Genomic DNA, 144,179 nt, shown 5'->3' with positions numbered 1-144,179 from the left:
AAAGATGACCATCTATTTCTTAATGCTGAGTCTTAGGATTAAAGATGTGTACCACCATCTCCTAGCTTCTGGCTACTGGGATTAAAGGTGTGTGCCTGGTTTCAATGACTGCTAAGAAATGAAAAATACCTTTTTCAGAAGTATCTACCTGTTTGTCACATAAAGTAATAGACAGAAAATATATTGTATGTTTTAATAAGATGATCTATAACTATAGCCAGTTTACAGTATTTCAAATTGCATAGCTATTTCTTTTTCTATTTAGTTTTTATTTTATTGTCAGTACATTGTAATTCTTTAAAAATTTACATGGGGAGTTTTTCATACTTAAAAATGCAAGGGTTTATAACAAAATACTAAAATAAAAACAATCCCAAGAATAAAAAGACTACCAGGTTAGAAAAATGTTTCCCATTATTCCTTTTGAATATTATACTCATGACTTTTCTGCTTCTACAAGAAAACAAAGCAGAAACTGTATTCACCAAGAACCAGGGCTGGAAACATCTTTTAATCCTAGACAAAGTAGTTTGAGTTTAATGTCTGTTGATTCTGTGCAAGATTCAAGAGAAATGGGCAAGTTTAACTTTTTTTTTTTTTTTTTTTTTGGTTTTTTCGAGACAAGGTTTCCCTGTGTAGCTTTGGAGCCTATCCTGGCACTCGCTCTGGAGACCAGGCTGACCTCGAACTCACAGAGATCCACCTGCCTCTGCCTCCCGAGTGCCGGGATTAAAGGCGTGCGCCACCAACATCCGGCTAAGAAACAACCTTTCTAAAGAAAAATGTGTTTGCCTTAGAATCTAACAAAATTTAGTATATGATGATATTCAAATGTCTTGCTTGACATGAAAATTTTCAACCAACTTTGGAATAATCTTCTCACCTTATTCTGAATAGTTCAAGACTTTCTAAACCAAATTAACCTTACAAACTTCAATGTTCAATATACGTTACTGAATAGAATAATCAAGTGAGCTCATTTAATAACCACAGGTCAGAGCTTAAAGCACAGCCATTTATCTGCTTCCAGATACTTGCTGATAATGTAGCTTTTACTCCAATCCTAAAAAACAACTTCTTTTCTCTTTTTCAAGTCTTGTAGGAGTATCTATAGACTATACATAAGAAGCTAATACTTGTGTGTTTAAAAGTACATTTCTCAGAATTTAAAAAAAAAGTATTCTGTTAAAGCACATAGGTCCCCCTAAAGCAAGAAATTGTAAAAGTTATTGTGGAATATTTTTAATTGCAAGTGAGTTTCACACATTAAAGAGTTTAAAATAACAAATTCAAAAGATACTTTTCAGACTCAGTGTTAAGTATCTGCGTACATCTAGGGTCCTAAATAAGATCTGTGGTGTTGAAAAAAAAGTCATTATCAGTAAAGTAAACAAATAGCATGAAGATCCAATATACTTCATTATCACAACACAGTGACTTTTCATGTGTATACATATTTTCATTTGTGTATGGGCATGTGTGTAGGTATGTATGTACTATGCATGTATGCGTGCATGCATGGGTATGTGAAGGCCTGAGGTTGATGTTGAAAATTATCCCCCATTCCTCTTCCACACCATTCATTGAGTCGGGTACACAATCAATCAAAGCCTGAGCTCTCCCATATGACTAGTCTTGCTTGCCATCTTGGTCTGGCCATCCCCTGTCTAAGCCCACCCAGGCTGGAACTACTGAACACTGTCATACCCACATGGCATTTTACATGCGCTTCTAAGGATCTGAACTCTGGACCTCACATTTTGACAGCAAGGGCTTTTACTGCTTTGTCATCTCCACAGCCCCCATATCAAAACCCATACACAGTGGATGTTTCTTGATTTTTTATGATAACTCTGGAATAAGAATAATAATCTCTGGAATACTTTATTTAAAGTATTTAGTAAGAGGCTTGAGAGATGACTTGGCAGTTGAGACAACTTGCTGCTCTTACAAAGAACTAAAGTTCAGTTCCCAGCACCTATATTAGGTGGTTCACAACTACCTGTCATCCAGCTCCCAGAGGATTCAATCCTCCTTCTGGCTCTTGTAAATACTGCAAGCATGTGGCAGACATCCACACAGACACAGACACAGACACAGACACAGACACAGACACAGACACAGACACAGACACAGACACATGAAATTTTTTAAGTATTTAGTAAATTCTTGCAAAGTTTCATTGAGTGGTCCTTAAAATATTTCTCATTGTTTTTTAGAGACAGTTTAATGCTAGAAGTCTAGAGTTGCAGCCAAAATTCTAGAAATGTTTCAGGAAATATTAACGTGATGCCATCTAACTTATTGTACTCAACTATTTCTAGATGATTTAATAAAGGTTTATTTTCTGGGGCTGGAGAGATGGCTCCATCAGTATGGTTTTTGCTGGGCAAGCATGGAGACCTTGGAGCCACCTAAAAGCTAGGTGAGATAGAAAACATCAGAGCCCCAGCCACTGGGAGGAGGGGAAGTATACAGCTTATCTTGCTGTATACAGATTCAGAGAGAGACCATCTCAAAGTAGAAGGTGGGAAAGACTGAGGAAGACACTAGACTGTTAGAAATGCCTTTTTCCCCCAGTTTCTCTAGACAGGGTTTCTCGAGTAACCACCATGGCTGTCCTGGAACTCACTTCATAGACCAGACTGGCCTCAAACTCACAGAGATCTACCTGCCTCTGCCTCCTGAGAGCTGGGGTTAAAGGTGCACCCATCAACTGGTGACTGTTAGAAATATTAAATAAAATTTAATAATATACCAGGATGCACAACAACTTACCACTGTATCATCTGGCAGGGCAGTAAGAAAGCACCTGAGAGCTACACAAAAACAGAAAAGACACTTTTTTAAAATAGCTACGTGGTTAATTGGTATGTTTAGAATAAAAGCATGGGGGAAATGCAAAGCTTTTAAGAAAAAAAAAGCTATCACAAATAATACATAAAATAATTTAAACTCTAGGCTGCCAAAACATTTTGGTTCCTAGTGACTGTTTTTGTCCCTACTAATTTTGCCATCATGTCTCTAGGCTAAAATAAATACTGAGAGTGTTATTAGGCCCAAACAAATCAATAACCAACTCTGCCCCAACCAATAATAGCCATTGAGAAAGATGGTTCACATCAATGCTTAAAAATATTCTTTACCACATGTACTTATTAGTGGGACTTGTGTGCCTCTTGGTGAACAGTACAACCCCTCTAGCCTCAGAATTAGGATAGATACTGTCCCTCATTTCCTATGCCACACTGATGTTTATGGTCTTTGTTCTGTTCCATAACAACGACCAAAACCCGGCTTACCAAAAACGAGGCCTCCCTGAAAGGAAGACAGCAAATTCTTTTATTGAAATTGTGAACTACATAGAGCTAGTAATATACACAGGTGTTGAATATCATTATCTCGTCCCTTGAATACTTATAACACCTGCAGCACCCTTGCGAGGTCCCCTCAGAGCCACAGAGACAGAGAATGAGGTACCTTTCCCTGACACCTTCCTACTTCTTCATTAGCCCTTGTTTGTGCTCATAAAATTCTATCATATTGGAACAGTGGGAACTTGCCACCAAGTCCAACAACCTGATTTTGAGCCCCAAGACCCACATGATAAATGGATGCAACAAAACTATCTCCCTCCAGCTGCTGAAGCCATGAATCCCTCACCATGATGGACCGTACCCTAAAATTTCAAACCAAAATAAACCTGGCCTTCCTTAAGTTGGTTTTGCAGAGTATCTTATGTCGGGAACATGCTATTAATAGAATTATACTTAAGATGGAAAAAAGGGGTTCCCACACTTATTACCTTTACACAGATTTGTCAGGCTGACAGGGTCATCTAAGTTTCACATCTACTCAAGTTAAAACTTTAACAGAAGTATCTTAAATTGTATAAATACGAGTTTAAAAATAGCACAGAAAATGAAACTTATTTCTCAATAATTCCTAATTCCTCACAATGTAGGCAGGTATTCTTTTAGGTTTTTCAAGAACATTTATTCCTGTCCAATTCATGGAAAATGGGTATTTTATTTGTAGGTGATAGAGGAATGGGCAGGGCTGTCCCTCCACCTTGTGGCCCACTGGGGTACTGCTGATTCAACACCAAAGACTATTTCTTTTTCTTTTTTTTAATTTAGCTTCACATCATGCACCCCAATTCAGCTCACCTCCTGGTCACCCCATATCCTTCCCTCATCCCTATTGTGTACCCCCACAAAAGAAAACAAAACAAAGCAAACAAACAAAAGCAAAAAAAAAGAAACAGAAAAAATGTCTTTGCTTTTGTTTCTTCTTTCCTGCCTCTCCAACACCTCTTCATTCATCCTGATGGCATTGGGGACCTGTGTTTGTCATATAGTATACCCTTTTGTCCTATAAGCTTTACTAGCAAATATACATCGCAATGAGTCACTGGTATGGTTCAAGGCCTACGATTTCTGGTACACCATCCTCACTGGATCCTCACCAGAACTCTTCTGTGATATCCTATGGCTGTGGGCCTGGTGGTAGCTGAGCTTGTTAGTCCAGGTCACTGGGGTCACCCACCTCAGGCAAGTGGGTGGAGTCAGCTCCCCTACATGCATGCCCTCAGGGTCAGTTCACCCTCACCTGTGGGGGGGGGGGCATCTCTCCTGAGTGCAGGGGCCAGCTCTGGTGCTGTAGTGTCCAGCGAGAGGCAAGGCCAGCTTTCCCAGGGCCAGCAAAGGGTGGGGGCTGCTCCGCATGGCCCTCTGATTTCATCTGGCATGGTTCCTAAGGCCTCCTGAGGTGGCACTGGCCACAGACATCAACACAGACCCAGCTGCAGCTGAACCATAGACCTAGACATGGCTCTCTGCTGCAACTTGGGCCCAAAAGTCAACCCGGCTCTGGATGAAAGGAATGACCACTCAGGTGGGACTTGTGGCTGCTGGACACCACCAAGGCCTTAGGTTGATGCCCCACTCCTGGGCCTCTATGTGACCTTTGGTGGCAATGCAGGACTTGGACTTCAGCACAGACCCCAGCTGTGGTAGGCAAAGTTTATTTCAAGGTTGCGTAGTTGGTTTTCCACCCTCTCCAGGTGGTCTGCCTCTAATTCCACATGTCCAAACACAGTTAAAATGCAGACAGCTTTCTCTAATTGCAAATAAAACCACAAATGAAAATCTCTACTCTAAATCCATGCCCCTTCTTATTTTATAGTTCAGATGATCTCTGCTACTAGGCTAAGTAAGTATTTTGAGGAAGTGTGAATAAACACTTTCAGAGGGTTGCTAATGCCAGAATGGAAACATCTGCTTTTGCCAGCAGTTTAATCGTTCAAGTCAGTTGTCAAACTGTAGCTTGAAACTAGGTGCATTCATACAATGGAAACGGGAATAATTTCCCAGTTAGCTGTGTCTGTACACACCCGTAACCCCAGGAAAGTTCCAGAACAGCCTGGGCTACACAAAAAGAGATCTCTCTCCATCTTCCTCACCCCATATATGTATACTGGATATAACGAATCCAGACATTACCCCTTTGGCTGCATGCATGCATGTGCGCGTGTGGGCGCACGCGCGCGCGCGCGCGCGCACACACAGACACACACACACACACTGAAATTCCTGCTTGCTCATCTCTCTCCCTATCTCTATCTCTCTATATCTCCTTGCATTTCATACTAACATACTCCTTCCTTTCTCTTTTTACCACTTTATTTCATGCAAAATAAATAATGTATGCCATAGAAGGTCTGCAGTGAATAATAGATAACTCGGCTTCATGCTCAGTGAATAAGTATTTTATATTTCTCCAAGGGAAGAAAATAAAGTCGAGTTTTACCATTCCACTCATTGATCCCATGCCCCAGGAGCAGAAGGAAATGGGTTTTTTATATTGACCTTTGGGGAAAGACAAAATTAAGTTTCCAAGCATAAAGTTGAAAAGTAAATTGCCATGAATTCCAGACACTCCGAACAATGGGAAGCAAAGAAATATCCCTGGTTGCACAGGCCATCTTTCCAAAGGCAGAGTTCCTGGCTGTCCCTGGCCTAAGAGGGGTTTCTCTCTTCCCCTTCTACCGAGGGTCTTGTGCACACTCTCCTCCATGGGCTTCCCTCCCTGAGTGCCCCTCCCCTGTCTTCACCCACATCACTCATCACTACCATTTGTGTTTCTTTAGCTTCAAAGTAGCATCAGAGAGCTACCTATGTGGAAAGATCAGCCAGCAGCTTCATTTGGCTGCTGAAAAACAAGACTGAATGCCGAAACATTAGTTGCAAAAACAGGCTTGGAATATGATTTACTCCAGATGGTTTAGAACAAAATTTGAATTGTTCAAATGTAAATGTATTCATCTAGCATAAATTTTCCTTACTTATCCATTATTAATCAGGACAGAGATGTTTTTCATGCAGGAAAAAAAAAAAAAAACAAGTAGTCGCTTTTCTCAAAGATGACCATTTTCCCAGGAATTTACAAATAATGGCCATAATCATCTTTGGTTTTAAAACACACAAGTGGGACTGGGATTGTGGCTCAGTGATAATGCACTTGCCCAACAAGCACAAGGTTCGATCCCCAGCACTGCACTGCAGCAATAGGAATTAAAAATAAACAACCATAGGCTGAAACAGATGACTGCCTTCTTTCTAGACACTGCTCAAACACAAAGCAGTTTTGTATAATGGAATTACTTCAGCATTGATCGACAGCCTTATCCAAGAATATATGGATGGTGCTGTATGTCCCAGGAAGGTGTCTTGGATGACACCATCCAAGAAGAAGAAATAAGATGAGTGACTGATGAATTAAAAGTCCAACCAACATATATGCACCTGTACTCTATATGATGAAGTAATGTATAGAATGTGATTTGCCTCAGGCTTTCTTCCAAAGAACAGTGTCAAACATGATGATTTTTTTCCACTGCCAGCTGTCACCACCAAGTTGGCTCATTCTGTACTTGGCTTTTTGTTTTTTACTGTTTGAACGCCAACATTGAGCAGCAGATGGCTAGACTGAATGCCAGAGCAGTGGTAAAACTGGCTGTACCACCTGAACAGGTACTGCCAGATAACACTAAGGCAAAAGCCTACGCTACAAAAGCCTACAAATGCAGGGGTCCAAAAAAGCACAATCTGAACTTCTTGTTTAACTCACCAACTCAAAACTGAAAGCTTTGTTTTCGGGAAGAAAATATAGCCCTAATTTGCTTAGTGATTTTTTTTAAGCTTACATATTTTATCTTCAGTTGGAGTAGTTTCCCGTGACATCAACCATGTAATTTCTAAGCTCTGTATAAAAGCAATTGTAGCTCTAAGTTGAGTTTGTGGGTTAATTCCAAAACATGAAATGGAACCTTTCAGAAGCGAAACTTTACTAAACTTAAAAACAAATAAACGAACGAACAAACGAAACCAATGCCTATAAGTTGAAATGTGTGGCTCCTCAAAAAGTTAGAGTTCCCAATGGAGGAGATTAAGACGAGAATTGGGTGGGGTGAGGGGGGGCTCATTTAGAGACAGATCATTCACAAGACAAGAGTACAATTATAACATACAGCTGAGGAGTGAAAGTTTAGACTGGTTGGCACTGAAAGTCTGCTCCCACTATTGCAAAGAAAGTTCAGAAAAAATAAATAAATAAATCGTAACTCTGAAAAAGAAAAGAAAGTCCAATGTCCCACAATACTAACTGCCTCTGACCTTCCATTCTGAGCCCCAGGGCTGAGTGACACCAGCATAAACCAGCTCTCTGCCTCCAATTTCTTTTAAAAACAACAACAAACGCCAAGCAGATAAAGAAAACAGGGCTGGAAACCATTTTGACAGCTACTAATAAATTGCTGTCTCTTCTCAGCATTTTGAAACTCCCCTGAGAGACATAGCCATATATGCAATAGGTTTATACTCTTTAGCCTTCTAAGGTTGCTCACCCTTAGCAAATTAGAGGAAAACCAGTTAAATGCCACAGTGCAAACTCCTCTGCAGCTTAATGGATGGTTGGCAGCTGTGAAGCACTAAGCCTGGAATAGTCAGCAGTGAGACCAAGGCTACCTTCATGGCAGACTAATTAACCCCATTATATTTTCAAAGCCCAAGGACATTTCTTAAATTATATAATGCTATTCACTAAGTAAATCAGTGTACTTTCAAGTAAGATTTTTTTTTTAATGTGTATACTTTTTCGTTTCCTAAGTTCTAATCCTTTGCCTTTTCCAAAATGACCAGAGGAAAGGCAGCCTCTGAACTGGGTGAAGAGAGGGGAGCTTCCTAGGAACTTTCTGGCCAGCCAATCTAGCCAAAATGGTTAGTTCCAGGCTCAAAAAATAAGAGGGCATGTCGCGTCCACCCTTGACCAGCAAGAACGACGCAACACCGAGGAATCTTCTTCACACAGTTTTATTCGGGAACCTTGCTTTACAGTGAATGACGGCCCCAGGTAGAGGAAGACGGGGCCTGATATAGTCTACATCTACCAATCACCTAACCCTACGTGGTGCGCCAGGATAGGCTGTCTCCAAGCAGAATTAAGAGGATACATGGCCTTTACCAAATTAGGAGTTGTTTACCACAGAGAGCACTCGCCGTCGGGCTGGCAGAAGGCGGAAACCGGCACCATCTTTTGGGTGCTGTACTTTGCAGCTCCCAACAAGGGCAAACAACAGAGGACCACACCTGATGTTGGCCTCTGCCTTCTACTTGAACCTGGCCAACATGCGCACACTCACACACACACGTGCTCACATCCATACATCACATAGACAATAAATTAATAAGTAAACAAAAATAAGTAAATCATAGCAAAAAAACCAGTATGACAGAAGGAGTTGGGGATGTAGCTTATCTAGGAAATGCTTGCCTAACGTCACAAAGAAAGCCTTGGGTACACAGGGAAATATAAGTATCTTACATGTAATTTTAGTTAAACATAAAACAATGTACTTTCCTATGGCTTTTTCAAACATCCTCGGTATTATTTATCCCTCATCCCTCTCCCGCCATCAGAAGTTCCTTCTCTCTGCCATCCTCAGTTAAAGTCATCTCCCCATTTTTCCCATTTTCCCCCTTCATAGCACCCATGTCCTGCTATTCCCCTCTCTACAGTTCTTTCTTCCCTCTTCACCCATCCTGGTCCCTTTTTGCTTTCCTTGTTTCTGTGGTTAATCCAGGTTACATACTCAACATCTGAAGATTCAGAGCTAGTAGGATCCATGACTTAGAGAAATCATACAATATTTATCCTTCTGGGCTTGAGTTACCTCACTAAGTTTAATGTTTTCTAGTTCCATCCATTTGCCTGCAAAGTTCATGATTTCATTTTTCTTTACTGCTGAATAGTACTCCATAGTCTATATGTCCCATGTTTCCATTACTCATTAGTTAATTTAAGCTGTTTCCATTTGCTGGCTTTTGTGAATAGAGCAGCAATAAACACGGCTGAACAATTATCTGTGGAGTAGGGTGTGGAGACCTTTGGGCACACTCTAAGGAATGGTATAGCCAGATCATATGGTAGATTTATTTCTAGGTTTTTGATAATTTTCCCCACTGGTTTCCAGAGTAGCTGTACCAGTTTACAACCCTACCAACAGAGGACAAAAATCCCCCTTTCCCTACATCCTCTCCAACATTTGTTAACAGTTGTTTTCTTGTTCTTAGGCATTCTGACTGAGGTAAGATGAGCTCTCAAAGTAATTTTAATTTGCATTCCCCTACTAGTAAGAATGTTGAACATTTTCTAAGATATTTGTTAACCATTTTTTATTTCTTATTTTGAGACCTCTCTGTTCAAATCCATAGTCCATTTTTAATCAGGTCACTCATTTTCATGACCTTGGATTTCTTGAGATATTTGTATATTCAAGATATTAAGCCTTTATCAGATATATAACTGGCAAAGATTCTCACTACATGGGCTTTCTCTTCACTCATTTGATTGTTTCCCTTGCTGTACAGAAACTTTATTGTTTTATGAGGTCCCGCTTATCAAGTATTGGCCTCAATTTCTGGGCAAATGGAGTCTATTCAGAAAGTCCTTTCTTACACCTATATTTTACAGAATACTGCCTATGTTAATGCTCCCCCACAAGAGCCATAGACCAACACAACTCCCAGTCCCTGGCATGAAAAACCTTCTTTTGAGTTTATTTTAGTTACTTTTCTAATGCTGTGGCCAAGGCAACTTATAAAAGAAAGCATGTGATATGAGGCCGATGGTTCCAGAGGGTTAGATTCCATGACCATCATGATGGGGAGAATGGAAGCAGGCAGGTAGGCATGGCACTGGAGCAGAAACTGAGATATCACATCTTCATCCACAAGCACAGGGCAGAGAGAAAATTCACTGGGAATCATGTGGGCTTTAGAAACTTCAAAGCCTACCCCCAGTAATACATTTATAGGGGTTCATATCATTCAAACCACCACAGAGTTATTGGTGGGGGAGTCCAGGCAACTCACAAAACAATAAGCTATTGCCATTGCCCTTGGTTGCCTCACAGAATTAGAAGGTGAGGAACTGTTGCTGATGACACCACACACTTTGAACACAGAACTCATAGGAATCAGGCTAACTCTAAACTGGAAGCCTCATCCCTAAGGAGTAGCTTTCATAGTACCAGAAGTTGTTATGTGCGTTGCTAAGGGGAAAAGCAATCAGTAGTCCTACCCAGCTGTGATGCTCATGCTCATGAATCACAGCAATGCTGCCAGCGTGGCAAGAAACCCCCCAGGGTACAATAGTAGCACTTACATCTTGAAGGTAGCCAACAGTCATCTAATTGGACTTAGAGCTCACTCAACAGTAGGGGATCTATGCCTGGTACTGTAAATCTAACTAACTCCATATATAGTGAGGCCATGGAACCTAAAGGAGAGCCTCCTTAGTGCTGCTTCCCCAAATCAGTATAATCTCTAACTGCATTCTTAATACTAACTTTTATATCCACAGCAAAATGGAGCTCTCACCCCTCATCAAAGAAGCTTCCATTTGCAGCAGACAGTGACCATTACGGAAAGCTTCAAGTGGGTCAAAATGCAGAGACCTGGTTATGGAGTGTCCATACTCTATAGATAAGTCTACAGTACAACTCTCTACTTAAAGCTTAGGGAACATGGCAGAAGTGAAACTGGAAAAGTTGTAGGAACCAGAAGACCAGGCCATCTACTGCAATCTTTTATAAATGACAGGAAATCGGAACCCATGAAATAGGGTGCTCAACAATATAGATGTGTAAACAAAAACTGAATAATCCCAGCATCAGTTGACATGTCAACATGGATGGGGGAAATTTCATAAGGTCCCACCCGTGGATAAAGAGCTGCAGGCATTTAATTAATTAATGGCTGCTTCAAGAAGGAGACTCGGTTTTCCTCAGGGATGAGCTCCCAGTTGGTTATCTGATATCAAGTGGTCAGCCCTAAAAACGTACATACTAGCAACACTCAACAACTGAACAGATTGTACTTAAACATTTATTAATTTATATATTTAGGTGTGTGTATAACAATAATAATTAAAGAAAAAGAGGCCATAAATTTGAGACAGAGTCGGGAGACCATGTAGAAAGACGGAAGGGAGGAAATGATGTATAGTACATCTATATGGATTTTTTTTAAAAAAAGACATAAGATTCCTGGTTCAGAGAAGAAGTACTTTATTACTTGTAACTACAATACCCAAAGGATCAGCATGTTCCTGGCTGCCCAAGTCCCAGATCTCCCAGGGGACAGAGAAACAGATGATGTTTGCTCAAGCTATGGTTATGTAATAGGGAAAGTAGGCCACATTCAGGAAACCCAAGCCTCAGAGGGAGACAGCATATTCAGTGTGGTGAACAACAAACAAACCTATGCTTTGCTCTAGAGGGAGACAACAGCCCTGTCTTCCAAGACTCCATACTACATAGTTTGGAACACAGGGATTCAGTGCCTCTGCCTGTATAATATGCAAAAATGAATTTTCTCACTAGATAAAGGAACAAGGGAAAACCATTATGTAAGTAATATTATAAAAATAGCTACTGCCTAAATGTTAGCAACTGCATATGTTGTGCCAAGTGTTAAAAATTTATTTTAAATCAACTAGTATAAAACAATTTGTAATATGAAAAACAGCTAGAGGAGCCCTGAGTATGGTACCCAGCAACCCATAAGCCAGGTATAGTGTCACATGCATATAATCCAACACTCAACAGGTAGAGTGGAGCAGAAGTTCAAGATCAACCATGGCTATCTATATAGTGACTTCAAGGTCAGAATGGGATACATGAGACACTGTCTAAAAACAGGATGCTCACCATGAATAGAAGCTGTAATGATGGGGTTTGAGAGAACTACAGCCAGACACTTGGAAAGGCCTTTGGAATAAGAATGTGGAGAGATGGCCGGGCATTGGTGGCATACGCCTTTAATCCCAGCACTCGGGAGGCAGAGACAGGAAGATCTCTGTGAGTTCGAGGCCAGCCTGGTCTCCAGAGCAAGTGCCAGAATAGGCTCCAAAGCTACACAGAGAAACCTTATCTCGAGGAAAAAGAAAAAAGAATGTGAAGAGAAATAGTCTCCATTAGCCTCCTAAATTGATAAATACATCAGTGAGTAAAGATCCATCTATTCATAGTGGTGAAGCCGACTTAAATATGCTAACACACTGAGATAGTGAAAGGGGCTGTTTCCTCTAAACAATTCCTAAAAGAACAGAAGTCTTGAGACATGCTTCATTCAAGTTAGTCTTATCTACCAGGACTGCCCAGAAAGCAACTCCGTTTGTGAGCATGGAATGTATGATCTCAAACTGAAAGTGATCAGGAATTGTGTACCTTTGAATGTGATAAGGTTTTCTAGCATGAATATGCATGCATGTTTTCCTAATAAGATCCCCATGCCTCTTATCCATGAGAAGACACTGCTTTGGGAATTATTTTGCTGCCAGTAGTAAACCTCCCCATTCACAAATGCCAGGAGAGAAGCTGGGACGCTACCACAGTGGAAAACATGCTAAGGTTCTTTCTGGACAAGAATCCTGAATGATAAGGATTCCCCTCTCCGAATCTGTTGAAATAATCTCATAAGCACTTGTAGATATGGGCTTACTTGTGTAATGGATTTTTCTATAGCTAGGACTAAATTAACACAAAAGGACAAAACTTGAATTAACACCATCTTTGCTTTCAAGTCTACATGGAAAAGTGGCTGGTTGTACACTTTACACTAAACCAGAGGATCCCAGTAAAAATTGAGAAAAACTTTTGAGATACTATGAAAATACTTACTGCCTAAAACATGGAGTGAAAATGAAAATATGTAAGCATAATTCCAAGCCATGTTGTTCAAGGTCTAGTTGTAAAAAGATCAAGTCCATTTTCAGAACCTTGATGTTTGTATTCACCTAATAGTAAATGTACTCATGCTTATCATGGGTGAAATTAATTGATGATGTTTCAGGTTAAATAAATTGATAATTCCCTCCTTTCACCTATATACCATAGCATATCATTATGACATACTCCAGAGTATTCAATCCCAAATATTGCAGCTAATGTACTCTGTAATTAATCTTTATGCTTTTGTTATATGATGAAAATATTTAGTAGCTATCTAACCACCGGGCACAAAAACAGCATCATGATTTTGTAAGATGCAATTCTCAGGTTATTTCAATCACTTGGTGTATTTTTCTTTATGGCCCACACACCATACATTTTAACATAAAATTTTAGTTGTTAAAAGACATGTTTTTCTGTCTAATTTACATTACTCTTTTTTATCTTCTTTTGTTGCTATTGTTTTTGTTCACTTTATAATTGTGTGCTTTTTTAGAGACTTCATTTATTTATTATGTATACAGTTATCTGCATGCATGCTTGCACACCAGATCTCATTACAGATGGTTGTGAGCCACCATTTGGTTGCTGGGAATTGAACTCGGGTCCTCTGGAAGAGCAGTCAGCGCTCTTAACCTCTGAGCCATCTCTCCAGACCTATAATTGCCTATAATTGTGTTTTTACATTGTAGCCCAGGTTAGCCTCAAACTTGTGCCAATCCCTCTGTTTAAAAAAACATCTGGGTCCTATTAACAAGAATCCTTATCATTACATTTGAGCCATCTTCTAAGAAGATAAAAAAAAAAAAGAAAAAAAAACTCAGAGATAAGCCAGAGGGTTTCTCTGGATGGGCAGTGCTTGTGGTGCTGAACCAGACAGTAAATGGACTGCTCATGTCAGCTGTCATGAAGCATGGCAGCAGCATTACACGCCTCTTCATCGTGTCCTGCTCCTTGGTGGTCAATGCTGTGCTTTCAGCATTGCTGCTACAGCTACAGCTTACAGCCGTCTTCTTCCTGGCCACACTGCTCATTGGCCTGGCTGTGTGCTTGTATTATGGAAGTCCCTAAGGCCTTGGCCACACCCACTCTCACTTGTGGCTGTGTAGATTAGATGCAACCACCAGAGCCACCTCCCATCTCACCACCACACCCCACCCCAGCAGCCCTGTAACAAGTGCCTTGTAAGAAAAGCTAAGGTGGTCATGTTAGCCTTTGGATGTTCAGGTGGGTGAGCGTTACCGCTAGGAGGCATAAAGAGTGGGCTTGGTTAAGGAAACACCTAACTGCATCCCTATATTCCTTTATACTAAAGAACTGGGAACCCCAAACCCAGGCTTAGGCAGCTTGTCCTTGAGGAACCCTGCCTTGTCCTGCATGAACATGGCTACTTCATGTGAAGTTTTGTTCCTGCCTGCAGTGGTCACTCCTGAAGACCCCTTGCCCTGAAGCTTCATGTTGTCTGCCCCGCACAGCATGACTTCCACAGAAGGGATAATTAGTTTGCCCACTCCATGGTGCTGTTTCTCTTACCCAGCCATTCTAGAAAGGTCAGAGGGGGCTGGAGTTTGACTCATCTCAGGGAACACTGCCCCTGGACCCTGGCTTAAGCCTACACTCCTGACCCCTGTGCTAACTCAGGGGCCCTGTTGTAGCCCACTTCACCTCTAAGGCACTTAGGAAGTACTGTTTTTCCCACTCTTGCCCCCTCCCAGTGGTGTCCCAGCTCCCAGCAGCCAGGGAAGGCTCTGCAGAGTAACCAGGGACCAGATACAGAAAACATTTATAGCTAATCAGTGTCTAACTACTTAAGCAATAAGGTCTTAATAAAGTGTTCATGGTGTAGGATGCTTCCTACAACCATTCACAAAAAAAAAAAACTCAGAGACAAATCTGTGACCTGCTGAGAGAACAGCTAGCTACAAGCCCTGTTTCCATAGGAAAAGGCATATGCAGCATTTCTCTTAGTGGCTACAGTTGCTCTCCTATAAATTACTTCTGAGCCCAGTACCAAATATGGCCAGTGATTGTGCTGTGAGCCTGAATACTTAGCTTATTAGATGATAGATAGAAGATAGATAGATAGATAGATAGACAGATAAAACCCATGATGGCTATTCCAATGACTGTGCTATGGCTACAGTATAAAACCCAATTATAAAATCCTAGGTTCTCATTTCCACCTTAAACAATTAAAGTCATTTAAAAAAATTATACTGCAAGTCTTTAACTAGCATAAAAGTAAAGTTATCAAAAATTTATCACCTCACATTTGCTACATGACAGACATCATTTCCAGTTAGGCCAAGTGAAACAGAAAGTGTTAAAAAAAATATGGCTGCTTAAAAAATCAATTTGCAGAAAAAAATGAGTCATAAAAATATACTAACAATCAAGATATAGCATTTATAAACTTGCAATTTATTATTTAATATAAAATTATGAACAAACTTATTTTCTTATTTTCAAACTTGTTTGATGGATATTGTTGCTATCTAATTATGTTTTATACACAGTATTATTTTTAAATGCCCTTTTGCATTTTAATACCTCTATATGTGCCTTTTTTTCTTACGGTAAAATACAGCTGACCTGAATGGCATTCAGGATTTTTTTTGTTTGGGGGACTGTAGGAACACTAAACGCTAGTCTTTTCTATCAAAAAAAAAAAAAAAAAAAAAAAAAAGAAAAGAAAAAAAAACTATACTGCTCTTTATACCCCCAGTTCTTACTAACATTGATATATTTTGAAGACAGGAATCTAATTAGATACTTAAAATTAAAACTTAATTTTAAAATTAAAATTAGAACTAGGTAAGAAGTAATGAAAATGAAAAATACTCAAGATAGAACCAAGAATTGGTCACAATTAACTCCTTATTATGCAGGCCTAGGTGATAGGGAATGTCCATGGGGAATGTCCTTCTGTGTATGTTTATCTTATTGATTGTTGAATAAAGCACTGTTTGGCCAATGAGGCAGCAAGTTAGGCAGGACAAGGAGTCAAAGAGGATTCTGGGAAATGTAGTAAAAAGAAGTCTTGTGATACAGGCAGGAAGTGACATAGCAGGCAGACTCATATATAAGCAGGGACAAACAGGAAGTCATTCTCTTTCTCTTGCTCTTCCTCCTGCTCTCTTCTCTACGGAGCCGTCATGTGGTCCTGGGAGGAGGACGCCAGCAGAAGGCATCCTCAATAAGTCTTATAAAATATATAAATTTATGATAATTAACTGAGCAAGCAGATAAGAAACCCTAGTCAATTGGCCAGCAGCATTGTAAACTAATATAAGTCTCTGTGTGTTATTTGGGGCCCTAGAACAGCGGGTGGAACTTGGGCAGAACTCAGGCGGCTGACGGAACCTGTAAGAAAGACAGAAAGTAGAAGCATCCAACATTCATAACATCAGGGCTGGAGATGTCATTCTAAGCCTTTGTATCTGAACCATGTTTGTGGAGGAGGGTCATTAACTTGTCCTGGCTACATATTGAAGACTAACCTGGGCAACAAATCGAGATCCTGTCTCAAAATAAGGATAACTTATGAGTCCAGGGAAGTTGAAAAAGGAGACAAAACCCAAAGAATCCTGCATGATTCCCATGTTTTAGAGAGTAGGGCTAGGAGCCTGATAAAAGAACACTTTAAATGCAAACTACAGGAGGTAAGAGGCTGGGGAGATCAGTTAGTGGATAAAGCACTTGCTACACAAGAGTGAGGACAAGTGTTCAAAGCCCCCAAACCAAAGTAAAAGCCCAGCAGGTGTGGCGGCTGCCTGCAATCCCAACTCCCCCTAGGCAGAGAAAGGGTGGATGTACAAATTAAGGTACATGGGATTAGAATAAATATAGGTTAATTTTATTCAGAGAGAAGTCACATAAGAAGCTGATGACCCACAAGATCCAGCTCCAAGGATCCACACCCAGCTGCTCTCTGTGACCCGACTAGAACCAAGAGAGAGCAAGCCTGTCCCGGACCCCAGACCAAATACCACATGCTCATGTATGCACCTGTGACTCGCCAAAACAGGCGTGGTCAGCACCATGGATGCCGCTGGTTGGAACTCTCACTACAAAAGGGTACTCCCCCACCTCCACCACACAAACTGGCTAGCTATATTAGCCTAGAATCCAGGAGCTCTAGGTTCAGCAAAGAACCCTGACTCAACAAATAAAGTGATCAAGGAAAAAGCCATTGTCAACTTTGATTTTTCCATATACAGCCCTCACACACTGTATATGCACACACACACACACACACACACACACACACACACACACACACACGTATGGTCACAAACATGCAAGCATTTATACATACATGTATGACCACAAACATGCACACATACACATACATATACATGTGTGTATACATGTACATGTACACATGTGTATATGTAATGCTGCTTTGTATTAAGTTTTACACTAGACCACAACAAAGCAGACTAAAAATAAGATAGAGTCACTTGTCACCAAGCAGAAACTAAGCTGTTTATCTGACCTTTCAGAGAACTAAAGGATTGCAGAGATAACAAATTTCCCAGAATAAGAAAATTCCTCTGTCTTAATCTCTGGTGCTAACTAATCAGTTATTTACCTATTCATCCATATTACTGCCCATACCTTACAAGGATAAAGTAATTCTGAAAGGACCAGTCTTCTTTTGCTCATTGCTTTTATTTTTCCATCCCTTCTCTTCCTATAAAATTAATGTTATGCTTAGAAAATCAAAATGCTTATTCTATTATATATATATAATATATCCAGATATATTATATATATAATATATTCACACACACATTTGCAATTTTTTTCTCTAAGACACCAAGATGAAGAACCATTTTGTAAAGCTCCTCCATATATATTGAAGGGTAATAATTCCAAAAACTGGAGTAATTCAGTTATCCTAGTAGATAATTCAGGAAGAGCCTACCTGCAAGCACATATTATGGACTACTCATCAACTATTCCCTTCTTCCTCTGAAACCTGTAAGAAGAAAACCCCATTCTTCCACTTAGATCCTGTTGTCTGTCTGTCTATGGCATTAATGTCTCTTCTAATTAATCTTCTATAAGAAGGAAAATGCAACTCAGTGTTCCCCTTGAGCCTCCAACTTTTCAGTCATCAAGACTGAGAATTGAGAAAGCAGTGGAAATAGAAATATATATATATATATATTATAAGTATATATAATATACTATATAAGTATAATATTATATGTATATAATATATGTATTATATGTATATAATATGGAGGGGGTTGGCAACGTTAAAATATTCTACCAGATTTAGAAACTAGGGGGTTATCTCTACTCAAAACTGGATTTTCCCCCCTGACTGGGCGAGAAGAAAGTAAGCTTACAAGGAGAGGACCCTAACACAAATTCTGTCACCAGTCATCCAACTTCTCTAGCGGTTCTACATCAGTAGATATTCTGGTGTCTATTTTCTTCCTCAGCTTAGAAGGAGCATCTCCAAACATCTACTAAACCCTCAAAAAGTTGACCATGCTTCGCAAGGTTCCCCAGAAAAACTAAAACATTTCACGTTCTCTGCCCTGTTTGAATCTGTCTCAAAACAGTGGGATCCAGACCAAAGCACCCTTCAATGCCTAGGGAGCAATCGCATCTCACCTGTTGCTTGTGAGGAACGAAAACTACAACTCCCATGAGAAAGTGGGGCCGCGGAATCCACAACTCCCAGCATCCTCTCAGAGGCCCTAGCCGATCAGGCTAGTAGGCAGAGCGGGACTGTAAATGTCTGCGGAAGCTGTCGAGAAGCGTTCCTTTGGGATAGCCGCAGCTGAGGAGCAGTCCGCGGCTCTGATAGAGCAAGATGTAGCCTGCGGCCTGGAGAACATTCCCGTGAGAGTATGGCCTCTGGGGGCGGGGCCCAGACCTCAGCCTTTCCAGGTAGAGGCGGGACTAGGGAGGCGGGGCCAGTGCATTTTTCTTGTGGGGGTGGAGCTAGAGCGGCTCCTATTTCCCTCCCAGAGGCGGGGCCAGTGCGTTTTTTTTTTTTCTTGTGGGGTGGAGCTAGAGCGGCTCCTATTCCCCTGGAGGCGGGGCCAGTGCTTTTTTTTTTTTTTCTTGTGGGGTGGAGCTAGAGCGGCTCCTATTCCCCTGGAGGCGGGGCCAGTGCTTTTTTTCTGTGGGGGTGGAGCTAGAACAGCTTTTATTTCCTCCCTCCCCCGAGGCGGGGTCCGCGCTCTTCATCCAGGGGCTGGGCTCGAGAGTCCATGGCCCTGCAGGGGTTGACTAGAGGGCTGCTTTTAGTTACCCCAGTCGGGGCCTGAGCCCTTCCAGGTAGGGGCGGAGACAGAGGCCTACCCCCCACCTCCAGGGGAGGAACTAGAGAGCTGCTCTGAGCGACAGTAGGCGAGGCCCTCGCTCTCTGTGTAAGGGCGGGGCTAAAGGGCGGCTCACAACCTCGGGGGCGGCGCTGAGTTCTTCCATGTGGGGCTGGCTTTCAGGGCTGCACACAACCCAAGGGGGCGCTAGGGCACCTTTCCTAAGAGCCGAGAAAGGTAGACGCATAGCTCCCCCACGTGGTAATAGTTGTCAAACTGGCCGTAGCCACAGGCGTCTTTTTCTTTTCTCTAATATTTTTGTTTTTTAAATATTAACAGCATACAGGGTATTTGGTTTTATTACGGCGTTTAAAAATGTGCATTAGCAAAGGTTAATTATGCATAATAGTGAGTTTCATGATGCCATTTTCACACCAGCACATAGTGTGTTTTGATCATATACACGACCACCACTCCTTTCCTCTTTTGTCCCTTTCCCACTCCTAGTAATCCTTCATCTTCCTGGCTAGTGCCCCCTTCAACTTTGTGTGTGTGTGTGTGTGTGTGTGTGTGTGTGTGTGTGTGAGAGAGAGAGAGAGAGAGAGAGAGAGAGAGAGAGAGAGAGAGAGAGAGAAGACTCCTCACAGATCCTTGCCCACCTCCCCCCATGTCTACCCATTTTCATGTTCTTTCTCTTGGGAAAAAAAAAAAAAGCCATTGGCCTGAAGGGAAGGTTCTTAAATGAACAGAATTTAATATTTTTCTATGAACTTGTAAGACCTGAACAAGGATTTTACCTTATTCTTCTTGTGAAATGGCAGCTCCCTATAGTGTGTGTGGTAGAGGGGTGACTTTTCAGAAAGAACACTTTCTCTGGTCTTGTACTCAGAACTTATTGAGGTATCAGAGCAAATCAGTGTCTGGTCTCAACTGTCTCTCATGTAAGAATGGTCTGGTTATGAATCTCAGCTCTTACAGTCAAACTTAGCTGAGGTCTCCTTCATGCTGAGAGGTCTTGGGCAAATGTAAGTTAACTTCTGAAAAGCCTTGGAAGGCTTCTGTGTTGAGTTTAAGTAATAGTACCTCACTATACAGCTGCTTTGGGGGTTACTGTTTCTAGTTCTCTGTGAGAACTCAATAAATGTCCACCACTGTTACTGCCTCAAAGCCCTTGCTCTAACCTTCAACCCCTCCAACTGTGGTCTAAAAGTTGCCTGAGAAATTGGGAATACCCGAAGATTCTGGTGAAAGAACTTTGCCTTGGATGTTGGACTTAGATGATGGTTTAGTCATCCAAGCTACTCCACAAAGCCTGAGGTTTTGTTTTCAAAGTGAAAATAATTTAAAATAGTATACCTTTTTCCCCATCTATTATCAATACAAATTGGACCTGTCTCTTCCTTCCTTCTAGGGTTTCTGTGAGCGGCAAATGGGGCAATAACTTCCATAGCAGATTTCAAAAGGCAAAACAAGATTTTAATTTGAGAAATAGTAACTGTTCTAACAAATTATAATTTGTGGCCAATAATAAATGTCTGCATTTGCATTGACGGTTTATTGTTAATAACACAAGTAACAACAAGATAACACTATATGTGCCAATGAGCCCTTAATGTTTGTTCAGGATCAAACATTACAGAATGTCTGGTAAGAGCACCTATATGTTTTTCTTTATTCATCAAACCATTGAGTGCCTGTAATATGCCAGGCTCTGTAATATCTCAGGTCTAAAAGATGACTTCATTTGGTTGAAGAAGACAACATTTGGTTGCTTTTTATTTTAACTTAGAAGTATCTAACATGAAAGAAAAATGCTCCATTGCTCTATTCTTTTTTTGTTTGTTTTTTTCTTGGGTTTTTTGTTGTTGTTGTTTTGGGGTTTTTTTGTTGTTGTTTTTTGTTTTTTGATTTTTTTTGGTTTTTTTGTTTTGTTTTGTTTTTTTGTTTTTTGTTTGTTTTTTTGGTTTTTCGAGACAGGGTTTCCCTGTGGCTTTGGAGGCTGTCCTGGAACTAGCTCTTGTAGACCAGGCTGGTCTCGAACTCACAGAGATCCGCCTACCTCTTTCTCCTGAGTGCTGGGATTAAAGGCATGCACCACCAATGCCCGGCAAATGCTCCATTCTTAAGTAACTTCAATAAATATTCATTAAGAACTAAACGTATACCAAGTGGTGAGTTGGTATGCAGAGAGTAGAAGAACATACTCCTTACCTTCGAAGCACTAACAGTAGAATGATCCTGCAATTGATTTTAACAGTGTGTGCCACTGAATGAAGTGTGTGTGTGTGTGTGTGTGTGTGTGTGTGTGTGTGTGTGTGTGTGTGTGTCCTTGTGTGTCTGTGTGTATTGTGAGCTCTGCAAGTAAGTTTCCAGTCTTGAATTATATTTCTCTTTGCCTTCTTCTCTAATAACAATCTGTAAAACAGTTGGAATAATGTAATTCTTTATTAGCCTACTTTATTTTATATTCAAACGTAACTAAGAATAACTTAATTAGCAAGGGCAGCTGCCTGTAATCTCACTACTCTAGAGGGAAAAGCAAGAGAACCATGTAGTGATATTTATGATTTATTGAAGCTTGACTGAGGATTCAGAAAAGCAAAGTCAGCCTCAAGCTATGGAGATCAGGCAGTGGTGATACACACCTTTAATCCCAGCAGCCAGAAGCTAGGAGTTGATGGTACACACCTTTAATCCTAGGACTCAGGATTAAGAGGTAGACAACTGTGTAAATCCAAGGCCACCCAGATCTACACAAGAGTGAGTCAGTCTCTAAGAGAATTGTAGCTCACACCTTGAATCCCAGCACTAGAGTGGTATAAAAGACAGGAGCAAGTAGTCAGTAGGAGGCATTCATTCTCCAGCCACACAGAGGAGAGATTACAGTCTGAGGCTTAGTGAGAATTCATGGAGACAGGATCAGCCCATTCAGCCTGAGGCAGAGGTAAGAAGCTAGTGGCTGGCTGCTTTGCTTTTCTGATATTCAGCTTAAAGTTTGAATCCAAATATCAGTCTCTGGGTCTTTTATTTATTCCTGTTACAGAACCATACATGTAAGGGCCTTCCTAGGCTATATAGCAAGACCCTGTCTCCAAAAAATGTTGCTAGGAATGTAGCTCAGTGGCAGAGTGCTTTGTGCTCAAGTTCCTGGGTTTGATTCTCTGAAACATCAAAAGTTAAAAAGGTTTTATATAAGTATCTTCCTTAGAACCCTCACAGTCATTACTGTCCATAAACTCAAGGGATTTTGATGTACTAATCATAGTTTTCAAATTCAAATAAGTACCTGTCTATTTTTAAAAGGAAGAGGGAGGAGAGCAGAAGTCATCTGATTGATCCTTAGACCAACCACTGAAGGCATACATGAAAGTCAAGAGAAAGAAACCATTGTAAAAAGACATTCCTGGTGTTGCAAAATGAGATACTGAACAAAGTAGAACTCAGCCAGGTAATCAGGCAATTTTACTGTTGCAGAAGGATGCACAATGTCCCACATCAGCTGTGCAAGCACATGGTGGGGGGGGGGGTCACTTAACCTATGTCTCACGCCATTGGTGACAGCCCAACCTCACAATCTGACATGATTGGCTACATAATAATGGGTGGGCAGGGGAAGTTTGCAATAGAGAGTTGAGTTTCAAGAAAGTCTACCATCCAGAGTACAGTAAATAGGCAAATTCACAAGAGTTTCACAAGATGGAGGAGTTTATAGAATATAGGTCTATTGGGAGGCATAAAACAAGCCTCACGGTTGCTCAGGCTGTCAGTGGTACTAGTGGTGTAGGATGTTCGTGTTATGGATCCTAGGGACACAGGGTAGAATTCTTCCTGTGCTATGGAAATTCTCTTCCACTGACCTCCACTCCATCTCACCTTCAGCTGTTTTCTTCCATGTATTCCATATACATAAAAGGAATCTTACAAAAAATCAAAACAGCTTACTTGCTGCAAGCCCTGGCTTCACAGGCCCACACAACCATTAAGGCATGAAAACTCAAGGTAAAAATAACTTTATATCTGCTTTGCTTTGGGGTGCTGTGGAAAGAGAAAAGGGAACATTGAAATGTTCACATTAGAAGCCAGCATATCATAACGACCTCGGGGTTGAAAGCCAAGGAGAAAATAAACTAATTGGTTTTCTCAAGCTAAGTCAGGTTTAATCATTTGTCAGGTCCCTCAGATCAACTTCAAACGTTATTTTTAAGATCTCAATTGCGCCTTGACCAGAATTATCTGGCTCACAGTCTCCTAATAGCTGTTAGAAGCAAAAACAAACTGATGGCGCTGGAGGCCAAGTCCAAGGATTCTTGTAACTGGGTTTCAACACAACCAAAAAAGGAAGGAAGGTTTTCACAGTGCTTCCTTGGGATTCAGGATACTTCCTTAAGGGTCATGCTGTTGTTTAAAATCCTACTACTATACAAACTTGGACTTGAGTTTCTGGGGCTTTGATACAAAATGTTAATCAGAACAGTCCCAATTTGCAATTGAAGCTGTCAGAACAAATGGTGTCTGCTGTATGTCTAGAACTACAGATAAGAGGGACACTTCAGGACACACCCCAGAACTCATGCCTTGCCTTTGGACACATGGGGTTGAAAGATGACACCTACCCATTTAACACAGTTCAACATTCAGGTCAGTTCATGCTAACCTAGTTCAGAGAAGGAAGAAATCATCATGAACAAGAGGAGTCAAGATAGTTTATTTATTTTTTTAACATGCTATATGCTGCTTCTGTTTTGGCTTCCTGGATAATTACTATTTATATTTTTTTCTCAAGTATTTTTGTGGAAAAAAATCTGGAATCTCTATCCAGGATGTACTTTATAGGGAATCATTTCACACTGATCATTTTGCATTTATTTCTAGCTCTTGCATATGAGAGTGCAAGAAGAGTAAAAGTTCCCTTCTTGTCCTTTATGTTTTTCTGCTGATTACAAATCCCAATATATACATAAGACAGTAAGGCAGTGTTTGTTACTAAGTGAAGGCCGGGTCAGCTCTTACTCTCCTCACTCAAAATGAGTAAGTCACCAAGGAGAGGAAAGTATTTCATAGACCAGATTTTTGTTTGGATATGTTTGCAGCCAGGAAAGTTTTTTTTTTCACCACCTACTACAATGCCTGATTAATTTTGCTTAAATTTTTTCTTAAATTTGCATGCCAGTCCCAATTGTAATCATTTACAGATTCTTTCTTAAATTTTTCTTTATAAGTGAAATAGAAAGAATAGATAGTAAAGGGAAAGTAATATTTTTAAAGCAAGTTCCAGGCCCTTAGTAGCATTACCTCCCTAGGAGTTTGTGATAACCACCCCCAATATGAGTATTTTCCCTGTCGTTATTGTTGATCTACAGCTTAGCAAATCATTTGCCAAGAGTCACCATGGTAATGTGATCCTGACTCTGTATGTGTCTCCAAACAGTCCACATTCTGCACTGAGAAGCGCTGGTGGTTTGGCCCTGTGTTCCTGGCCACAATTGTGAGTTTTTCTGCCTGAACTACTGCATAGTTTGTTCCAATATCTTAAACCCAGTTGGAAGCCTCTTTGTTCATTTACATCGCTGACTACATTTTTCTAGTCATTTCCTGTCACCATTCCCAGCTTTTACCCTACTGTGCTAGCCAGAGCTCTCTTGATTGCATGAAACATAAACATCCCTCAAACTGGCTCAAGCCACGGAGGGAAAGAATTGCCTCACATACAAGAAATGTCCAAACGTGGCTACCATAGACCTGTCTGTATCAAGACTCAAATGATGTCTACTAATGTCTCACCACTACACTTCCTGTTTGTAGAGTAAAAGGTTCAAGCCCACTTCTGGGTTTGAAAGCCCACCAAAACCTACCAGTTCCTGAGCTTGAAATCCCACCAATCCCTGAGCTCAAAATCCCATCAATCCCCATACTGAAAAACTCTCCCTCTAAGAAGCACTATGTAAAACTTTGTTCCTGCTCAGTTCCTTGTTGCTTCTTGCCCACACAGAGGCAATCACCCTCTTGTGTCTCTCCCAACAAATCTCTTGTATGAGGTTTGTTGTGCATTGTGACTTTGCTAGGCTCCTGACTGCCATGATACTTTTCCTTTCAGAGCTATAAAGCTTGTAGAGTGGAAACCTCTCCCTTCAAAGCTGTGTCATGCACATTGGGGAAACCATTCCCGTCAGAGCTGGAACACACTGTTCACACTTCTGCTTCCCTTTCCAGTACTTGGCTAGACAGGAGGTTTTGTCTCATTGGTAAACTTGATATTGAGTATTATGTGGAGGGGTCCTACTTCCTTCTTTATATCGGTAACCAAGGTATGTTCTGGCTTAGGTGATATGCTTGGCTACAAACTAAATACTTCCCGATACTCTTTAGTTGTTGTTGTTCTTGGTTGTGTTTCTCTTTTTGAGGTGGGGGTCTCATAGCCTAGGATGATCAGGAACTGTCTGAGGCCAAATTCAAGGATCTTGAACTTCTGTCCCCCTTGCTTCCATCTGTGGCATGCTGGGCGCAACAAGCCTGTGTGCCTCCACTGTGGATTATGTGGTACTGAGGATGTAACCCAGGGCATCCTGCATGCTGAACTAGTACTCCACCAACTGAGCTGTACCCCCAATCCCAAACCAAACACTTGAAAAGAATAGTGATGTTTTGTTTAGCCAGGTCAGCTTCTGGAATGATCTGGAACCCTTATCCAAACCTCTGCATCAAAGGTAGAGAGACTTCTGGGAGGAGCTAGGGGAATAGCATAGCTGCTGTTCTGCCCTTGGTGTCCTGTAGGTACAAGAAGCCTTCAGGTATAAGTAACCTTGTGGATTAATTTGGTCCAAAGGTTTGTAATAGGAAATAGGGTGCAGACAGACTGAAAAGTGTTAACAAACTGGATCCATTTCAGTTAAGATCAAGTGGTTCCTCCCAGTTTGCAACACACATCCCAGCATCAAAGTTTAACAGTTTGCTGAACATACACATTGGAATAGAATGCCTAATGATTGATGACCTCAAATTATCTCTGAAAAGACTGATAATCACATCATAATATATTAAACATGGTTTTTAAAAGGTTTGGAGGTGTTGCTCTTTGTTGGGGGTTTTGCTTTTGGTTTGGTAATATGGAGCCTCCAATCTAGTGCCTTTTACATGATATGTAAATGCTACCATTGAACTATTATCTCCCTACCTCAAAAGATTATTCTTCACTATAGTTATGTTTTAAATCAGTTAAATACTTTTCTTCTATAGTATTTTTCTAACCATTTATGGAGGAGAAACATGAAGAAAGATGAAGTTAAAATGATTTATAATCATCACTGGTATCAGGGTCAATGATTCCATACATATTTTTTTTATTCTGGCCTGGTAAAATGGCTCAATGGGTAGAGACACTTCCTGCCAAACTGGAAATTTGCCTTGAAGTCTGTATTGTCTGTACAAAGATATCTGAAGCTCATTTGGAATTTGCTGCCATTGTAACCCAAGTGTGAAGGAGCTCAAATTGCCAGACTGTATAACTATGGAATTTTTATGTGTTTATATGTAAAAATATATTCATCTATCTATCTATCTATCTATCTATCTATCTATCTATCTATCTATCTATCTCTATGTCTGTCTCTGTATCTCTGTCTCTGGAAGAACAGCAGTGCTCTTAACCTCTTAGCCATCTCTCCATCCCCCTGTATCTCTTTCTCAATGTTTTGGATCAAATCCAGAACATCCCTTGCACATGATAGGAAAATATATAAAAGAATATTTCATAGTAAATTATGAACTGGGCCAGTACCTCAGCAGTAGAGCACTTACCTATCATGTGTGAGGCCCTATGTGAAATCTTCAGCACAGCAAAAATAAGTAAAATAGAATAAAGTAGTCTCAATTTTTTTATTTTTAAGTAGAAAATATCAAATGGAACTAATTTTTAGAATGGGAAATACTTTCCTGGTTAGAAAACTGCAGTAAGTCAGACTTATTTTAAAAGGAGTCATCTGTGCTGGAAAAAGAATCATTTTATAGTTCAGTGACTTAGTACTGTACTTTAAAAGGATATGCTCCTTGAGGAACAAATCAGTTTTAAAAATACTCTTCATGAAAAGTTTCACAAGGAGATCACAAAATCTTCATTTTACAGCTACTTCTTGAAACGCCTCAATAACCATTTACATTTCAACGTTGAATCATTAAAAAGCCAAAAGTGGCTTCTGGATAAGACAGCACTCACTGCATTTGATGGACAGGGGCATCTTTTTTTGAGAGTTCCTTCATCCCTGGAGGACATCCCTACACAGCTAAAGTGGTAAGACACAATGCAAGCAGAAGCTTTTTAACTCCCCACCCCCAAATCACTGTCGAAGCAGAAGGCTGGCCTGTCCCCCACCCCAGACTCCCACTCTTCACCTTCTTAATCTTTCAACAGGAATGCCAATCCTCCTCCAGTTCTGTGCTTTTTAAAGTATAGGCTTCTGCACTTAACCACACAGCTCCAACGAGCCTCCCCAGGGAGTGTCACTACATGCTGTTCAATGTCTTTCTAAAGATGGGCCCAAGAGACACCCTGTTAACAGCGGACCAAGATGGGCAATTCCAGCATCCCTCCAGTTTCTGAATAATCCTTACCCCCACATGAAAAGCCATGCATTTGGTGCCACCTTACAGAACCACTCTTACCAAACTCCGTTGACACAGTGACATGCCACTTTACTAAGGGTCAGAATAAAAACAGCTCCCAGGAACTGCCTCCTACAAAAGAATGGTGTGGAAGAACACGCTGATGAAATTTCTTTCTTGTATTTGTACTGGAAAAGTCAATATTGCTTCTGATATAGTGAGATTGTTCCTTACAGACAGTGCAAGACTTGTGCCTAATCATACACCCTCTTTGAACTGACTGATTCTGGGTGAAGCCAATTGTTCAGTCTGTTTCTGCTTCACTCCTTATATGTCTAAGCTCACTGGACAGGTTTCTTTCACCCTGGGTTAGTCGGCTTTCTGCTATTGTCACAAAACACTTGAGATAATCATCTTAAAAAGTTGTTGGGCATGGTAATCAAAGCACTTTAGAGGCTGAGACAGAAGGATTACCAGAAGTTTCAAGACAGCCAGACACTATCTTACCCCCACTCTCACCCCATACACTCTACATACAAGGGAATGGTTTCTTGGGGATCAAACTTTGTAGGTTCCAGTCTAGCATTGACTGTCCCTGTCTCTTGTCCTTTTGGAAGTATGTAGTACAGGAAATTGTTCATGGTAGCTGAGAAGCAGAATAAACACAGGAAAATACTGGATCCCAATATTCTCTATGAGGGCTGTGCCCAATAAACAGCCTCTCTCCTACTAGGCTCCACCTCTTAAATGTCACACCATCTCCCAGTAGAACCTCAGACTAAGGAATGAGCCTTGAACACGTAGGCCTTTGGGTATTTACCCAAGCCACTGCACACCCCACGCTTGCCTTTTATTCGTTACCACACCTTTAAAAAACAATCTTATTAAGTCCTTTTGGGAAAGAGGGGGCTATAAATACAGTTCCATGTAAGCAACATTTTTTTGTACATAAAATTTGTTAGGTTCTTAAGAGGATGTGTGGTGTGTGTGTGTGTGTGTGTGTGTGTGTGTGTGTGTGTGTGTGTACACGTGTGTGTATGTGTATGCACCTGTGTGCGTGCCATATGTATAGTGCCTATAGAACCCAGAGGTTGACACTGTAAGTCATCCTCACTTGCTCTCCACTGTTTCTTTGAGGCAGGGTCTCTTACTGAACCTGGAGCTCACTGATCAGCTAGACAGGCTGGCCAGTGAGTCCTGGGTATCTTGCAGTCTCCACATCTGCAGGGCTAGCCTGGCGGGTGCATGCTGCCATATCAGACTCTTCTGTGTCTCCTGGGGGATTAGAGTCAGATAGTTGTGCTTGTATGGCAAGCAGTCTACGAACTGAGCCATGTCCCCAGTCCTAAGAGATACTTAAGCTTCAGGGTTTAAAATTGTGCTTCTTAACACCTGTAAGGAAATAATTAAGACAGCAGACTATCCACAAAGATTTTTAGATTTGAAGCTTTCTTTTTCATATTTTATAAACGTAATGTTTTGAAAATGTGGGTACATTTAAAACACCAAGAAATATTTCAGATTATCCCTTTGTCATTTAATAAGAACAGAATTTCTCTACATGTGTCAGATACATCTATAAGTTATATATTGATACCTACTTAACAAATTCCATTTTAGAATTATTTCTGTGATTGATTTGACATTTATGATTTCAACCCCAGAACAAACCCTGGAATAACTCATAATGAATATATGTATGTATATACATTATCCGGTAAAGCTAAAGGGGGAAAAAAAGCTCAGGATAAAATATTGAACTCAATGCAGACATCAAATTTAGTAGCTTTTGGTCCAAGTGCTTGAGAATAAACAACTGAGTTCTTGGCCCTAAACAGAACATCTTTATCAGTCCTCCCACTCCTGCCAAAGCTCAGGGAACATCACAGAAGAGGAGGCAGGGAAGATGTAAGAGCTGGAGGGTGGGGAGGAGTGGAGCTGGAGGGTGGGGAGGAGTGGAGCTGGAGGGTGGGGAGGAGTGGAGCTGGAGGGTGGGGAGGAGTAGAGCTGGAGGGTGGGGAGGAGTAGAGCTGGAGGATGGGGAGGAGTGGAGCTGGAGGGTGGGGAGGAGTGGAGCTGGAGGGTGGGGAGGAGTGGAGCTGGAGGGTGGGGAGGAGTGCTGTGAAATGCCATGTTCTGGACCTGATGTGGCTGGTGCCCTCACAAATTCACAGAAGCTGTAATTAGCTATGAAAACTTACACAAGATCAGGCCAGCCAAAATTTCAGTCTCGATGAGGAAGTAACTCCTGAGAAACCTCCCCTAACTTAGGAGCTGTTGGCAGGTGACAGCGGCTGACAGGAGGAGAACCATTCTGTGGGGTGAGACTACTGACAGGTTACCCACATTCCAGGAGATGGCCCTACATCCATGCACACATGAACAGCACTGAATGGGCTATTAAAAAAGAAGACATGAAGCTGAGAGGCAGCTATGGAGGGGTGCGTTATGATCACAGTTGATCATACGCATACACATACATAATTCTCAAAGAATAAACAATAGTGTTTCAGTTCCTGAGATCCAAAACTATTTAAGGAAACAAAACGAGTTTCAAAGATTTCAATTCCTGATTATAGAAAAAAATTATATTGTTATTTTTATTCTTGGAAGACCACAAAACTTTAAAGTGTTGGAAGTTAGATTTTTGAACTGGAGATGAAAGACCCCAGACCCTGAAGGGCCACAGGATCCTGAGAAGCCCCCAAGACTCAGAAACCAAACCAAGAGCTGCAAAAGGAAGAGAGAGTTTATTGAATGAATGCTCATCCGGGGGTCAGCAATACCGGGAAAGCTGCACACCCTAGCAAGGGTTATAGGCTCCTTTTATAGGGAAAAACCACAAATCAGCATACATGCATGGGGTACAAAGTGATTGATTACAAAGTGATTGATTACAAAGTATGATTTCATATTAATGAGGTCACCCAGGTGTGACCTGGTTTTCTACAAAGGAAAAAACCACAGAATGTACTCTGGAGAGTCCTTGATTGTCTGTTGGCCAGTAAGGTGTGACCCAAAGAGGGTTGTCTTGGCGATTGCCCCTGTCTAAACCATAGAATGTTCCCGGGGTTGGGGCCAACTTCCTTGTAATGGGCCAAGGCCTATGGGAAACTTTTCTCTTTGTGAACTAAAATCTTTCAGAGAGAGCTCTCTGTGGGTCAGGGAAGTTGCTGTTTTTGCAAAGCATCTGAGTTTGGTTCCTAGCACACCTGTTGGGCAGCTCATAACCTCCTGTAATGTCAGCTCCAGGGGATCCTATGTCCTCTACTGACATATAACACACACAGACACACATTCACGTAAGTAAAAATCAAAGTAAATCTTTAAAAATTAATTTCATTAAGTAGGAGAAGGATATTCTTGGGTCATGTTTCAATGTGTTGTGTTTTGTGAGTTTGTTTTGTCATATTTTTATATATGCTGGGATTAGGAAATGTCCACACTGAAAGCTGTCCATCTATTACTTTATATGAAATGCATGGATGCCACTCTAACCAGCATTTTTCGTTTTTTGCAGTATACTCCTGACCATGTAGCTGGGCCTGGAGCAGACATAGACCCCACACAAATAACCTTTCCTGGGTGTGCTTGCGTCAAAACTCCATGTCTCCCAGGCACTTGCTCCTGTCTCCGCCATGAGAATAACTATGATGACAATCTGTGCCTCAGGGACATAGGATTGGAAGCAAAGTATGCCAAACCAGTTTTTGAATGCAATGTCCTCTGCCCGTGTGGTGAGCACTGTAGAAACAGGGTGGTTCAGAATGGTCTGCAGTTCCATCTCCAGGTATTCCAAACGGATAAGAAGGGCTGGGGACTACAGACCTTGGAATCTATACCCAAGGGGAGATTCGTCTGTGAGTATGCTGGCGAGATTTTAGGATTCTCTGAAGTACAGAGAAGAATTCACCTACAAACAACACATGACCCAAATTATATCATCGCCGTCAGGGAGCACATTTATAATGGACAGGTCATGGAAACTTTTGTCGACCCTACCTACATAGGAAATATTGGGAGATTCCTGAATCATTCCTGCGAACCAAACCTGTTGATGATTCCCGTCCGAATTGACTCAATGGTGCCTAAACTGGCACTTTTTGCAGCCAAAGATATTTTGCAGGGAGAAGAACTCTCTTATGACTATTCAGGAAGATTCCTTAATCAAATAAGCAGTAACGACAAAGAAAGGATAGACCATGGACGACTAAGAAAGCCTTGTTACTGTGGAGCCCCATCATGCTCCACCTCCCTGCCCTATGACAGTTCACTCTACTGCCCCTTAGAAAAACCACACACCAGTTAAGAACTAGTTGAGACTCCTGTCTGCCAGCCTCTCTGAAGACTGAAACCAGAGAGAATCAAGCATTAAGTCACTCATCTGCATCCTAGTTGCTCTCCCGAAAACGACCTACTCTCAAGGGAAGTGTACCTTGCAGTCAGCAGCTTGCTTATTCCTGTAAGAAAGACTAGGGGTTGCCCAGCCTTCCCTCTGCCAGGCTGCCTAAATTTGACTCAAGAATGAGGCCCAGACTGTAAACATCCAGCTGTACCCTTTCTCCAGAATACTTGCTTTAATAGTTAGATGCAGGTAAATGACTGTGTTCAAACTAGCAGGATACACACAGAAATGATGAATCCTTGGGTATCATCCTTGGGTTTCTTCTTGGAAGCCAGAACCGATACTTGATGGCTGGAGTTAGGAAAGGGTCGTGCAGAGAAAATCAGTAAGATTTCTGGTACTGTAGAAGACACTGCTAGTCCTGACCTGTTGCCCCTGTACTTGTAGGGGAGAAGCCTATAACATTAAGCCACTGTTGCCTTGCATTTGAGAAAACCTTATGATTCAAGAAGACCTCAGCCTTCACAGCTAGTTTTATAATAAAGCTGTTTGGGTTTTTTTTTTTTTTTCTGTCTGTTTGACTCCTGATTTTATTTCTTGTTTGTTTCTAATCATGAATTAAGGAGAAAGGATGTTATCACCTGCTAAAACCTAATAATCACCAACAATAATGAAGTACAACCGTGAGAATAATTGCCATTTATAATCAGGTCAGAAAAGGAAGCCTGTTGTAAAGTTTTGACTACACTCTTGGCTGTGTCCCAGAGCTTATGAAGTTAGGCTTCAAAACCTCAAACAACCTCACTCCTTCATTTATTAATAACATAAAAATAACCATGTCAACATCACAGAAGCAGATGGGAGTTGTATAACTTCATTAAACTTCTAGAGGAACACAGGCCTCTGACTGCCTTTCTTAAAACATGATATTATAAAAACATAGTTAACTACAGTCTAGGGACTAGAACTCATGGATGGAGCTCGTATCTAGCCCTCCCTATGTACAACATAAATAAGTAAGAAGACAGCTGTTTTGAAACTCAGATTAATTCTACATATAGTCTGTGAAAATTAAATATCTTAAAAGGTAATTATTCAATCATGTATATTATTAGTAAAAAGAAATTGATTTCTAGAGTACATATAAACCATACTACAAGGAGGCTTTGTGCTTTTAAAAGATTTATATTCTTTACAACATCCCATTGTAGTGAAAAAAATCTAAGTATTTAGTTGTCCATCAGAAACAAGGGAACTGTATGTGAATTATCTCAGTAAACATGACTATATCGGAGTTCTTGTTCTCATAACATCAGAAATTACTCCCTGGGTACAAGACAGTAGTTTATACATAAAATGTCCCAAGTTACAAAGGTATGATGTCAAAATTTTCCTCCCATGAATTATTTCTCCCTACCAACTTTTCTGTTACTTTGATTTCTCTGAAATCTCTGACTTAATTTGTGAAAATCAGCTTGTATCATTCACTCCAAAATGGCTGTTTTCCTTATACTGTTGCTAAAGAACCCAAGCTACATGAGAAGCAAGAAGGAAATCCCTGGGAGAAAATGTCTGGCTCACTGGTTGAGATGCTCTTTGGTGTTTTTCATCCACCCTCTATTGAACATCTCCATCTTGATTCAGGAATAGTCACAGAGGACAGTCTGCTTGGAGATACCTTAGCCCCCACCACCTTGGTACTTCAGCCATAGAGAAAACGGAATACAAAGAGACACTGGAGGGTGTGTGTGTGTGTGTCTTTGTCGTAGTTACTTTTCTGTTGCTGTGATAAAACACTGTGACTGAGGCAACAAATAAAAGAAAGTGTTTAATTGGGCTTATGGTTCCAATTAGAGTCCATGATGGCAAAGGCATGCCAGCCAGAAGAGCTGAGAGCTCTCATCTTGATCCATAAGTACAGACAGAACTAACTGGGAATGGTGCAAGTCTTTGAAACCTCAAAGCCCACCCCCAATGACACACTTCCTCCAACAAGGACACACCTCCTAATCTTTCCCTAACAGTTCCACCAACAGTGAGCCAAGTATTCAAATGTATGAACCCATGAGAGTCATTCTCACTTAAACCAACCATCACATCCTTGTGCACTTTCTTATTCTTAAATAAAACAAAGTCCTGAAAAATCATATTCTTAAGATTAAATTTGAAGTCTTTCTTAATCACCAAGTTAACTGTGTTTCCTTTGTTTTCTTAACATTACCATGGGGGCTGCAAAGATATCTCGGTGATTAAAGCACTGGCTGCTCTTGGAGAGGACCTAGGTCTACTTCCCAGTTCACACATAGCCGCTCACAACTGTCTGGTACTCCAGTTGCAGGGGATTTGATGCCTCTTCTGGCCTCCCTGGGCACATGATAACCTCAGGTATGTGTGTGGTCACATACATACATTGTAAGCAAAACATGTGATACACAAAAAGTAAATTATTTTTCAAAAAAAAATGCTGATGCTTCTACCTTTCAGAGAACACATTTTGAAGCATACTTCTGGTTGACTACTATGCTAAAAAATAATGTATTTCTCACTATGCCTCACATGCTATAATCAAGATGGCTCTTCCCTTCTGTGATCTTCCTAAGTCCCGTCACCCCACTCTAGCCATGAGAAAGAAAGTAATATAAATGCAATAAAAGCAGCAGTCTATAAAAGTTTTGACATAACTCCTCAAAAAACGTCAAGGTCATCAAAGACAAAGAATGTCAGAATGGGAGAAATGGCTCGGTAATTAAAAGCACTGGCTGCTCTTCCAAAGGACCTGGGTTCAAGCCCAGCATCCACATGGTATCTCACCATCGCCTGAACTCCAGTTCCAGAGTATCCAGTGCCCTTTTCTGGCCTCCATGGACAACATACAAATGTGGTACACTTACATACCTGCAGAAAAAATACCCAAAATTACAAAAAAATAATATGTAAGTCAGAAACAGCCACAGCCAAGAGAAGCCAAAAGAGGTGACATGTGGTGTCATGGAGTAGATGCTGACAGGTAAAACTGCAGCACCAACTACAGACTTCACTTAGGAATGACATGTGGCCTGGCAGTGGAGGCACATGCCTTTAATCCCAGCACTCAGGAGGCAGGCAGATCGCTATGAGTTCAAGGCCAGCCTGGTCTACAAAGCTACACAGAGAAACCCTGTCTTGAGAAATCAATTTAAAAAAAAAAAAAGAATGACCTGTCAATGTTGGTTCACCAACTGAAACAAATGTAGCATGCAGAAATGAGCTGTAACTCTGCTATGCTGATAGTAGATGGCACTGGGTGTCAGAACTCAGCTCAGTTTATCCATGAACCTGAAATGATTCCATAAAAGCCTACTGCAAAAGTAAATCAAACGATTTGAAAGACTATTTCTCTGATGGATGTGAACACACAACAAGTAAGTAAATGAAAGCATTCTGAACATTGTTAGTAATTAGAGATGTATAAATCAAAAGCCACAGTACCACTTCAGATTCCCTATGACAGGTATAACCAGAGTGACTGTGGGAAAGATTGACAAGGATGTGGAAGTACTGGAACATTATATATGATTAGCAGGATTACAAAAGTATACAGCTACTTTGCAAGGCAATTTAGCAGTTCCTCACTGCATGCAGGTAAAACTCCAAGAAACTTCAAATGTCCACAAGGAACTTGAGTACAAAGCTCATACCATTATTCACAATAGCAAAAGTAGGGCACAAGCCAAATGGCTGGAAAGGATGAACAAATATATGAAAAGTGGTGTCCATTCAGGGAGTATTATTTGGCCCATATGAATGAAGTACTGAAACACACCATGACCTAGTTGACCCTTGAGGAAAGACATTGTGCTAAATAAGAGATGCCAGGAACATCTAGTCAATATAGTCTAGTTCTGTTTATATGAACTATACAGAATTGCCAATCCCATAGAGCCATAAAATAGACTAGTGGTCCCTAAGGGCTGGACACAAGAGGCAGTATTGGGAGGTTGTGAAGGATATTCTTGGTTGTCAATTTGGCTACATCTATGTTTAACTAAAACTCTAATGGCTGGGTATAGCTGTGAGGGCTTTAAAAAAAAAATCATTCGAAGTGGGAAGAGCCACTTATATAGATCTTTGCCGTAGGAAGATCCACCTTTAATCTGGGCCACACCTTCTGATAGACATGGATGAAGGAAGCTTGCTATCATTTTGCTGGCTTGCTTTTTTGCTGATGCTATCAAGTCCATTTCTTCACTAGTATTGGAGCCTATTTCTGCAGGTTTCCAGCATATACTGAAGACCACCTAGACATCCAGCCTTATGAACTAAACAACTGCTGGGATTTTGGATCTTCCACTGGTAATCAGCAATTGTTAGACTAGCTGGACCACAGCCTGTAAGTCAGTCTAATAAATCCCCTTTATATGGATAGATGGTAGGTGATAGATAAGTCATTCTACAAGTTCTGTTCTCTAGAGCAGTGGTTCTCTTTGGGGTCAAATGGCCATTTCAAGTGGTCTCCTAAGACCATCAGAAAACACAGATATTTACATTACAATTCATAACAGTAGCAAAATTACAGTTATAAAGTAGCAATGAAAATAATTGTTATGGTTGGGGGTCACCACAACATGAAGAACTGTATTAAAAAGCCACAGTTTTAAGAAGGTTGAGAATCACTGCTCTAGAGCAGCCTGACTAATACAGGGCTGCTGATTGCTACTAGGTACATTAGCACGTTTGAGGAGGATAATAAAATATTCTAGAGTTAGTGGGGACATGCCGTGTAATTTGTTATGTCTTTTTGTTTGGTTGGTTGGTTTCCTGGTTTTTGAAGACAGAGTTTCTCTGTGTAGTCCTGGATGTCCTGAAACTCACTTTGTAGCCCAGGCTGGCCTCAAACTCAGAGATCTGCCTGCCTCTGCTTCCCAAATGCAAGGATTAAATGTGTGCATCACCACCACCCAACTTGTTATGCTTTTAAAAGGGGAGAATTTTATGAATAATAGCTCTACTAACTTTCTGTCTGAAAAAGAAGAATAAGAGGGAAGGAAAGAGGAGGAAGATGACAGTCCAACTTAGGAACCTGAAACCCTGAACATTCAGGTTGGGGATAATATCCTAAGCCTTGGGGAAAATGCTTCTCTACTTGCTTGGGTTTTGTTTTGCTTTTATTTGTATAAATTTATTTACTTTGTGCGTATGAGTGTTTGCACGTACACACACACACACACACACACACACACACACACACATACCTAGTACCCACGGAGGTAAGAAGAGGGCACTGCATCTCCTGGAACTGGAGTTACAAATGTTTGTGTGCCACAATGTGGGTGCTGAAACGCGTACCTGGGTCTTCTGTAAGAATAACAAGTGCTTATAGTCCACTGAGCTCCCTCTCCAGCTACCCCCCAACTAACCCACTGAGCTCTCCCCAGACACCCCCCACACACAACTAACCCACTGAGTTCCCTCTCCAGTCATCTCCCCACTTGCTTTTTGTTGGCAGAACAAAACATGACTTTGCTTAATGTTGTGTGATGCCTGTGGCCAGGGCCACTATCACCACTACAGATGGACACTGATCTGGGATGTAGGAGTGTGAATGGCAAAAGTGTTGGGTGATAATAAGAAAAGAATCAAGTTCATTAACTTACTAGATCCCTCCTTTCAGCATGCGTGCAGCTGAGGCTACAGGAGTGGAGTATTGTTTCCCTAGAGAGGATATGGTACCAATTTTCTTATGTCTCTTCCTGTTCCCATTTAGAGACCAAGAGACATTTCCAAACTACACAGTATTTATTATGGATGCCCCAGAAACAAATTTTTCACACCGCTATATAGCTCATATTATTTTATATTTATGTGTGATTCTAGAAGTTTTATATTGATTCTTGTCAGTATTGTATTTAAGAGATGGTGAAAATGCCCCCTAAAACTAATAGTTTATAGGATTAAAATGTTTGTTTTCTGCAGCAATAGTATATGACCCCATTATTTTTTAGCATGATATATAAATTTCATGGTTTGTTTACAAATCTGATTCAGCAGAATAAAGCTCTGATTTTTTTTTTTTTTTTTTTTTTGGTTTTTCAAGACAGTGTCTCTCTGTGTAACAGCCTTGGCTGTCCTGAAACTAGTAGCTCTGTAGACCAGGTTGGCCTGGAACTCACAGAGATCCTCCTGCCTCTGCCTCCCAAGTGCTGGGATTAAAAGCATACACCACCACCACCCAGCTAAGCTCTGATTTTTAAATACTATCACAGAACTACAATGATTCAAAAGTTTTTTTATTTGATGTCAATAGAATGACTACATGAAAATCTTACTTGTAATAACACAATTTATGGTTTTACTGAATGATGAGAAAAGCAAATCTTATAGAAACTACATAATAATTTATAAACTCAAATAGGTCATTGTTTTATTACCCGTCCAAATATCACCAGCTCAGTGAATGCCAAAGCATGAGAAAAGATAATAGAATTTAGAAATATTCAGTGGTTTTTTTTTTTGCCAACTTTCACTTTACAATTCAGCTTTATGTATGGTTTCACTCACCTGGTTTTGAGCATACTTTTTATGCATAGTTCTCCCACAGGCTATCCTGGCCTTGATGCTTAGAAAGGAAACAAGGGATTAACTTCCCTGGCAAGGATATTACGGTACTCAAAGTAGTTTATAGAGACGTTACCCTCCTTACCACCTTACCCCATGCTTCTTTCTGGCCTCAGCCCTTTGGCCTCCAGCTTTGCATTCCTCCCATCCCTTCCCACAAGAACCCTTCTGCCTTCAAAGGGCAATATCTGTGTCTGTGTGTGTGTGTGTGTGTGTGTGTGTGTGTGTGTATGTGTGTGTGTGTGCGCGCGCATGCGTGCATGTGGCTTTTACTTTAAATCATACTCACCCCTGCCTTTGTTGCAGAGTCCTCATTATTTTCTTCATTCTGGTGATCTTTTTAGATACTGCCGTAATTTCTTGCTCTCTGTCCCTTATACTTACTTTTTACATGACTACTAGACAACTGAAAGTAACAAGACAGCAATATATTCTATGACACTGTTTCTCTCCCCCTTCCCTCTCTCCTTCCTTCCATTTCTTCCTCTATCTCGTCTCTGTTTGCTGCCTTCCAGTTGTACATCATTTTCATCAGCCTGCTGCTACCTTGTCAACATTTTTATCAGAAGCATATCCAGTCCCATGACACATCACCATAGTTGAATGAAGGAAATACAAATGACCAGATCCACCCTGTAATCTCCTCTGGTATGTCCTACTTAGCTAATTTGATAATCCTCTGGTACAGGTATGTTCAATATGCAAAACTGACAAAGACAACCAATTACTAAGCATTGGCATCAGTCATTCCATCTCCATACCCAATGACTTCCCACTGTGCCCTCCTCTGAAACCCAACCCCAAACCTCCCTCCATCATTCCACTCCTCCCTCCATCATTCCACTGGGTCTGTCTCTTCCTAAGCTGCCATTACTTCAAATCATTTAAACAGAGTAAAAGAACATGGGGATGGGGAGCAAGATACCAATTTGTAAAGATACAAATAGAACCAGGAGATGGACAAGCTGTCAGGGATGAGGGGCCATGCACCCTGAGGAATGGTGCTGCAAATATTCACTAACACATCAAGATGCATTTAAATGTCTTTTCCGAACACCGGAAGAAAACCTGCTGGTAGAACACAAGACCCTCAGATACAGAGTTATTACATTTTTGATTTTTGATTCACACAATTCAAGTGATAAATGCAAAAACAAAAACAAACAAACAAAACACCTTAATTGTGATGCTGGAAAGAGTGCTCCATGGGGAAAAGTACATGCCATGCAAGCAGGAAGCCCTGAGTTCAGATTCCCAGAACCTACTGAGAAGCCAGTCACGGTACCACAAATCCTAGTGCCAGAGAGGCAGAAACAAAAGCATCCCTGGTAGTCATTGGCTAGTCAGGCTAGACAATCAGTGAGCTCCAGGTCCAGTGAGAGACTCTCAAAGAACAAGATAGACAGCAATGGAAGAAGCCACCCAGATTTAACCTCTAGCCTGCTGATGTGCCTACACACTGCCCCCCCACACACAATAACTCTTCACTTGTCTGACTTTTCTTCGTCTCACGTTAATTTTTCACCCCAGCACTGTACTCCTATGCACTGTGGCTTTCATATCCAGAGAATGTCTCTAGATATTTGACCTTCAAAGACTGATTTAACATTTCATAAGAGTACATTTTGTTCTGAACTGGCTGTACCCAAAAAGAAAAAAGTGACAAAGAATATCACATAAGCTGGCATTGTTGCCAGAAAGCATGTCTTGCCAAATTTGTTCTCCTCAAACACAAGTCCTGGCCATTTTAACAATATTAAAAAGAAGAAACACAGGAGAGGAGACCTTAAGAAAGACAGTATCTAATGGGGACTCTCAGTGAGCACACCTCCTCACAGGAAGCAGAGGTGCCTGGAATAATGATTCCCCATGAGATTAAAGGAGTTCTGGTATTTTAAAGGGGGCTTAGAACCCTAGATTTTATTTATAAGATTTGGGTATCTTTTTTTTTTCATTTCTGCTATAAATTTGTATATAAATACTTTTGTATATATGCATACTGCTTTCCTTTAAAAGAAAAAAGTTTTCCAAACAGACAAAAATGTGTTCTTTTTGCAACGTAATAGTACCATATCAGAGTAAAAATATTTTTCAGTTTTTCAGTCTAGGAGCTAGGGAGGCAGCTCATCTGGGGAGACACCTTATAAGCATAAGGAGCATAGTTCAATCCACAGAACCCACATAAAACAGCCAGGTGCAATGGGACACACCTATAATCTCAGAGTTGGGGAGGTAGAGATAGGTGGATCTCAGGTGTGAATCTTGGGTTTGCCAGAATACATTCTACTTTGACTTTTTTCTTTTTCTTTTTTTAATCTGAGAAGAAAGTCATTTTCAATATTCCAATCCCATTTTCAGGTCATGAGGAATGCTGCTCTGGGACCACACAGAGCAGTAAGAATTTACCTCTGCTCACAGTGCCAGCCTGAGTAGAGTTGTAAGACTCTTGCAGAGGTCAAGAGACACAAAAGTTCAAGGGCACCATCCAGAAACTGCTCAGAGGCCCACTTTATGTTGTCAATCACAACAAATGTCAAAAGCTCGGAGTAAGCAGCCACTATGTAAGAGCCACAATAGAAGAATTTCGATCTATACTAGAGCTTTTTGTAGTTACTGGTACTTGAAGTATTATAGAAAGCCTTGGTTTCAGACAACATACCCTGATCAGTTCCTAGCACCCACAGGGGTAGTTTACAACTACTTGTAACTGTCGGGGGCCATGGCAAAAGTAACCTTGGACCTGTAAGAGACTTGGGCAGAAGCTGCCAGCATAACCCATGATGATTAAAAGAATAGCTGCCTTTAATCCTTCCCTCCCTGATACATAACACCTGGGCTCATAAAGTAGCTTATAGAAGGAAAGATACATTTCATGGTCAGGTTACCTAGCAACCCTTCCCCACTTCTAACCCACTATCTAACACCTGTACCCTGCGACCTTGGTAACCTCCTGCACTCTCAAGGACTCACACACAGAGACATTCCTCAGCCTGGTTATCAGGCAAGCAGCCTCAAATGACCTCTCCCTTTCTGCCAAGCTCCCCACTTGGCACCCCTATATAAGGTCCCTGCAAATAAAAATTTGCAGCTTGATCAGAAACCCATCTCGCTGTGGTTCCTTGTTCTCCCTGACCCTATCATTCTAGGTTCTTTGGTGACTGCAGCACATCGGGGTGTGAGCTGGTGTGGTACCCTGCAGGTGGGGGCATGTACCTTCAGCTCCAGGGAATACCATGTCCTGTTCTGGCCTCCACATGTACCTGCAGTCAAGTGTTAATACTAGTATGCACACAAGCACGCTCACACATGCACGTGCACACACACACTCATAAAATCTTTTTTTAAAAAGGACCTGCTTTTATCAGCTTTCTATGATTGGCAATTGCCTTTGCAATGACTTCCAGGGTAGTCTACAACATACCTGTGTGCCAAGGGTGATGACACTTCCCAACTGGTTTTGTGTTTTGCTTTGTTTTATTTTGATAATCAAAAGGGAGACAAAACTAAAGCAGTCCCCAATAACAAGATCACCAAGACGACCCAGGAATGACTCACTTAATTGAATGTCTCTAGACAGAATTTTCCTGACAGCCCTCCCTTCCATTTCTCCGAAGGAGAGAAAGTCTGATACCGTTCAAATCCACTTATCCCATATGCTTCAACCTAATCTCCCAAGAGGCAAGAAGCCCGCAGCTCTAAAGGTAAGAACAGAGGTTTAAGGTTTATAATCCCAGGCCTTGGTTTGATCCAACAATCTAAGTCCTCTAGAGAGAACACTCCGGAAAATGTATTTTGAGCAGTCTCCTGACAAATACTTCTAGTGAAAGACCCGCTCGAAATGCCCCTGAGCCCCCTGCTCCGAAGCTGCCGGGGCCTCCCAAGCCTTCACCCCGGCAGGGCTCGCGCCCCCGGCCCGCCCCGCCTGGCACCGAGCCTCGGGGCTGGGGCCGAGCAACGAGCACCAGATGGGCAGGCCCGAGAACGAGCACCAGGTAGGCTGGGGCCGAGCAACGAGCACCAGGTGGGCCGGCACGAGAACGAACACCAAGGGAGCCGGCCTGGAGCCCGCCCCCACGCCCCCCCCCCCGTTGAGAAACACTCCGTCCCAAGGTCTCCGCCCCCAAGGTCAGCCACCTGGGCGCGGAGGGAGGAATCAAGTCTGTTGTACCAGACACCAGACCTTGAGAATATGCTGATCTGGAATGGCTCTGTGCCTCATTTGAACCATCAAATAGAATCCCTGCTCCTAGCTTGCGCCTTTTTCCCTATATAAGGACCCCTTTCCCTTGGCTCGGCGCGCTTAGCCACACAAAGGCTAAGTCGCCCCGGGTACCCGCGTCTCCAATAAAGCCTCTTGTTTTTTGCATCCAGTTCGTGGCCTCGCTGATTCCTGGGTGTGTGGGTCTCCCTCTACGAAAGTGCCTCTTCGGGGGTCTTTCATTTGGGGGCTCGTCCGGGATAGAGACCCCCGCCCAGGGACCACCGACCCACGTTTGGGAGGTAAGCGTTGTGCGGATCCGCTGTCTTGTCTTGTCTCGTCTCGTCTGTCTGTCTGAGTCCGTCTTGTGAACTGCGCTTGCGTTTGTAGTATACAGCTGTGTACATTTGTATTTGGCGGATCCGAGAGGAGCTGACGAGCTCGGACTCCGGACCGCGGCTCCAGGAGACGTCCTGGTAGCGTTTGAAGCCCTCGGGGTGAGGGATTTGTATTTTGAACTTGGGAAGCCCTCGGGGTGAGGGATTTGTACTTTGAACTTAGATCTATGACTGGACATTTTCCCAGTCTCTTTGGAGAAGGCCCTCGGCTTGAGGGATTTGCAATCTTTACTGGGGACGAAGAAGGAGGGCCCCCTTCTTCGACCGACCCCCTCTCAATTCTTCCTTTCGACTCTCTGTCGAAACCGCGCTGCGAAAACCTGTTCTGTGTTCTGTGTTGTTTGGCCTTTGTTTTGTAATTGATGTGCATAAACGCAAATGAATTACTCTTTGTTCCTCAGCTCGAGCGTATAAACTTATCTGGCCTGATCCGGACATCTAAACGGCCTTAAAGTTATTAAGAACTGTAAAAAGGACTTTGATAAAATTTTGATGTTAACTGAGAAATGAGAAAAAAAATTGTAGGAGACTTAAATAATAAAGAGGGAAAGGAAAAAGGAAACTTGTCTAAGAATGTCTAAGAGAGTCAGAGAAATGAACTAAAAGGTAGGATAAAGAGTTAAAGCAAGCGGTAAAAGTTACAGAGGGTTAAAGCAAGTTGTTGGAGGTCACAGAAAGTTACAGAGGGCTAAAGCAAGTTATAGAAGGTCAGAGGAAAGTTGTCAAAGGTCAGAGAAAAGGTTGTTACAAGTCACAGAAAAACCCTGCCTAAGAAAGAAGTTAAGCTACTGTTTAAGGAATCCTGGCACTTAGATGTGCCTGCCCTGGCCTTGCATCACCTGTACCTCTCTAGAGCAGGTGCTAATTATTTACAGAAATAAGACCTTACCTAGCCACCTGTAGATACTTAATGTATGCTTAAGGCAAGTAATTAAAACAGACAAACAGACCTCTAATGCTTCAGAGATCTTCAGAATATGGCATTTAAATTGTTATAATGTCAGACAGACTGCCAGATCCTGACAATGACCCAAAATCTCCAAAGAAGATTACAGGCACCTCAGTTCCTGCACCTGGACCAGTGAGTGAGATGCTCAGATATAAAACCTGCCGCCTGCCAGAACCTGGCCGAAACCGTGGACAAAGCTGCTGGACGCTGGAAAATTGATTGTACCCCTTTGCCTAGACAAAACAAGGTCAGTCTTTTCCATGTCCCTCTTCCACAGAGAGAAAATAAAACCTCTCACAATATAGGCCTGGCGAAGATTGCTGTTCTTTGAGACAGCTGCCTCCAACGGTAATGGAGAAACTTGGGTTTGGCTAACTGTATATGGACCTGCTTCTAACTGGCTTCTGTCACTTTTTAGTAGATTCGGATAAAATATACCCTTCTCAGATCTCTGAAATATTACTGGTTGTCAGCTTGACAGCATCAGACAGTCAGATCCACTATAGACTAGTCAGTATGTTAGCTGATAAAATAATGACTATCTACTGTTCAGGCACAAGCTCAAGGTTTTTAAGTTTATTTTGGTTGTCATCTAAGTACAAACTTAAAGGGCTTTTCATCAGGCCAAAGGCACCCCTGTCCAATCCATACCTAGCTCTCTGGACAGAAGAAAAATGTACATGCTTATAGCCCAAATCTGTAGTTTTTGCTAGGACTCAAAGTTATAAATGTGTTCTTGCTGTTTGAACAGATATCCAGATATCTGCTTTTTCTGCACTGTGGGCTTCTATAAATAAGTTTTAACCTCTGTTCCTAGTTTAAATATGTCTTAAACAGGTTTCTGCTTCTGACAGACATCTGAATATCAGTTGCGGACTACTAGCTGTTCCAAGTAGACGGCGAGCCCTGGACTTGCTATGGATGTGAACCAGTCTGCTGATGTGGACACCCCCTATCTCTGCAATAGTGTCTGCTAACCAGAAGCCCCTGATGGATTCCCCATTGCCTAAATTCCTTTTTGCTTTTGACTAGCATTTCAACCTTCTGGGGTCCCTAACTTCGTCCCAAAGTCAGCAGGAAGCAGTTTGGAAAGAAATTTCGCCGTCCATTTTCCCTGGTTAGAATGCTAAGTCAAAAGGAACTCCCTTGCATGGGGATGCGAAACGACAGGGGATGCTCACTGGAAGCCTTCATCCTCATGGGACAAAATTCGGGTAACCAGAGGATGGCAAAAGGGCTCCACCGGTACCACCTCTATGCCTCTCCTTATTTCCTTTACAGCGTATTAGGGAAATCAACCCGATATAAGAGGGAGCCAATATCCTTTACCGTGGCCCTATTATTAGGAGGGATAACAGTGGGGGGCATAGCAGCCGGCATAGGGACCGGAACCATTGCCTTACAGGGAATTAATCATTTTAAGCTTCTACAGCAAGCCATGTACACAGATATCCAGGTCCTAAAAGAGTCAGTCAGTGCACTCGAGAAATCCTTAACATCACTCTCTGAGGTAGTCCTATACAGACCATACAGGAATAGTTAGAGGCAGCATGGCCAAGCTTAGAGAAAGACCTAACCAGAGACCTCTGAATGGAAGATTCCATTCAGTTACAAGAGAAATGGGGGAATGAAAGACCCGCTCGAAATGCCCCTGAGCCCCCTGCCCCGAAGCTGCCGGGGCCTCCCAAGCCTTCACCCCGGCAGGGCTCGCGCCCCCGGCCCGCCCCGCCTGGCACCGAGCCTCGGGGCTGGGGCCGAGCAACGAGCACCAGATGGGCAGGCCCGAGAACGAGCACCAGGTAGGCTGGGGCCGAGCAACGAGCACCAGGTGGGCCGGCACGAGGGCGAGCACCAGGTGGGCCGGCACGAGAACGAACACCAAGGGAGCCGGCCTGGAGCCTGCCCCCACGCCCCCCCCCCTGTTGAGAAACACTCCGTCCCAAGGTCTCCGCCCCCAAGGTCAGCCACCTGGGCGCGGAGGGAGGAATCAAGTCTGTTGTACCAGACACCAGACCTTGAGAATATGCTGATCTGGAATGGCTCTGTGCCTCATTTGAACCATCAAATAGAATCCCTGCTCCTAGCTTGCGCCTTTTTCCCTATATAAGGACCCCTTTCCCTTGGCTCGGCGCGCTTAGCCACACAAAGGCTAAGTCGCCCCGGGTACCCGCGTCTCCAATAAAGCCTCTTGTTTTTTGCATCCAGTTCGTGGCCTCGCTGATTCCTGGGTGTGTGGGTCTCCCTCTACGAAAGTGCCTCTTCGGGGGTCTTTCACTAGTACAAGAAGTTGGGCCTGATTCAATGATCAACTCTGGGGAACATAAAATGGAATCAGGGGATGGGGTGTTGGGATATGATGAGACCAGGTAGCATGCCAGACCTCTCTGGCTCTTAGACCATGGTTGTTAACTCTCAGAGGCACATGGGGTCAGAGCCAGCCTGAATTAGCCATATGTAGGAAAGGTCAGAATTATTAACTCAGCAAGGGATTCAGCTCACCAAACCACAGGGAGAGAAACAGCAGGGAAACTGCAGGCAGTTGGAGGTCACTGTCAATTGTGGGCAGAGAGAAGAGTGGAAAGAATCTGTTCCTGAGGATGGAATTGATTAACTGTGAATCACTTTTGCAGACTGGAATCATTTGCAACCAAGAGTGAACCAAGCTGCATACCCCAGGGTAGTGTTTCAGCCACAGAAAGTAAGGAAGGCTACAGCGCTGGACCACATGAAGAACTGGGCTTGATTCACTCACCACAACTACCCACCACCATGACAGCTATTCCTGAACCCTGCAGAAGAATTTCCCCTATGCCAAGCTCTGCTGGATCTTTTCAAAATCAATGTGGGATAAACAACTCTTGAAGTATTGCAGATTCTCTGTGTTGGACTGTATAATATGGGTATACTCTTTACTGAGCTGTAAACTACTACAGAGGACTAGCAATGTCCATCACTGTTGAAATAATTTTGTGTTTTGATATAACATTTAGACTCCAGGAACTATCCTACCAAAAGTATCACCATAAATTGGCAAAGATAAGTAAGTAAAAACTGGTTTGCTGGAACATTTTTTCATCTTCATCAGTGAAGATGAAAAATAACCCAGATACTTGGGGTTAATGTTCAAATTAAATCAATTCTTTTAAAATGAGCAATACCTGGGCTGTGGAGATCACTCAGAGGTTAAGAGTACATACTGCTATTGCAGAGGACACAAGTTCACTTCCTAGCACCCAGGTCAGGTCAATCAAACCACTTGTAAATCCAGCTCCAGGGGATCTAACACCATATTCTAGCCTCTGGTAGTACCTGCACACACACACACACACACACACACACACACACACACACACACACACACACACACACACACAGAGAGAGAGAGAGAGAGAGAGAGAGAGAGAGAGAGAGACAGACAGACAGACAGACAGACAGACAGACAGACAGACAGACAGACAGACAGAGACAGAGACAGACAGAGAGAGGGGGAGTTGGAGAGGAAGCTTGACAGTTTAAGATGTATAGAGGACTCAAAATCAGTTACCAGCAACCACATAGCAACTAAGAACCCCTGAAACTCTAGTTCTTAGGGATGCCACACCCTTTCTTGGCCTCTGGGTCACATGCACTCACATATACATAATTAAAAAATAAAATATTTTGCGTTGGGAATACTAGCACATGCTTTTAATCGAAGCACTCAGGAGACAGAGGCAGATGGATCTCTGTGAGTTCGAGTAAGTTCCAGGACAGCCAGGGCAGTTACACAGAGAAAATCTGTGTCCAAAAATATTTTAAAGGATGCAGTATAAAAATTGAAAAAATGAGCTACAACCACGGTAATACACAGCACCTTCACAAGGTGTATAAGATACAGTATTTATAGCTATATTTTTTTTCCTTTTGGTGCTGGGTATCAAATCTAGCAGGGTCACAAATGCTAAGCAGGTGTTCTATCAATGAGTTCATCTTGTTTTATAAAAACAATGTTTTTGCATGCTATATAATGTATGAGTACATAGATACAGTTATCAGCTTATTCTGTAATGTTAATATATATATAGCATTACTTATAATACACAGGAGAAATCTGAAAAGATGGACTGTTGACAGTGATAACCTAACTGGCAAGGTTTTGAAAGATCAGAAAGAAGTCACAGAATGAACACAGAGACACACACACACACACAGAGAGAACTTTAAGTTGTTTTGTTTTGTTTTTGAAACAGTCTCTTCATACAGCCAAGGATATCTTTGAACTTATGTAGCCAAGGCTGGCCTCAAACCAACCATCTTCCTACGTCAGTCTTTACTGACTTGTCTGAGTTGCTAGTTTTATCCTATGTATTTATTGTGTACAATACATTTTTAAAATACAGATTTATCTGAAGAAACTTGATAAGCAGCTATTAATAATTCTTTATTTCTTTTTGAGATTATAATATAATCGCTTCATTTCTTCCTTTCCTTTTCTCTCTCTGAAGCCTCCTATATATTACTCCTTGCTCTCTTTCAAATTCATGGCCTAGTTTTTCATTAATTGTTTGTTACATGCATGGATGTATATGTCCGTAAAGATAGCCTGCTAAGTCTGTATAATGTTACTTGTATGCATGCTTTCAGGGTTGACCATTTGGTATTGGATAACCAGTTGGTATGTTCTTCTTTGGGGAAGGCTATTTCTCCCAGTCTCAGCATTCCTTCTCCTGTAGTTCTTTGTACAGAGTTGAGGACTTTGAGCTTTTCCTCATCCACTTGGTTATGGCTACTGCTGTCCTCATTCAGCTCATAATAGGCAGTCACGATGTTGAGACTTTATGGGTATAGCTTCTGACATTACTGGGAGACATAGTCTCCCAGAAACCCGCCTGATCCTCCGGCTCCTATGATCCTTCTCGTCCCTCTTCAGAAATTCTCTCTGAGCCATAGGCACGGGGTTGCCTTGTAGACTTAACCATTGGAACTGGGTGCCACAACTCTGCATTTTGATTGTTTATGGTTTTCTGTAATGGTATCCATCCATTGCAGAGACAATTTTCCTTAATGAGGAGTGAAATATGATAATTCTTAATGAAAGTAATAGAGGCTTCCAAAAGTAATCCAATTGAAAAGATGATGGATCATCCCAAACCTTTCTTCTTGTCTATTCTCTACAAAGTTAGCAATTAGGGCTGGTGAGATAGCTCAGCAGATAAGAATTCTCACGGGCTGCTCTTGAGGTGGATCAAGGTCTGGTTCCTAGCACCCACATAATGGTTCACAACTGTCTTGTAACTCCATTTCTAAGGGATCTGAAACCCTCTTCGGACCTCAGTGGTTACCAGACACACCTGTGATGCACAGACATACATGCAGGCAAAACACTCATACGTATAAACTAAAAATACATAAATCTAAAAAAAAAAAAAACCAAACACCTGAATATTGATCCAAGAGAAGTTGTACCCAATCTGGTTTAGCTCCTTCCTCTTAGCTCCCCTAAATCCACAGCAGCCCCAAAGGTTCTCCAACTTTTTTCAAAAACAGTAAGCAAACAATAAAATAAATAACTACAAACAATCTGGCCACTAGAGGGGGAACATTCCACATAAAAGCTCTTTCAGCAGCCAACATAGAGACAAACATTGCCACAATAGGAGGTACAATTGTTGGCATCCACCAACAGTAGCCACTGTGTTCCAGTCTTTGGCTTCCCTAATATGTCCTGAAACAAAAGCAAAGGCCTTGCTAGTAAGATTATACAGGTGACTGTGATTGCCAGGATAGTGGGTTTCTACCACTACCTCCAAACCTCTTTACAAATGTTCTGGAAACAGAAACAAAGGGGGAACCGGTAGTGACTCCCAAACTGTTTCTTAAGGAACAATGCTCCATTTTGAGCCCAGCAGTGAAGATAAGAGAGTCAGAAACACTCGCCTTATTTCACAAAGACTGGGGACTTAATCTTATCAGAGCTGCCCTCACTATGTTTTTTCAAACTTTCACTGGGTGATCTCAAGCCCCTCAATCAACTTCATTCTTTTCAGGCACTTGATTCTGGCACAAATGAGCTGGTAATGGGCCCTGTGGTCGCCATTATTTCCGGCAAGATGACCGTTTCCCATATATTCACCCTTCCTCTATTTCACCTCTCAAACAAATTCATGTTTTTCTTGAGAGTTACCTAAGCATTTTGGAAAAATAAGTGGTACATTCTGCAGAGAGGCGGGAAGTGATCAAAACGTGTCTTTCTAAATAAATAAATAAATAAATAAATAAATAAAACAAAAAAATAAACGCCATTGTCTTAATCTTGATTGCCTCATTAACTTATGGAAAGTACTGAGCTATGACAAAGCAGGCATTTTGAGTTGGTACTGGATTCAAAGCAAGTCAAAGATCTACATATAAATCACTCTATATGACTTTAATAGTCCTGTTTCAATTCTATGGCTTCCAGACATACTTCCACTTAATCTTGAAAATTTAAATGGGTTGGTTAACTCCATCAAAGTCACAGATCTAACAAGTGTTGGGACCAGAATTGAAACCTTAGATGCCTGGCTCCAAAGCCCATATTCTCAATCACAAATCCGTTCTGTCACCTCCCACTTGGCTGTTTCTCCCTAATGGGCTTTGCTTCATCTAGTAATCTCAGACTTCATCCATGCTTCCTCACACCAAACGGACAATAGTCACAGATTCAATTGGTAACAAAAACAAATAAACAAAATCAGTGAGTGTCCTGATTCTATCTCATTTCATGGTTGCCCGGAGGGCACACTGCAAACTCAGAGTCTTGGTTTCCTACACACCCACTGGGAATAATGAGCCAAAACAACTAGTTCCTCTCAGCGCTATGCTCCAGATTAAATTAGTTCATGGACATCAAGCACTCAGCACAGTGCTGAGCACATAGGAGGTACCTGGAATTGCTGGCTGGGAAGCAAACTGGAAGACATGGAGTAACCACAATTAATAGCACTAAGATGTCAAACGGGGCCACCAGGGAAGAGTGAAGTGGGTGCTTCTGACAACAACACCCTGACCTTTCTCAGTGGCTTTATAATACAGCCCTCTCCTAAAGGGAAGACATAAGGACCCACAGTGTCCCAGACCTTTGTCACCTTGAGTGAAGGCTTCCATGTTGAGGAATCTTGCTTGACATGTCCCTAATAAATGTGGAACTCTTGTGTAAGTCTGGCATTACACTGATTACAGCTACAAGATTCATCCACACACCAAATTGTGTTTCAAAGGATATGTAGAAAATGTGACATCCCATGGCAGTTTCTTTGAAGGTCATTGAAGCTGTTCTTGTAATTTAAGCTCAGTTCTTGTAGGCTGTCCTCAGGAGTTGGAGAAGGACAGGTCACATTCTTCAAAGACAAAAGTTACTATGGGACCTTGCTTTTCTCATGGGGGAATTCTCTCTCAACATTCTGTTTCCTAGAAATGACAGACAGTTCAAAAAAACTCTATGGCCATTGGGCTACACACCATGAAGTCTCTGGGAAATTCTACAATGCAGTCATGAGACACTAGGAATTTTTTTAACAACCAAATAATATGTTAATAATGCTGTAAAAAGTGTGGACTCATTGACCCCCAGTGATGCTGAAGTTCTTCAGAGCCCCAAACCATACTGTGTGAAATGCTGAGCTAGGGAAACACTACTGTACCAGCGAGTCCTCTCTGCCAAACCCTAAACTGTTCCCTTGAACATCATCCTAATCTTTAAATGTGGAGTTGAAGAAGGTAGAACTGAGATCCTGGACCTGTAATCACAGAGAAAAGTATGAATTTAAATCACAAGGCTGAACTAAACCAAAATCAAATCAGCTCAGAAAACACCATAGAGAACATTTCTCCAGCTGATCAAAGTCTCTTAAGCCAACATACTGCCCTCCCTTTTCTGCTCTTTCCTTCTTAATTGTTACAATCATGAGTGACTTCTTTTTTAATGGAGGTGCTGGGATCAAACCAAGGGCCTTGGCGAGCACTCTGCCACTGAACTCCAAGCCCAGCCCAGGCGGCACTTTCTTTGTTTGTGAGGTAGGTTAAGGAGGACAAGCTTCAGAATGACACACAGCAGCAGTGCCCAGATCCTACTTTCCTTCTGCTTATTCACTTTGTGAAACAGACAGATCATGTAGCATAGAAGTGACATTAGCAAATTCAGGGATCTGGGATACAAGTTTGCTTTTAAATGGGAGTCTAGTTCATATTTTCACATGGTCTCATTCCATTTTTCTCTGTTTATAGCTACAACCATTGCTGGTCAGCCCCACCTGGTACCTTCCTCCTCCTCTGCTTTGTTCTCTCTCCTCTATCTCTCTCTCTCTCTCTCTCTCTCTCTCTCTCTCTCTCTCTCTCTCTCTCTCTCTCTCTCTGTGTGTGTGTGTGTGTGTGTGTGTGTGTGTGTGTGTGTGTACATGCATGAGCACCCACAGGCCATGGCACACAGTAGAAGTCAGAAAACAGTTTGCAAAAGTCGTTTCCCCTCTTCCATAAAGTGGACCACAGGTATTGAACTTGGGTCATCAAGCTTGTCAACAAGTGACCTTACTTTACAGAGCCCTCCTCTACTTTAAATAACAGATTCACAAACAGGAATGGTTACCTCAGAAGCAATGATCAAAGTACACTATGCTAAACACTTGAGTTTTTCATTCTCTCCCACAGGTGGGTATCATCACCAAATACATTTACCACAAGGAATGGTACCTGCGTAAAGGTGGCCCAGGGAAGTAGCTAAACATGATCCCAAATGACCTCGTTCCACTGAAGTGATTCAAGACACATTTTCCTGTGTCTACAATTTGATTTGGCAAGTGTGTGAAGGAGACAAGCTTGTGGACTTTGAGAAATCAAACAACAGGCATAACAGAAATGCAGGTGAACCTTTATCACCTTACCTCTTTTCCTCTGGCAGCCCGTTAGCTGGTTTCACTTTTCTTCTAAGCTGATTCTGAGCATCCAATGGCACTTTGCTGAGGTGCCAAGCTGACATGTTAAGGGTCACACTGATAAGCTTCCATTCCCCCCCAGCAGATAAAGCAGGCACTTTGTCAAACAGGGCCTAGACTGGGGCAAGGGAGCAATTCTATCCGACCTCAGTTATTGTGAAATTCCAAAGGCCCAAGAAGCAGCCTTCTCATGAGGACAGCTTTGGGGTCAATGACCATTTGGGAACAGGTTAGCATAAGAAGCTGGCCATTTCCACCCCTTAGCATTAATCTCTTGAACTTTCTAAACTCAAATGGGGCAAGTTTTAAAAGTCAGCATTTCTTAGTCTACAGCCTAAATATCATCTGGAGTGATTTCCCTTAATCAAAAAAATTAATTAAACTCTGCCTCTAATGCTCTAAACACAACAATGGAAGAAAGGAGCCCTGGCTAGCTGCCAAGGTTTCATCCCAGGCTCTTGGAGTTAATAAATCCCATGGTGTTTTAAGCATTAGAAACAACAACGGCTGGATTCTAACAAACCTGTGGAACTAAGGTCTGCTCTGGGGACTTTGTATTACAAGAAGCAAGGTTCCAACCAACAAAAATGAAGCCAGCAGTCAAGAACCTGACATTAGCGACACTTTCTGGTATTGACCTGAAAACTCAGTGACGAAGGATGGTGGTGAGGAAAATGTGCTGTCAATGCTCTGTGCAGTACACAATTCTGTTAAATGATTCTAGGTGGGCTGGGGTGGGGATGGAGTCATGAAACTTTACAAAGGATTTCTGGGTAAAATGGGGTCCTTAGGCAAGTTGCTGCCCTTTCTCTCATACACTGTGTCTACTGGCAGGAGCAGTCTTTCTTCACATCTATGTTGTACTCCACAGTGAATTTTTCACTGTGTGTGCATTTTATTCATTTTTCAGATTTTGCAGTGTGTATTATAGTATTTCACCTACTTGTGTTTCTGCACCTGCCTAGTGCCCACCTGTAGGTACCAGAAGATGTCAGATTTCCTGGAACTGGAGTCACAGGTGGCTGTGAGCCACCACGTAGGAGCTAGGAACAAAACTCAGATCCTCTGCAAGAGCATGACACAAGCCTATAACCCCATGGCTCATGCCTATAGCTTCAGGTCTGGAGGATGTGGAGTTGCAGGCCAGCTTGGGCCACACAACAGGAGGAGGCAAGGGGAAGGGCTCAGCAGGTGCAGGTGCAGGTGCTTGCTGCCAGCCCCACCTACCTGAGTTTGATCACCAGGACACACGTGGCAGAAGGAGAAGATTCTCACAGATGACGTTCATGTATGTTGTAGCAAAGCCACACACACACACACACACACACACACACACACACACACACACACACACACACACACAAAGTAATAAGAAAAGTTTTCAAAGAAAATGCAAATATCTAGATAGATCTACCCTGGTACTAAACAATTTAGCAGGTGCACGCTGATCTCACAGCCTCTTCAGAGTGAGCCTCACTCACACAGAGCCTGTTTCACCCATGATGGCTTGTTTTGTTTTGTTTGTTTGTTTGTTTCTGCCAGGCTCTGTACTTCCTTGTTCTGATAACCAGTCTACAGGTTAATCCTCTTATATGAAATACCAATACTGGAAGAGAGGAAGGAAAGATGCATGTATAGCATCATTTCAAAATGAAAATTAAAAACAATAAAAGAAAACCCCTCTGTAGTTCCTCCTGTAAAGTTCCCAAACTTTCAGAATAGAAAGCAAGTGATGTTTATTTCCAAAAGATTCTCTGTTCTCCATCAGCTATAGATTTAACTACATGGAAAAAAAAGCTCTAAGTGCAACTGGAAAACTGAAGATAACTATGATTTCTTTACTAAGAGTGATAACAAGAGGGTGAGAACTCTGGGATTCCCATGGTTAAAGGCCATTATTTTATTTTATGTCAACAATTCAGTTATCAGGGAAGAAATGGAAACAGAAACGACCCACTCCGACACTATTTTGGAACAACCATTTCACCACACGTTTGCCCGAATCAACAGCTACTGAAACAAATGGCACCTTTCATTTCATTTCTCCCCCTGAAGGGCAAATGGAAAACTGAAATGTTTTGTTCCAAAAGGGTTCTGAGCAGGGAGGGGGGGAAAAATCTGCATTGCTACAGTGCAGTGTTCCAATTTAAACTATAGGCTGAGCCATTCGAAGTTTGAGAACTATTTGCAATTCAGTGTTCTACAAGAAGGAAGTGTCACTCTTGATTGCCACCACCATCTCCTGCCACCTCCTCTCCCTTCTAATCATGCTTTCAAGGCCTTGGGAAAGAAAACATGCCTGCTTCCCACTCAACTAATATGTATAACACACTCCTGAAAAGATTATCTGGAATTCAAGGCCAAAACATATTTTAAAAACCACATCCCCAATTCCTCCTATGCATCAGTGGAGACAAGAAACAAAAACTTTTAGAAAGTAACCCAAAATAAGGGCTACTGAAGGAGACAATAAGCAAACAAGCCTGTTTTCCATACTGGAACTTGCCCACCACATAACTGATCTGTCCACTACAAGCATTTATTTAATGCAAAAATGACTGTATGATTAATAAGCAGGAAGTATAGGATGGAGAAACTGAGTTGAAACACAATTTTAAATAAGCAAGCACAAACTTCTTTTCAATGCAAGAAAAAAACCTTATCAGTCAATTTATGAAGATCTTCCAAAAATAAAGATAAAAATACTAGATAGAAGTCATTTGGAGGTGCCTTTCCTTAGTGCAAAGCATATTTAATTAGTAGCTTAGGGAACTGTTACATTCCCTATTGTGTTAAGCTCAACTAAGAACAGAAAATGCAGGTAAGACACTATAAAGACACTGCTTCATACAAAACAACTGAGGGGGCTGGAGAGATGGCTCAGCAGTTTCGAGTACTGGCTGTTCTACCAAAGGACCTGGTTCACTTCCCAACACTCACATGGCAGCTCACAACTGTCTGTAACTCTATGTCCAGGGGATGCAACACCTTCATGCAGACAAAACACCAACGCACATAAAATAAAAATAAAGAAATCATTTTTTAAAAAGGTGCTGGAGAGATGGCTCAGAGGTTAAGAGCACTGGTTGCTCTTCTAGAGGTCCTAAGTTCAATTCCCAGCAACAACATGGTAGCTCACAACCATCTACAATGAGAACTGGTGCTCTCTTCTGGAGTGTAGGCATGTGTGTAGGTAGAACACTGTATGTGTAATAAATAAATTAAAAACAAACAAACAATTGAAGATGATCCCCTTGATCCAAGTTTGACTTTTTTTGTTGTTTCATTTGTTTGGTTGTTTGTTTGTTTGGTTTTTTGAGACAGGGCCTTACACTATGTAGCTCTGGCTGTCCTAGACCTATGTAGACCAGGCTCCCAGGTAAGTTTTAGTTTTGATGAAAATGGGGTCCATTAGAAGCACATACCTTTAAGGGATTACGTCCTAAAGAAGGGAGAGATAGTGTCAGGGGTTAGAGGAACAAAAGACTGACGAGCTGTAGCTCTAGTTACAAATGGTAGCAGGGACTTCATTAGGGACCTGGTATAATTATGACAACTACTTCACAAATGCTGCTGTGAGTTTTCTATTTACACATTTTTTTCCTATGTGCCGTGTTTGTGTGTGTCCTATGTACCTGTATGTGCGTGTCTCTGTGTGTGTGCCTTTATGTATGTCTATGTGCCTGTATGTGTATGTCTGTGTGTGTTCCTGTGTGTAAATGCCTGAGTATATGTGCCAGTGTGTGTGTGTGCCTGAGTGTATATATGTGCCTGCGTGTCTGTGTGTGTGCCTGTGTATGTATGCCTGAGTGTGTATATGTGTCTTTGTGTATGCCTGTGTGTATGTTTGTGTGTCTATGTGCATGTCTGTGTGCCTGCACGTATGTCTGTGTATATGTGTCCCTCTGTGTGTGTTTGTGTGTGTGTGTGTGGGCGCGCATGTATACATATACTGTAAAAGATAAAAACTTTCAGTGTTAATAATTTGACTACGCAGTATCCCACCCAAACTCATGTGTTGAACACTTAGCCAACAACTGGTGGGTCTATTTTCAGAGATTCCAGAAATTAGAAGAGGTAGGACCTAGCTGAAGGAAGTAGGTCAGTAGAGGTATTTCTGCAAAAGTTATACCTGAGGTTCCTTACCTTTCCCAACTTCCTGTCCTCCATGAAGTAAAGAGCCTCCTCTTCTACACGCTTTGGTTGCCATGGTGATCTGCCTCCACCACAAGTCCAGAATCAGCAGGTCCAAAGGTAAGATAAGTAACTAACACATTCAGAATCACATTTATGGGACTGTTCATATGTCAATATATACTATTGTTATGAGGTATACATGCAGTCACCTAGATATGTGGTTCGGAAATCCTAGAACATTGTAGGATTTTGTTTTAAATGCTCTTTAATTTCATGCTACTACTAAAAATGCAGCTCTAAGGGCTGCCCAAAACCACTTAAGAATGTTTGTGATGCATAACATTAATTAGCAGGGAAAGAGGCCAACATATATACACTATAAAGAGGTAAAACACATACAGGTGTGTGCATGCACACACGAGCATACACATAAACAAGACGTAGGAGGTAATAAGTAAAAACAAAAACAGTACAGGAGTAGTGGGGACTTAAAAATAAAAAACCTTATTTGCAACATAAGCTACTTCCTACAAATGTTTGTTATTTTTTCCCTTTGAGTAGGATTAATCACCACTTAGAAATTTTTACAGAAAGATTTTATGTCCAGGGAGTGATCATAAATGTATCTATACACACATGACTCCGTTGTTAAGAAGCTGCACAAATACACAACCATGGTCACGCATGTTGGTATATGCCAATAATCCCAGTGCTTGGGTGGCTGAGGCAGAAGGACAGAGAGTTCAATGTCAACCTAGTGAGTTTCAGACCAGGCTAGGCTATGGAGTAAGACCCCATCTCAAAAACAAAAGGTGGGTTGGTAAGACTAAAGTCACTTGTCACCAAACCTGAGAACTTGCATTTAATTCCTAGGGCCCAACAGCAGGCTACCACCAGTTGTCTTCTGACCTTTGTCAGAAGTATGTATGCATGTGCTTATACACTAATGTCATTTTTTTAAAGTAAAAAGGTAATAACAACAGTGTTTAATTATCACCTTTAAGTATTACGTGACTGACATTTTGAGCAACTAACATAGACGAGCCTTTCTTCAACTGCTGTGCTAAAAACAGCTCAGGGACTCAGAAGCCTGGGCAGACTCTAACAACAGGGATGTTGGGTTGAAAGCCATCACTCTAATAGAAGTGCTTTCCTGGTATGTGACGCACCTGCTCACCAAAGCAATGCCCTTGACTTTGCATCGTCTATTGTGACAAGAAGTAGCAAGGTTATAACTGGCTTCCTGAAGGAATGTCCTTGCTTTAAAGAATAAAAATGCCTCAAACTACCCACGTATCAAGTTATCAACTAGCTTCTGGATGTAAAAAACATTTTCTATGAAACAAAATATACAAGCATCACAAAATGATTTTTCAAAAAGGGAAACACCAAGGAGGGAATGAGAAAGAGCGTCCCAGTAAGGAATGAAGAGTGAAGCCTGACTGGGGGTACCAGTTTATTAGACAGTGCATGATTCAAAGCATTGGGTATCTCAAAGTCAACAAGGCTTACCATCTCTCTAGTACAATACACTGAATACCCTGAATGCAAGGCCTTGGTTCTTTTTCCCTTGTACCTAGAATTCCACAGTTTCCCAAATTAGTACACATTTCACATTCTCTGAAGGCTTAGGGGGGTCGAAGGGGAAACAGGGCTTCAAACTGTCCCTATGAGCCAAAGGCACTTAATGTTAAAAGATAAAGGACAGCAGAGTCACTCCACAGGCATTGCTGTGTGTTCAGAACTCCGAACTCGAGTGTCCCATCACTGGCCCAAGTGGGATTTGTCACAACAATGTAAAAAGACACTGATTTCCTCAAAAGAACAAAGTGCAGTATGAATATAAAAGACTTACACCCTACCCTTTCCTGAAAATAATACAGAAGAGGACTCTCACCTTGTAGGATTACATGGCAAAAAAAAATAGCTAAAAAATAATCTGTCATAAATTCTCACTATGCAATCACAATACACTCTGCTATTACGCATAGAATCTCCGAGTTGGAGAGAGCCTCAGATATCATGTTGTCCATCCCCTCACTTGATGATGGGACTGAGGCCCAGGCAGCGGAAGTACTGGACCCCAGGGTCTCACCCTGTGGCAGAGTCTGGATAGGACGTCAAGGTTCTCGGCTCTCTCCTTCCTCTTCAAAAGGCTCTCAAAGCAAAACATGGCGATGATCCCAAAGATGCACCACACGATAAAGCACAAGCACTGACGCACGAACGTCAGCAGTTTGGTCACGCGAGACGGTTCCTTTGGCCACTGGGCAAATGTGTAACTCTCTTCAGGTGGGAAGTCTTCATACAAGATCAGTTCGGAGTTATTGGGGGAAGCCAGTTGCAAGTCAGAAACAATTGCTTGGATCTGGAAAGGCTCCCGTTGGCTATCAGTCAGCAGTGGGCAAGTGGTCAGCTGCACAACGGAATCCCAGGTTGGATGCAGAGCTATCCGGTGTGTTCTGGCTTCGAGCTGCACAGCGGTACCTATAGCAATAGGACTATAAGAGATAACATGCCATAAGAGATCCTGAAACCTTGGCTTAAGGCTTAGAGCGCAAAAGTACCTGGTACAGAGGAGGCAGGGCTACCTGAAGTCAGAGCTTCCCCTGAATGGCCCTCCTAGACACTCAGGATACGCTTGGCAAAGAGCAGCACATTCAACAGTCAACCAACCAGTATTTTTTACCTTAAAAATACTACCTACATACAGGAGAAAGACCTCCACCACTTACAATACCCCCCAAAGCAGACAGTAACCACCCATGGTTATCCATGTGACTGTTCAGTCAGCAGCCATTGAGAATCATGCTTTTACATAAATGTGAAAATACAGAATTCCTGTAATAAAGTGTTGAATTAAAAGTCAGAATATACAGTGTGGTCTAACCTATATAATCATATATTAAGGAAAAAAAGACACCAAATGACCCACAAGGTTATAACATGTATACACTCACAATCATTATCCTTGAAAGCAAAGTTTCTAATTTTTAGCTTATTGTATCAATTTTTAACATTTTATCAGTAGAAATAAATGACAATAAAAAGATTAATAAGAGCATCAAATATCATGTAATATATTAAATGGGCTGGCAAAAAATTAAAGAGTCAACATAGTAACATAAAACTATAAGAAAGGCTATGGGAAAACTGCTTTCTTCCTAATATCCTAGGAGTTTAAGTCAGTAATAATAAAGCTATACATTTTGGGGTGCAGTTTATTTCCGTCTGACTACTTGTGTAAGAGCAGAGTGTAAGTGCTCACACAAACATGGACATTGATTTCCTAGGACATATTAGGCATGGTAGCAGGCACTTTTGTATTTCTTTGATTGTAAGAGCCTAAGCAAGTAAGTTACAAAAGGCGGCACAGTTGTTAAAGGAAGCATGATTGTAGTGCGGGCCCTTTCTTAGCAAGAGTCTATACTCTGGGTGGGAAGAGGGCCATCCTTCTCATGTCTTCTTTCCTATTACCACCACGATACACATCCTACTTACAGAACACTCACACAAACACACAGGACATGTGTGTGTAGCCACAGACTATTGACACAGCATTTTGAAAGCTGCCAGAGTCCAAAGGAACCATGCATGGACCTCCTGTGAGGTTAGTTCCCTGATTCAAAGTAACAGAGAATGAGAACAAGCTAGTCATCCCGGGTGCCATGAGCATAAACCCAAGAGCTGGCCCGGTGAAGCCAAGTACCTGCCAGCTGCTTAAAGAAACTTCAAAAGGAATTGTGCAGAAAATGTTGGGAACTCACACAGAAGAGGGAATTTGTGGGAAGGGAAAAAAAATGGGTCAGCACGCAAGACATTTTCTTATTCCTATTATTTCTTTTCTCTCACAAAGAGTCAGATGCTTCTAATCTCTATAAAAAAAATTATCTCGAAGGTTGACATGGAAATTCTCTGGTGCATTTCCCCCATAAAAAAAAAAAAAAAAAAGAATGCACTTGTCTTCTACAGATAATAAAACAACAGCAACCAACTTTCCTTGTGGACAGCGAGGAACAGAATGTATTGCCAATTCTCATTGGTAGATGGACAGAAGATGAATTTCAAATGTGCTTGAAATAATAAGACAGCGATGATATCTGCTCCTATGTGACCAACGTGAACGGAAGCTCTCAAACATCTGGTAAGGAGTGGGCGAGAAGACACAGCAGAAGCCTCAGTGTAGACACTAGGCTGCCGTGAAATGGCAGAGCTCTGACGTTTCTAGAATCATAGTCAGATAACTCAGCGCTCTCTGAAACTACGCACATCAGTGAATTCCATGCTGTAGCAAAGGTCAAGCTTAGGGGAGGCACACAGATGACTCTGACAGTCTTATCCCACGATGGGAGTATACAAAATGAAAACAACAAGCACTTCATTTCCTGACTACCCACTGTATACATCGGAAGAAATTTCATTTCCTGAATGCCTACTGTATACATTGGGAGAACATACCCAGGTCTAGGCATGATCTTGTCCTGGTTGGCTAGAGGCCACAGGCAGGTGAGAAAACAATGACTGCATATCAAACAGTTATAAAACAGCCTTGGACTAAGCTAAAGACTAGTGCTCGTCATTTGTAGCCCTTGAAAAATATAAATGTCTCTAGGAAGTACTGGCCTAAGTGACACATGTATGTTTGTGTCAGTGGTTCTCAGGATGCAATTGTGGTGATTAATGCTATAAATTAGACAGGACTAAAACCACCAAAGAGGTAAACCATTGGCTATGCATGAGAGGGATTATCTTGATAAGGTTACCTGAGGTGGGAAGACCCACCTGAAACCTGGGTGGCATCATTCCCTAGGCCGCTGTGCTAGAATGCATAAAAAGGAGAAAGCTAGCGGATCACCAGCATTTCTCCCACTCTGTCTCCTGACTACCGATGCAATGTGACCAGCTACCTCAAACTATTGCCACTATGACTTTCACATCACAAAAAACCACCCTGGAAACTGTAAGCCAAAACAAGCCTCTTCTTCCATAAGTTACTGTTAAATTATTTAGTCTGTCTGTTTCCTGTACACTTCAGTGATCCCACAGTCATCAGTCTTGTCAAGTACTTCCTTCCACCCAGTGAGTCATCTCACTGGCCCTTAAGTTGCTTTGGTAAGGGTATTTAATCACTGTAATAAGATTCCCCCCCCCAACCCCTCTCCACAGCCTACAGCACTTATTCAAATACACATACCTAGGTTGTACACCCAGAAATGCTACTTTCATGGGGCTCGTGTAACACTCAAGGTACATTTCTAACAAGCTTCCTGGGGCTGCTTCAGCCCATGGGGTACACTTGGAGAAACAGTAATTTATAAAGGAGGATGGCATGCAGATTAAGTGGCTAAACAGTGGCATCAGAAACATGAAAACAGCAAAAATTGGACAAGAGAACAGTCAAACCATAGCCCGATCACTTCACAGCAAGGTTATACATTAAATGTATGAGAGCCTGTAATACGACAGATGCAATTTTCGGCATGAGGAAAATAATCAGAGCAGACAAACAAGGAACCTGCTATCAGAGAGCTGGCATCCAAAGCAAGCAGTCAGACTATAAACAGACTGAAAAATTCAAGACTGCTTCTGGCAGTGGTCATCTCTGAAGAAAGCAAAAATGGGGAGAGAGAACTAAAAACAAAGGCAGATACATTTTATAGGGTGGTTTGGAAAGGCCTCTCTGAGAAAGAACTGAAATGCCCCCAAAATTGAAAAACTGGAATTCCAAACAAAATTAGCCAGAGACAGTTAATGTAAAAAACAAGAAATGTGACAGGATAAGTAGATGAAGTCACACTACCATCCCCACAGTCAAAGGAATTTGGACTAGATATAAACACAAATTGTGATAAACATTTTGCTAATTTTTGACCAGCATGGGCAAAATTCCAAGTTCAGTGGCTATTTAACCTTAGGCAAAGCCTTCTAGAATCTGGGTCCTTGCTGCTAAAATGAAGCTGTCCACAGAAGTACAGACAAACACTTTGTCTTGGCTGAGAGACTGAGCTCAGTGTTAGAACACATACTTACTGTGAACAAGGCCTGTGTTCAATCCCTTGCACCCCCAAAATTGAAACACACCAAAACAAACCCCTCCAAAACAAAGGAAAACAGCAGCCTATAGAGAGCACTGCAGATGATTTGTTTAGTGGACACCCACTCTTGGTCACAGAAACTTGGCTTGGCTGACGGCTTCCTCACAGAAACAAGAGCAGCACTGTCCAACTTTGAAGCAGGCCTGTGTTGACTGTGGGGAGAAGACAACACCTCCTCCAGCTTCTAACTGTAGATACACTTTTGCCATAAGGATGGAAGGGAAAGGTTTACCACCGTATAAACAAGTGGGCTGAAGGACAACTCTGGTGGATTATTCTATATGCTACCAAAGCCAGACTACAACAGCCCTGATGATTTTTTTTGGGGGGGGGTTCAAGACAGGGTTTCTCTGTGTAGCTTTGGAGCCTATCCTGGCACTCGCTCTGGAGACCAGACTGGCCTCGAACTCACAGAGATCCGCCTGCCTCTGCCTCCCGAGTGCTGGGATTAAAGGCATGCACCACCAACGCCCAGCTTCCCTGATGAATTTTTAGTGCCTGCTCAGAACAGTGTTGAGAAGGATTCTGCATCAATGACACAAGAGACTAGAAAAAAGATTTGTGATGTACATGATTGCTATTATGATCGTCATTGAAAACCTTAAGTATATATAGAGTAATTTAATTCTATTTTTGAAAAACTATAGATATTAAAGTACATAAAAACTCAAGGCAGAATACCATCTAATAGTTTTCTCTAGGACATAAGACATCTGATTTTATTTTTTATTTTACTTTCATGGGGCTCGTGTAACACTCAAGGTACATTTCTAACAAGCTTCCTGGGGCTGCTTCAGCCCATGGGGTACACTTGATAAAATATCTTTATCATTTCTTTTCCAAATTTTACGCAATGAATTTGCTGTTTGTATAACAAAAAGCCTTAGAAATTAACAACCACATGGATGACAGCAGTTACTGAGCCTTCCATTAACCAAAACAACTAGGAAGAACTGAATCCAAAAGCTGCAAGTCTCACCACAAAAGGGACATCTTCCCAGTGTGTGCAAAGCCTGGGTTTGATCCTTAGCAACACATACAGACAGACAGACAGACAGACAGACAGACAGACAGACAGACACACACACACACACACACACACACACACACACACACACTCACTCACATACACTGGTGAGTGCTGAAGATCAGGCTCATCATTTACAAAGAATCAACTCACACCATCATTCTACTTAAACGCACCCATTCACTCAGAAAACACTAATAAGTGCTTCTCTTAAATTTCAATTGTGGGTCACTAACAGAACCACAAATAAAGAGCAAACGTCCTGGTTATGGATGTTCTGGTTATTCTTTATATTTTTCTACCTCTATTTTTAGCAGCAAAAGTGGTTCTTAAAGAAAGTGAGGTCTTTGGGTGGCTGAAAATGGGTCATTCTATTAATTAAGAACAGGAATAGTAGGAGGGACTTGTTTCAACCCGATTTCATCAAGATGGCTAATTACTTCATAAAAGTGATCTCAGTATCTATGCTAAGGATCTGATCCTGGATCAGGAAGCAATCCATTTAAGATAATGACCTGGAGGCCATGAACTCAAATGAGACAGAAATATGTTTTCCATGAGAGGAAAATGTTTCTCAGATAGGATATTTTTTAAATTTTAATTAGATAGAAAATTATTTTACATGTCAATCCCAGGGTCCTCTCCCACCCCTCCTCCCCTGCCCCCCCCAACTTACACCCTACCTATCCCATACCCTTTCTGCTCCCCAGGGAGAGTGAGGCCTTCCACAGGGGGTCTTCAAAGTCTGTCTTATTCTTTAGGATAGGGTCTAGGCCAACCCCCTTGTGTCTAGGCTCAGGGAGTATCCCTCCATGTGAGATGGGCTCCCAAAGTCCATTCCTATGCTAGGGATAAGTACTGTTCCACCACAAGAGGCACCATAGATTTCCAAGGTCTCCTCACTGGCACCCACATTCAGGGGTTCTGGATCAGTCCCATGCTGGTTTCCCAGCTATCAGTCTGAGGACCAAGAGCTCTCCCTTGTTCAGGTCAGCTGTTTCTGTGGGTTTCACCAGCCTGGTATGGATACCTTTGCTCATCAGTCCTTCTTCTCTGCAACTGGATTTCAGTTCAGTTCAAGGTTTAGCTGTGGGTGTCTGCTTCTGCTTGCATCAGCTGTTGGGTGAAGGCTATACTATGGCATATGAATTAGTCATCAATCTCATTATCAGAAGAGGGCATTTAAGGTGTTCTCTTCTGTTCTTCCCCCAACTCAACCTTCCTGCCCCAAGGATATTTTGAAGGCAACTGTATCTCCTATTGAATAAAATCATTCTAGGGAAGCAAGTACCAGAACCCAGGTCTCTTTCAAATAACACAGAACTAATTCCTTTGTCATTCTGGTAGTCTGATCCCCCTGGTGCTGTGGATTGGCATGAAAAGCCCACATTGGAATGTTAGGCATCAATCTAACATCAATTACCAAAATTTGTATTTGAACACTTATTAAGTGCACTGCTCCATGAATTTACCATATGTTGATTCTGTGAATTCTTCCAATAATCCTATAAGAAAGGCATAGATCATACTCACATTTCACAGGAGGAAAACCTGAGACCAAGAGATATTAACAGTATGCCTGAGGCCACACTGCGTGTAATCAACAGATAGAGGACAATAGCCTATGCTCTTAACTGTATGCTGTGCTACCTCATTGCTTCTCTTTCTGGGTCCTCATCTCATTCCTGAAGCTTAGACAGACTGTTAAAAACTAGGAATGATGGGCCTGGAGAGACGGCTCAGCAGTGAAGAGCACTCATTGCCTTTCCAGAAGACCTGGGTTTGATTTCCAGAATTCACATGGTGGCTAACAATTATCAGAAACTCCGGTCCTAGGGGATCCAATGTCCTCTTCTGGTCTCCATGTGCACCCAGAGTGCAAGTGGTATGCAGACATACATGCAGGCACAGCACACACACACACACACACACACACACACACACACACACACACACACACACACACACACACACACACACACGAGAGAGAGAGAGAGAGAGAGAGAGAGAGAGAGAGAGAGAGAGAGAGAGGGAGGGAGAGAGAGAGAAGGGAGGGAGGGAGAGAGAGAGGGAGGGAGGGATGGGTTGAAATAGTGAAATAACTTTTTTTAAAAAGGACATGATTATAGGATTTTACTTGAGCCATGGAAAGTGGCTTTAGTTTATGACCAAAAGTATACTACCTTCTAGTCAGAATAATTTTTTTTTCAAGACAGGATTTCTCTGTGTAACAGCTCTGGCTGTCGTGGAACTAGCTCTGTAGACCAGGCTGGCCTCAAACTCACAGAGATCTGTCTGCCTCTGCCTCCCAAGTGCTGGGATTAAAGGCATGAGCAACCATTGCCCAGATCAAAATAATTTTTTAAATTAATTATAGAGCTGGAGAGATGACTCAGTGATTAAGGGTACTGGTTGCTTTTCCAGAATACCTGGGTTCAATTCCCAGAACCCACATGGCGACTTGTCTATCTAGAACTCTGAGGGCACGCAACACACAAGTTGTGCACAGACATATGCAGGCAAAATATTCACACAAACTAAAAGTAAAACTTTTGAAAAATTAATTATAACATTCTTTCTATGCATTTATTGCTGTAACTGTTATTTTTCTCTGGAAAAATTCTGATTCCATCAGTTTTGTCATTCAATTATTCTCTTTTGTAGTAGTTTCTCCATCACTCTGAGCTTAAAAAACTCAAGGTCTATTCTACAGATTGATTAGGAAAAGGTAATTATTAACTTGATTCTAAATCAACCACTCATTTTAAAACAGAGTTATAGGTAATAAGCCAAAGGAGAGAAAATTAAGTGATTTAAATAATCCAAGAAGGACAAAGATTTAAAAGGAACAAAGAACAGATAAGGAAAAGGAAAAAAACAAACCAAAATCTCAAAAAACCAAATTCAAACCCAATAATATCAATAGTTGCATTAAATATAATTGGTTTAAATAACCAATAAAAATGCAGAGATTGAAACAACAAATTCAAAAATTCATATGAAAGACTTGCTTACCCAAGTAGAAACAGATTATCTATAAAGCCCACCATCTATTAAATGAGTAAATTTACAATTATAATTTGTTATAGTTTAGATATGGTTTGAATGTATCCCCTAAGGCTATCAAGGGGATGGAAACATACCTTTATATTGCTTAGAGGTGAGACCTTTTGGGAGGATTAGGTAAAGACATTTAAGTAGAGTCACTATGCTTGAATCTTACTGACTTTATAGGAATAGGGAGAGTGATCATAATGAATGTGAGCAGGTGTGTGTGTGTGTGTGTGTGTGTGTGTGTGTGTGTGTCTGTGTCTGTGTGTCTGTGTCTGTGTGTCTGTGTGTCTGTGTGTGTGTGCATGCGCGCCCGAAAACACCCCTTGTCACTTGCCATGTGATGCCTTGGACCAACTCTGGATACTGTCAGTGAGAATATAATCACCATATAATGCTCCTCAGCCTTGGATCTCTAAAAATACAAGCCAAATAAGCATCTTTTCCTTAAAAATGTAGTCTGCCTAGGATTTTCATTACAGTAATGGGGAGGGGAAAGGCTAAATGCACAAGCCTAGGTCCAAATGTCTTTAATAAGGAACTCTACCAAGAATTTCAGAAAGAAGAAACATTAGTCTTACAAGAATTCTTCTTAAAAATTGAGTATAAAAAACTTAATATGTGAGAATATTTTCCAATTAAATTTATGAACATGGCAATACACCAAAACCACACAAAGATTACCAGGAACAACAAAAAAAGGATCTACTCCTCATTAATTATATGCAAAAGTTCTCAATGTTTTTAAAAAACTGAATCCAAAATACAGAAAAAGGATAACACATCATGACTAAGTGGAATATACACCAGGAATGCAATGATGGTTTAATAAATGAAAACCAAGCTAGATTTGGTTGGTTGCTAATGTGAGATTCTGAGTCCCATAGTGAAGAGAGTTTAATGTCAATCTTGGCTACATAGTGAGACACTGACTCAAAAAACAAGAAAACGAAAATCAATCATTGTACTTTGTCATATTATACTGTACTAACTGAAAAGGAAAAGAAAATCATCTCAACAGATGTATAAAAATCTATCAAAATCTATATTAATTGTTGATTAAAAACTACAAATAAACTACATGGTGGTGGTATACACCTTTAATACCAGCACTTAGGAGGTAGGGGTAGGCAGATCTCTGAGTTCAAAGCAGCCTAGTTTACATAGTAAGTTCCAGGCAAACCAGAGCTACAGAGAGAGACCCTGTCTCAAAAAACAAAACAAAAACAAAAACAAACAGAATGAGACATGAGCCAAGCAAGGTAGAACATCCCCACAGTCCCATTTATTGGGGGAGTGAAGCAGAAAAATGCTTTACTTCAGGAGTTGGAGACTACATGGCCAGCATACCAAGATCCTGATTCAAAAATTTAACTAATTAATTAACTAATTATGATTCCATAAAGTTAAATTCACTCACATCTTATTACTGTAGATTTGTTGTCCTTTTTTGGCTTCAGCTTTTTAGGACAGGATCTCACTGTGTAGCCCTGGCTGACCTTGAACTCACAAAGATCCATGTGCCTCTGCCTCCTGAGTGATGGAATTAAAGGTGTTTGCCACTATGCTCAGTTTAATGTAGGTTTGAAACAAGAATTGAGCAGAACTGGATGAACTTCACACCTAAATCACATGGTCAAAGATTCTAAACTAAGAGACAAGCAGGAAACACATACCAACAAACTCACTCATATACATCATCTAGTTTCTTGAGGTCATTACCAAACGTTGCTGTATGTTTTTAATACCTGCAGAACTTTTTTTTTTTTTTTTTTTTTTTTTGGTTTTTCAAGACAGGGTTTCTCTGTTTAGCTTTGGAGCCTATCCTGGCACTCACTCTGTAGACCAGGCTGGCCTTGAACTCACAGAGATCCTCCTGCTTCTGCCTCTCGTGTGCTGGAATTAAAGGTGTGTGCCACCAACGCCCGGTTACCTGCAGAACTTTAAAGAGCCTGATGTTTTTGGACAAAGTTTGATAATGTCTCCATCACAAAATTAGTAACTTAGTTTGGAGGCACTAAAGGTGGCTTTAAGTCTCCAGGACTAAGTCAATTACCATGCAAAGATTCTTGGCTATATAAACAGCAAAATGCTGCTTTGTACACAGCTGGAAAGTAGAATCTGAGTGATCCTGACACTAAAAATACATGAGTCAAAGAGGAAAGGGATGGGGTCAGATTCTATTTCCAAATTCCTTATGAAAGATGCTCTCAGGCACCCATCACTCAGAATAACCAAGAACTGCCAGTTTGGACACTGAAATCATAGCTCATGGAGGAAAAATGCGCGTTTACACCCAACACTCTGGGTGCATCCATTTTGGTAGACCACAAACCATCCTCCATTTATAACTTTAGCTTGAATCTCAACAGAGAGTTGGGGGATTTACACACATCTGAACTTATGGGTGTGGCCCTAGACCTAAACAGGGGAGGAGGTTAGATGGCCCACCCGATTTCACTGGCTAACAGAAGCCTCTCACCAGGCAAGAGTCAGCAGATTATCTGGTTGACAGCACTAGATTCACAAGTTGTTTCTCCGGTTACCGCCCCCCCCCCCACCATGCCTGTTAGTACATTGAAAACTTTCCTGTCTTTTTCTCATTTGGATGGGAAGAGGTTTATATTAGCAAAAATGAATGGAACGTTTGGGGGCAGTATGTTATAATGAATTTGTGACTCACAAGAACATCTCAACAGTCTAGTAGCATGACTGACCTTATGGCACATGTAGGATCCACCTTTCTTCACTCGGTCTTTCCCAGAAGTGGGGCCTTTCTATGGATGAAAAGAAAAATCATGTTAGTCTCAACAACATGAATGCTACCCACATAGTGGAAAAGAGTCCATTTTGTTAAAAGCCGTCATCCCGTGGCCACCTAAACTTTCCACATATGTTTCTATCCTGGACACTGCACCTGCACACACACCCATCTGAATACCCATGACCCCAAATGCCCAACTACTTTTCTTCAACAATCCACCTCAGATTCTTGCTACTGGATGAACACTTGGTAATGACAGAAAGCAATCCCACCTTGAATCTCACGAAATCCATTTTTTTGCCTAGGTGCCTAATAAACTACTTGGCAGCATCTCCCGCCTCATTATCCTGATATTCAGATTTATCTTGTATTATCACTATAGCAATGTTGAGTTACACTGTTCTGCGTTAGTAATTCCCCTGTGCATCACCCAGTTTACCCTTTACACCCCTTCAAAAACTATATACAACCATGTAACTATCAATGTAATTCAGAAGCAGAACACTGCTTTCTTAAAAAATAAAATGAAATAGTGCCTACTAGGAAAAAAAAGCACGGTTCTAAGTATTTGGTACTAATTCTTGTGCCATCAATAGCCCCTTTGCAGGGAGGTTAAGTAGCAGAATGAAGGTGTGCACCCAAGCTTTGCTCCAGGCTCTGTTCTCTGAAACTCTCTCTACTTTACTTCCCATTAGAAACCAGAAGGGCAGGAAGTTGGAGAGGCCTAACATTTACAAGAAGGAACAAATGAGAACAAAGATCCAGACGGAGCAGCCAAAAGGCAAGTCTGTTTCTTCTAGAAAGAAGTTCAGATAAAACAGCAATGGAGATGAAAACCCTGGAGCTTCAACTGCCAAGATAAAAGCCTCAAGATCAAGTAAGCTCTCCAAGAGACATGTACAAAGCGCCAAAAAGTTCCCATAGCCAGAGCTGGGGGTTGGGAGTGGGAATGATTTTGTTTTTCCTTTGTTGTTCAAAACTACAACTAATCACATAGCCATCTGTTCTGTTTACTGAAAATAAGAGAAGCCTGCACAATCCTCTTCCTGGCTTAGTTTTCCCATTTCTAGCTAAAAACATATTTGTCAAAGGCTATTGAATAAGAGACAAAAGACACTTCACCACCAAACAGAGGGAGCACATTGTCTTGATAATGTTATCAAGGTGGATGGAAGGGCAGGTTTCTTGCAAGCATTTCTTGCAGGTCACCGACTCTACATCATTCCTTTGCAAGCTGAGAGTATTCCCAAGGCCCTAAACACTTAAGATACATTGTTAAATTTTACCGATTATAAGTGGCATACTGACAATGTAAAAAGTACCAGTGAAGATAAAGTTTAGAAGCACAGCTTTCTCTAAAGGAACATCTAGAACTAGATAGCTACTGCATCAGAATCTCTGGATGAGTTAGTCAATGTATAAAAGTAAGGCATTTGGGGCTGGAGAGACAGCTCAGCAGTTAAGAGCACTGGCTGCTCTTCCAGAGGACCCAGGTTCAATTCCCAGCACATACATGAAGCTCACAACCATCCATAACCCCAGTCGCAGGGGACCAGAGGCCTTCTAGCCTCTGTGGGCACTGCACACACATGGTGCATAGACATACATGCAGGCAAAATACCCATACACATAAAATGTAGAAAAAGGATAAGTCATTAATCAAGAATTTACTTGAAGGGCTGAGAAGATGGCTTAGCAGTTAAGAAAACTAACTGCTCTTCCAGAGGACTAGGGTTCAATTCCCAGTGCCCACACAGCAGCTCACACACCTATCAGTAATTCCAGTTCCAAGGGACCCAACAACCATGGCAAAAATACCAATGAACATAAAAAAATTCACTTGAAGTATATATAATTACATATATTCTCCATATGATGCTCATATCTCTTAAGACTGTTTCTTGCTTATTCTTGCATTTGCTGCCTTGGGAGGTTCGCCACATTCTATCAGACCATAGGTTAATGACAATTCAGTTCTTACCATAATTATCACAGTATGTGCTAGAATATAAGAGAAATTTTGTTTTGTCAAAATACTTCTAAGAACAAGAACAGGTCATTCACCAATGGGAAGATGTGACAACAAAATTTCCCTCTCATTGCTACTCCAATGACCTAAGGTTGCAGCTGAAAAATATGTCACTCTTCATGGTGGCATAGCACTAACAAGAACCATCACAGGCTACTACAACTACAACAGCCAATACAATCCCGAACCTAGGTAACTGCTCAACAACTTGCTATAAATAAGATTATTCTCTCTATAAAACAAGACAGTGGATTAGGTACAACTGTCTGAAATGCTTACCACTTGGCCATAAAGGCAGAAAAGTTACTAAGAGGATGCAGTATCTTAAATAAGGACCCTAAAACTCATATTCAACAGAGCCTTAATTGTTATTCATTTGGGTTGCTGGGATGGCTCAGGTGTAAAGGGGCTTGTCATGAAGCCTTCATGATCTGAATTCAATCTGTAGGACTTACATAGAAGATGGAGAAAACCTACTCCTGCCAGTTGTCTTCTGACTTCCACATACCCACTGTGGCATAGGTGTGCTCATACATAAACATACAAACAAAATAAATAAATGGGTTAGTGATGATATCTCTATTTCTCTCTCATTAGGTGATAAGAGCCTATTGCTGAAAACACCACTCACTTTGGGTAGAGGACATAAAGTAATCAACCTCAAATTGACCTCAAACTAGGCCTGGACCAGTAAACTCTCTCCTGAATGGCTAGCCTACAGAGTGACTGAGGTACTGTGAAGGCTGCTGAGGGAAAGAAACATCACTGGTCTTACGAAGCGTGGGACCCTGATACTATAACACTGACCTGTTGGCAACATGTACCCATTAGTACAACAGTTCATGATGGTTATGGGAATAACCAATTGCTATCTGATTGGCTATGGGGCCAGCTCCACAAGAGGAATTTCATGCCTGGTAATGTAAACCTGGTCAAAAGTCCATTACCAAGGAGATCGTAGGCTTTAGGGGGAGCCTACTGCTTTTGTTTTGCTAAATGGTTACACTGTCACACTGCCTTCTAAATATTAATAAATAATATTTATGTTTATACCCATGGATTTGAGTTGCTCTCATATTTGGTCAGAGAAGATTCTTATGTAAGACCCACAATTGGTCAAAATGCATAGGGTGAGTAACGCTGTGGATGTGTCATCTGTATCAGCTTTCCAACATCCAAGGCTCAGGAAGCATCATAGAGAGGGGCAGAAAGAAAGCAAGAGTTAGCAGATGGGGAAGAGAGCTGTAACACGCTGACTTCTGGACATGACGCAGTTGTTGAGTGCACCGACTCAGTTTCATAGGATCAAGCCAGTCGAACTTCCACAAGGGATCAAGAAAGAGTCCTCAAGACCCACCTCTACTCAAAGAATTAAAAATATTGTTTTAAAAGTCTACATTTTACAGACACATACTGAAGTTTTAGGTAAAAATCATATAGCACTTGGAATTTCTTTCAAAATAATATGAAGGTGTTTGAGTAAACTGGACCAAATAACTGCTAAAACAGAAGCTTTACAGCGTGTCCCAGTTCTGTTCCTCTGGCTTTGGGTTAAGGTGAACTACAAGAGTTATCTACTGGGAGGCCTGGATGACAAGAGAAACAGGAGCTATGGTGTTTTCTTGTTAAGAACACTAACATGAGAAGGCCAAGCAGATCTGCAGTTGTTACTGCCTCTCTCGAACCATCTACCCTTCAGCCTCTGACTCTAGGGCAGGTGTGCTGTGGGCTCAGAGATGAAGGGCACTTTCCCTGTCTACAGGGTTTCACATCTTCAAAGTTGAAAGTAGTTGGAGACTGGCAGTCTCAGCCTGTCTGCATGGACTTCAGCTGACAATCCTAAGAGCCAGATTTCCTTTGCTCTTTCGACCAGACATGCATATTTCTTTTCCACTGTATTCTCATGGATCTCAAGGACCCACACACTTGAAGCAAACCACTACTTCATAATACAGTGTACATATGTACAATGCTATCAAACATTAAACTAAAAAAAAACAGCATTACATCCACTCTGTGCAGTAAAAATTCAGTAATAAATTCATTCTGCACATGTAGATATGCACAGACACACACTAATGGTTGGCTCCATCTCTGATTGAATGAATCATGACTGACAGAGTTAATAACCACTGAGTCTGAACTATGGGACTCTATTTTCAATCTCAACATTTTCAAAGCAAAAAAACTTAAAAGTAACATTTATCTAGGATGCCACCAAGGAGAGTCATTAAAGAACTATCAGTAACATTGCTTGAAGAAGAAAGAAAAAAGAAGTTAAGAGGCAGGGATGTGGGTCTTGAAAATCACCATTCATGAGTTACTTAGCAAACTCTTTCAACAAAAATTGGGGAACAGATTCAGTGCATTAAAAACTAAAATTCTCTGTCATAATAAATGTCACCTTTGTACACTCAGAGACAAATCATTAAATTTTAAATGTGTCTTTCATTGTGTTTACTGTCTGGAAACAAACAACCCAGTACTGTAAGCATAATGTATTCGCCAAAGCAAAAAATAATAATGAGCTTCGAGGAGGTGCCCACAATCCTCCAAATAACCCCTGACCCACTGGGATGGACAGACAAACGGACACACACACACACACACACACACACACACACACACACACACACACACACCACACTACTTGGGAGGGGGAAAGGGATAAGTAGGTGATGGGGTAAAAATGATAATTGTGTACACGTATGAAAATATCATAATGAGCCAGGTAGTGGTGGTGCGAGGCTTTAATCCAAGCACTTGGAAGGCAGATCTCTAAGTGGGAGGCTAGCCTGGTCTACAGAGCAAGTTCCAGGATAGCCAGGGCTACACAGAGAAACCCTATCTGGAAAGACCAAAACATCATAATGAAACCCGTTATTGTGTATAATTGGTACATGCTAATAAAAATAATTTTAAATGGGTAAAAAAAATAATGAAGAAAAATAAAAGAATAAGCCTCTGAGGAAAAGATCCACCACCAAACTGTAGATGACACTTGTTCTAACGCAGAGCAAGTGAGAGCACTCGGGTGGTGCTCAGATGCTGGCTGACAGCTGGAAAGCCACTGGCAGAGTCTGAGCAGAGCAGGCAAGATTAGGCAGTTTACAACCACTATAGACTTTCCCTTTCAATCACAATGACTAAGAAAAGGCGGAAGCAGTGGAGAGTAAGATCCAAGTTGTTTGAGACCAGAAAATGTCTTTGATATCAGCCAAACCAGATGCTTGTAGTAGGGACTTTTTGTCTCTAAGAAAATAAAAAGAGGGATCATGAAACTATTAAAAATTTCAGAAGAGATTTTAAAAAGCCTTGTAAATTTCTCTATGAAACATCTGCTCAAATAACCCGCACACATGCCTAGAAGCTCTGTGTATTTCAACTTAGCAATACCACTTCTCACCAGTCTCCCAGGAGCACTTGATTCTCTCCCCCTAATATGTCTGGTCCTGCTTGTTCATTAGGCTCTTACTTACCATGCAAGATCCACCTCAGATGTTATCTCTGGCTGAAAAACATGGGCTCAGTCAATTTGGATTCAAAGCCTGCCTCTGACACTGAATGACCCTTTGGAATAGTTATGCAACCCCTCTATGCCCTAGGTTCCTCCTTTACAAAATAGAGGTAATAATGGTCCCTGCTTCTCTGGACCAATGTAGAAATTGAAGGGGATAATGTTTAGGAGGCACTGAGTAAATGACAGGCAATCTGTGTCAGGCTGATGATACTGCTTCATATTATCAATTTATAACTACCTCAGATTTCCCAAAGGCACTCATGAACTTAATAGCCCTAGTAGTATATAGTTTCAAATTCAAACCCACAGAGACCACTTGATCTAGTTTGTCTGATGCTCAACTCCCAAATGGAGTTGTCCGAGTCCTAATAAAATTCATGGCATGCTAATAACCCTTGTAGAATAAAAACAGACTGTTTTATACTATAATAAAATTACCATAGCTAGCATCACAAAGTGCAGTCTGACTCTATCATGTCATCAGACTTAGTTGAACTTAACTTTTCATCAGTGAAACCAACACAGAAACCTGTGAGTCATTGAGCACAGAGTTAATGTTACTTCAACATAAACAAATAATCCAAAATATTTGCCTAGTTCAAAACACCTGAGAGAAAACCTGAAATTCAAAATGTTCTGTTGGACAAGGAAAAGTATACTTTATTTTTAAAAATATTTAAGCAGCAATTTTGTGACTGTCTCAAAATATCGCACAATCGTGTGAGATAATCTGGATTCCACCCTGTTTTTCACCCCTACATCCAACCAGTCCAATTAGCTTTACCTCCAAAGGAGAGCTTTAATGAATGGCAGCTCATAATCACCATGGCAACCTCTCTGATTCAAGCCACCATCATTTCTCACCAGAGCCAACTATACTAGCGGCCTAACAGGCCTTTACAGATTCCAAAATGGTACCTGGGGAAGCCCAATAACATTTGTAGACTAGATAAAAGACTGTCATTTCAGAAAAAGGCCAGGAAAAGGAATGCATAATATATGATTCCATTTATCTAAAACTGCAAAAGTACCAGCTATCATGTGCTTTCTAGAAAGAGAATCAGACATTGCTGGGGCATGAGTCCCAGAGAAGGGTGGAATTATAAGGAGGCACAAAAGCAGTCTGAGGTGACTAGTATGTTCATTATTCTGATTAGGATGATTTCATGGATGTTTACCAAACTGGATCAAAATGGACACTTTAAATGCATACAAGTAGTTACATATCAATGTTAATTATACCAAAATAATGCTGGGGAGTTGCTTATCCGGGATCTCCAATGCTATGCTATGTAGACCAGGCCGCCTGCCACTGAGCACCAAGTGCTGGCAGGTGTGCATGCCCAACCACAACTAGAGTACTAGAGTTTTGTTTTTTGTTTTTTTGTTTTTTAGAGAAAACAAAAAAAACATATAATGATAAAAGTCAGAGTAAGTCATAAGTCAGTATGAAGACAAAGACATTGTCAGTGAAATATAAAATCTGAAGCACATTACAGCAGGGGTCTCTGCAAACATTATAACCAGCAGACCTTCGTGTCCCCTACATGTTACTAGAGGCAAGAAGAAACATAACATAGATCCAACAAGACCAACTAAGAGTTGATAATTAGTAAAGCTGACTATTAAGAACAGGAGCTTAGCAGACTTTTTTTTTTCTATTTTTGCATGTTTGGAATTTTCCATATATAAGAAAAATCTTAAAGTCAAAGGGCACAAAATGAAAAGGTAAAATTGTGCTTTACATGACTCAAAATGTTAGCCATCAAAGACTTCCTTGGAAGTTTAAATGAAGAGGAATTCAGAGACTACAGGGAGAGATTGTATTCCCACTCTACAACCTTGAGAAGTGTTCTCGCTGAGTTGAAAGCTACGTTGCCCTTGCCCTGGTTAACTGAGTGCTGGAGTCCCTGGCGCACTTGACTTCTAGGCAAGTCTTCCAGCTGGCAAATGACATGGACTCCTACAGGCAGGGTTCCAGCAACCCAAAATTCAGGGCAACAAAAACCCATCTGGCTGCCTAGCTGAAGGTTTCCCTGCACACTAATGCGCTAACACACCAACGGGGGCATTATAAGTGTGACTAAGACACTTGCTCTGCTCACCTGCTGCTACAAGAAGTTTCTTCAGTCATCTCTGCCATCTTCCTTTTTTTTTTTTTAAGCAATGTCTCATTGTTGTAGAGTTGGTTGTCTCAGCCTCCTGAGAGCTGGGATGATAGGTGTAGACATCACCACACCAGCCCAACACACCCCTCTAATCCCCCCACCTCTTTAAAAAGAAGGCACTCTGCTGTCAAACACCCCATAAACCAGCTGACGACTGCTGATTGTTCTGTATCGCGATTACTGCAAGTAAACCAATCTTTTTCATCTCATTTCATCTCAATGATGATTCAGGAAAGCAGGAAGTGTCATTTTAAGGATGAGAAACTCGGAAGCCCCTGGAGAGGAGATGTGTGTCAAGTCTTAGTGGCACAGCTAGCAAGTAGTGAGCTGGGAGGTCATATTATCAGAGCACTACAGTGCCTTCACCTCTAACCCATCAACCATCTTGTAGGCTTCACAGAATCTCTTCCCAAGGTACAAAGTAAACCAATAATTCTCTTTTTGGCTTTTTGTTGTTGTTGTTTTTGTTTGTTTGTTTGTTTTTTCAAGACAGGGTTTCTCTGTGTAGCTTTGGAGCCTATCCTGGCACTCGCTCTGGAGACCAGGCTGGCCTCGAACTCACAGAGATCTGCCTGCCTCGGCCTCCCGAGTGCTGGGATTAAAGGCGTGCGCCACCAACACCCAGCCCAATAATTCTCTTTTATGCTAAGTATTAAACACAGACAAAGCATTTTAAGGGTAAGTAGATAAAAGCATTACTTCAAATAGAGTTTTTTGAATTGTGTGAAATGTTATTCATCTCCTAGGAAAGAATTAATGAAAAAGGGTACACAGGCTGGTCATGGTGGTGAATGCCCTTAATCCCAGCACTTAGGAGGCAGAAGAAAAATCACTATGAGTTCAAGGCCAGCCTAGTCTACATAGTGAGTTCTAGGACAGTTAGAGAAAAGGAAAAAAAAAAAGGAAAAGGGTGCATAATTAGGTTTAGTTATTGCAGGAAAAGAGGAAAGAGAAAGTGGTGTCCATGAAAGGTCAAATGTGGAGGAACCAACTTAGAACAGCACATCAGACACACAAACCAAATGAACAGCTCCCCTATTTTCTTTGTAAAACCACCAAATCCTGTGGTGGTAAATTATTTGTTTGTGAAATGAATGAGAACAGCTATTTCCTTCGTGCCATTTGCTCTACTCTTGCCAGGTCAAAGAGGAAAAGAATTCTCAAAACTGCATTCAAGTTGCTCACATCATGATGGATGGCCTCCATTGGCTAATGAACTTCATCTTGCTTCTGGAATCATGCACAAAATATGGTACTTAACATAATAGTTCTAATCACAGTATAAGCAGCATAAAAATAAACATAGAGGTTGATATGTATCACATACATACTGTATCTAAGTATTGTTTTAAAAGTCTTAGAATTGTAAAGTGACCATTTATTGGTTATTCTATTATCACTACTGTAAGGCAGCCACATGCTTTAATGTTAAATAAAGAGATGTTTAAAAGACAAAGGAAGAACTATTAACAATTGTGCCAGTACAAGTATGTACGGGCACTCAGTCATTTGCTCTGTTTTTCAAATGAAGAATTAAGGATAAGAAAAGGTGAGGAGACTACTAAGGCCCTGAGCAGGTAGAGGAATAAGGATTCCAGCCCAGACTGTCAGGCTCCACTTGGTCATGTGCTCTGTGTGGGCCACCTCATTAGCATCATATTTTCGCAAAAAATGACTCAGTTGTTTCAACTGAGGCATATAAATTTTCCTTTACAGATTTCTTTCAGCAAAAAATAGCTATAACTCAAGGAGAATTGTGAATGAAGAGTCATTTTTTAAAGGATATTGATTATCTTTAACTCCCCACCTTCCCACTTGGGGAGTGGGGGTGAGAATGGCTCACTATGTCCTAGGCTAGCCTCAAACTTTTTATATATAAAAGTAGAGTAAGTAGCAATGGGAATGAATTAATGTACAGAGGCCAAGGGAAGTCTGAGTCACCTGGGTGCCCTATTTCAGGCTAGTATCTGGAATGGGGACTACCTTAAATGACAGCCTTATAAGAGCTTAATTTGTGGGGTCTGTGCTAATGCCCAGAGTTTCAGTTTATTTTAGAACAAATGAGCTGATGATAATTCATTGGTGTTAAAGAACTGACTAATAAAGTGACATGCATTTCATGTCAGGAAAAAAACCACCCCCCCACACACACACACACACTTGATATAACGACACAAGTCTGTAATCACAGCACTTAGGAGACAGAAGCAGAAGTATTTCAAATTGGAGCCAGCCTGCACTACATAGCAAGTTCCAAGCCAGATGAGGATATATAATGAACCCGCTATCTCCAAACAAGGAAGACAAAAAGGAGAGGAAGAAATGAAGAAGCGGGTGAGAGAAGAAAGAGGAAAAGGAGGAAGAAGAGGCAATGATGGCCACTATGACAAGTGACCGGGAAAAAGGGAGACACACTAACATTTCCCACCTCCCAACAATTCCATCTTTATGTCTGCCAGTATAAGGCTGGCACCTTGACAACACAAGCTTCTAGTCCTCCTTTTATCATGAGCCTTCTCCAGCAACTGAGACTGGGGATGTCAACAGCCATTTACCACTCCATAGTGAATACGCTACACTTAAATGTCCACGAAATAACTGTTGGCCAGAGACTTGGGATTTGGAGAACAAAGGGAGTACTCAGAAATAAAAAGGCAAACAAAAGATGGAAAGGGTCTCTTTAAAAATCTATTTCTACAAAAACTCAAAGTCCACTACCGTTTCATGGCAGCTTGCAGACACACCCTTACTTAGATGGGCGTCTTTACCATCCTGAGTTGTCTCAACACCTCCATTGAACTTGCTATCCATTCTTCCAGACATGGGAGACAGACAACTTCGATCTTCTTTAAAATGCCTGGTTAAGGCTTTTGACTTTCCTTGTCCCTCCCCACAACTGCCAGGAAGGAAAAGGAGAAGAAAAACTGCAGCCAGGCCCCAGGCAAATGGTTTAATGCTCTAAACTACCCAGTGGCACATCCATACTCACCACGGTAAATGAGAGGTAACTTTAAAAGGTAAGAATATGAAGTATTTCAGTGCTAAAACCCAGTCAGCCTGAATACAGAGGCAGCCATTGGTGAGAGAAAACAAGTCATGTGGATCTCTGTACCACGGAAACTTTCCCATCATCTACCAAAAGCTCTGTGGACTTTCGTCTCCTGACATACAGGTGCTTCTTCAAGCTCAGATAGCTAGGGAGACATGGTACAATACATCCTTGTCTGCCCAATCCCAGTGATAGTATACAAAAGTATAGAGAAATCAGTTTCTTTCATTGTAAGCAATGCATACATCTTTTAAAAAAGTAACTTCTAGGTGAACCCAAACCAAACCACTGACAACACAGTGTACCAGAACATTGGATTAAAGACCTACAGAGCCAATCACTTCTACTTCTCAAAATAACACCATGAGTGCACAGTCCTGCAAGCAAGGTCAGTCAGGATGCTAAGCATCCCTTCAAGTAAAAAGGATAAGCAAGTCAGCTTTCCTAAGGACTTGTATTCACATGCAACCTTCTGTGTTCTACGTGATACTTCATCAGCAAATTAAGGGAGAATATGGCAATTAACTTATACCAAATGGTATTTTAACTTAAACATTATTTTCAAGGAACTACTTAAAGAGTTCCATGATTTGATTTGGATGCTCTGAAAGTGGGTAAGTGCTAAGTGCCCAATTCTGGGCACTGTTTCAGTTGATGAGACGCAGGGTTTACTTCCTGTGCTGGGGATGAGGTGGAGGCTGTCCATGGGAAGAAGTGTTATTTATAACTGCGTGCTACCAGATGGCATAGTTCTTCTCCATATTTCTACAAAGGTCCAGCAAAAAAAAACCCTCTTCCATGGATTAGATTTCAGAGTAAGGTGTAGCCTTGTAGCTTACAAATATTTCTTTTTAACTTTGATTACATCCAAAACACTAGTTAAAATTAGCATATATGAAGTGCTTACTACATACGAGCCCCTAAACTAAACATTCTCTTCTAAGTACCATGGAAACCTTTCAATGTAGGGGAAGCTGTAGCCACGCCTACTTAGGGGCTGACTACAGGTGTGCCTGACCACTGGCTACAGCTTCCCCTACATCTCAATAACCTGGAAAAAAAGCACTACTATTTCTTCACTTTTTTCAATTATATTTATTTACTTACTGGTTTGTGGGCATGTATAGGTTTGGAGTGTATCTAAGGGTTTATTTACGAGCTCCCATGAAATGGGAGTGGAGGCAGGACCTCAGAGGGCACCTCAGCTGCACTTGAACTTAACAAATGAGGGAATCAAGACCAAGAGTGAGGGTCAGAGCCCAGACTACACCCTGTGGTCCCAGTTGCTTGTCCTCATCATAGTGGCTGCCCTGGGATGCCATCTGTCATGCTCAACCTGCAGATGTGTCTGGTTACTTTCTGTCTGCAGAGTGTGTTAAAGACTGACTCTGTGCTTTTGGAGAAATAAGATTTTAAAGTGACCCTTTCCATGGCACACATGGAGATCAGAGGAAAAGCTTGAAGACTGTTTGTTCTCTCCTTCCACAATATAGGAATCGAACTTAGGCATCAGGTGTCATTGTAGCACTTTTACCCTCTGAGCCATCTCATTAGCCCATGCTGCCATTTCTTCACTGACACACAAGGAAGCTGAGTGGGTGCATTAAAAATTTGCCTCAGTCTATCCAACTAGTGGGTGGCTGAGCTAGGACTTCAAACAAGACCCAACTTGAAAACTAAATGCTTCCAACATTCACAGTCTACTTCCTCCTACATGTGATTAAATAGACACGCATTTGTGTGTGCTTAGGTGTGTTCACTTGCTTTTACTTTTTAAATACCTGCAACCTTCATAAAGTAAAGGGGCTATGTCTACAAATGCCCAATACCTTACATACAAATATGACATTCATAGATTTTGGATAAATAGATGAAAATACAAACATGCCTCAGTATCTGGAGGAGACTGGATCCAAGACCTCCAGAAGAACTCAAATCCACATATAGTTCAGTCCCTTATGCAAAATGGGGTGGTGCTGGCATATAACCTACACACCCTGCTAGTATTTGCAACATCTCTAGATTATTTATAATTATTAACAGAACATAGACACTATGTAAATCTCTACCATACTACATTGTTTGGGAAATAATGAAAGCAAAAAGCTCTGGACAGTTTTTGGTACAATTTTCAAATTTTTTCAAGGGGTAGTTGATGGAACCCTTGGAATCAGAACTTGTTAATACCAAGGACCTCCTCCATGAACTCATCCCAGAGTGACGTGTGATGTGCGTATACCTGTATTAAAAATGGGTCTAGAGAGCCAAGTCAAAAAATAAAAAAAAAAACATCACTGCATAACCTGATTAAGAAGAAAAGATAATTTGACTGTTCTATTTTCTCATTAGGCTTTATTTCCAGATACTTGAGGGAAAGAACAAATGAGTCACAGTGTGGCAGAGGAAAGGCATTACAAGTAAGCTATAGAAATGGAAAATAACATTGTTACTTTATCATTCATTAACAAGTTAGGTACCAGATTAAAAAGAAAAAACAACAATTTTCCTAGTCAGTAATTTTAATAATAACTTAAGAGAAATAAGAGACGAAGAAGGCAAGAAGGCCAGAAATCCAATTTCAAGTCTCAAATCTTAGAAACTGTAGGCATAATTTACCACCTCTCTCTTGCTTTTGGAAAGAGGCACTGCATGACACAGCGATTCATGCCTCTTAAATTATCTTGCACATTCATAACACTTCCTGATCTAACATATGTGGTTTGTGATAAAATATTACTATAAGGAAGTAAGTAGCCCCTCGTATTTTGTGTTTGAAATAACACTTAAGAGTCTAGTAAACAGCAACAAGTCTGAGGATCACAAAAGCTAGAATTAAGTCCAGACTACAAATGACATTCCAAAGCCAAGGTGACGTCAGAACCTCTCTCCACTCCATAAATAATCATGAAAAATGGAACCATAGTCATACTTTCATATCATTAGAAAGATTTTGAGGATATGGTGTGAGTGTGTTTATATGTGATTGTGTGTACGGGGAGAGAGAAGGAAGGAGATAGATAGATAGATAGATAGATAGATAGATAGATAGATAGATAGATAGATGATAGATGGATGGATAGATAGATGACAGAAAGATAGACGATAGGTATATAGGTAGATAGCTAAAATAGAGTGAGCACTTGCACACATGTGCTTGAGGAAGCACTCTAATTCAGGGAGAAGAAGCCTGTATCAATATAAAGTATAGCCTCTGACTTCACTCTCAACAAAAGTACTATACAAGTTCACTCGATTTTCCTTAACCCAAAATACAGGGCTGGGTACATGTACAGCTCAATGGTAGACTGTCCAAGCATATACAAGGCCTTGGGTTCCATCTTAAGCAACACACACACACAACAAACCAAAACAGATTTTACCATCTTTAGCTACCTAGAGGGATACAGGCTGTTAGGTCCAAATTCCCCAAACTCCAAAAGGTAGTCTAAATATCCAGAAATGGGCTCAACCTGGACTACAGGAGGATTTCTGGCAGTTACATAAAAGGCAGCATTCCTTAGAAACTTGTGAAGCTCCTTCCCCTCTATCAAAAGGAGTCATTTCCCTTATCTCAGGCAGAAGGGACAAATGGCTACCTGTGGTGCCAATTAGCAAATAAACCAAAGCTTATATTGGCCTCTAGGCTCCCTCAGTGTCACAAGTAAGTGTTGCAGAGTTCAAAGACCATGCCAGCATCTAGACCTTCCCACCCACCCCATCCTAAACTCCCTCACAGGGAGCTCACAGGCTCCCTTCCCCAGCTATTCACCTTCTAACCCTGCTTCTTTCTCTCTTTTTGCCTTCCTCCTTCCCTCCCTACCTCCTTCCCTCCCTCCCTTCCCTCCCTCTGCTCTGCCCCTGCTTCTTTCATGATATTTTCTCTATTCCCTGCTGTCCTTCCCTCCTCTCTCACTGATAGCCCTGGCCATGTCCAGTCTGCTGGCCAAGTTCAGTCTACTTTTTTCTCTCTCCATTCTGGAATACTCCAGATGCCTCTGGGTACTCTCTCTCATATCTACAATAAAAACCTTCCCCTTAACCACACCATGGAACAGTCATGTCATCGGTTTATACACAGAGGCCAGCCTGGGCTACAAAAGAACCTATCTCAAACTAACAAACAAAACACAAAAAAGCACTAATAATCTACAAGCTCAAAGGGAAGACTGATTCTAGCTGAATGACATGGGTGTTTTCTGTAGTGATTTCACTTCTGGTTCATCAGTAGTTAAGGGAAAATGTCCATGAATATAAGTTGACTCATACATGAGAAACTATAAGGAAAATATTTTGTAGGTCAGAATCTATACATATGCTAATCTCTGTTGACTACTGAGAGTCATAAAACAGAGTTCCAATTGAAAACTGTAGCAAAGAAAAAGTAAGGTTTGACAAAGTGTTGCTCAATCCTAAATGGAATACCTATGCCAACACCCCCTGTCTCCCACACCAAAGGCTTTGGAAACAATTCCAAACAAGAGACAGAGAGAGCCAGAGGATGGGGAGGAGTGCTGTGAAATGCTGTCTTTTGGATATGACATGACTATGGCACTCATGACCTCACTGTAGCTATGTTTCCCACTGGGTTACTTGTGGGGAGGGCACTCACTTGATGGGGGGAGTGTTGGGAATGCAAGAGGAATGCCCATGATCAAGATACACTGTCTACATGTATGAAACTGTCAAAGAACAAAGAAAAGACATTCTATTTAAAATTTAGGAGCTAAGATATTATAGCATCTTGGGTGAGGAAAAACCATTGATCCACTACAAAGCCGCAGCTCCAAAGAGATGGTCAGGAGGCTCACTGAAATGATAAATCCACTGGAGACGGCCTGGCCCTCAGTGTAGTGCTAAGCTCCTACCCCACTCTCCATCTTTACCAAGGTAAGACAAAGAAGCCTCAGGCAACTAACCCAAGATCAAAACCCAGAATTCAGTGTCTCCGCTGTCAGAAAGTTGTGGATATAACTAAAGGGGCCAAAGTCAGAAGCTCTGGTAGTCCCTGCCTGTCTCCATAGCCCTACTCAGGTTCAGGAAGGTACAATAAAGGCATTAAAACACCTTCAAAAGGAAACTATGCTTCTGGGCTTTGGCTCCAGCTTCTAAAGCATCAACAGGACAAAACTACCCAATACCTCATGAGTGATAAGGATCTACAGTCAGGAATTATGAGATTCACTCTCTGTGGGCCAAGGCCTGTGATACTGATGTTTACCACAAGCTCAGACCAAGTGCCCAATAATATGGCTCAACAAATACAGATAAATACCATGATCTGTCCATTAAACAAGAGGTGTCGCTGAGGGGAAGAACTGGCATAGCAGGAAACATTCCTACTCGGTACTTAGACATACTAATTAGCTCTCATTTGCTGAGTACTGACTATGTCACAGGCACAGGGCTCAGTGCTATAGTCTTTTCTTTTAATGAAAGAATACAATGCTGACTTGTTGTTGTTGTTCTTTTTATTTCAGAGCATGAAACAGAACCAAAGGATTTCATCCTCTTGCCCCAAAGCCACTATACCACCAGGGACACATGTATGTAGACCTCCATCTGAATCATTTAAACGCTATCCTCCCAATTGCTTGGCCATCAACTGTAGCATCTTTAATAGTTGCCTACTTTACCAGCCAAGAGCAATAGTTGCCCACATTGCCTGGTCCCTGAGAATAGCTTGCTACATCCTTAGGGAAATTCACAGATACCTTAGTCAAGGTTTCTATTGCTGTGATAAAAAAACAAAAAAACAAACAAACAAACAAAAAAAAACACCAAACCAAAAGCAACATGGGGAATAAAGGACTTATTTCACTTACATCCCTCAGGTCAAAATCCATAGCTGAGGGAAGTCAGGGTCCAACTCAAGGGAAGAACTGAAGCAGAGGAATGCTGCTTAGTGGCTTGTTCCCCACTGTTCACTCAGCCTGCCTTTTTTTTTTTTTTAACACAACACAGGACCCCCCTGCTCAGGGTGGTACCATGCCAAGTATGCTGGGCCCTCCCACATCAATCATCAATTAAGAAAACATCCCACAGACTTGCCTACAGGCCAGTGTGATGGAGGCATTTTCTCAATTGGGGTTGCTCTTTCCACATAAGTCCCGCTTATGTCAAGTTGACAAAAAACAACCAGGACAACAGATGAAGGACTAAGCCCAACAAGGATGAGATGACTCACCTCTGGCCTTGCAGCGTTTTGAACACTGCAAATAGAGACACAGCTACTGACCTCTCTATTCCATTACTTAACCACAGCTGTTACTGAGTGCAGCAGAAACAACGCTACTGGGAACAACAAATAGTCCACTGAAAAACTCTCTCATCTTTTCATTAAACCTTGACAGCCCTATCAAGTGTCATACACTATGAAAAAGATAGCTCAAAAGTAGTCTGAAGCAAGGAACATAATTTGTAAGCCATTCTCTAAAGTCCCAACTGGTTGAGTCAAAAGAAATTCTATGTATGTTTCTAATTCTCCCATTAGGGGTGGGGATACAAAGGAAAAAGAAAAGGAGAGAAAGGAAGCAAGTATATACATACACTGGAAAGCGTTAAGTCACCGTGCTTTGGGGGTAAGGTTAAACTGAAGACAGTAATAGTTCCAACTACCAGAGAAACTGTAAAAACAGCACATGTGGTTGTGGTAGGGAGACCTTCGATTCTCCTTAACAGGCCAGCCCTGCCATTCTTATATACTCAGATCCCACTCATCTAGCAGAATGACGTGCTGCCATCATGCTAAGGGCTTCTTCTAGAGATATCATCACAGTTCCCACAGTCAAGAACAAAGAGTTCATCCACACTCCAGGAAACGCACAAGAAATCCCACCATAGTGGACCTTTGTTTGCTTAGCATCCAATGTTTCCCCCTAAGAACCTTCTTGATACCTGTCTACTATATCCCTGTGTCATCCCCTAGCTCAGGGACAGCCCCATAACAAAGTGAGGACTGTGGAATGTGGGCTGTCTCTGGAGCTCCAGAGCACTGACTTCAGCGCTCTCTATTCAGGGTCCTCTCCTCTTAGGAATAGCCAGATCCACTGGAGATAATCACTGAATAGGAAAGCTACTCTACAGTGAGCACCACTACCCCAAGCTGCCCTAAAGTTAAAAGAAAACATTTCAATGACCAGTATGCTGAAAGTCTGATGATTCAACTGAATAAGCTGTTTAATGTACAAAATTGTCTAAAATATTATTAAAAATTACCTTCAGGTATAAGCTATATATGAAATGGAAGTATTTCATATGCACACTTAGATTCCACCCCTGAGACAGTACAAAATGTGTAATCAAATTTCCCAAGATCCAAATTTTAACTATTTCAAGTTCCAAGCATTTCAGTGTGTTTCTGTTTGTGTTCTGGACATTTTTTCCCTCACTGATATTGTTCAGAAGAAGGTAACTGATTGCCCTAATTGTAAGTTACCCCAAGTACAATAGAAGAAAGGGGATGTTTACCCCAAAAGACTAAGACTCAAATGACTCCACATAAGGAGAAAGCAGAATGAGAGCCAGAGGGTTGATGCTCCAGCGGAAATTTTTGGTTAAACACAGTACCTTCAGACAGACGGGTCCACAGAGCAACCTTCTCCAGGTGTTGGAGAGTTCCTGTCACCCAGGAGGATTTTAGCAAGTGGCTACAGGACCATAGCTTTCAGGATTATCATTGAGTCCTGCATGCCTGATCTCCCTAACACTGAAGGCAGGGAGGGATCATATTAGCAAGGAAGGGGGATGTCAGATCATGATGGGAAAAACCACAGAGATAGCCAACCCAAGCTAGTGGGAGCTCAAAGACTATGGATTTGCAGCTGGGGAACCTGCATAGGATCAAACTAGGCTCTCTGAATGTGGGTGACAGTTATGTGGCTTGATCTGTTGGGGGGCCAGTGGGACCTGGCAGTGGGACCAGGACTTATCCCGGGTACATGAACTAGCTTTTTGGAACCCATTCCCTGTGGTGGGATACCTTTCTCAGCCTTGATACAGGGGGAGGGGCTTGGTTCTGCCTCAACTTGGTGTGCCAGACTTTGTTGACTCCCCAAGGGAGGCCTTACCCCTCTGAGGAGTGGATGGGGGTGGAATGGAGGGGAGGGGAGGGGGTGGAAAGAGAGGAAGGAGGGGGAACTGGGGTTGGTATGTAAAATGAAAAAAGTTAATTAAAAAAAAGAAGGCAGGGAGGGCACTATTTAGTGTCCCACTCCTTGCTCGGGAAGTGGTTATATGAGCTTCTAAGAAAGTAATTTTATGATGAAGTGGAAACAAGGGTTTTATTCTGAAGATGGAAACAGATGTTGTCTTCTCAGCACTAGAATTAGCATTCATCCTTTTCACTTGAGAGTCCCACCCATAACATGTTGGAAACATAGTCAACGGTGCTAACATTGCAAGTCTATACACTAACACTGACTTCTGTGCCTCAGTAGTTCTTTTGTGCTGGATAAAAAGTTCCACCCCAGAACCACAGGGACAAATGACAACAGATACCCATGAGCACTTCCTCCAAAAGGATTTCCAGCTTCCACTAGGACAAAGTTAAAATAATTTTAATTTTTGAGATTATAATTTAATTACAACATCTCTTCCCTTTCAACCCTCCAAACCCTCCCATATATCCTTTCACACTCTGAAAATTTATTTTCTTGAAGCCAACAGTACCATCACCTGGTTTTTGCCCTAGGCACTCATTAAACATCTCTGTAGTCCATTAGCTGTTAATCAGTGAACTCTATTAACACAACCACACTTTTTCATTTTGAATTCTCACACACCAGAATATCCTCACTAAGACACATGAATAAAAGTCTTCTAGCAGGTAAAAGTTCCAAAGCAACTTCCAGTTTGTAGTACAGAACTAGGTACTCAGTGTATGCTTGATGAACGGCTATGCCTGTGGTTGGAGCCTGGATAGGCTAAGACAACATGCAGGCAGAGGAGGACTAAGAGACAGTGAGCAGCATATGGTTTTGTCCAACAAGCAGTGGTAGGAGGCCACAGAAGGGTTATTGGAAGAGAAGCAAGCAAGCATAACATTTAGGACCTACAAAGTAAAGGCAGTCTAAGCTCTACACCAATCAAGCAATAGTGAAGAAGTGTCTGGGCAGGGACAGTAAGTCAGCACAGTTACTATTCATGTTGATCTCAGACCAGCACACTGCTATGTGTCCCAATTCACTTAGTGTGCCATGTGCAGATAAGTGAGGGTTCAAAGAGGACTCCTTAGAAGCAAGCAAAGTGCAAACATTTCATGCCATGGAAGGTAGAAAGGATGGGCTTATAGTCTTCCTGACTGATTCCCTACCACCTCAAAACATGCCAGAGAAAGACAGAGACTCCCCACCTGTCCAGACCTATATAGTATGATATATGGTCAAAACCCATGATGATATAATCTCTGACTAAGCCTTGGCAGGCAAGAGAGGAAGAATGTGTGTGGGCATACCTTGTTTCCACTGGACTGTCACACGTATGGAAGCATGAGCAAGGTTTGTATTGTAAGGATGACTAAGGAGTGCGTCAACTGAAGACACGGGGATGAGAATAGCAGGCAATTGGTATTCATAAGCACAATTGTCTTCCCTTTTGCTTCCATAGGCCAACATTCCCCATTATCTCTGCTGGCAGACACATGTAACATTCCAATTAGGTAGTCAAACCATAACTTAATAATAGAAAACAATACTTTTGAAACACAGAAGTGAAAAGTGTTTCCACAATGAACACATCTAATTGCCCAACAACTTCATCAGGTGGGAGATTCTTATTTCCAACTCATACATAAAGAAGCTCGGGTGCACTCTAAGTTGAGACTCATTACACTCTTCAGGGTAGAGCTAGAAAAAAATACAAGTTATTCTGGCTATCTCAAGACTAGGACTCTTCTCCCGGGGTAGGGCAGGGGAAGGATGGCTGTCTGACCAGGCAAGACGGCACATTCCTAAAACCACAGCAAAAGCTGGAGGATTTTAGTTTAAGGCCAGCCTGGGCTACAGAATGATATTCTGTACCTTGTCTCAGAATAAACAATCAACCCTGTCTAGATACAACTATGCTCCTCTTCGAATCAGAAAGATACTACAAATCACACTATCCCATCAAGTCACTAGCTGCACATCAGCAAGGTATCTGGTAGCCATAGTGACCTAGCAGGGATAGGAAATCAGAACATTAAATAATAACTACTTTTTTTAGCTCTACATTTTTTAAAGCACTACGTACTATCACAGATAATATGGGGCCCAGATGAAAGCAAAAGAGAAAGACAAATAAAATACAAATAATTGTTTGAAATGTGCATATTTTATGTGGTTAAAATATTATCACACAAATTGCCACATTTTGGATTGCCTGTGCCAGTGCTCTGAAAGCACCTACAGAGGACTGACAGATGGACAGACACACACAAACAAGCAAACTAAACTCATCCTCACGGCACATGGCCAAATAACCTTATTTTCTTTCGGGTCTTTGTGTACAAAGCATGCCAGGCTGTTTCTACAACCTGCTTTGTCATAAATGGCAGCCCAATAAAATAAAAACTAATGATTAACTTTTGCTCTCTAGAAGCCACTGAATAAGAAAAAGACATTGAGTAAGCTGTGCATAGAGGGAGCTGAATTTTCCCAAGCTCTCTGAAGCAGGTTTAAGACTATTTGCTATAGGCTAGTCTTGGAGCTAGCACAAGCACAAGGTACTAAAGTGGTGAGATTCTAGGTTGAAATGTTTCCTTAGGGTCTTAGGGTTAAAACTCTCCATGAAGACGTGTATTTCTAACATTGCTTCTGACACACCTGGAGTCTGGACAGAGACTAAAGTCTTCCAGGTTTATGTATCTGAAACTAGCTTTTCTATGGGATTAATGGTTATCAGATCTTTGCCAAACACTAAAGATATACAAGCCATTAGGGAAGAAAGGCAAACAAACTAGAACCTCATAGAGAAATAGAAATTGATTAAACCAAGCAAGAGCCTCTACAGCTGCAAGAATTGCAGAGCACAAATGCCAGGAAGGGAGTTCACCAGAGACTTGTCAATTCAAATGGCAACCCACTCACAGGATAAGGAAACAAAACTCTGGAGTTCATGGCCCTTGGAGGAGTCTCCATGGAAAATCCTGTCGCTCAGTTGGTACCTTGAGAAACCAAGGTGAACTGGCAATAGGCTTGAGAGGGAGCAAAGCTTAGCTTCAGACACTTCAGTTCCTAACTGCATTAAGCTAATAAGACACAGAATAAAAGTAAAGACTCTCTAAAGAAAAACTGCACCGTGTAGACCTCAAAAGCTTGCCATAGTTTTCCACACACAGTGTCTGGTACTCAACCAAAAATAACAATATACATGTGAAAGCAAGATGTCAATAAAAACCAAGGACAAAAGAAGTGCATAAACATGATAGCCAAATGTTTTTTAACTGGTGTGCTCATTGCAAAATGATGACTGTGGGGGGTAGAGAGACAGCTCATCAATTAAGAGCACTGCCTGTCCTCTTCCAGGACCCAGGTTCAAGTCCCACCACCCACATGGCAACTTTTAACAGTCTCTAACTCCAGTTCCAGGGACTCTGATGCCTTCTTCTGACCTCCATGTGCATGATACATACATACTTGGTCCACACACATCCACCAGGCAAAGTACATGTACATATAAAATTGAAAAAAAAATTAAAGAAATGTTTTAAATGACTGAAAAACAGCAAAAACAGCACTAAACATGAACCAGGGCAGCTGAAATCTAAAATACTGACAACACCGAGTTCTGATAAGAACATTTGTCCTTTAATCCTTTCTCTGGTTTAAAGGAGAGAAAGGCAGCTATATAGGTCTCTGTTATGCTGCAGGCTATACTCCTCTGTAGTGTTTCATAGTTAAGAGTTTTAAAAAGAACTAACGGTTGAGTCTGAAGAACAGAGCACCAAAAGCTATATCATTTTTTGGCTTTCAGAGCCATAGTCAAAAGTCACCCTTTCTTTATTCTGCAGACAGTAAGAAGCCATTAAAAACCAGGTACACTGGTATAAAAGCTTAAACTCCAGCAGCACACTACACACAAAGGCCAAAAGGATTCAAGAACAGCCTGGACTATGTAGTGAGCTCTAAGCCAGCCTGGGCTAAGCAACAAGACTACAACTCAAGAAAAATTTTAAAAAGAAAAGAAAAGAAGGAAAGAAAAGCAGGAGAGACAGACAGACGGACGGATGGACCCATGTACAAATTTCAATGGAACAGTGGCAGTATTAGATTATTTCTGCACCAAGACCATTCTAGATGCAAGAGATGAAGTAACTGATGAAAGACAATGATGACAGCTCATCTATGGAATAAAGAAAGCTGTAAAGATCTCAATGATGGCATCAATGATTTGGGTTTTAGTTCTCAAAAATGATGAAATGCAACCCATCAAATCAGAAAGCAATTGAGGCCACTGTGACAAGGATGAATCTAAATGGGACAATTTCATTGGAATAAGAGTGACATCCAGGAAACAGCCTGCAACTGGTGAAAGGGAAATGTGAATTTTCCTACAAATCCTTAGAAGAAAGTCAAGACTATAAAAGAGAAAGCTAATGAGCGCTCAGCTCAACACCAGATGGCCAGATAGATACATTCACAGTGTGCCAAAATTCTGGAGCCTTGCACAGCCCCTTCCAAGCATGCAGATGCTTTAATCTGACAGGGAAAAATCTATTTCTGCCTCTGACAGCAAATGCCAAGTCACGTCTTGCCAGGGGAGAGTGGCTGCTCCCAACCATAGACTCCCCAAGTATGCCCAATCTTCTTTCTACTTAGAGACATGGATGGAATGACCACCACTTCCACAAGACCTGCCACAAAGGAAAAAGGGGTAGAGTTTCTAAAGATCTCAGCTTTTTCATCTGCACTCCCAAGAAGTAATAGATATCTCTAGATTTTCATGAATAGTCCATGTTCATCTGTGAAAAAAAAATAAGCATATCAAACAAGCCTATCTGCACATTCTGAAAATAGCCGGAGGCATGGAGTTCAACAGGTTTTTCAACAACTTCCAATGAGAAGCAACTAAAAAATTAATGTTCTTTATCTTTGTCTTCTGTGCATTGCAAAGGGTAAACATAGAGCATGACCAGTGGGGCTGGTTTTAATACTGTTCTTTGGTCAGATTGATGAATTACTGTTTGCTTGAGATTGAATTATTACGTATTCCACCCCCAATGTGTTCAAAGACAAGATGTATCCAAAGATGTTCTTTGTAAAGGAGGCACTGCCCAAACACATGCTCATTTCAAATCTCCATTTTTATGTATGGTACTGGAGAGCTTGATTTTAGAGGGAGGGAACTTGCATTCAACACTCTTTACAAATCAGAGGAAGTAAAACTCAGAGGGACAGGATGGTCTTCTATTCCTGAGGAATATGGTGCATTTGCCTGTCATACAAACATGTCCATGAAACAACCACTAAGGGACTCAAGTTCCTGACTCAATAGCTACCCACTCTCATGTTCTCCAAATAATGCTCCTGAATCAAAACTTGAGCCCAGCAAACCCCAGGCAAGGAGTCTCATGAAAAATACCATCTACCAGAACTTAGCAGTTAATATTAAAACACAAAAGACTTTTACAGTATTTTATATATCACATATTGCTCAAGTTTATGAAATGGAGCATAGGTAAATGCCCTCAAATAGTTAACACTGTCACAAGCCAGTGGCACATAAAACAAGACATTTTTATACAACAGTCTACAGCTGAAATAAGATGCATGTGTGTGGTAGTCGTTAGAGAAAAGTGAGGATAATGTCACGACAAACACATGAAATCCTTGCTGTTGTCTGCTTAGAGGACAAGTGTCCCCCTATCAAGGTACAAGTCTACTCCACAAGATACTCACTGGGTTGAGTGTTTCCTCAACAGAATGGTGAACAGTCCACCAGTCCGAGGTCCACTCCCACGCATTACCCACTATGTTGTACAAGCCATAGCCATTGGGAGGAAAGGCATCAACCTAAAAATAAAGAAGGAACAACATTGACCAATTACTCAGCTTGCTTTAAAAATCTCTTTGGCACATGAATGTACCAGGACCTATTTATTTCAGAATATGAATATTGCTTTTCATCCCCACCTGTCAAAAACCAATCTGATCAACAAAAACAAAAAGCCCATTCAACCTCTGTTTTTGTTTTTTTGTTGTTGTTGTTTTTTACTTTAACTACTCAGAAGGAATTTAGAAACCTAAGAGGAGCTTTATTGAATGACCCAGAACTGGTGAAGTTATTTTTAATAGTGACTATCACTAAGTATCAAGACTTTACTAGTATGGGAGAGAGGGTGAGTATGGAGGGGGGGGGAGAATAGACAAACAGTCAAACAGTATTTAGGCCTTCAAAGTCATTAACAGGAATATCCTACTATATAAGTATCAATGTAAGTCTTGTCACTAAAAATCAGCTTTTTGTGCCACACAATGTCTTTTAACACTATAGATGCCAGGTCAACTCTGCCCTTTCCACAAGCTCCCTCCAGTTGACTACCTTATCTTTGAGCCTTGGTCACTGTCATTAAATAAGGAAAACATTAGCTCACTATCCCATGTGTTTCTGACAGCAAATCTCTGGGATGCAGCAGTCTGCAACAAATTACATATTCACCAAGAGATCATAGTATGAATCAAAGGTAGGTCAGACAGTACTGGATACCACCTATAAACATGGAAGCAAAGTGCAGTTTATGAAAGACAGGGCACAAGATGGAAAACATGGACCGAACAATAGTAAATTCAGGTCACTGGATAGTTGATGACGTAAAAATTCTCCCAGCCAGGATTGAGGGGCTTAGCTCAGTGGTTGAGTGCTTGCTTGTGAGGCCCTCACAATAGGCAGGGAGGAGGGGAATGTCACAAAAGGGCAAAGGCATAAATTTAAAAAACCACCTTGGGGGGAAATTTTCCACCTTTTTTTCAGTAGACATTTTTTAAAAATCTGTGATGGAAAAAAAAAAGTGGCTATCTTTGGGGATTTCTTTCCCCACTTTTCATAATTCATGCTTTTTCCATACTAACAAAGTAAGAACTGTAAGAATGAATAAACTAACATTCATTTCTATGTGGCTTCAGATGGTTTTACATCTACACATGAATACGGAAGCATCTGCTGCTTGGGCAATTCAGATCATTTCAATCAAAGTTATAAAGCCACACTGAAAAGTTCCTCGAGAAGAGCTGCAAAGTCCAAAAACCCCACCATGCTGCTTCCAGAATCAGCATTCACTACGGAAACAGCCGGCTTGTGCCTTGGCTCATTAAGAAATGCCATGTGCGGTAAGTATGGGCAGGGAGGAGCTCGGTGGCAAAGGAGATCTTAAAAGAGTTTAATGAGGGAAGGAGAAAAGAGAAGGCCTCAAACTAAAAAAATTCAGCTCTAAAGAGCTGGGCATGGCAAGCATGAAGACAATCCTACCACTTGTGAGGTGGAAACAGGAGGGTCAAGGCCATCCTGGACTACACAATGAGTTTGAGGCCAACCTGGGCCACATTAGACTCTCTCTCTCTCTCTCTCTCTCTCTCTCTCTCTCTCTCTCTCTCTCTCTCTCTCTGTTCTTTTTTTAAAAAATACAGTTCTACAAAGCAGACTGGGACAAAGAAAGGAAGATGATAGGAACTGACACAGAAATTGCAAGGGGCCAAACTCTGGTGGGTGATGTGAGCATACCCTGTAATAGAGCTCTGTGATCCAAATGTAAGAGACAAGAGGGAGGGAGGAGCAGCCTCAGCACAAGCTATTCAAGAACATGGAGGTGACCATAAAGGGTCCCCTAAACTAAAATGGAAGGAAGAAGAAAGAGAAGAGATGAGCTGGCTGTGGGGAGAAAGTGGAAGATGCCATGGGGCAAAGGGAATAAGAAAGAGAAACACATTCTGGAGGAAGGAATCCATCTTTAGGCTTGTAGAAGGTACAGACAGATGTGCCGTCAAGAATCTGTCCCAACCATCTTGAGTGCTGTTGATCCTCAATAGGAAAGTAACAGTGTCCAATCAAAGGTTTGCCCCCCCCTTAAATAATAGGACACTTGAGGTCAAATCTGGAGGTTACCACTCTCTTAATTACTAAGTTATTATATGTGAGTATGTCAGTATGAAAAAATGAAATGTTCACAGCTCATCATTATATGAATTATACTAACCAAAGCTTCCTTCCAGGAAATTCACATGAAAACAAATGGAAAAGTTAAATCCTGCTTGAAATGCTCATTTTCAGGCACATAAGTCCAAAAGCATTAAAACACAGATAAATTGATGAAGTAGACTGGCAGAGGGTACATCTGGCTCCTTAGGTTCACAGGCTGAACATGCTGAGCGGGGGCAGGAGGACTATGAGTTTTATGCTAGCCTGACACTGTCCTAAAAATGCAAACAAACAAAACAGTTAAATACTGTCCTCGACTCCCCAGAGCATGCTGACAGTCCAGGTCAATTGATGATCACTTCTTTATGTGTGGACTCAACTTAAAGACAGAGGCTTGCTTCATTCTTGACCAAGTCTTGTTTCTAGAATGGGTTCCTTCAGAGCTCCTGGTACCTGGAACAATTTCAACTTGACAACTCTGGGGACAATGTCTTCAGGGAAGTTATGCAGACACCTGCTGTCCTCTCTTGTCAAACACTCTAGTGCTGAACAAGGAAAAGCAAAGCAGGAGTTTGTGTAGCTTACTGCTGGAATGGTCCTAGGCTCAATCCACAGTACTAAAATAAAGGTAAAATAAACGTGGGGGGGGCACTCTGAGCTTTGTGTTGTGTATGAAGGGACCAGCTCCCCATTTTGGCAGTCATAACAGCCGAACATGTGCTTGTCTGACCTGGTCTTGGTCACTAGGAGGTCAGATGCCTGCCCATTTCGGCAGCCATGGCAGTAACATGTGCTTTCCTGAACTTGCCTTGGTCACTAGGAGGTCAGATGCCTGCCTCGTGGCAAGGAACCAATCAGAAGTTAGCTGGTGGTGCTATGCTTTATGGCTCTGGGTGTGCTTTATGGACAAGCGCAACCACCCTGGGAGGGCCTATGGGTCATAACAACCAGTTAACCAATCAACACAGGGCAAACCCTCCAAGCCTGGAGGCACACCAATCCTGAGACTATGTGTACCCCTAGACACTCCCCTTACGCTGCCCTATAAGATCTCTATGCCGTGGCTTCGCCATGTCTTTTCCTAGCCATCCGCCATGGTGGATGGATGAAAGGCCCGAGCTAACATGGGGTTAGCTCGTCAAACAACTGCAATAAAGCCTCTTGCGTGTTGCATCAACTGGACTAGATACTGAGTTCTTGGGAGACTGTCCAGGTTGGAGATTCCTCAATCTGAGGGTCTTTCAGTGTACAAAGGGGTGTGTGTGTGTGTGTGTGTGTGTGTGTGTGTGTGTGTGTGTGTGTGTGTGTGTGTGTGACTCTGAGCTTTGTGTGATTTACAAAGGTACCCAGAAATGGCTCAATTCTTCTTTTTTTCAGCTCACCTAATTAAATGCATATAGAGTACTGAGGTGGTAAATCCAGGCAATACCCATAACTGGTCTTTTACTAAAAATGACTGGTGCTTACATTATTGATCTGGTTCATTAGAGTTACCATAGACTTCTTCGAACAACAAGGACAATGCTGGCTGTTTCCTGAGCCTCTGGGATGGAACATGTTCCTCTCTTAGGACAAAATGATCCTGCTCCACAGCTGAGCACGTGGACACTTCTGTACTTTGGCCTTCATAAGCTCATTCAAATGCTGTTACTATAACAACTGAGGTCTGTCTGCAGCTCCATCTGAGCCATGCCCTGGGTTCAGGGTTTATTGCAGCTGCTGTAGGTGGCACCACACACTTTGAGAGAAACCCCTCCTGCCAAGGTCTTCCTTCCTGCCAGGCTCTTGCATGTGTTCACATCCAAAAACGGTTGAAAATGAGTTTTGAGACAGTTTTCAGTGCTACCTGCACCTACAGGTGAAGCTACTCCCCTGTTCTTGCTAACAGCCAACATTTCTGTGTGTGTGTGTGTGTGTGTGTGTGTGTGTGTGTGTGTGTGTGTGTGTCTGTCTCCCTCCCTCCTTCCCTCCCCCCCTCTCTCTCGTGTGTGTGTGTGTGTGTGTTGTGTGTGTGTGTGTGTGTGTATGTGTGTGTGTGTGTGTGTGTGTGTACACACCCATGTACCATAGCGTGCATGTGGAAGTCGGGAGACAGCCAATGGAAGCCTTCCTCCTTCCAACATACGTGTCCCAGGGACCAAACTCAGATCGTCAAGCTAGATGGCAAGTATCTTTACCTGCTGAGCCATCTCATTGGCCCAGACAACCAACACCTTCTTGGCTAGAAGAAGTGGTGCAGGAACTAAATGTCTGTGGAAGTGCCTACAGTGAGTGTGCAACACACTCCAGGAAAGGTGTCTTCATTCTCTATCCTGCTCTATACCAAAAGTTTTGACTAAGCCTGAAGAAAGGTAGACATCATTGCCTCCCTAAGACCTCCAAATAAAATTCTGAGTCTGGGAGAGAAACAGCTATCCTGAAGAAAGTTGAAGAGGAACCAGCTACCAGATGGCTTGATTTGCCTTTTCTGCCTCTATTGAATAATGCATCATCTCCCATCAGTTTGAGTTGGCTTAACATATATGTAACTCACATACATGGAATTGGATACAAGCACAATGCATCATGCGTTTGTATGGTGCATGTCCTCAAGCAACCTGTTTTTTAACTTAATTCTGCTCCAAACACTGTGGTGCCTAACAATAGCTCAAAGTGATTTTCAGTTTCTCTTACATCAGGTGCCTCTTTACTCTTCCTTCTCCAAGAATTTTTTAGTCTTTTACTCTCATTTAGTTTTCAAGCTGTAATTTTCTAACCATTTGGTCATGTTCCAAATAACATATCTGTGTCAAACATATAAATAGATTTTGCAGGAAGATTTTCTTGAGGGGAAAAATGCAAATAAAAAAAAAGAAAAAGAAAAAGAAAGAAACTGTTTGAAAGACTCCTGGAAGAAAATGATCATTTTCTTTCTAATGAACCCTTTTAGGGGCTATTTCTTCATCACAAAACTTCTTTGTTCATTATGTTAAGAGAAAGTAGAAATGTTTTTGTCTCTTCTGAAGAATCATAGCCCCCTCAAAACTTCTACTGAAACTTAGTCCTCAATTCAACAGAGTGTAGCTCAGAGGTAGAACACATGCTTAGCCACAGGCAAGGTGTTTGGCTTGATTCCTGGTGGGAAAGGAACGGAAAATGAGAAATGGACAGAAGTTTTCTAGCCTTTAACCTTTGATCACTGCTGGAAATATATTTTTTAAAACTCAGAGATAAAAAAATAAAAATAAAATAAAAATAAAAAATATAAAAAAAATCAGATAGCTCAGTATGCATATACAAGATGCTCACTGCAGTACTGTTTAAGTAAAAATAATCTACAACAATGAGAGGTAAATCAGGATTTATTTATATGACAGGATATCCAGCTGGTGAAAGACAATGTGATCATGACCTATAAACAACAGATAAAACGTTCCTTACAGTAAGCGGGAACCAGTAGGATTTCAAATGTTCTATCCAGAGCTAGAGAGATGGTTTAGTGGTTGAAGCATGTACTGCTCTTCCAGAGAACCCGAGTTCATTTCCCAGCACCCAAGTTGGGTGCCTTAGAGCTACCTGTATGGAACTCCAGGAGACCCAACTTCCTCTTCTAACCTCTGTGGACATCTGCACATACCCATGCACAGACACATAACTAAAAACAAAGTCTTTAAATCCCAGCTCAGCCACTTTCCAGCTGTGTAACAACCTTAATTGAGGTAGTTCACATCTCTGTGCCTCAGAATGTCACTTGAGAGACAGGGAGACCAGCACCTATCTTAAAGAGTTAAATGCACATTACTAATGAGAAGATCTCTGTATGATGATGGAGCTCTATGCCTGTCACACTCAAAGCTGGTGCCACAATCCCCACTAACCCCTATGATGAGTGGAAAGACAAAGACCAAAATGCTAACAGGGATTACCTGAGGGGGGGGGGCGTATTCCAGGTCAGTTTCCTTTCTCCTCTACCCTGGTAGTCTTTTTTCTAAATCTCCTACAGTCTGAATCAGATAGTCATAAAGAAAATGCATCATAAAAGAAACATCTGATGATTTCTAGCATTTGCCATTCTTCAGGGATGATAATGTAGGGAGAAGAGTGTCAGCCAGAGAGTGATTGATGCCTTTCACTCCATTTGGGGTGTGGGGTTTGGTTTGTAGCTTTTGCTTAATTTTTAACTGTGTGTGTGTGAGTGTGTGTGTGTGTGTGTGTGTGTGTGTGTGTGTGTGTGTGTGTGTATGTGTGTGTGCGCGCGCGCACGCATGTGTATATGCACACAATGTATTTGGGCATGCTTATGCCACAGTGTGTGTGCGTAAACCAAGAGACAGTTTATGAGAGTCTGCTCTTTCCTCCCACTGTAAGAGTTCTAGGTGGTGACTCAGGTCACCACACTTGCCAGCAAGTGCCTTCTACCAACTGAGGAAATTTCCCTGGCCCTGGGAAATATTCGTAAGATGGGGTCTCATGTAATTGGAGCTAGCCTAGACCTCACATGTAGCTAATTTGAATTTCTGATCTTCCTGCCTCAGTCTCCCAACTGCTGGTATTAGAGGCATGTGGTGGAACTCCTGGTTCTTTCATCCCATTTCTATACTGTCTCAACTCCCAGGGCCATTATCCTTCTCTAGAAGCCTGATTTTATTTATTTATTTATTTATTTATTTATTTATTTATTTATTTTAGCATGTGTTATATTTCTTTATTCTGTTGAATATTTGTTTAATGATGCAAAAATGTGCTGCATTCTTTTATGGTGCATTTGTTTAACTCTGGTAAAGCTGTGTCACTTTGCCTGTCTAAAACACCTAACTGGTCTAATAAAGAACTGAACGGCCAATAACTATGCAGGAGAGAGAAGGGGCTGCCAGGTAGAGAGAATAAATAGGAGATGAAATCTAGGCTTGAGAGAGAGTGAATTGAGAAAAAGGAGAGGGAGAGGAGGATAAGGACACTGGGGGCCAGTCACCCATGGAATAAGAAGGGAAGAAAGACATAGAACCTAAAAGGTAAAAAGCCCAGAGGCAAAATGTGGTTAAAGAGATATGGAATGATTTATGTTAGTTAGTTAAGCTTTCTAGAAACAAGTCAAGCTAAGGCCAGAAATCCATGAGTAAGAATAAGTCTCTGTGTATTTATTTGGGAGCTGGGTAGCAAGTCTCAAAAGAGTTAAAAAAAAAAAAAAAAAAAGTCAACTACACTGGCTACTCACCGGTGCAGTTCCTTGGAAGCCATCCTCCCCAGTGTTGGTCACAGGAAACTCGCCCTGCCAAATGTTGGCATAATGTTGGCCTTTGGGCTGCAGTTTGTTGCCCCAGGGGAAAAGCCTATCGGGAGAGACACAGGCATCAGCACAGTGCACAGGCTTCTGGACTGCAGTCAAGAGAAAGGATGCAACAGAAGAGAACAAACAATGCACATTTGTTCTGAATGAACTTTTTCTTTAAAAGGTATTACTCATAAATACAACTTTTAATTGGAATTTTTAAAAATTTCCTTGGAACAACTCATGTCAAGCGCAAAACAACTGCAGCCTCTCCTCACTAGTGAGAAGGCCTGAAATAAATGACATGACTGAAAGAAGCCTTCTAGAAATCTGAGAAACGAGGCATCATTCTGGACTTATATGGTAGCATGAGCAGGCACAGCACACCACACTTTTTTTTTTTTTTAAAGCCTTGTCTATTTTAAGGAGCTTTTCCTAGAAGATGTGACCCAAACATGAGTTTTCTGTCTTGTGGCTGTGGAAGCAGAGAAATAAGACTGCTTCAGGAGACAGCTAAAATAAGAAAATAATAAAAGCAGGGCAGCCTGCCAAGCGGCTCCGAGGAGGGACGCACAAGAGGGGATGCATGGCTAGAACTACTCTGGGACGGCAGAGAGCCCATTTGGCCCCATACCTGGCTTTAGGGACTGGAAAGAGTTGGTGACTCATCCACTAGTGTCACCAAAGGATCTCACGAGGAAGACGAAAAGCAAGCAAGAACAAGAGCTGGAATTAATCAACTTTCTGACCACAGCAAGTTCCCAGGAGCTGAAGAGAAGAGGAAAGAGGAGCGGGGAGGGGAGGAAGAAGGGGTGGAAGAGTATGCCAGCATCCGCTGGACAATGCAAGGCCTTCTGATGTAAGTACCTGTTCTGCAGGCCTCCTCTACAGCTGTACTCCCATTCTGCCTCCGTGGGCAACCTCTTCCCTGCCCACGCGCAGTAGGCCACGGCGTCATTCCAGGAGACATGGAGAACCGGATGATTCAGCCTAGGGAGGAGCAACCACAGTTAAAAGAGACATTGACCTGAAAAGAAAATGAGAACTGGGTTCAGAAAGTGGCCAGAGTCACCCTCCATCTGGTCATGACTTCAAAGCCTAGCTGTGACATGTCTGTATTGGCCACTGGGGACTTCTGAAGTCTTAGACCCCCAAATGGGTCACAGCTCATCTTGGAAATACACTCAAGCATTTCTTCACTTTGCAGCCTTGGATGCCCACACAGTCCATGGGGATGGTGGACACAGGGAAGCTCCACCCCACTGGTTCAGCACGAACAGTGCCATCAGCAGATGTTTCTGCCTCCCTTACCATTCTGCAGAAGTTAGGGGCACCTTAGAGTCCCCAGTGACAGCAGGGACATAAGGCCCACAGAGATTCAGCTCATACATGGGCTGTATATACCCCCGGCTTCCATATGAACTGGGCCAATTCACAGAACTTTGTTGAGCATTGTAGTTTTGGCACCTACTCCCTTACTCAAGTGTGGGTCTCTAACAGACATTCTACATGTCAAACTCTTACCTCAGCCTGTTTCCAGACACAAGACTTTAAACTTTTCATCTTTCTTTATTTTACTAAGGATCAGCCAGCACAGTCTGCCTCACACAACCTGTGGGTCGCAACCCCTTTGGGAGTCAAGCCACCAACCTTTCACAGCGGTTGAATATCAGCTATCTGGCATATCAGGTATATTGCAATTATGAAGTAGCAATGACAATAATTATATGGTTGGGAGGTCATCAAAGCCTGTATAAAGGGTGGCAGCATTAATAAGGCTGAGAACCACTGTTCTAGCAGGTCCCATGTCAGCCTTTTCCTGAGAGCATGGAGGAAGTCAATGGAACTGAAATCACCAGTCACATTTTTTAAGTGAACTGGACTGGCCCATTCCACTCCTCAGGCATATGTGAATTCCTACCAGGACACTCATTCATCTTCTCAACAAATGTTCCTGAGTAGCTCAGCAGCTAGTAAACAAATGTAAAAGTACATTCTTGTGTAGAACACAGGTCGTGGGTTCAATTCTTAGCACCACAAACTGAAAATGCACTCTCCTTCAAGTTTCCCTTCTTCTATTAGCTTGACAATCAACTTTGAATGGGGGGAGGAGACTTGAATTGGTAGCTAAAAAGCCCAGTTCTCCCCACGTCACCAAGTACCCTACAACTTTCTACCTCACTGTCTATGTCTAGAAGAAGCCAGCTCAGACTGCGCAAAGTTTGATATCCATCAAGCGGCTGTATCTCAGAAGTGGAACTTCATGCACTCCCTGCGCCCTGACTGTAAGGGCAATAACCCGGATTGTGGTTGAAAACGAAGGCCTAAAACCCCCTCTGAAGAATGGGGTTAGGAGAGCACGGTTCCCAAACTCCTGGGAAGCTGAGTCATAATCGAAACCCCTCTTCATCTTCAGGGTTTAACATGCGTCTCTATTTTTGATTAAGATAATTACCTCCCTGCCACCCTGGAGACCTGCTGACCGACTTGCCACTCTGGTTCTTTCAGCCAGACTGTAGCTTCTAAGTATGTCAGTCCAGGACTAAAGAGCACACGGATCTTGTACCCAAGACCTGCTGGCAGGAAACAACTCCTTATCCATAAGGTAATTCTTCTCCCACATAAAGACTCATTCATGGGCAGACTGTTAGATGTAAACATGTCCTGAGATTTGTGGTGGCCTGTCTAAAGGGAAGAAATCTGTGAGAAGACACTCTGACAAGACAAATGAAGCAAGAAGGAGGCCATTTATTCAAAGTCGTCTATGACTAGGCACAGTGGCTAGGTCTTTACATACATTATTTCCTGCCATCCACTTTCCTCCCCAAGAGTGGTTGGCTACTTATGTCATTCACTTTGTATATGAAGATGCTACTGAATTGTGCAAGAGCACAGTTTTGTTTTGTGTTTTGTTGTTGCTGTTTTTGTGAACCACAACAATTGGGCATGACCAGACTCACCTGTGCAGAATACTGGAGTCTGGGCCCTCCGGGTGCCTCCAGTTAGCGCCTTTGACAGGTAACCACCATGGAGCAGCTGCAACCTCAAAGCAACCGAGAACAGGCCCTGTCAGCTACCATGATTCCAAAAATAAAAAACCACTGAACTCACTGAATACACATAGCCAAAAAAACAAAAATCTCACTTAAGGTCAGGAGGTCTATTTGGGTTCAAAACCATATGTCTTTACAGAATTTATATCAGGAAAATAGACTTACATGTAAATACATCTTTAAACAAAAAGCTACTTATTCATACCATAAGGCACAAGTGACTCAATAGTGTATGTGTATGTAAGTGTTGCATAGCTCCAGGAATTTTCAAATGTTGTCCTGCCCAATAATCCTCTATAATCTGTGACAAGTGGGAGATAGGAAGCATGGTACATCTCCATCTTTAAAGATGGGGAGGGTCTGGGCTGCCACCTGGGGCCATGCTGGTGTCTAAGGGCCACACTCACTCTGAAGCAATACCAATCAGAGAGACCTGTGCTGCCATCTGGGGACAAAGTGGCATCCAAGTCTGGGCTGCTAATGAGGATCACTTCTAGGTCCATGATCCTACCATAGCAAGGGTCTATGTTGATGTCCATGGTCCATGGTACCAACAAAGGTCACATGGATGCCGGGAGTCTAGGCCACAATCTGTGGCCATGCTGGAGCCCAAAGGCCATGTTGCCACCAGAGCCATACCAATCTGAGTGATGCTACTTGGGGCCATGGGTGTCATCTGGGTCAGGGCTGCTGCCAAGGGCCATGTCTTGGTCCATGGTCCTACCACAGTCAGGGTCTCTGATGTCCATGGCCCATGGTACCACCAAAGGTCACATGGATGCCCAGCGTCCAGGCCTCATCCTGGTCCATGTTGGTGTCCAAGGGCCATGCTGCCATTGGGACCATGGTGTCATCTAGGCCAGGACTGCTACCAAGGGCCATGTCTTAGTCTGTGGCCCTACTACAACCAGGGTCTGTGCTGGCATCCATGGTGCCTGATACCATTAAAGGCAATGCCAATGCCTACAGGTCTAGGCCACCACCAGGGCCCATGTTGGTGTCTGAGGGCCTTGCTGCCATGGAGGCCATGCCAATCCAAGTGGCCTGTGCTGTCACTTAGGGCCATGGTGACATCCAAGCTGGGGCTGCTACCAAGGACCATGTCTGGATCCGAGGTCCCACCACAGCTAGGGTCTGTGTCGATGTCCATGGCCCCTGGTAGCACCAAAGGCCACACAGATACCCAGAGACTGGGCCACAACCTGTAGCCATGTTGATGAGAAGGGCCGTGCCACCATCAGGGCCATGCCAATTTGGGTGGCCTGTGCAGCCACATGAGGCCAGGGCTACTGCTGTGGGCCATGTCTAGGTCTTCGTCCAATAACACCCAGAGTCTGGGCTGATGTCCATGGCTCATGTTATCACAGGGGGTCATAGAAACCATGCATGTTGAAATCCCAGGGCCGCTGGGCATTGGTGTGCATGCCTTTAATCCCAGCACTCAGGAGGCAGAGGCAGGCAGATCTCTGTGAGTTCGAGGCCAGCCTGGTCTATGGAGAAAGTTCCAGGACAGCCTCCAAAACAATACAGAGAAACTCTATCTCGAAGAAAAGAAAGAAAAAGAAATTCCAGGGCCATGCTAAGCTAGCCCTGGCCCTCACTGGACCCAAGATAGCTGTCCCTGCCCCTCACTGGACACTGCAGAAGAAGAGCTGTCTCCATCCCCCATGGGAGAGATGGCCCCAGCACTCAGGTGAGATGGCCCTACCCATCACCAGAAGCGTGGGAGAGCTGGCCCTGACAGCATGGGCCTAGGAAAGCTGACTCTACCCCTTGCCTGAGGGGGCAGTCCCAGTGGCCTGGACTAACCAGCTTAGCTACCACCCAGACCCACATCCAAGGCCTTGGGTTGGCCCACCCTAACAGCTGCCCCATCTATGACCTGCTGGAGTTCGTGAAGGAACTGATCCTGTGGAATAACAGCCACAGAATCTCCATGACTCCAGGAGGGCTATCTGAGATGGTTTCAGTGAGGGCCCAATGATGATGATGCGACAGAGGCCTTGAACCAGACCAATGATTTATTGCAATGAACATTTTTCAGGTGGGGCTGATTGGACAAAAGGGTATTCTGAGTGACACACTGCAGTTCCTGATGCCAGTAGGATGAATAAAGAGGTGTTGGAAAGACAGAGGAGAGAGGTGAGTAAGTTCATGACACTTCACAGCCTTCATCTGTGAAATGACATCAAGATCCAGTCTCCATTAACTCAGACACTAAAGGAGGCCAAGCCACTGCAAAGCACTGAGGAAATCGTCACTAGAACCTTAACAATGTTTTTAGGGTTCTGTTAATCCTGTTCACCACAGTAATGAGAGTGAGAAGGGTTCCCCACTGAGTGACTGGTTAAGACCTAAAGCTTTGATGACAATCACAATTAGCTTTGAATTATGACTCTGCTATTTACAGATTTAACCTCTCCAGGCCTGCTTGCTCATTTGCAACAGAGTCAGAAACTTTATTAGAGTGAAGAATTATAACAAAAAGGGTTTAAGACTCTGCCCTTAGCAACTTGGAGTAATGTCTGAGCAAGCAGTGGGCAAAGGGAACCAGTCTCACTGGGCATGGCCCTATAACAAGCAGTCACGAGGAGAGCCACATAAATCAATCAATACTGCTAACAGTGAAAAACAGAAACTTGGAAATGATTTCTCTAACATAAACTAGAACAGCCTCACGGTTAGCCCCCATGACAATCGTATTCTCAACACACTGCATCCCTGTGAGCTTGGTGGAGTGGAAGTGACAGGGACTGTGTCCCTGATAACAGTGGAAGCTGTCACTGTGAACATCAAAACTACTCTCATCATTCCTTTTCACATTAGCACAATCAAAACATTTAAGGTATCTGTACAACAATCTGATAAACAAAGGCATTTGCTTTAAACCCTCCAAAAGAAAAAGCATTTTGTCCTTCAGCACGACTGCAAGGCATTGGATCTCGAGGCATTCAGGAGCTGAAAGCATGGCTTCCCTCTGCTTCATCAGCAGCTAATCTGGGTTTGTTCTGTGTGGTGCCAGTGACAGGTAATTCACTTGGTGTCAGGGGAAGATGTTCACAGAAAGCTCATGCCATCCCACTCTGGGATTTCAGAAAGATAACACATGACGCAACCTGCCCAACTCCACTCCAGGCACAAAGCATTGCTAATGGAAGAATCTAGCTCTTAAATTAAAAAAAAAAAAAAAAAAAAAACAACAAAAAAAAGAAAACTAAAATATATCCAATCTAGGTGGTAGATACTGGAACACCTTTGTTTTTTCTCATGCCATTTTGTATTTTGAAATATTTCTTTCACCTTTGGCAATGAAAAATAATACAATACCTGTTTATATCCATTCTGCCTACTAGTAGGCATTTGGGTAGTTCCAATTTGGAGCTATGATAAACAGTAATTTGAATATTCTTCAAAGAGCTTGGGGCTTTGGGTAATACCCACTTCTGCTCACTGTACATTGTGGAAAGGGCTGCAGGTTATACATACCCCCAGCTTTAGAAGAAACAACAAAGACAAGGTTAGGAGAAGCAGCTCCCCAAGCTTCCCAACTCTTCTTCCAAGGACAATATCCATGGAATTGGGTTCTCCATAGAAGACCCAAGAGCTGCGGCAGCAGTGACCTGTCAGTTATTTCATTATCCTTAGCTTTTCCTTGAATTCAACTGGCTACAGATACTTACAGAGGACCCTCTAAGTGGTAGACACCAGAGCCTAATTCCTAGAGAGGATCTCCAAGTTCCAGTGAGGCAGGATAGAACAACAGGGAAAAGTAAAAAGATGTGACAAAGCAAAGAAGCCCTCCTTGCCTCAAAAACTACTCTGCCTTTCTTGCTGAGTCAAAAACAAAAGACAAACAAACAAACACCCACAACTGATATCGACAAAACTGCCTCTAGGGGCAATGCAGGTTCTAGAGATACAGCAAAATGCCAAAAGCTACAAATGAACTCAGCTTACCCAGGGCCAGAACCATTGTAACCTGAGTTTTACCATATTAGCACTCCTTTCTCATGCCCATGTCTAAGCTGTAAAACTGATAAAAACCACCCCACATTTTCAAAAGAAAAATCTTTAAGAAAAAATGAGTAAACTCATACGTTTTTACTTGAATTTGGAGTTTTGCTTAAACTTGGTTATAAATTACTTCTGTTGTGGAATGTAAGTTGGAAAGCCAAGGGATCAAACACACCCCATGTGGAGGCCAAGCATGACCGTCCAAAAGCCTGCACCATGTCTTGTGTCCTGTGCTGTCCTTTCCCAGATAACTTACTGTCTAGATACTCAATGAGCTCACTGGCTCATCCTGACATTCTTTTGGGCAGTGTAATCAAGGATCTGTCTTTACCAGGTGGCGGTCCCTAATGGGGAAGAAAATGCCTAGGCTGGTGGCATTTTTGGGACACTACTGTCACCAGGAATTGTCAGAATATGGTTTAAGGTAGTTGGTATATTGACAGGTTTTTTAATTATTTATTTTATACATAATAGTTATTTCATTGCAAAATGAGGTACAATGTGTAAACCTAGTCACCTCATTTTCTTTCCAGTGTGTCTCTGAAATTCAAACTCACATCCAGAAACACACACATCAGTAACATGGTCCCTTCCCACTCTCTTTCTCTGCTTTTGACCTTCTTTTCTTCAATTTCACAATACTCTAGCATACCACCCAAAATGAACACGTTTTAAGGTCCTGAAGCTGTACAATGATCAGCTTCACTGAGGGCCACAGAGAAACAAACGAACCCATCACGTAGGGCATAAGGAGGGGACACTGTGACTACAAGTCTTTGATCAAAGACCACAGACTCCTGTTTAATCCAAAACAGCAAGATCTGAATGCAAATATATTTTTACTTGAATTACATAAGAAAAAACCATAAGGAGGAAATGCAAAGACACATGTGGACTCATACAAAATTACCCAGCTACACTTAGGTACCAAACTTACCTAAACATGGAAATATATCATGTACTGTTATAAAAGTAACCTAGAGAGTATATATTTGACTTTGTTTCCATAAAATATCTGTGTAAAAAATGTACATTAGTATAACTAGAAGTAATTAAAAAAAAAAACTCCAGGAAAATATACATACACTTAACAGGGTGAATGACCAGAAGAATTTTACACTTTTTTTTAGATGAGCATGTATTATAAAACATGCTTTATCAGCCTCAGTACTCTGGACATTCTCTAGGCCACATAATTCCATCTTGGTTAGGGCTTTCTGTGTCAAGTAGAATGTGCAGCACCATTTCTGCCCTCTACCCACTACACTCAAGTTGCATGTCAACTGTGGCACACAAGAAAATGAATCAAGACATTGTCACATGTTCCCCTGAAGAGCAAACTGTTCACTGTAGTGACAATCAGGAAAAGTATTAATCATTTACATTGTTAATACATACGTCACAAGGCACTGACATGTGAAACAGCCTTGTTTCTAATATGAACTAATAAAAAATAATCTCTTGGGGAAAAAATACATACTTCACATTGGCACAATGATGGACATACCTGACTCTATCTAGCAGGTACACACTACCAGTGTTTGAAAACTGCACAACATGCTACAAGACTCTCTACTCTCTAGGCCCTACTTACTCACTTGTGAAGTAGAGCTAAAAATCTCCCGTGTTCCCTACAGCTGACATAAGGATTGTATAACAAAATACAAAGCATTTGGATAAGGAGGAGGAATCGCCAAGTGTTAGTTACTAGTCTTATCATTTATTCATGTTATTGCATGTTACAAAATCATCTTAAAGCTTCCATAGAGCACATACTCCAATTAGTAAAAACCTAGCATCATGGGCTCTCCAGTCTGTGCCTCATCCACCCACCATCAGATCACCCTTTCAGAATACTCACAGGTCCAAGAGCCAAAGGCTACAAAGTCAAGGAACAGCAGTTGTCACACCAAAGTATTCTCTAGAAGACTATGTAATGACAGTCTTTCATCATAGACTTGCTTTGAAAACCATTTACACATAAGCCAGCCAGTTCCTTTGCAGCAAGATGCACTATGGAGGTGGCAAACAGGAGAAAGACCTCCAAACTAGACAAAGCCTCAGCACAGGTTAGGACACTAATGACATGCCAGTCTGTGAGACTGACAGTGCTTACCACTGTGATAATGCAGATGCAGAGTCAAAAATCTCCAAATGACATAAGAAACTAAAGTGACCCTATGATAATTAAGATGAGATCAGATGTGGCCTTGCTCATCCTGGCCAACTTGTTCTGGATTAGCCAAGATATTTTCTGACTAATCTCATGGCACACTCTATCCAATGCCATGGATTCCTTCTTCTTGCAAATGTCAGCATTTTGAAAGATTTTTAAAATATTTTTTTAAAAAAATCACAGTATGCACCCCAATCACACCTACCTCTTAGTGCTCCCCCACTCCCACCCCTCCAGCCTCCACCCACAAAAAAAAAAGGAGGAGGAGGAGGAAGAAGAGGAAAGAAGAAGAAGCAAGCCCAATTTGTGTTGCACACACAACCACTGGAGCATGGTCAAAATCCCAGTGTCCAGTCCCTTAAAGAAAACTGAGTCCTTCCCCACCCCTACCTCTCCATCAATTGTAGAAAGCATCCTTACCACAATTTTTTAAAAGTTCTCTTCAATGGCTTTCTATCTAGGCTGTTACTTTTTTGTGGGAAAGGGGGGCAGATGTTGTCACAGAAGGTTTCTATGTCTCTCTTTCTCAACCATGAGCCTGCAGTCATCCATTCCACTGCAAAAGCAGCTTCCTTGCCCTTTACAGAGCACGGAACACGGACTTCTATATAGTTTCTGGCCACAGCATGGACCTTGGACATCAATACAGCCCCAGCCTGCAGTAGGACCACGGACCCAGACATGGCCCTCAGTGGCAGCATGGGCCACGGAAATCCACACAAAGACCATACATCATGCCCTTTGGTGATAACATGGGCCATAGACATCATCAAGATGTCTGATATTTTTTTAATGTGTATGAGTGTTTTCCTGCATGTATGTCTATGTACCATGTCTGGTGTCTGAGGAGGCCAGTAGAGGGCATCAGATCCCTGAGACTGGTGTTAACAGATAGTTGTGAGCCTCCATGGGGGTGCTAGGAAGCAAACCCGAGACCTCTGAAGGACCAGTGCTCCTAACCACTGAACCATCTCTTCAGTCCCAAATGTCAGGGTTATTAATTCAATGCCTGTTTTTAAATGTTATTAATGCCTGTTTTTAAAACAGGCATTAAAAACGCATTTAGGAGCCTTTATGAAATAAAACAACTTTTATGAACAAACACACTTGGGGAATTATCCAGGATCAAATTGCAAATGCTCCTACCCCTAACATTGCTCTTTACTGGATGTTTTGTAAAAGCAGCAATGTGGACAGGCTGGCATAAAAACATGAAAACCACTTCATCCTAAGACAAGAAAGCCTCTGTGGTTGTCCACATACACATTTGCTGCTCCACCAAGACAACTGGAAGCTATAGCACTGCTTTACATTTGAGGGAAAGGACTTTAAACATGACCTACTTCTACTCAGCCATTTCCATAGCAACTGCCTTGGGTTTAAGTCGAAACAGCAGTCGTACCAGCCTGCCAGTGACCAATGGCAATATAAACAGAGGCCATGTGAGTCTTGTGCCCCCGACCCCCGAGAAAAGGACTTGAGAAAGCAAAGACATAGCTTCCCACCTCTCCCATGGGATACTGTCAGACTCGTAGTAAGAACTTGAGAAAATGGAATGGGGAAAACAGCAAAAGTGCCTTTATTCTTGCCAGAGGTGGTAAAGTATGCTTCTTATACACACACAGCCCAGAATAAAACCCACACAGAAAAAGATGGAATACTGTGTAATTATGCATGTTCAAGTCTAAAGATGTTGGGTTCACAATTTTACAACTTCTCTCTCAAAAAACGAAATGCATTTAGACAAGCAGATTAAAAAGACAGAGGTTTCTTGAAATGTAGCATAAACATGACAGCCATCCTTACAAAAACAGCCAGGGAAAATGTTTCAACTGGCACGGGTGAACAATGAAAAATTGCAGATCTATGCAAATTCACAAAGTAGAAATAAAACTGAAGGAGAATCTAACAACTGGAAGAATCAAATGGAACAGAGATGCAGCAACCTGTACAAAGTCATCAGAGCAGGCTCTAGCAATGGGTGGAAACAACAAAATCATCACCACAACGGAAAGGCAGTCAGGCCAGATGGATGGCTTCTAATTAAATCCTAAGCCAGGCAGCCACCTTGATGACTTAATGGGCTGCATGCAAGAGAAGAGCACTTGCTTTTGCAAGCAGGACGCAAATATTTCTGAAATGTAGGGTGAAACTAAAAGCTTCAGTTCTTAGGGAGATTCCCTATACTGGAAGAGTATACTCCCAATTAGTATCCACAACATTTCAGGTGTTCACAGGAAGACTGGAAACACTTGCGGGTTGGATACTATAGGCAATCGATAAGAACAGCTCAAGGAAGACATTCATCCACTGAAAGCTAAACTTGATCAGTTTTACTCATTTTCAGTTGAAATGGAGACAGACATAGGGAATGGTGCTGATTTGGGTATTTTCTTAAAAGGAATAAGAAAAAAAAAAAGAAGGTACTGTTAAGAAAACTTTAACTTTGACAGCAGGGCAATAGGTGACAGTGTATCGAATCTTTACATAATGTGATAGTACTCACAAAATCCTATGTCACATACACATACAGCAAGTAGAGTTCATCACTTACTGCACTGCACGCCCACATATGGTAGTTTGAATAAAAATGGCCTCACAGGCATATAGATTTGAATGCTTGGTCCCCAGCTGGTGGAACTATTTAGGAAGGATTGGGAGATGTGGCCTGGTTGGAGCAGGTGTGTCACTGTGGATTTGAGGTTTCAAAACCCACTGCCATTCACAGTTGCCTGGCTGGCTGGCTGGCTGTCTCCCTTCCTCCCTCCCTCCCACCCCCTCTCTCTGTAGGTCTCCGATTCCTACTTGCAAATTGCAAGCTCTCAACTACTGTTCCTGTGCCCTGCCTGCCTGCCTGCTTGCTGCCATGATGATCATGAACTCACCCTCTGAAACTATAAGCCCCAATAAACTCTTTCTTCTCTAAGTAGCATCCATCATTGTTCCTTACCACGACAAAAGACAAGTAATTAAGATACCGTATGACTATAACACAGAAGTTAATTCTATGTGGAGGGCTCTGGATACAGCTTTATGGTAGAGTAGATGTATAGAGTGTATATAACTCAGGCTTCAAACATCAATCCTGGAAAATAAGCATCTCTAGAAAATATGCTAGAAGAGTATTTTGAAAATTCTAACCACTGAAATATTTTCTTTCTCATTCTTGCCCTTGCTTTTGCTCTTTCACAGTGCTGAGAACAAATCCAGGGACATTTGTGTACTACCACTGAGCTACTATCTCCAACCCATCGGGTTTTTTTGTTTGTTTGTCTTTAGATCGGGCCTTGCTATATAGATCAGGCCTTGAACTTGTGATCCTTCTTCTGCCTCCTGAGTGCTGGGATTACAGGTGTGCCACAGCACACTGTAAATTCTTATTTGCAGATATTGATCCCTCCTCCCCCTTTTTATTTTTTCAAGATAAGGTTTCTCTGTGTAGTCTTGGCTGTCCTGGAACTCAATCTGTAGACCAGGCTGATGTCAAACTCACAGAGAGCCACCTGTCTCTGCCTCCCAAGTGCTGGAATTAAAGGTGTACAAAACCACCACCTGGCACATATGGATTTCTTAAAGCTGGGTATTCCTGTGCATGAGTTTTTATTCTGTAATCTACCTTGTTTCTATAAGTGAGCTGATGATATAAAGATCAACATTCAGTTGGGGAAATGAAGGCTAGACTCATTCTTTTCCTTGATCCAAGCTGACCCTTAAAAGACCCATGTTGGGACTGGAGAGATGGCTCAGTGGTTAAGAGCACAAGCTGCTCTTCAGAGGAGCCGGTTCAATTCCCAGCACCCATATGGCAACTCAAAGCTGCCTGTAACTCAGGTTTCAGGGGATCCAACACCTCCACATAGACATACATTCAGGCAAAACACAAATGTACATGAAATAAAAATAAATTATAAAAACAAAAGACCTATGCCTTGAAAGTGAATGTAAGTGCACACTGAACAGGCACTGTGTGACCCGACCTTACCTCATACTGATCAGGTACCTTGGAACAGGTTGGAGGAAAGCAACTGTGCCCTGTTATCCTATTATATTAAGTTCTCCCCTTCCAGGGTTATCGCTTTTTCTTCCTGAGCCTACACTACACACTGTCTCCTAAGTCAAGCAAACAACTGTTCTTTTCAATAAAAGCACAAACGAGAGAAGCACTTTATCTTATCCAATCATCCAGCCCTAGACCGCCCTTTCCAAATAACTGCAGCTCTGAACTCACCTCAACCCTGATGACCAGGCCAGCATCTTTCACCAAGGAAGAGCCACCTTGGCAGCCAGAGAGAGAGGTCATACTAGGTCTGAACCTTGCTCTTTCAAAAACTAAATGTTCCAACACAATACCTGAGGGATAGACTTCCATTCTGCCAGATGAATATTAAGCACTTATTAAGTGACAGTCTAGGGATATAGCAGGAAACACACACATGCAAAGCCAGGCATGGTGGTGTGTGCCTTTAATCCCAGCACTCAGAAGGCGGAGCCAGGCAGATCTCTGAGTGTGAAGCTAGCCTGGCCTACAGAGCGAGTTCCATGAAAGTCAGGGACACACAGTGAGACCCTATCTCAAAAAAAAAAAAAAAAAGGAAACAAAACAAAACAAAACCCACAAGGCATTCGACCCACATTCCAAAATGAAATCTAGCAAAGGGAAACATTCCTGAAATAACCCACACAAGCAATCATGATGGTAAGTGAGATGAGCCATGCAGAAGGGCACAAGAAGTCACAAGGACACCTAACAGACAGGGAGCATGTCGGTCTGGAATGTGGGTGAGACAGGGTGGTGTCCAATGGCCCTCCTCAAGGAAGCACAGCTGAGATCTGACCACAGAGATGAAGGTGGGCAGTCAAAGCAGGTGGGCACAGCACCCCTAGCCAAGAGCTCTGCCTGAGTTGTTCTGAGCTCAGTTCCCCTCAACCTGCAGGGATCCGCTGAAACATTCTCTCACCCAGACTTTCTAGGATCCAAACTGTGAGAAATTCCTCAAATAACGGACAAGCGTTGCTGGAAAGCCCAGACTATTTGAGAAAAGCAACTAGAACTGGAAGGAACTGTATCCACTACAGTGACCTGTGAGTGTGAGCAGCCCACAGTAAGAGTGTGGGAGGGCTGGGACTCTTCCCCCACAAACTTGACACTGACCCACCACGGTTCCTTTCTAGCACAGACTCTAACTAAGGAGAAGTCCTACAGGGCAAATGTCACCTGACCAAAACAGAATGGCAGGAAGGAGAAAGGGCAAGGATCTGAGCAAATTTGCAAAGCTACTGTAGAACAGTTGACAATGAACAACAAAAATGACTCAGGTTCAAATCCAACCAGCAGTTACTGTGAGGTTAAAAGAGAGAGAGAGAGAGAGATGAAGAAACAGGACAGAAATAAATGCAGCCTGGAAGGTGTATGCATCCTTTTCCCACTGTTATAACAAAATACTGGATGCTGGCTAAGGTTTAAAGAAAACTAGTTTGAATTGGGAGTGTAGTTCAATGTCTACCATGTAGAAAGCTCATGCCCCATTGTCACATATGAAAAGGGGATGTTTACACAGTAATGATTCCATTCACACATGTATACACAGAGGCCATAGGCCAGGTTCTTCCCACTTGCTTAGCATCTTCTTTCAGACAGACTTGCTCACAATGTAGCTAGACTAGCTGGCCAGCAAGCCCCAAGAATCCTTCTGCTTGTTCCCCCATTTCTGGAATCATAGGTATGTACTACCAAAGCCAGCTTTTGCACATAGGGTCTGGGGATCAAACTCGAGTCTTTGTGCCCACAGGCATGCATTTTACAGACTGGGCCATCTCTCCAGCCCAGGCTTGCTCCTTTATAACAACTTGTATAAGAACATCAATCCCTTTGGTAGGCAGCATCCCCATTGACCTAATTACCTCCTAATATTAAAGGCTAAAGTTCATCTTAATTGTCTATTTAAGTTCTATCACTTCCCTACACGACCATAATTGCAACTAATCTTCTGGTACAACCACATGTAAACTATGGGAGAAGAATAGTTCTCATGTGTGCTCCTGCACATGGTCTAGCACTCTCCCCCACACACATAGCATGATGTTCCAAAATGAGACAAATAATATTCATAAAATTATAGGTAAAAGAGTAAGCTATAGCCAGGCATTGGTAGCACACTCCTTTAAACCCAGCACTCGGAAGCAGAGGCAGGCAGATCTCTGTGAGTTCGAGGCCAGCCTGGTCTACCGAGCGAGTGCCAGGATAGACTCCAAAGCTACACAGAGAAACCCTGTCTCGAAAAATCAAAAAAAAAAAAAAAAGAAAGAAAAAGAAAAGAAAAAAGAGTAAGCTATAATTCATAAACACACATAGGTGCCAAAGTCAATAAAGCACTAGAAATTAAACAAAAAGTTATTTCACAAATACTACTTCAAAGACCCAACAGACAAAATGCATAAGATGTTTAACTTAAGGGAAAATAAAGACAAAGGTAATTCAAAAGATAAGTAATAAACATGGTCAGAAGGTATGCCTCAACAGTACAGTGTTTGCTAAACATGCAAAGGTTTTAGGTTTGACCTCATTCCCACCCCCCTAAAAAGTAAAATCATCTTACAAGTAAAGGCTCCAAAGTGGGGTGGGAGCATTGAAAGCACAGAAAAACCCAGGAAAAACTTTTTGAAAAAGTTCCTATGTTTAAACCATACTGCTGAAAATACAGACTGAAAATGCAAACCTGTACCTGAGACTATTGACTCCCAATGACCAGTGCCAAGACATAGTTATAGAGCAAACACCACACACTAAAGCACTCAGGCAAAAACAATAAGCAGCTTTCAAGGGAAAAAAAAAAAAAAAAGAACTTAGACTTCTCAACAGCAAGGCTTTATTCCAAAGAAAACAAAGTAAAGCGCACAAGACAGTCAAGAAAACCAAATGTGAACCAGATAGTTCCTCTCCAGCAAGACCAACCTGAGCATTTAAAAGAGCCTCAACAAGAAGATATGAAGGAAAACTGTCCCCACGGCTACTTCCTGAAGAACCTAGTGGAGACTGAGCCTCATCACTTAGAAGACTGAACACAAACTCACTTTTAGAACTAGCCTAAGGAGTTAAAAAAGTAGAACGCACTCCATGCAGCGGAGCCCAGGCTTCAAAAGTAAAATGAAGCAGTCTGGACTATCTTGGAGCTTGTGGAGAAGAGGAAACCACAAGTGAGGATTCGACTTTGTTTTAACCTGTTCTGGGTCATCACAGAGCTCGTGCTGACACTGATGTGTGATCGTGGATGAAGTCCTGAGTAGCTGTGAGGAGTCCCCTCTGCCCCTGTCCTGAGAAACAGGATGCCTGGTGTAGATATAAAGGAAAGGACAGGGCTAAGTTGAAGATCCAGAAATGGAAGTAACAACATGAAACTGTGGGCTATCTTATTCAAGCTCTGCCCACTGAAGGGGCAATGCATCAGCACTGAACATACACTGGAAAAAAAAAAAAAAAAGGAAAGGAAAACAGCCCTCTATTGAGATGCAGTTGTGATGTGAACAAAGAACATTCTTCTAGCCTCATTGGTCTTAACACTTGGTCCCCAGCCGGAAGCTCTGGGAAAGTTACTTAACCTTCAGCCGGTGCTGGGGCCTGCTTTTGGAAGTGCAACACGTTCAGGTTTATAGCCAGGTCCCACTTATTTTCTGTTTCCTGAGTGCAGATGCAGTGTGATCAGCAAAGTTTCCTGCTCCTGTCGCCATGCCATAACGAACTGTTCCCTCTGATACTTTTAGTCTTTCACCCCTAAACTGCTTTTTATTTGGACATTTCATCCCAGCAACAAAAGAGAAACTAGTACAGAAACCAGGGCTTTTTACAGCAAAGCTGATACTGGACTGGGGTGGGACGGATACTATCATCAGGAAAAGCAAAGGAGCCAGAAAGGACTCCTGGGCTCAGTTCAAAAGGATCCAGAACAAGGTTCCTTTATGGGCCAATGAAAACAACTTAAAATTAGAGTGTGGGGATGGTTGCACAACTCTAAAAATATACCAAACAACACTGAATCATACACATAAAAAGGTGAATTGTACAATATATAAACTACATCTCAATGCAACTGTTTAAAGCAAGAGGAGGGGACAGAGGAGGGCAGACATGAACTTGAAAAGGAAGCCAGAACTAGCAAAGTGGGGCCTTCAGAAAAGATGGTGATTCCAAGTAAATAAAACACATGTGTAAACCCATGAATTCTTCATTTTTTAAATATACTACTTGCATATATCTGCAGTTACATCAAAATTATATAGGACTAAATACATATATGCACAATAGATACACATAAAACTGACCTATCAGCCAACAAGGGGAGGGTATACCACCTGTCATATCTGGTTGTGAACTATAGTTAAACAAGATAATATTAGCACAGGAAACTCAGTGAGGACACACCCCCTCTTTTAAGTCCATGTGAAAATACAACTGTCTTTAAAGGAAAGTTGGTTTGGGGTGTCTTCTGTTTCTTTGTTTGAGGAAGGGTCTTATGCAACCAAATCTAGGCTTTAATTTACTATGTAGCCAAGATTAACAGTGATCTTTGAACGCGCCTGCCTCAACTTCCTAAGTGCAGAGATCACAAATGTGTGCTAACATGTCCAACTTAAAAATAAAATTACTGGCAGTTGTTGGTGGCACACGCCTTTAATCCCAGCACTAGGGAGGCAGAGGTAGGTGGATCTCTATGAGTTCAAGGCCAGCCAGGTCTAAAAAGCGAGTTCCAGGATAGCCAGTGCTGTTACACAGAGAAACCCTTTCTCAAACAACCAAAATAAATAAATAAATAAAATGTCTAATTAACGAGAAAAGTGCTATCTCTTTCTTTTTAACCTACATTGGGGCAACATAAGCTAGAAAATTACAACACTGGATAGGGTAGGTTTGAACACCATGTGTAGTTGACTTTTGTAAAAAGAAAGGTAAAGACATTGAATAAATTAATTTGCATAGGATATTCCTGATAACACCTACCCAGAAAAAAAAGATTAGTAAAATAAAATAAAAAGGAAAAAATGAAATAAAACCTTTATTTTATTCATGGATTTAAACAGGTTATGGATTTCACTCACTGGGGATCATGATCTTTTCTGGAGGCCACACTTTGCTATTTTTGAGCACAGGGTGCCTTTTCAAGTTTATGATCTGGTGATATAGATCAGTAGTTGAGTGCATACCTAGCATGCCTAAGGCCCTCAGTTCCATCCCAGTCACCAGTTTCACACACTCACACCACACACACACACACACACACACACACACACACACGTATGCACTCCCAACTACACACCTGGTGGTATGTGGGGCATAGATCTAGCTGGCTACCTCTGCAGAGTAATAAGCAACCAATTCACTTCTTTCCATGCTTTCTTTTCTGAGTACGGGTACTTGGCCTCCATGTATGTCTTTGCACTGTGAGCATGCAGTGCTCAACAGAGGCTAGAAGAAAGTATCAGACCCCCTTGGGCTGTAGTTACAGGCAATTTTTTTAGCAGGGGTGGTGAGAATTGAACCTAGTTCTTCTGGAAGAGCAACCAGTGTTCTTAACCACTGAGCCATGTCTCTAGCCTCTAACTCCTTTATTATTTATTTATTTATTTATTTAGAGACAGGGTTTCTCTGTGTAGTTCTGGCTGTCCAGGAACTAGCTCTGTAGTTTCAGGCTGGCCTCAAACTCACAGAGATCCACCTGCCTCTGCCTCCCAAGTGCCGGGATTAAAAGTGTGTGTCACCACGGACCTAGGCCTTTTTTTTTTTTTTTTTTTTTAAGCTGGTAAAGAAAAAAAAATGAGCATTTACCTACCATTTTTTTGCAACCTGTACCAATGGCTAAGAAAACAGTAAGTGGAGGAAACTACCACTTTACGAAAGGATCTCCATCAATGAATAAAAAATAATTAGGCTCCTGTCATCCACAATCTCAATAAATTCATGGATGTACCACTAAGCATAACATCAGCTGATGTGACAAAAAGGATGAAGAAGCAGACGTTGGCTGCTTTATGCTAAGTGGTGGTTCTCAAATGTCCTCATGCTGTGACCCTTTAAGACAGTTAGTTCCCCGTGCTATGGTGACCCCCACCATTAAATTATTTGTTACTACTTCATAACTGTAATTTTGCTACTGTTATGAATTGTAATCATCTGATACTCAGGATATCTGACACGTGACCCCTATGGGGGTCACGACCCACAGGTTGAGAACCACTGTGCTAAAGGAAGACGCCACTATGATCTTCAGGACACCATGAGCCTGATAGCCTTTACAGCTCAGCTCCCACCTGCAGGAAACATCTGCAGACCATCACCGCTGTCAATGAGCAAAATTCAGACTGAGAAAGTCCACAAGCTAAATGTTCTATGGTCTTCAGAGGGTAAAAATTAATAAGACAAATGCAGGACGTGATGGAAAGCGTATTAGTAATGGCTTTGACAAGCGTTTCTTTAAATGGACAAGATTAAACGTCAGGTATACTCCTAGGTGATGATGCTAAAATGAAATGCAAGGAAGAACTCACTTGAAAAACTAGGCCAGGGACTACTTTAATGATAGAACAGGTGTGATTAGTGTGACACACATGGGGGCTGCTGGGGCAGGTAGCAACTCGAATTCCTGATCTGGGTAAAGGGAGGGGGCAGGGGCGGGGGCAAGTGTGCTCCACCTGACGACAATGTAGTAACACATTTAGATCAGCTTACTATCCATATTTGTGTTTTATTAGATACCAAAAAAAGGGGGGAAACTCATACCACTACTGTAAACTGGAATAAACAGAATACAATCCTGAAAACAACCACATAAAAATAAACACAGTTACTATATTTTTATCAGCCAATATAGCTGCAGCAGGGTTTGCACACCTGTTTTTATGCTGAAAACAAACTATTGTCAGGTGTGAAGAACTCAAATGAGCCCTTCTTTTGACTTAAGGCCTAAAGATGCATGAAAGGTATTGTGATTCCAGGTGACCTTCCACACCCCCTCCTAAAGTCAGCCCAAGTTCATCTCATGGACATCTCTCGGAGATTATGGAAATGTGAGCTTACAAAAGGTCTAGTTGGGAAAACAAATAAAAAAAAAATAAAGGTGTAGAGAGAGTGGAGATAAGTCAGGCCAATAAAGGAGATGAGATAAAGCTCTCCCAGGCCATCAACCGACTTTACTCTTCCAACCCTTTCAAAATAACCTTAAAAGGTTTACTTTTCCATTATAAGCATTTTAACCAGGGGCCAACCCTGCAGCCAGGTGAGAGGTGCTTGTCCTCCTCCTAGCGACGAGCACACACACTTCATTATGACTCAGGACGCCTCTGGAGCCTAGCAATGCTCCATGTCTGCCTTCATGCCTAATGCATTAGCAGTTCCTAAGAGACACATGCCCTGCATCTGAAAGGCAGATTTCAGAAATAGGAGCAGATGGACTCCTTCATCTGAACCCCATATCTTAAAACAGGAGCCATGCCCTGAGCTGCTTGCTGGGTCATCACCACTACCCTTAGCTGAATTCAATCCCTTTAAAAAAACAATGGAGTTGGGGATCAGATTTTGTAAGAGACAATATTAACTGTTATGAGCAAATTGGAACTCAAAAGGACAATTACACCTTTTAAACATTTACTAAAAACAAACGTGAAAAATGGCCTGACTCATCAGAATACAATTTTACAATTTGAGACCAAGTCAACTTCATCTCCCCCTACCACAAGTTGTTGTACATTGGTTGGAACACCACCACCCCCACACATACACAGAGAGAGAGAGAGAGAGAGAGAGAGAGAGAGAGAGAGAGAGAGAGAGAGAGCCAGAGAAGAGGTCCATTTCACGATGTTGCTACTTCCAAGAAAAGACACAGGGATGCCAACACTACTTTAGGATGAAGTTCAGACAGGACTGTTTTTTTATGTGGGAGTGTTCGCCTACCTATATGTCTGTTCACCACAAACATGCAGTACTTATGGAAGCCAGAAGAGGACATCATATTCCCAAGAACTGAAGAATAGATGGTTGTGACCCTCCATGTGATATGGGAATAGAACATGAGTCCTCTCTAAGAGCAACCAGTGGTCTTAACTGCTAAGTTATCTCTCTGGTCCTCAGGCATGACTGATTTAAAGAGAACTTATATAAAAGAGGAAGATTAGGGTGAGTTTTCTTCATCTTCACCCTCCATAGCTGTCTTCCTTGAGTAGCCAGGCCTCCCAAGGCCCACTTCCTCTCACTGTCACCTGCTCTCCAGTCTGTGTTCACCATCTTGTAAGAACTCTCAACTTCCTAGCTAACCTCGCTCTTTCTCTTGTTTTTGCATATTCATGAGACATATATATAAACAAATATTTATAGACCTGCTAAAATGGTTGACACAGGAATCCCAAGTTCTTTCTGACACACGGTACTTATAAAAGCCTAGCCAACAGTCTCCACACCTGAGAAAAACAGAGTTAACTCACACTCCCTGTGCTCTCTCTGTACAAGATGGAACCCACCTTCCTCTAAGGACTAGTTCCCAGACCCCATTTTTTCTGAACATCCCCAGCAAAAGGACTCCTTCCATGGACATGACTTTGAACAGGGATTCATGAATGCTAACGAAGCTCTAGCAACACACCCACCCCTGTCAAAGTCAAGACTTTGAAAACACAGTCTGTAACACTCATTTATCCTCCATTCTAAAAACGGCTGCAAGTAAAACAAATCCAACATACAGAACTGGGTTCTACTTAGCAGCACAGTGTCACTCCAAGGCACAAGCAGAAACTCACAGCAGACCAGAAGTTTTATCAGATGCCATTCGGGGCTTGTATATTTTCAGCCAGACAAAGCCCTCTGGCCCATGGGCCTGTGACTCAGAGCAAATCTACACCGGGAGAATGGTTAGGCACCAGCAGGGAGAGGAAGGTAGTATTTGTAATTTCTGATGAGCCCCCGAGAAATGAGAGAGCCTGTTTAAGTACTACTTACTGCTTGGTGGATGTGCGCCTTCACTTGCTCACTCAACATGCCTTCAAAGACAAAGGAGTCACCAAACTTCTCTGCCTATAAGGGTAAGAAAAAACTGGAGAAGGTTAGAGTCACAGGCTTCCAGGGTGCCATTTTTTTTCTCACATCCAAGTAGATTCAGGTTTTCCCAATGACTTCCCAAACTACTCAGAAATGACTTGAGAGTGTCCAAGTTCCTCTTAAAACAGGGTCATGTCACCAGGCAGTGGTGGCACACGCCTTTAGTCCCAGCACTTGGGAGGCAGAGGCAGGCGAATCTCTGTGGGTTCGAGACCAGCCTTGTCTACAAGAGCTAGTTCCAGGACAGCCTCCAAAGCCACAGAGAAACCTTGTCTTGGAAATAAAACAAAACAAAACAAAAAACCAGGTTCATGTCACTCACAAGACTACCTTCATATGAGCTGGTAAGACTGCAAGCTAGAAGAGATTAGATTCTGGGAAGCTGAATGCCCTGTGGAAGACACATACTTCTCCCAATATTGTAAATAACTGAGAAATGACAGTATTTTGTATATGTGATATTACACAAGCAAACTGTTTGTCCTCTGCTCTGTTCCTAGGATCTACCTAAAAGAATTAGAAGGCATTGCATGCTGATTCTCTAACACATTCCATGGGTTTACAGTTGTCAAGGGACCAATCTAAGCATCAGGTGGAAATCTTATTTCAATCATTGTTTGACAGTGCTATCACAAATCTTCACCAATATCTGCTCTGAAAGTAGGACCCTGTGACCTCCACTACCTGGGACTCTACTGCTCTAAGTTTTCCTCCTATGCTGCTAACTGCTCTTACACATCCACGAGACATAAGGCCTCATACTGGGGCTCCCCAGTAGCTGCCTAGGCTGGCAGCTCCCCGTCTTATGTGGCTGGGCTCACAGGCACAGTTTGTTAAAACTCAGACTGCTGCTCTCCAACCCTGGAGATTCTAATTATGGGGCTGAAAGAAGGCCAAAACAACTGCCATTGAAACGGGGTGGGGGGGTTGGGAGGGTGGGTGGGGGGCGGTTAATACAACGAGCTAAAAAGACAAGGTGACTGACCATGGACAGTCCCTTCCAGTCTCCTCACTTTAACCATGACCAGTTCGTGAAATGCCCCCTAGTTCTCCTCTAGGCCTGGCCTAGCCTCACCAGGTGTAGTTAACTGAGTCCTGATCCCTGTACATCAGGCCTCACAAGAGCTTCCAGCCTGTTTTTACTGACTAGGAATGAATGTTTTCTTCACCTCTGACAGTATTCCTATGATCCTAGTGATATCACGATGCCTAACAACCCAAGCCACTTATTCATTCAACATATACAACACCTACCACATGCCTGGTCCAGGACTAAATCAAGGATTACTGTTGTCAGTATTTCACAGGCATGGACTCTGTCCTTTTGTACATTTTTATGAGCATATATTAATTATATGTAATAAAGGGTTTATTATGTCATTTTACCAGCATATATTAATGATATGCAATAAAGAGTTTTATTATATTTCCATACATGTAGAGAAAGCACTTTGATCCTATGCACTCATTATCCTCTCTTGTTCCTTTCCCACCTTCTATAATCATCCTCTTCCCAAATAGAGCCCTTTCTCCACCTTGTCCCTGGGTGTGTGTGTGGGGGTGTGTGGGGGGGGTGTGGGGGTGGGTCTGGAGGTGTAGGAGGTGTGTGTGTAGGGGGGCTGGAGTGTGGAGTGTGGAGTGGGAATGTGTGGGGGTGGGGATATGGGTATGTGTGGATGTGGGGTATGGTGGTGTGTGGGTGGGTGTGGGGTTCGGGTGTAAGTGTTCCAATGAGTTTAATTATGGCTGCTTACAGGAACATGTAAAAGGTTATTTTCAGGCACATGGGCCTTGCCCGTGGCTATCCCATTGAAGAAAATGGCTCTCCCTCTCCTAGCAACCATTAACTGACTATAAATCCTCAGGGAGGGATGGCCTCTGTTCTTAAGGGGCTTAAATGTAAGAGCAGAGATAAAAATCAAGCTGAAAAAAAATCATAGAATAATTACTACTTAATTTTGCTTTGTAAGTTAGAACAGTTGATAACAGCCTTCTAGCAGAGTGAGTAGAAGGCTCCTGGAGAAAGGGACAATTCAGCCAAGCAGATTGAAGCAGCAGCAAGCCACAAAAGGAGAGATAAGCAGGGGGCTCCAGTTCCAAGCAGAGGGAACTAAAGGTACTAAAGGGGGAGGGGTATCACCCTCAAAAACAGAGACAAGAGTCTCTGGGCTAGAATATGGTGAGTAGTGGGGAATACATAAATGAGGTTAGAGACATTGGAGGGAAATCTGAAATGGTATGAGAATATAAAACACCATATCCAAGGCAAGGACTACACATACATACATACATACATACATACATACATACATACATACACACATATACATACATACACATATACATACATACACACACAGACACACACACAGACACAAAAACATTTTTAAAACAGTAATATAAGAAAGCCATTGAGGAAGATATCTCAATATTAACTTTTTGTTTTATACAAAACAAACACATGGGTGAATTCACCCGAATCCTCAATTAAGTATGTACATAGGCACATACACATACATACATACATACATACATACATACACACACACACAGCCACACACTTTTTCTAACAGATTATGAATTGAGCTGAGAATATGAAACAAAGAGAATAGAGACTTTTGCTTACTACAAATATCCACAAACAAGATTTATGACCACTTCGTATATTTTAGGAAATTCCAAAGAAATGAGGCAGTGCAGAACTAAATCCAAATGTTGTTTTGCTTTTGGCATTCACCCAAGTGAATTTTTTAAATTAAAAAAAAAAAAGTTTAAAGTAGGGACTCCACAACTGAAAAAAAGGGTAAAGGTTTTTGATGAGATTTTTAAAAGGACAGGATTTAGGAAAAAGTACATTTGAGATTCTCACTGAAACAGTCATAAACTAGAAAATCAACCCCCCAGTTCCCACTTGGGACAAATGTTCTCTTGCCTTTGTGCTGTGATTCAGTGACTCCTGGAAAAGGCCTAAAACTGCCTCCAGAAAAGAGCTTTTGAGTCACCAAAGTACTAGAATAAAGGTACACAATGGAAAGCTGCACTTAGGCACTTCTGACATGTGTAACCACTGGCAGTCTATGGTACATTGAGAAGAATCACACACTGACTGTGTTCTCAGAAAGTCTAGTAAGCAGCAGCCCTCTCCAGTGGATTTAAAAAAAACACTACCATAATACAGCATTCGGGTTAGCAACACAGGTTCTGTGGTCCATACTGCCCATGCCTGATTGCAATCATTGACCGGCCATATGATTAGGATGAATTAATTTTGATTCTCAGCTTGTTACACCATGGAGCTGCTGTGAGAAATTAGGTAAAAGATAGATAGGAAGTGTTCATCACAGTGCTGGGCACAAAGTAAAAGTGTTTGGAGTTCAGTGTTCGTAGTTATTAAACCCTTCTTGAATGTTCTGGATGTGACACATTCTCCCTCCCATTCTCTAGCCCATTACCTCTGTCAAGTAGCCAGTTGAGTTCACGAACTTCTCAAAATCAGCATTACTGACTTCATAGGCATCCATGTAAAAGGCATCAACAGTGACTCTCCTGGCAGGGGCTTCTCCATCCTGCTTGATTTGAGGATCATCAGTGCCCATTGTAAACACTCCAGCGGGGATGGGGACCATCTGCAGTGAAAGGAGAACCACAGGGCATCAGGCATCAAAAGCAAAGTCAATCTGTGTAGGCTGTAGTCCTCAGCACACATCAAGCGCCCAGTGCTTAAAACTCCCATCATAGAAATCTCTGCAAAGCTAATAAAATCGAGGGCCTGGGAAGTGCTTGCTGCACAAACACAGAGACCTGAGTTTGGATCCCCAGCAGCCACATAAAAGCTGGACATGATGGCTCAGATCTGTAACCCAAGAGGGTGGGGGTAATGCAAGTTCACAGACAGGAGGATACCAAGGGCTCAACAGTCAGGAATTCTGGCTGAATCAGTGACCTCCAGGTTCAGTGAAAGACTGTGCCTCAAAAAATTGAGCGGAGAAGCCATTGAGAAGGACACCTAATGTCAACTTCTGGCCTCCACATGTGCGTGTATTTATGAGTGTACACATACAACATATCACACACACACACACACACACACACACACACACACACGCAAAAATCACTCCATACATCAATGATCATGATGTATGGAGTCATACATAGAAAGAAGGAAATTTTTTTAAAGTGATCTTTCTAGTTGAACCTCGTAACAGATTTGGACATACAAGGTAGACAGTTCTGGAAAAACTGCTGCTAACAGTGAACTATGGAGGTAAGGGAAATACTGAATTCTTTTTTTTTTTTTTTTGTCTTTTTAACATATGTGTAGGTGTCTGTGTCTCTTGCCTATGTGTATGTGCTCATGTGTGTGGGCACTTGGGAGGACCAGAAGAGAGTGCTGGACCCCCTGGAGATGGAATTAGAGGAGGTTGTGAGCAAGGCAGCCCACCTGTTACTCTAGGCTAGGGGTGGGGTATGGAGAGAGGGTATCATACCCAGAGAATGCTTGCTGGTAAGACTAGGCATATCAGAGAGCACTGAGGTTGCCTAGAATGCTTGGCATAAAAAATGAGGTGTAAGAGCAATAGAGAATGATTTCAACATCAATCTCTGGCATCCATACAATATGAGCACGCACTCAACAAAGCAAACGTGAATACCTAGACATTTGCAACACAAATGTACATTAAAATTTAAAAATAATAAAATATACAAAACAGGACAATTCAAAGAGTCAGAAAGGAGGTCTATGGTAGCCAGAGACTATGAGGCAGCAGGCATGGGGAATGACTGCTTAACAGATGTGGGGTGTCCTTTGGAGATATTCCAGAAATATTCTAAATAAGATAGCAGTAATAGTTTTGGCTTCACTAAAAAACAAAATCACTAAATTATATGATATATGAATTATATCTTAATCAAAAATAGGCCCTCAGCTGGGCACTGGTGGCGTATGCATTAATCCTGTACTTGAGGCAAAAAGAGGAGGATCTTTGAGTTCAAGGCTAGCCTAGTCTACAGAGTTAGTTGCAGATATCCAGGGAAACACAGGGAATTTCTGTATTAAAAAAAAACAAAGTATATGAATAAATAAGTAATAAAAGAGGTTCTCAACTATACCATCTGTCGGAACACTCTCTATAGACACAAGGTATAGTTTTAAAATCATGAGAACAAAGTCAATTTACAGGTCATTAAGATTTCATGAACTGTCAAGTCTCTGAACTAGAAACAAGAGTTCAAATCAAAGAAAGAGAAAATAAACTCAAAAGGGTTACTAGTTGGAGGGGGAGCACTTCACAGTAAGCATAGAAGAGTTAGAAGAACAGGAAGAAATGTAAGTTGGGATTCAAAGGATTCCTCACCCTATCTTCCATGTCTACAGATTCACTCAGCCAAAGGTTACTTCAATCATGTGCATGTATTTTCCAGTCATAACAACGCTATTTTTTAAATTTATATGTATGAGTGTTTTGCCTGCCTGTATGTCTGGGTACCACACCACATGCACAAAGTGCCAGGGCCAGAAGAGGGTGTCAGATCCTCTGTAACAGGATTATTAGTGGCCCTGTGGCTGCATGGAATTGAACCTTCGTCCTCTGCAAACGCAGCAAGTGCTGTTAACCACTGAGCCGTCTCTCAGCCCCACTAGTACTGTTTTCAGTTGATTTGTATCAAATGTGCTGTATGTCCAGCGTATCAATCCTGTTCCAAGAAACAAACCTTGACTTCCTCTATCTCCAAATCCCAACATTCATAGCTCACCTAGCCTGGCTGGTCCTCCTATACCCATTCTTCCTAGTATCTCCCTCTTCTCCTGCCCAGGCAACTTCAGTACCTCACACGAGCCTCCCAGGCTCCAGTCTCACCCAGTCACATCTCTCCGTTCCTGACACCATTTATGCCACCCAGTCATTCATTTATCAAGGATTTAGGTCCCCATTGAGCTCTCTGGAAATGTCAGCATTCTGTATCCAACACAACAAGCACCATAGCTCTGCCACAGAGAAAAACTGGGGAGAAAAAAACCTAAATGATCAGTAATGTATTGCTGAAGCTTATGGTCAGGCCATGTAGAAACAGAAAACAAAGCAGACATAAGGAGGAAAAGAGGAACCTTTTAATATGGTGGCATGAAGCAGTCTCATCAATGCAGAACTCCGGGGGAAGGGAGACCAGAGTGCACAGAGGAAGTGATATCACCCCATGTGTGAGGGAGAGGAGGTTAAGAACAGGGGACTTTAGGGTTACGGATTTCAAGATTTACTTGCATTTGATTGTCTCAGGGGAATAGTATAAGTGAATATTTTTCTCACTCTACACCCAATTCTTTTTAAATTTTAGAACCATGTTAATGTAACAACTATTAATAATTCATGGCAGCCCACACCTTCAATCCCAGCACTAGGGAGACAGCAGTATATAGATGTCTGTGAGCTCAAGATCAGCGGGTCTACATGGCAGGTTTCTGGTAGGCCAAAGCTACACAGTGAGACCTTGTCTCAACATAAATGCATAAAGAAACTAATCAACAAATTGAAGTGTCGACCCAATCAAACCTAATTTCCCATTTAAAATTGTACAGGAATTCCTATCACATTTTAGGGCACAGTGTCAAAGCATTGGAATCTAACACTTATCACCTCTTACTTGTACTCTATGCGTAAGTTTCATAAGCTACCTTGTCTCTTTATAAAGTATGTCACTGTTCAAGGACCACCTCCTCCCCAGGCCTCTCCTGTCAAACATCCTTCTCTTAGCTATCTGTGTTATGGCATCTCATTCTGCTTCCTCTGACACATCTCTAGCTATTGTAATATCTTTCCTCCCCCCCCCTCTCTCTCTCTCTCTCTCTCTCTCTCTCTCTCTCTCTCTCTCCCTCCCTCCCTCCCTCCCTCCCTCGAACCCCCTCTCTCTCTGACTCACACACACACATAATTTAGTTACACAGGTTTTTTTTAATGTTTGATTTACTTGTATGCTTGTGTGTACATTGGTATGAGAGGTAGGTGTGTGTGTGTGTGTGTGTGTGTGTGTGTGTGTGTGTGTGTGTGTGTGTAGGTGGACACACACATGTAGAATGTGCTTTTGGAAACCAAAGAACCAACCTGGGTATCATCTTCAGAAACACAATCCAGCTGCATTAAGACAGGGTCTCTCATTGGCCTGGAGCTCACCAGTTTGGCTCGACCAAACTGGTCAACAAGCCTCGGGTATCTTACTGTCTCTGACTCCCCAATTCCCCAATGCTGGAATCATAAACACAGGGCAGCACACTCATGCTTGCCAGGCAAGCTCTTTACCAACTCAGCCATCTTCAAGGCCTCTTCAGCTACATAGTTTCTCCTTGCTGGTATCTTAGGCTCCTGATGAGCCCCAAACCAACTTAACACCTCTAAACCTCCAGCACACCACATGGCACAAGATTCACAATCAAAAGGCAAATGATCTTCACTGACTGAACATGTAAGACCACAAATATGAGGAATAAGTTACTCTTTTGACTGACTCATAGGCAAAATGATCAAAAGTCCATTTCATTTGTAAGTCTCGGCCATGAACTACATGGGTCATAGTGAAACCTGTAATAGCCTTGGCTTGGGGACTGAACTAGATTTACCCATCGTTCTTCATCCTCTGTAACACCTGTACACAGATTCTACAGTCCTTATGAGAAAAGTGGGATTTTTAGAGACAGCTCTTCAAAGAAGTAGAAAAACTTAAGATTTCAAACAAAAGTTTCAAGAGTAGTCTTGAAATAGGAGCTGGAGAGTTACCAGCATGTACTGCTCTCAGAGAATCGGAGTTCAGGTCCCAGCACCCACTTTGGGTGGCTCACAACTTGTAACTCCAGCTTCCCTCGTCCAGCCTCCTGTCGTGTAGCAGTTTCCTCCTAGATTAAAACCTCCCTCCCTCGAAAGGAGGCCACTTACAATGCAGAATGCTTACAGAGAGATGAAACAGGGTCTTCTAAGAGGATGTGAAGCATTCCTTCCTTCGGGGAAACTCATTAAGGCCAGGAAGGAAAGAAAGTTGATGGAAGTCCCTGAAACTAACCAGATTCACAGGGTCCCTCTCTCCCTAGCATATGTAATCAGTAAGAACTGCTAAGAGGTACTCACAGACGAGCTGAACTGCCTGGAAGAGACAGAGACCAGCCTAAGCCCTCCAAACTGTTAAACTGAAGGCTGTGCAGTGTGCTCCAGGGTTCCAGCTTTGTGAACTGTCACCCATGCTGGGGTGAACTTTGGTGATGCAGCTGTCTTTGAGTCATTTCTGCTCCTGTAAGTAACCCCTCATCCATGTTCCTGTGAGTAACCCCTAGTTGGAATCTGGTGGCATCCTTGCTTTGATCTGTAGTCAGTTCTCCATCTAGGGTGAGTAGATGTTTATATCTCTCTAGCAACAGCGTCACACAGCACTTCCATGGGCACTTGCACTCACATGCACATAATTTCTTTTAAAATGTCAAAATAGTCTTAAAACGAGTCTTCAGATCCCACAAAAGTTTCATAAAGAGTCATATTTGGTGCTGTTATCACAACACTTGAAAAGGCAAGAGTATCATGAATTCAAGGCAAGCCTGAGCTACATGGTCACCACCACCCTCCCACCAACAAGAAAAGGTTTCATAAAGCACTTAAAGAAAGTAGGGAAAGGAGAAAAAAAAAAAAAACATGTCCACAGAAGACAGGGCCTTGCTCTGAGAACAGCTTCATGTCCCTCAGCTCAAACCCACAGCCCATGAAAGCTGTGCACACACACACTGTACCCTACAGACTTCCACAATTACTAATTATTTCTCAAACTCTTCTCCCCCAAGGTGAACACCAACAACACTAAGACCAACACTAAGCTAGCACTGTGGACTCCTAGCCTAATTTCTTTTCCCTCTTTGATTAAACAATAGAGGCAGAGAGTACTGAATAGGCCAAGTTTCCATTCTGGAGGATATAGGTAAAAATAGCTCTAGACTGCTCTAGGTAGATCAAAATTTTTAACTTATACTAATCAGGCTTTCTGACCTACCAATGTAAAATGTCCATTCTAGTGAAATTCCATACATCCAGGTATTTCACTCTTCAAGACCTGAAGTCAAATTAAAAGTCCACTAATCTATTCTTGCCTGTGTCTAAAGGTGAGTTTAAAATAAACAAACAAACAAACCTGCTGCACCATAGCTTCTGTAGGGGCTAGTGAGACAGTTCGGAGTGTAAGACCACTTACTGCACCAGCCTGGCAACCTGAATATGATCCCCAGAACCCATGTAAAAGTAGATTGAGAAAACTGACTCCTTAAAATTGTCCCTTGACCTTCATGGAAGGACATACATAAACACACACACACACACACACACACACACACACACACACACACACTTAAACTTATATATTTTTTTTAAAAAAAGACTGAAGTGTAAGGTATTCGAGAATTATCCCATTCCACAGAACTAGGCTTAGGCTGCGCACAACCATAAAGTCCAGTGAGCAACTGCTAGTTTTGCCAAGCCAGCATCTATACAAGCAGAAGCATCTGAAGTCCCTTTTGAAAAATCCCTTCTCAAAACCTCGCTGAACATGTGTGCCCCATGTGAAGATGGATGAGTCAAGCACACATCCCACGGCAAAGGCCTGTGTTCTGTATACATGATCTGTCATGATCTATGATAGCCATGCTTTGGGTCTCCAACGGGTGAGTTTATCTGGTAAACAGTAAGCTTGTAGAGCATCAGATCAGAAACAATACCCAGCAGAGACTGACTGGGGTAGTTCCAGGCACCAAAGAGCTAGCTGGAGCCTCTGATCCAGGAAAAATGGGGGAGGGGAGGCCCGAGGCAGAAAGTAATCTCCTGGGTAGGCTTCCCATTAACCATTCCCACCAGAGGCTTTGTTGTATCATGGGAGAAATAATAGCTGAGTCTACGGTTTGGGAAGATATCTCTCAGTAGGGTTCAAGGATACAATGTTTCCTCCATCCTGGCATAAAGGATCTTGAGGGACATTTTGGACAAACGTGCTTGGGTTTAAAGTGAGGGAGCCAACCTCACCTCCAGAGCCAATTTCTCAGTAAGTTTAAATAGTATATGACAATGTAGGAATACAATGTGTACATTACAGATTGGCCAATCCTGCCATTCTCTGACCACAAAGATTCAACTCCGGACAGGTTCATGGCTCAAAGTTCACCTGGATACTTTTCCTGGAGCTACTAAAAAGGAACTCTTCCTCTTCCAACTGGTCTGGGAGATGGGATGTTAACTAGAAACAGAGCCAAACTGGAATAAGATGACCCAAAGGACAGCCAGCGATGGGCCTGGAGATGCTGGCTGATGCCCTGAACCCAGCTGTGTATACAGCCATGTGCTTTCTTGAACTTCCCAAGTATAGAAAAACCTATAAATCTCTCCTTCCTAAGCTATCTTGATTCTATTTGCTACTGTAAGAATTCTGCTTTGTGCATAAGTGAAATAAACTCATATACAACTCCTTTGGAAGGCTCTATTTCCATTTCCTTCTTTCTACTCCTTAAACTTAACATAAAAGGCTCAGGCAAAAGAAATGTGTATGTCAACAGCTATGTTAGCTTCATAAGACCTATGCAGCCACACCACACACAGACATTACTCATAGGAGGAAGGGAATGGCATCCGATTTCATCCAGCACTGAGATTTGATTCATGAAGCTTCAGTTGCCTCACCTATGAACTAGAAGATAACACACTGCCCAGGATTCTTGGGAGGGTGGATACAGTGGAAGTGTATGTTTACAAAGACTTCTTTTAAAAGTACCTGATAGCTTTTGCCCCACAAAGTAGCTTTTCAATATTGTACTTACCAAAAGAGACAAACCATCACCTAAAGGATTATTACAGAATACCTAAAATAGGTTAGGCATTGGGGGAGGGTAGTCCATGGAGAAACAGGTCCAAACCTGTTTCTATCACCAAGTATGTAACAGGAAAACAACACTATCGTAAGTAAAATATACAAGGTGCCATTGGGCACAGCACACCCCCAAATGATATGGGCATTTATAGAATAGGGAAAAGTAGTCATAGCTCTAAGTGCCACCATCTCCACAGCTTAGCAGAAAGGGAAATCTGCAGACAAGCATCTTTTAGTTGTTGCAGTACCAGCTACCACTGTGTCAATCTATGGAACTATTGGAGGGAAAAGATCTGGTAAGGCCCACAGGGGATCTTAACCCCTCACCAAGTCCTGAACATCAGTGCCAATTAACATAGAGGAAAGAAAAGACAGCTGGGAAACAAGGATGGACTATATAGGAATACAAAAGGGGGGGGTGTTATTCTGAGGACCTGGGGTGAATTCCCTTAAGTTTATTCTACAAACACACACACAGACAAGCAGCTAGCAGGTAGAATGAAGAACTATTTCTTGATTCACTGTTTTCTAACACACCTAGGCACTGTGCAAAAGACATAAACAAAAGCAATAAAGTAGGTACACGGGGCTTGATCCTTCCTTGTGCTCAAAGTGCTAAGCACACAGGATAAATTAACACAAGACTGCTCTCCTCAAGCAGATACCTCTGAAATAGACTGTAAATGAGTTCAAGGCAGTGATGGAGACTCAGTCTCCATAGGTACTAAAACGAGAACTGAGAACTTAAATCCGAAACCATCTGACTTTAAATTCCTAGCTCTTCACCTGGACAGCAGGATGGAGGAAGGGACGGATGGACAATAAGATGTTAAAAAAAATAAATAAAATGGACAACACTCTTCTAGCTAAACTCTAAGCTTCAGTAATAAACACAGCCACGAAACCCTGCCCACCTCCAGGTAGGGGAGGAGCAGGAAGCGGGGTCTCCCTTCAAATGGGATCATCATCTGAGCGACTTGGGGTGTGGTTATACCCTTAGCAGGCCTTCCTGGTCACCCCTAGCCTGGCTCATCCCGGCCTCATGCCGAAGTCCTACGGCACCCACACGCCCCGAAGAATGGAAGGCTCACCTTGGTGAGCGCGAGCGGCCGCGGGCCGGAGGCCAGGCCCGGGGCGTTCGCCTTCCGGGAGTAGCGCTGCGCGGCCGCTGAGCTGCCATGGGCCCCGGGCCTCTGGGGCGTTCCGCAGCCGCATGAGCCGGCGAGGGACGCCGCGCCTTCCCCGGCCCCGGCCTCTTCACTTCCTGCTGCCCCGAACGCCAGCACCAGTAGCCAGAAGACACGAGTCAGCCCAGTACAGCAACCGAGAGCTGGCCTTCGCACGGGCGCAGCCATGTTGTTCCGCAAATCATGTGATCCGGTTGGTCACGTGACCTGCCTGGCTTCAAGTGGTGGTTTTAGCTGAGTTAAGAAATAGACTGAAAATGTTCCCAGGTAGTTTGATCTGAACTCTCTAGCTGGTGTTAAAAGTATGAAAAACACAACAAAACGCTACAATATTCAAGGTCTTCCATGGACAATGCACCCCTCTCTAGTTTCGTGGTTGAAAAATGATAATCATAATTTATTCAGCATATATATATATATATATATATATATATATATATTATTGTAAGTCTAGCCTTTAACGGCTGAGTCAATTCTCCAGCCCTCAGTCAGCATTTTCTAAGTACCAGAACTACATTAAATAGGTAATTCATTTTTAAAAAACCCTATTTAATCTCATAATGATTCTGAAATATCAGGTTGACAAAACAATTAAGTGACATAACCAAATCACATAAAATGAATAAATGAAATCTAAGCCCAAGGAATTTAGCTGGTAACCCTGAATTTTAGCCATTATAAGTAATTCAGTATATGGACCCAAAAAGGAAAATGAACATGGTGGAGGACAGTACACCAGTGAGTAGAGTTAGGGATCTAGACTATGGGATGTGTACAACACTTCTCAAAGTTTGGGCCATGCCAACAGCAGAGCATCACCTGGTAACTTGCTGGAAATGCAACACTTTAATGAGCAAAGGGTACAGCAATCTGTAGACTCTGTGTGGGGGGAGGGGTGGCTGCCAAGGCCAGAAGGGGACATCAGATGTTCTGTCCTATCACTCTCTGAGACAGTTACTTTACTGAACTCGAAGCTAAAATGGAAGCCAGGAAACCCAGGTGATAGCTATCCAGTCTCTATCTCTTCTCAAAGCAATGGAGTCTCAGGTTTGGGCAGGGCCAGGTTTCTAATGCATGCTGGATATTGTCCAGCTCCACCTCTCCTCTGCCCCCGACTGCTTATTTTAAAGATACCATGTGTGTCCTGACTAACCTGGAACTTACTGTGTAGACAAGCTGGACTCAAACTTTCTGAAATCCTTATTTCTCTGCCTCCAAACTGATGAGATTACAGGGGTACAACTACTCACCATGCCCAGGTGAACCTTTTGTGTTAACTAGGTCTTTAATATTCTGGTGCATTTTGAAGATATCATGGGGTTTTGTTGTTTGTTTTGACAAAGCCGTGTGACATAATCCAGGATGGCTTTGAACTCCTGATCCTGCCTTGGCATGTAGAGGGTTAGTATTACATACCTATCAACCATAGCTTATTAAAGTGTAGAAGTTTATTCTACAGTTCCATCTGTACATAGACTGTAAGACAAAAAACAAAAGTAAGATGAAAGGGGGAATCTACAGATAAAAATAGACACAACATTCTGGCCGGTGTAAGATGGAAATCAGTATGGCAGTTCCTCAGGAAAATGAGAACCAGTCTACCACAAGATCCAGCAATTGCATTCTTGGGCATATACCCAAAGTATGCACATTCATACAACAAGGACATCTGTTCAACCATGTTCATAGCAGCATTGTTTGTAATAGCCAGAACCTGGAAGCAGCCTAGATGCCCCTCAACTGAAGATAGATGGAGAAAATGTGGCACGTTTACACAATGGAGTATTATTCAGCAGAAAAAAATTAAATCTTGAAAATCATAGGCAAATGGATGGAACAGGAAGAAACCATCCTGAGTGAGGTAACCCAATTACAGAAAGACAAGCATGGTACGCACTCACTCATATATGGATATTAGACATAGAGCAAAGGATTACCAGGGGGGAAACTAGAAAACAAGGAGGACCCTAAGAGAGACACACATGGTCCCCTGAAGAAGGGGAAAGGGACAAGAACTCCTGAGCAAATTGGGAGCATGGAGAGGGAGGGGAGGGAAGGGAGGTAGGAAAAAGAGAAGGGGAGAACAGGAGCGGGAGGAGAATAAGAGGGATCAGGAAGACTGAGTCAGGGGAAGAATAGAGGAGAGCAAGAAAAGATACCTTAATAGAGGGAGCCAGTATAAGTTTAAAGAGAAATCTGTCACTAGGAAAATGTTCAGAGATCCACAAGATGATCCAAACTAAGAACCTAGGCAGTGGTGGAGAGGCTGCCTTTGATGCCCTTCCCCTATAATGAGATTGATGACTACCTTAATTGCCACCCTAAAGCTTTCATCCAGTATCTGATGGAATCAGAAGTAGGCACCCAGAACTAAGCACTGAGCCATACTCCTGGAATCCAGTTGTACAGAGGGAGAAGGAATGAGCAAAAAAATCAAGACTGTGCTGGTGAAACCTACAGAACCAGCTGACCTGACCTAGTGAGGGCACACGGACCCCAGTTGTAAAGCTGGGGAACAAGCACTGGACTGAACCAAGCCCTCTGAATGTGGGTGCCAGTTAGGAGGCCTGGGCAATCTATGGGACCTCTAACAGTGGAACTAGTATTTATCCCTGGTGCACAAATGGACTTTGGGAGGCTATTTCCTATTGAGGGATACTATTTCAGCCCAGATACACCAAGGAGGACCTAGGCCCTCCCCCAAATGATATGACAGACTTTGATGATTCCCCATTGGAAGGCCTCACTATCCTTGGGGAGCAGGTATGGATGGGTTGGTAGGGGACATGAGAGGATGAGAGGGAGAGGGAAGCGGGTGGTTGATATATAAAATGATTGTATCTAAATAAAAAATAGACACAACAATGGTCTGAGATGATGGAGCTGCTCAGATATTATTATAAGATATCCTGCAGGTTGATGCCAAAGTCAGTGAAGCCCAAGAGCTTGAGACCAACCTGAAGGGGAAAAGACACCAATGGTATAGTATAATTGAGACTCAAACTTGGATCCTCTGGCAGAGTAACAAGTGTTCTTAATCACTGGGTAATCGCTCCAGTCCCTGCTTTTGGGTTGTTAGCAGTAATAATGGTATTTGTGACTGTTTGTGTTTTTACTGTTCTTTATTAAAAGGAATTAATTTTTGAGAGCTAAAAAGATGGCGCAGTAGCTTGAGCTATCTGAAGGGCCCCTGGTAGTATGGCCAGGATCTATCCCTGGTGCTTGAGCTAGCTTGTTAGAACCCATTTCCTGTGAAGGGATGCCATGCCCAGTCTTAACACAGGGGTAAGGGGCTTTGGTCCTGCCCCAACTTAATGTGTCAAACTCTATTGACTCCCCATGGGAGCCCTTACCTGTTGGGAGGGGTGGATGGGAAAGAGTGGACTGGGGGGAGTAGAGGGGGATGGAAAGAGGAGTGGGAGGAAGAACTTTGATTAGAATGTAAAATGAAATTTTTAAAAATAATAAATAAGTAAATATTTTTAAAAAGATCACTGTCTGCACTTCCAATGGATTCAGGTTCAGTTTCCTACATTCACATGGCAACTTGCAACCATCCATGTAACTCCAGTTCCAAAGGGTCCAGTGCCTCTGAAGGTACCAGGCATGCATGCAATGCACTTTACAGCAATGCAGACAAAACTCTCATGCATTTGAGATAAATTTTTAAGCAATTCCTTTCCTGATTAATACATATAGAAACACTGTGTGTGTGATGCTGGGGACTTGATTCCTTAAAATCCCCCCAAAAGCCACATAAGACAAGATGGGTCACCAGTTGATAACTGTGGTAACTAATTGATAAATATGTGAGTGCATACTGAACTATTCTAACATATTTAAGTTTTTTTAATATACAGCACTTTCCTACATGTTGGCTGTTTTAGAGAAGTTTGCCAAAAGCTTCCATATATTTTTTCTTTGACATAACAAACAGTTGGCAAGAAACCTATTACTATTCCCATATTTTGGTTTGGTGAGGCTAAAAGGTCACCGTGCCAACCAAAGCTATCTGTGTATACTCTACATAGTACATATTCCAGAGCAAGGATTTGCTTTTCCCTTTCAAAAGGTCAGTGTTGACATGTGTTTGTGACTCAAAGACCTTCTTTGATTCGTGGTTTGGGCTTCTGTTGCTGTAATGAAACACCATGACTAAAATCATCTTGAGGAGGAAAGGGTTTATTTCAGCTTGTCACAGTCCCTTTCTGAGGGAAGTAAGGGACAGGAACTCAAGCAGGGCAGGAACTTGGAGGCAGGAACTGATGCAGAGGTTTATGGAATGCTGCTTACTGGCTTGCTCCCTCATGCTAAGCCTGCTTTCTTATAGAATCCAGGACCACCAGGCCAGGGAGGGACTGCTTAAAGTAAGCTGGACCCTCTCCCATCATTTCCTTTGGAAACAAAAGCATAACCTTTCCCCCAACATAACACATTTTTGACTTCCATTTTAAAGTTAAGGCATTCCTAAAGTATATAGGTTGGTTTAACTCAGCAGTCCCTTCCACAGTCTCTCAGCAGCTGTTGTCTGCTATTAGCATTCAAAAAATTCTGAATTAACACAGCCCCATATAGGATCCAGTCTCTGTGTATTTTCCTTCTTTATGTGGCTTATCCTTTTTACATTTTATTCTTTCTTTAAAGATTTAATTTTATTCATTATCAACTACTTATTTTGTTCCTATGACTGTCTAGACCCATTTTCTTTTCTTTCTTAAGCCTACAAACATTTTTTAAACACACTGAAACCTATTCAGAGCTTCTTTTTGCCAATCTGGAACTGTCTTTACTGAGAATCTGCAACATTCTCTGATCCCATGAGGCAAATCTTACACTGCTTTGCTAGCTGCCACCACAAAGCTCAGCTTAGCACACACACTGGCAGCTGATTCCAGCCCACAAGCAGCAGCCAGTAGCCATGCTCCCATGACACCTCCAAGCCTACCCAAGAGAATGCAGTCAGCCACGTTTGACTCTGAGTTCTGAATTGTTTTTAAAGCTTTCTCAGGCCTTATGTGGATATATGTGGCCAGACATTGGGATTTTCTTTGGGTCACCAGCTCACAAAAATGACACAGAGACTTATTAATTATGAGAGCTCAGCCTATAGCATAGGCTTGTCCCACTAGCACTTATAACTTAAATTAACCCACAGCTTGCCATATACATTCTTTTATGTGGCTCGGTTACTTTTACTCTGTACTGCCTACACTGCTTCCTCTTTGTCTCCTGCCATCCCTGCCCTTCTTCCCAGCATCCTCTGTGCCTGGAAATCCTACCTAGCTATTGGCCATTTAGCTCCTTATTAAACCAATCACAGAGACACATCTTCACACAGTGTAAAGGAATATTCCACAGCACAGACCCTACCTTTCTCTTCATGCTAAACCATTGGCTGGGGCTTCCCAGGAGGAGAACTAGCCACTGCTTTTAGTTTGAGCACTGAAAGATGACTCAACACTTTGCATGCTCTCTTAAAGGCTCACTTCAGCACACACACCTGCTGACTGCCACACAGAACCAACAACATTCTGGCTCACCTTCCTGCAAGTTTTCCTTTTGCTCACCGTGTTTCAGCTATGGTCTTCTTGGCACTAACAGGACACATCAAATACAGAGCTACGGCTGGATCTTGATATGTGCTATCCTTCCCACGTGGATGTTTTAACCTTTTTGTGGTTGGTCCTTTCTTGACCATCATGTCTCAGCACAAAGTACCAGGTTCAGCAAGGTCATCTTTGACCCTCAAATATGATCATTCTGCTTTCTGCTCCATCACAACCCCTCCTCCACTGTCTTCATAGCACTTGTCACTCCCTGGAAGGATGGTGCTTGCTTTTCCCATTCTCTATGGAGACAGAATTCCTTAGTAATCAATACTGTATTCTTAATGCCTTAAAAACTTGGTATCTGTTCTTGTTTGTTCTTCTGTTGTTGTGATAAATATCACAACCAAAGCAAACCTTGGGAAGGAGAGGGTCTATTTGGATTACACTTCTATGTCACAGTCCATCATTAAGCAAGTCAAAGTAGAAACTCAAGCAGGAACTGAAGCAGAAACCATGGAAGAATGCTGCTTAGTGGATCGCTCTCTAGCTTGCTCAGCTAAACTTTCTCATATAGTCTAGGACCACATGCCTAAACATGGTGGTACTCACAGAGGACAGGATCCTTTCATATCAATCATCAATCAAAACAATGCCTCACAGACACGGCCATAGACCAATCTAATTAAGGAAAATTTTCATGTAAAGTCCTCCCTTCCCAGGTGAATCTAGAATGTATCAAGTTGACAATAAAAAATAAATAAACACAGTGGTGTAATTATTAAGCAAATATTTATGTATAGTCAACAATATAAACCTTCATCACTATTCCAGGAACAGTATATGGAGGAAAACAGGAAGACATTGTGCCTATGTGGAACTGACATTAAGTTCTGGAAATATCTGAAATACTTAGAGAACATTATTTAATACAGAAATAGCTGAAGATTATCAGCTATGGTTATCACTATCATAAATTTATTTTATATCAAAAACAAGTATTTCAATTTACTCAAATAGGATATTTTTCTCAATATCATAAATAAAAGAAAAAGATGTAACCAGAGTTTCTGCCCTTCAGCCCCAAATAAACATACAGACACTTATATTAACTATAAACTGTTTGGCCGATGGCTCAGGCTTCTTATTAGCTAGTTCTTTCTTAATTATTAACCCATTTCTATTAAACTATGTATAGCCACAAGTCTGTGACTTACCATAATCCCTTTGGCAGCATGGCGTTAATCTGGCAGCCTCTCTCTCTGCCTCCTCTCCCCAGAATTCTCCTCATCTGGTAGCCCTACCTATCCTTCCCGCCTGGCTACTGGCCAATCAGTGGTTTATTCATCAACCAATAAGAGAAAAATATATACAGAAGGACATCCTCATCAGGTAGAAATGGTTAAAGGCAGGAAAATATGTAGGTTTTTGGCCAGGTTCTCCTTAA

General features: G+C 42.0%; 2 protein-coding genes across 5 annotated transcripts; one reads left to right on the top strand and one right to left on the bottom strand.

Annotated features, from left to right (window-relative positions):
• The first annotated feature begins 19,005 nt into the window (after positions 1-19,005).
• On the top strand, positions 19,006-34,708 carry LOC100764148 (histone-lysine N-methyltransferase SETMAR). Of its 2 annotated transcripts, none has more exons than XM_035448795.1 (2): positions 19,006-19,156; positions 31,697-34,708. In XM_035448795.1, the coding sequence occupies exons 1-2, from the start codon at positions 19,049-19,051 to the stop codon at positions 32,483-32,485; spliced, it is 897 nt and encodes a 298-aa protein (XP_035304686.1). In that variant the 5' UTR covers positions 19,006-19,048; the 3' UTR covers positions 32,486-34,708. The 2 variants fall into 2 exon arrangements, with proteins under 2 accessions (XP_035304686.1, XP_027284811.1); XM_027429010.2 differs by having other exon boundaries at positions 19,006-19,204.
• Positions 34,709-59,184: 24,476 nt separating this feature from the next.
• On the bottom strand, positions 59,185-137,383 carry Sumf1 (sulfatase modifying factor 1). 3 transcript variants are annotated; one of them, XM_027429011.2, is made up of 9 exons: positions 137,091-137,383; positions 128,574-128,747; positions 125,023-125,097; positions 105,764-105,846; positions 103,671-103,793; positions 102,750-102,864; positions 95,323-95,436; positions 70,636-70,695; positions 59,185-60,246 (listed from the first exon to the last, which is right to left on the bottom strand). In XM_027429011.2, the coding sequence occupies exons 1-9, from the start codon at positions 137,352-137,354 to the stop codon at positions 60,136-60,138; spliced, it is 1,119 nt and encodes a 372-aa protein (XP_027284812.1). In that variant the 5' UTR covers positions 137,355-137,383; the 3' UTR covers positions 59,185-60,135. The 3 variants fall into 3 exon arrangements, 1 of the variants encoding a protein (XP_027284812.1); XR_003487604.2 differs by lacking the exon at positions 59,185-60,246 and adding an exon at positions 90,900-91,074; XR_004771041.1 differs by lacking the exon at positions 59,185-60,246 and adding an exon at positions 90,900-91,071.
• Positions 137,384-144,179: the final 6,796 nt, after the last annotated feature.

The sequence above is a fragment of the Cricetulus griseus genome, chromosome 8 (assembly GCF_003668045.3).
Source record: "Cricetulus griseus strain 17A/GY chromosome 8, alternate assembly CriGri-PICRH-1.0, whole genome shotgun sequence".
NCBI classification, from domain to species: Eukaryota; Metazoa; Chordata; class Mammalia; order Rodentia; family Cricetidae; genus Cricetulus; species Cricetulus griseus.
Note: the sequence above shows the minus strand (reverse complement) of the source record. Positions and strands in the feature narration are given on the sequence as shown.

Excerpts from the sequence above, each read along its gene's own strand:
- LOC100764148 (XM_027429010.2), top strand. The coding sequence starts at position 19,049 with ATGTCTGCGGAAGCTGTCGAGAAGCGTTCCTTTGGGATAGCCGCAGCT. Across the intron at positions 19,205-31,696 it reads CCAGACCTCAGCCTTTCCAG|TATACTCCTGACCATGTAGC; the intron begins GTAGAGGCGGGA and ends CGTTTTTTGCAG.
- Sumf1 (XM_027429011.2), bottom strand. The coding sequence starts at position 137,354 with ATGGCTGCGCCCGTGCGAAGGCCAGCTCTCGGTTGCTGTACTGGGCTG. Across the intron at positions 95,437-102,749 it reads GCTTCCAAGGAACTGCACCG|GTTGATGCCTTTCCTCCCAA; the intron begins GTGAGTAGCCAG and ends CTTTATTTTTAG. Across the intron at positions 70,696-95,322 it reads TTGAGGAAACACTCAACCCA|AAAGGCCCCACTTCTGGGAA; the intron begins GTGAGTATCTTG and ends TTTCATCCATAG.